The following is a 142,546-nucleotide window of genomic DNA, read 5'->3' on the forward strand; positions in this document are numbered from 1 at the left end:
GTTTATCTGAATATCGGCATTTTAACAACTTCAGAAGCTTTGTTGATGTGATGTGAAGCGAGGAAGTCGGTAATCGAATGTAGTAATATTGAGTAAAAGTCGAAGCCACCCACTTAAAAAGCTGTTTAATTTTTTAAGCATAAAATAGTCTAAGTGATGTCAAAGAGGCCTTTCCCCTTCAATGGGGAGTTTAAGATCTTCGCCTCACTGCATGCTAAAACACAAATGTTGACAACAATTTAGAATGTTTCCATCGATGTTGTCGATGGTATACAAAAAAAAACCGATTCAAATGATAACTATTGCTAACGCCATATACGTCCTGCGATATTAGAATCAATTCGTCAAAGGCTTCATTAGTCTGTTTGTAACATTTGTAGTGGTCTGTTGTTGTTGTTGACCTCCTACATATTTCATATTTAACTTGTGTGTTTTTAATAGTCAATTACCGCCATGAGTTGTCCCATGCGAAATTCCGATTTGTGAGCATAACTCAATTTGTTTTTTTTTGCTTTTCTTTTATTAATTGACCGTTCTTGATATGCCAATTCTGACTTTTACTTTCTTTCCCTTGAAGTTCGGCAAAAAGTGGTAGCGATGCCAATCGTAATGGAATGTTATACGGCGAATACTTAGTTCTGGATAAATTGTTAAGCGCACAACGGATGCTGTCGACGGAACACGATAGACCTGTCCATGATGAGCATCTGTTCATCATCACACATCAAGGTGAATTCTTTTCCCGGAAAATTATCGCTTTTAAATGGTTTGTGAAGGCTTGACGAAAAATCATAAATTTTTTTTGGAAAAAAATTCAGGTTTGGGTTTCATTTTCTTTGTCCGTTATCTTGAATGCGGTTGCTATGCAGTCTTGCTGCAATACGATAAAGAAGCACAAAGAAAATGTGGTTATGAAGATGAGAGGTGTATGGTGGATTTTGTTTTATTTTTTTTATTTTTGATACTTTTTTAAAAAGACGTAGAATGGGGTTTGAAGTGTTTTATGAGTTAACATTACAGTAGATTTTAGTCATTGAAGTGTTTTTATGGGAAGTTTCTTCGACTTTTCCAAAGGACTACCAAAATGTTTAATAAAATTAAAAGTAAAATCATCTGTGCATCGGAAGTGAAATTAATTTTCTAAATTCTAAAATAAATGATGGAATTTTGTCTTTTAATTACAAAAGCTCAGTGAAGACATTTGAGTAAAAATTTAAAAAAAAAAAAAAATTACAAAAAAAATTACAAAAAAAATTCATGTGAACATTTTTGGATCGAAACAAAGCCATGAAAACGCACCCAAAAAAAAAAATGAAATTTTGGATGTACATTAAAATCGCCCAATTCCTACGAGTAACCAGTAGAAAGTACGTTTTGAATGTACAATTTACGGATGAGTAAGCCATTGGTCTTACGTTTTGGTGGTTTTATCCGTACGTTGATGTACACTTTATTCGTACATTGCTGTACATTTAATCCGTACTTATTATGTGACAGTTCAACTGTCACAGTTGCAATTGTGATTTCTATATTTCAACCAATTTGACGTCATTCCGCCATTCAGATATCTTTTTTTCAATTATTTTCTTAGACAAAAAAAATTCGTTCGTTGAATTAAAAATTAAAAGAAAAGGTTTAAAAATAATCTGTAATCTGACGCGGGCTCGATTCGAAATTACGCCGGGGGTAGCCACACCAAAAATTCATAACTTTGATCTGATGAGGCGGATCAAGGTGATTGATAAATAAAAGGTTGCTCGTAAAATTTGCAGTTCAACTTACATTTTGATGCATCGTATATGAAACTAAAAAAGCACCACTGTGCCAATCAATTATTTACTTTACTTTTCAACCGTTAATTAGAAGCTTTCGACTAGCACTTCGATTCTCTCAATGACCTGTTAGCTCAGCGGGAAAGTCTTAGCCTAGAGTGCGAGAGATACCCGGTTCAAATCCATTGAAAACTTTATTTTTTATATTTTTTTAAAAAATTTTTTTTGCTTGTAATAATTTTTTAAAACTAAAAAACATATGATATGATACGAATCACTAATTAGCTTTGATCTATTTTAAAATAGACAAATAAACGTCAAAGTCTATATGACACTTACTGTACGTTTTAAATGTACGTACATGGTGTACGGATGAGTAAACCATTGGTCTTATCGCGTTTTTGGGTGATTAAAACGTAGAACTTTTTTTTTGGGTGCACCACTTGTAATTTGTCTATGAGCTCAGATCAACGTAAAATGCTTTTAACATTGAATTAATAGTCCAGCCTATTGTGTCAATCTGCTCGCTTTAAGTTTTTCGATTTTTTTCTTTATCTCATGTGATTGGCGGAGAAAAAATTTTGATAGCGGAAACAGGCCGAGGCTCTAACGTTAGATATCAAAAAAATGTGCCCTTAATTGACTGGGAACATCGATGACTGTTAAGACTCGAAAATGTCTCAAAATGTTCCGAACTAAAAAAAGCCCACTGTAACTGTATAACTTGGGATAACCAAAACTTCAAAAAAAACTGATATCCCACAAAAACATCGAAGGAGGAAAAGGTGACGCTAGTCTAGTAAAAATTAAACTTCTAAAACATTTGATATCAGTTTTGGTGACGCATTCTGCGCCTAAACGAAATCAATTTTAAACAAGAAAATGAGTCAACGAGAAGTTTAACGATGAGATTTTACAACGAAAATTTAACAAAAGAAAATCGCGTCACAGGTGACAGACTCTGAGGAAACCCCGAGGGGAAAACCACTATTTTGTGATTAACATGGTCAATCAGTTAATCTGTTAATCAGAAATCAGTTTGTGAATCCAAACGGTTAATCGGTGATTAACATTGATTAACCGCTATATTTCACGTTTATTTGTAGTTTTGCGACGATTCCCCCGGTCAAATGCTGGTAAATCACCAATTCATCATCATGTTAAGCATGTTAATCACATCAATAAAAAAGAGTGGTTTCCTCCTCAGGAAACCCCTCATACGACAATAATCATCTGCCACTTGTGACGCATTTTTTTTGTAAAATTTTCATTGTAAAATTTCATCGGAAAAATTCTCGTCGACACATTTTCTTGATTAAAAATGATTACGTTTTACTAGACTAGCGTCACCTTTTCCTCTTTTGAGGTTTTTGTGGGATTTTTTTTTATCCCGTGTTATGTACGCGAGATTACACATCATCAGGTGCACTGACAAAAAACAGTTGATAGGTAACTCTGTCTCCAGGCAACAATAACTGTCACAGCTGTAGCTCCCCATATTAAAAATAATTTAAAAAAGGTGTAGCAGATAAAATAGATTACCTGAAGACATAGTTACCTGCAACATGTAAGATTTCCAACCCTTTTGTAATCGTCAAATTTGTCAATATTTATCTATTTTTCAATGTCAAAATCATTTTTTTTTTACATTTTTTACTTTTTTTTTTAAATTTAGCTCGTTTGTATAAAGAGTCGAAAAAAAACGGTTATTTTGGCTCGTTTGTATGGAGAGTCGAAAGAACGGTCATTTTAGTTCGTTAGTATGAAGAATCGATAAAAACGGTCATTTTCGTTCGTTTTTATGAAGAATCGAAAAAAAACGGTCATTTTAGCTCGTTTGTATGAAGAGTCGATAAATACCGTTATTTTAGCTCGAGAAAAAACGGTATTTTAACACTTTCCATTGCAAAACAAGTCAATAAGCAGACCTAAATGCAAGGTAGCCAATTAATTAACGATTTGTGGCGTCGAGACCTTCACATACCCAAATTGCTAATATATCAAATTAATCCCATTCTTCCAACAGGCGCGGATCCACCTATGTGCGGTCGAGGCGGTCGCTGGGGTTCAGAAGAAGATTTTTACATAGAAAATTTTTTTTTAAACAAAATCCGCCTTGGTCAGAAACTGTTTCTCTTCTATCCGCCTGAGTCAGAGCAAAAGCTGGATCCGCCCCTGTCTTCCAATCCAATCAAGAGCATTAGCCCATAACAAAATGAATACAATTCAGTATACGATACTCCATTCTCGTCCAATTCATTTATATCCTTCACAACACAACACATTATATATACCCAACATGAAACATGAACATTGTCAACATTCACTGAAAACACACAAAATGTTTGATTTCTTCATCAATACCTAATACCTAACGCACGCAGTGCAAAAAAAATCCAATCCAAACTGTAACTAATGTCCAATATTTATTTTAGCTTATGAGTTATGGTTCAAACAGATTATTTACGAACTGGACTCAATACGGCAACTATTCGATAGTGAAATGATTGAGGAATCGAGGACACTGGACATTTTGAAGCGACTTAATCGGATTGTGTTGATTTTGAAGGTTTGTTCTTTTGATTGGTTATATCCGATTTGTTGAAAAAAAAAAGTTTTTCCGATTTTCTAAATTTACCTCAATGTTTTATCGTTTAACATAGAAGTGCAATGCGTTTTTGCTAAAAATAGATCCGTGTGGGACGGTGTGCTTATAGCTACTTTGTAATGTAATATTGTTGCGTGTGTTATGTGATATTATTGATTTAACCATTTGACGATTCATATGCACATACCAAGTCAGCTCGTTGTGTGGGTTTGTAACAGGAATTAACAGGGAATATTTTTGGGAAAACATTTTCCTGATTTTCTTCAGTTTTACCAGATTTTCTCTAATTTTGACGAAAAAAAACATTTGGGGAAAATATTAAAAAAAAAAATTGGAAAATGTTTCCCCAAAAATAGTCCCTGGCCATTAATGCGAATATTTGATTCATGGGTGGTGGGTATTTATCGCAACATTTCTGACATGACTAATTGGTAGCTTATGAATTGTAACACCCACCACCTCACTGACTGAGTTTTCATATATTTTCGCAAATTTTTCCAAAATTTAATTTTGTGAATTTTATGGAAAAAATGAGAAAAAAAAAGTTCAAATCTACTTACAGCTTTTGGTGGACCAAGTACCCATTTTAGAAACCATGACTCCGCTGGATTTCATGGACTTTCGAAATTATCTGTCAACAGCGTCCGGATTCCAAAGTCTCCAATTTCGGATGATAGAAAATAAGTTGGGCATCAAGCCGGAGCATCGCATAAAGTACAACAAAACAATGACCGAGACGGTGGGTGCGGATCCGAAAATATTAGAGCAGCTGGAAATTTCGTTAAAAGATCCTTCCCTATCCGATTTGGTTCAGAATTGGCTGGAACGAACACCGGGATTGGAAGCGGATGGCTTCAATTTTTGGGAAAAGTTTCGTAAAAGTGTTGAACAGGTGCTAGATGACCAGGAAACTGAAGCTAAGGTAAGGTGGATCAGGCAGTCGAAATATCTTTTTGGTGTCATGTGTGTGAATTCAGGAAGAACCAGACGAGGACTTTCGAAACTATCGGCTAATGGATATATTGAAGCGACGAGAGGTTTACCTATCGATTTTCGATCAAAATGTCCACGATGCGTTGGTGTCTCGCGGTGAACGTCGATTTACCTATAAAGCGCTACAAGGGGCAATTATGATAACATTGTACCGAGACGAGCCACGTTTTAGTCAGCCACATCAAATTCTTACTTTGCTGATGGACATCGACTCGTTCATCACCAAATGGAGATGTAAATTTTGAATGTCGAACCTCATTTTGAGTTGAGTAACTTTTCACACAATCGAATTCCCCAGACAATCACGTGATAATGGTTCAGAGAATGATCGGCTCTCAGCAACTTGGTACCGGTGGATCGTCAGGTTATCAATATCTAAAGTCAACGCTTAGGTAATCTGTTTGCACACTTACACGGTGGAAATGATATTTTTTGACAGAAATTTTATTGCCCGTTGTGTAGTGATCGCTACAAAGTCTTCTTGGACTTATTCAATTTGTCAACATTTTTGATACCGAGAGAAAGCATTCCACCTCTTACAAAGCATATGCAAAATAAGCTCAACATTGGTGATCAGAATTCTACCAATGGAAGTGCGTAATTGTCGTAAAATTCATATGAAGTACATTCGGCTTGAGAACTTAATTTTCCTTACACAGACTGTTTTGCTGGTAGAGTAAATTTATGCAACCAACTTGTTAAAAGTCGAAAAATAAAAGAAAATTTCTTCATTTTGTCTAATTTTTTTATGTTGATGAAGTGGCAGGAGTACGAGGAGGTGTGATAACGCACTCCACGAACAGGCGAAGGAACAGATTTTAATAACTATCATTTGGCTTCCTAGTTTGTGTGGAACGAATGTAGGGCAATATGAGCGAATGAGTGGAACGAACGAGCCCAAATTATGAACGAATGACGGGAAAATGTGGTCGAATGTAGAGGTGAGCGGGCTTCAACAGGTAAAAGAAGTAGTCCGATATTCTGTTCTTTTTCCTGCTTTTAGTGCAAGGAAAACTATCGAATCTGACTACAAATCATGCCCAACATTGAATCTGATGTAAGACCTCTACGGAGGTATATCTCTATAACTTCTTGTACGTATGTGTGTGTAGCGATATGTATAATCATAGCACTGAACCAAGCACTAGAACAGATTATTTTAACGGGAAATCGGTCACACTTCTCAAAAATAAAACTTTGACGCTGTATCATTATACCAACCTTACAAACTTAATTTATAAGTGAAATTTTGACAACTGCGTCGAGTGTGTGTTTTAGTGGGTTTTCGTTACCTTTGGTGTTTACCTACTTTACTCATGTCAATTCGATGTATGGCCTACGTCTCTCAAAAACGATTGCGTTAATTTAGCGTGACCTCGAATTCCTTTCCGAGCTTTAATTCGTAGACCAGCTAATCAAAGAAATGCAGAAATCATTTTATAATCAATAACAGCCGTTTCTTATTGCCAACGATGGCACGACAATGAATGAACGATGGCCAGTAGCTAGAGCTACTTTTATGTAGTCAAACGTACAGTAAAACCGAGGAAGTACAAGATTTGGTAGCAAATATATTACGGGATACTCAAAACAAAAGAAGTAACAAACATTAGGGGTGAACCGTAAAGTTCATAAGTTTTATATGACAATTTATTGAACATTTGACATTTCTCCCAAAAATTTAAAGGCAAAAGTGTATGATATCGCCATACTTACGAACTTTACGAACCATAATGGTTTACCCCTATTGAATCTTTATGAAACCAACTTCTTTGAGTAATAAAGTCACTTTATTGCATAAACACCATACTTACATGTACACGTTCTTCTACTTATCTACAACGTGACAATATGTCTCACCAGCATCGTGAGTTCCTCTTAATCTTAAGATTTACAACATGCGCATGTCGTTCCGCATGACGATTCACTGGAACCAACAACACAATTTTCGGGTGCTGCTGGAATAGCCAGACACGTCATTTGTCCAGGTTCGAGTTGATCCCTTTCGCAATTCCACGAGCAGCCATTCTCTCCAACTTTGCATGTTTCAGCTTTGGCTATACATTTAAACGATCAGTCAACAAAAATCTAATTTTCTTAAACAAGTCATAATGTGTATGATTTACAGCATGTGCAGGTCGTTCCGCATGACGATTCACTGGAACCAACAACACAATTTTCGGGTGTTGCTGGAATTGCAAGACATGTAATTTGTCCAGTTTCGAGTGGATCCTTTTCGCAATTCCACGAGCAGCCATTCTCTCCAACTTTGCATGTCTCATCAGCTTTGGCTACATTTCAAAGACGAATTGACTCACATTTTTACATAATTTTCAAACATTTTAATGACATTTACAGCATGTGCAGGTCGTTCCGCATGAGGTTTCACTGGAACCAATCTCGCAAGATTGTGGCGTTGCTGGTATTGCCATACACGACATTTGTCCAGGTGGCGGTGGTACTTTTTTGCAAGTCCATGAGCAACCATCAACGCCAACGTCACATGTTTCAGCTTGTGCTGTGGCTATACTTTTCAAATCTATTAGAAGGAGTTTGTTACAAAATTTATTGCCAGGAGCTCACCACAAAATGAAACAAGAATCAGTAGTATGAGGTTATAGATTATCATTATTTCCGGCACAACTTGTACGAAGTTAAGCAAGCAATTGACAGAATATCGAATGATGCCCCTTTTTTAATAACAGAAACGTTGATTCGTGACATACGAAAAATTTCCATCGAATAATTTCCATCATCATTACAACAATAAATAAATAACAATTCGAGTACACCAGACTCAAAGTTTAAATTTCCATGATGACAATAACAATTCTAGAACAGGTCCAAAGTTTATGTAAACTGTTTTTTTTGTGCGAGAAAGTAAACAAAAAAAATATTTGCATTTGAGTTTTCCATTTTAATGTCGTGATCCGTCAGTATACTCAACTGATAGTGGTGTATTGTTGAGGAACATTATTTTTCGTAATTTTTTTGATACGTAATGCAGCAACATGAGGTAGCTACGTATGCTATACGTAATTATATTACTCCTGATCCGACACGCTACGACACGCTATAAGAAAGTCAAGGTTGCCCATAAATCTGTCTGCAATCTGGTAGATTTCGATTGAATGGAAATTACTCTGGAATTTGTATTGAACATGCTCGCATGTTAGTAAGCGGACGTGACGCAGGTCCTCTATTACAGAGAATGTAGGAACCGAGCAACACATTTACAGGGCATCGGTGAATTTGACACGCGGTGCAAAAAGAACTCACTCTTGAACTACGTAAGATATTTGCAACCATCTGAGTTCAACGAGCTTTTACACTTCTAAATCAGTTAAGATTTGGCCGAGATATCAGGCTCTCACGTTAATAGGAAGTCGTGACGCACTTCCTTACTACAAAAAAAAAATCTTTTATGCAATTCAGTAGGCGAATTCGATACTTACACAGCCTGTGTGCAGTGTCATATGAACCAGTTTTATTTCATCCAAAAATCAGTGCGAAAAAAAATTGTGCCACCGAGAATTGAAATACGACCCTTTTCAGCGCTCATTTTAGTGTTGTAAAGTTAGTTATTTCAGCACCCGTTTGATGTGATATTACAACACTCAAAGTAGTGTTGATATGGATTTTGTATGAGTTGTTACAGCTTTCGTTTGAGAAAATGCGAAGCAATGTGATCGATCAAATTTGAAGAGTGATTGTTTACAATGAAAATTATGATTTTTTGTGCTCTTGTCTATTTCAATTCTCGGTTGGCACAAAGCATGATGTGTTACACGTATTGTAATGAGATTTTTTCAGCACACGACCCAAGTTTTCCTTACGAGCGGAGCGAGAAAAAATCAACATTACAATACTTGTAACACAACATACTATTATCGCACGCTAAATGAGTGCGAAAAAAATTTATCGCAACCAAAATACATCGACACGATCATAATCATATATTCATCAAATGTAAATAATAACAACTGTTATGAATACTGTTAGAACATCTGTTTTTGCAACAGTTGTAACAAGTTTTTCAGTAGATGTCAATTTCAGTTTCAGTTTTTTTTTTAGTGAAAATTTTGTTTTTGTGGTTTGTTTTGTAGTCTTGGGGAATAGATCATTGTCAATGTCGTTTGAGATGACAAATGAGCTGTCATTTTCACAAAGCTAACCACAATGTCACAAAAATTTATATGGAGCTGTCATTGTTTGAGGTTAGCTTTGTGAAATTGACAACCCATTTGACACTACTTTGAGAGAAGAAACCGTTGCTTGCCACTGATCTATTCGCTCACTGAATTGCATAAAACGTTGTATGAAACACGAATCGTATGCTGGTAGTTTATCGCACACGTTGTCTTGTCAACCTCAGCTTCGCCTCGGGTTGACAATCGACATCTAGTGCGATAAAATACCTTCATACGATTCTTGTTTCATAAATAACCATTATGGACTTTACAACTCTCAGAAGTATGTGTATGTGTTGTGCGTGACGCAAGTCCTTATGTCTTACAAAATATCTCATCAAATAAACTTTGGACACAAAAATTACATCACAAGTGGTAGGGTGAGCGTACCAATCCTCGGACAAGAATGAGTCCTCGGACACCTATTGTTCTCTCATTCATAAAAAAAGTTTATGAATGAAAGAACAATAGGTGTCCGAGGACGCATTCTTGTCCGAGGATTGGTACGTTCACCCTAATTGTTGAGGAAACTTCACTATTCTTCTTCAAAGTGTTGAAAAAAAAGTTTGTGAAAATTTTCTTTGATATATTTTGTAAGTGAAATGAAGACATAAGGACTTGCGTCACCTTTACTCTTACAGTATTATTTTGAACTGATTGCATATAATACAAGTTATTTTAATAAAACTTGATTGTTAACTCTAAATAGCCTCAACACAACGTACACACACACTCCTTGGGAACTTTAGACTCGTACAGTCCGATATTTACCGATGTTTACTGAGCAAAACTTACATTATTTACATAACCAAAGATCAAAAATTATTATAAATTTAAAATTCGAGTTTTAGAGTGAATTTTGTTGATCCGAGGCTAGCCGAGGTCAATAAATATATATGAAACCTCCACTTTTCATTTTTAATTTATTTTACATGTCAATGCTGTCAAAAGTTCATGAAATTTCATTTTCTTCCTTCTTCGTCCTCTTTTTTTGTAGTCTGCAGTTTGTTTATTACAATGATTTCTATCTTTCGAAGACTATGCTTGCTTGTTCGTGATCTTTGTAACACGCCTAACCTTTGGTGCAGACTGATTTCGTTGGAACTATTTAAAGTTAATGATTCTATTCGACTTTCTTTTGACAAACCGTCCCGGGTCAAAAAGTTTGCAAGAGATCTCCGAGCAAATTTAGTGTTCTCCCTTCCAAATTGGCATAAAACTTCTATTCTCGCTAAATACAAAATGTTCTACTAGAATTGCCAGGCTGCTACGCAAGATTACTGACCCATGCTAGATATTAATAGAAATGTTTCCGAAATAATTTTTAACGAGATCTTACGGGTCACCATAGCCAATTGTTTTTTTTCTTCATTTTTGTTATTTACGTTTATTGTATGCACAGACTTCTCTTGGAATTCATTGGATGCTGTGTAAAAACATCAGTTTGCAAGTGCGTTTATTATTCAACTATCTTTTGAAGTGTGCAGTCGATTCATTAGTCTAGTTTTACGCATATGTACACTCTTACTCTGTGAATTTGTTGGATTGTTTGGGTTCATTAACTGATAAACATTCAGCATTATACTCATCATACCCTGCATTGATACAGTCTCTGAGATATTGAAGTCGTTTTACATTGAGTAAATAATCCAGTGGATCCAGTTTGTGTTAATTCAATCAGATTGTTAAAAGTAAACACAGATAAATCGCTTCAACTATGACTTATTCTGTGCAATCAGTTGCCAATGGAACAAATTTTGAATTTCCCTTCCATCATCAGTTCAAATACATTTTGAACAAGATACCGAACCATCCGTTGCAACACGATGTTCAATCAAAGTTCAACAGTATTACAATGCCACGGGCATACGAGCAATACATGGAACGGATATGGAACTGTGACGTTTATGAAGACGATACATGGGTGATTACATATCCCAAATGTGGTACGACGTGGACGCAGGAAGCCGTTTGGCAAATATGTAACGATGTTGATCTCGACGACAAAGGGAAAACATCAATTCGGCAGAGATTTCCATTTATTGAGTAATGTTACGGATTTGCAAGCCTATCTTAGAGGAGAGACTTGTCTCCACACAAATTCCTTTTATTGAAATCCCTAAGTTTGTCAAAGTCAATATTCCTTTAAAATAGGCTGATCTAATGACCCAACTCTTTTAATCGATTTCGAATTACAGAATCCAGGCAGTGACTGCTTTTGCCGATAGAGAAAATCCATTCGATTTCATTAATGAACTTCAGCGTCCTCGATTTATCAAATCCCATTTGCCCATTTGCTTCCTACCCAAACAACTGTGGCAGGTAAAACCGAAAATTGTCTACGTTGCCAGGGAACCCAAAGATGCGGCAATTTCCTTTTATCATCACTACTACAACATGTACAAGTATTGTGGTACCAAGAACGAGTTCCTCGATTCGTTCTTACACGGAATCGGTAAATATTGTGACGCAAAAATCGATTAAAATAAATTCCAAACTAAGCTGTATCTCCATCAGTCGAACATGGATGTTATTGGGATCACGTTGAGCAATTTCACTTGCTACGACCGCACTACCCTAACCTACTGTTCATCACATTCGAGAACATGAAACACAATCTGGAGCATACACTGAACGAATTGTGCAACTTCTTGGACAAGACACTTACCGCGGAGCAATTACAACGGCTTGCAAATCATCTCCAATTCGACAATATGAAAAAGAATCCGGCAGTCAATCCACCGTATATAGAGGAAGCTGCACAGAAGAATCGACCAGGTAGTGGCTTCGCTTTCGTGAGACGAGGAATTACAGGCTCGTACAAAGATGAAATGACACCCGAATATGTTAGAAAATTTAATGAAATGACGAAGAAGCGTTTTGAGACGCTGGGGCTTTACCAAAGTGATTAGTATGCAGGTACTGAATACCAGGGACTGTGGTAAAATTTAGGAATTTTTTTTTTTTTTTTTCAAAAATGTCGATCGATCTTTTGTCTTCAACAAGGAACAAGTCTTCAGTGTTGCATAAGTTTTACTTTTAATATCAAGAATCTATACGTATCGCTCAGCATTGTTGGCGAAAAATAAAGACATGACTGTCTGTAAGAGTTTTGTTCTTTATAATTTTAAATTTTGTAGTTTGGTTTAGTAGGCGGGGCACCAAGCGATGGAAAGTTAAAGGGTCTTTGTGTGAATTCCGTTTTTAAAAAAACCTTAAAACGTGAAGGTGACACAGGTCCTTGTGCCTTAACTTACAAAATTACTGATACTGCTGAAAGTGACGCATTCCTTGTCTGAACTCATAACTCACAAATAGCAGAAGATTCGGTTTCCCTTTTACAATTTTCTTATAGTTGGTGAATATTTTCCTCAACTCTTTCTTTGTTATTGAGTTATTTTGCAAGTAAAGGCACAAGGACTTGCGTCACTCATAGGCTAATTCCAGGGTTAGTTGCGTTACAAATTTCGTCATTTCTGAGGCATAAAGTGAGTTGTGTTGGGTTTGTTTTACAGTAACAAATGAATCTATGAATTTTCTAATACTCAGGAGACCCACTGCTTTCATACCAACAAGAATTGGAATTTTCACCCTGCGAAGTTTGACTTGTGTGGAAGCTAGGTCAAGACGAGCAGTTTAAGCCCAATATGAGGTTGGTAGCCCAAAATTTGTGGGAGATATGTCTATAAAAGTGATATTTTTCGGGGGTTAATAGCCAGAAATATATTTTTTCCAAATTGGTGGTCGTTAAACCACAGAAAATGTTGCTTTGGCTTAAAACCGTTTCAAACAAGGCATCAGAACAGTCGGAGCGTTTGCTGCGACTTAGCCCCGTACAACCCGTAATCCTATTTCGTCCGCAACCATTACACGTCCGTAGCCCTAATAAGCCCGGAACCCTAATACGTCTACAACCCTCTAATGCGTCTGTTACCAAAATGCAAGTCAAGTTAGGCATTGTCAAATTTACTGAAACTGTTCATTTTTAAAATTGCGCATAGCGCAATTACGAAAGCCCGTACGAAGTACCTTTCAAATAAAACCAACAATTTACGACATTATTTTAGAAACCCAAAATTTTTTGCCAACTTTCCGTTGGGTATTCAATTACCTCTCAAATGAAACAAAAACTAGCAAAATCGGTTGAGATTTACTCGATTTATGTGAAAAAGGACTTAGGGCCTTAGTGCAAGGGCCCAAATTTGAAACTTTTTTTGCCATCATACTATTCGGCACTCAATTATCTCTCAAATGAAACAAAAACTAGCAAAATCGGATGAGATTTACTCGATTTATGTGCAAAAAACACTTAGGGCCGAGTAGCGGCCTTAGTTTAAGGGCCCAAATTTGAAACTTTTTTCGCCATCATTCTATTCGGCATTCAATTATCTCTCAAATGAAACAAAAACTAGCAAAATCGGATGAGATTTACTCGATTTTTGTGCAAAAAACACTTAGGGCCGAGTAGCGGCCTTAGTCCAAGGGCCCTAATTTGAAACTTTTTTCGTCACGTTCTTTTCGGTATTCAATTACCTTCCATAAAAAACTAAAACTAGCAAAATCGGATGAGATTTACTCGATTTTTGCAAAAAACACTTAGGGCTGAGTAATGACCTTTGAGCCCTCCCAACAAGCCCACGTTGCATCTTACCCAAAAACAATGTTCAGCAACTTTGTTCTACTCGTCAATACCTTTCATTTGATATATCACAAGCAGCTATTGCGTGCGTATTTCGGTAGATATCGTCGAAAGACTGAAAAACACCTATAGGGCCCTAGCTTTGGAGGGGCCGACCCTACCATGCCCATTTTCGAACTTGACCTTACTTTTGTCGATACCAATCGGGGAAAAAAAGAATTTTGAAAAAAGGTTGTGATTTACTCAAGCTAGAGGGGTCACGGACGGACGGACGGAAATGCTTTGCCCTTACTGTCTGCTTCCAATTCGACGTGTTACAAACGGCATATTAATCTTATAAGCCCCCAGTACTTCGTACGGGGCTAAAAATGGTTACAAAATTGTTCGAGATGACCTCGACGAGTTAAAATTCGAAGCTGACACTTATCACCACTGGGAAGCTGGTTTCACCTACTCCACTCACCCAAAGTTATCGAGCCAAAGTTATTTTCTCGTGAAGTCATATGCTGTAGCTTTCGAAAGACACCGATCTTCAGAATGAACCAAAAATCTTCTAAAAATTTAATTTCGTGTCATTTGGTGCAATTGAATTGTGGAATTATAGCGTTCGGATCTACAGGGAAACAAGTTTACAGAAATCATTTGAGATTCAGTGAGAATATCTCGGAATGTCGAATACAAACAAACACTTTTTGGTTATATCTCCCCGAGTCGTTATGCCAATGACATCATATTGGTGTCGAACTACGCGTCTTGTCAATAGATTTCAGCAAAAAAAAGGTTAGTGAAATCGGTTCAGGTTTCGTGAAATAAACTAGAATTTTCAAAAGTTTGCTAAAAAAAGGATTTTCGGCCACCGACCTAATATGGGGCTTAAACGACGCGTCTGGTCAACAGCTTTCAAGGAAAAGTTTACCAAAATCGGTTTTCATTTGGTGAAATAATTTCGAAAAGTCTCAAATTAGCTGGTTTTATAAGGTTTTATTTTACATTTTCTAAATTTTTACTAAAGAATGTCGAAATTTTGACTTTAGCTGGCTGTGGCTACGTGGTCAGGTTGTCGAGGAAAGCCATTTTAACACGAATTAGCTTAGAATTAATCCCTCTATCCGTTGCGACAACAATCTGTATTCAGATTGACTCGTCGGTCCCGCACGGCCATGAGTGCCGGTTCTCCGAAACGGCTGGATGGATCCGCGAACTGCATGTGGTTCCTTATTGTACTCGAGTCCCTCAATAAAAACATGAAGAAAAATCAGAGGTGGTATCGCGACTCTATTTAACTTTTGTTTAACTCCACCGTGATCCGCCTTGGATTCGGATCAACAATCTTCACACGAAAACTAGAATTTTCCACTTTTTATCCCTTGTGATGTAGATAACTTTTGAGTGTTTTAGAGACCTCAGAACAAACTTTTGCTTTAGGGCCAGGTTAAGGCGATTTACATGGCAACGCAAACATTTAGCCATGCATAACGCCTGAACCTGGTCTAAATGGAATAACGTACTGATTCGTAATGACTGAAAAAGATGTAAATAAGTTTTCTTAATTTGTCCAAGAGAAACCAGCAGCACTCCATGAACTTTAAGATTCTGTTGAACCAAGCACAAAACAGAGTCCCGGTCCAGTCACTCAAACTTTTCCAAGAACAATGTATACATCCATCGGTTCAATTGAACTTTTTATGCTTCTTTTTATAGTCTTAGCAGGCTCCAGTAAACTTCATCTTATACAACCACATAGGCTTGCTTCAGTCACCGAAGTGTAGTATATAAAAAAATGAATGAGTAAAATTGTCAACAAAAAGGACTATTCAGCGAATCGAGTAAATAAGTTTTTTTTTTGGGAAAAGTTGGGGAATTTCGGTAAATGTTGAGAATGCGCTCTCAGAAATCATTGATAGCAAAGTGTTACACCAGCACTACGGTACACCTTTTCACTAAAAGATATGTTGCCCAGATACGATGGCCATTCAATGAGCAACGTTACACATACCGAAACATTTTCCACATAGACATTGTGGCACTCATCTAAGAAATTGTTTCATTCATAAAATTGTCTAAAATTCCACTATGACCGAACGTCTCTCCCACACATCCGTTCCAGTTCTCTCATCAATGACCGCATTCCGTATAACATCCAATAAAGACAATTGTTGGTGTTTTCTCATTGTTCTGTTCTAACCCGAATCGTGAGTGTATAACAACACTCTTATCAGAAATGTAATATTTTAGCCAAAACACGCAGGTCTCCACGTGTTGTATGCCTCGGCGAAAAGATTTTATTTTATCAACAAAAATCAGCTGAACATATCAATGGGAAAACAGCACACTGGATATGACACCATCATCGCAGATATTGATTTTATTCGGAAACCTGCGTGTAGATCTCTCGTTCGGTACTTCATCCACCATCAGTAATTTTCACAGCGCTGTATGTCGGTGTTAAGAGATTTTCACAGCCTTTTCAGGCAGAATTTTGTTGAACGAGACGAACAAATTGATGAAAATTTTCAATCGAAGTGATGTTATAGGTTCATAGAGCAGATGTGTCTCATGAAATGTAACGAAAATGTGAAAATGTCGCCGTGAGAAAGAGAAATATGGATTGCGATGATGGTGGTTGGACTACATAGATTTTACCATAATTTTTTCTCGTGCTTCTAAAGTGAAAATTGTGAAGAAAAACGATTGAAAATCTTTGATTTTACAGACAGAATAGCTCAGCTGCTCGGCGTAGCTGAGCTAGAAAAGCGATGACCGCTGTGGGAAACATTTTTTAGCTGTTACGTAACGAAATTGTAACTGCTGTAGGAACAATATCTTATTTTACGAAGTGAAAAACAAACTCAAAATTTTTCCAAAGAGAGACAACAATTCTTCTATCCAGTCATTAATGACCGGATCCTTTAGAGTCCAGCTCATCAATATGGGCACACGAGCTGCGGCCTGTAAGTATTGTTTGATTGCTTGATTAAAATTGATGAGGTGGCATCATGTGGGAGAATTTAAGGTTGTAAATCATTTGCTATCGACAGCAACGACAAAAACGCTGATCGTATTTGAATACGGTTTTATATAGTAGAATGTATGATAGTATAATGAAGTAAAAGATTTCCTGGAAATTAGTTGAAAATACTTCAATCAAATGAAGTACAAGATTCGATGATTATACGAATGCAACAGTACAGCTTGAATGGTCAGCCAAATTTACCGGAAAAATGTTTTTTTCACAACGGAGGCGAGAAAATAGTAACGTTCTCCCCTCCGCTGAAACTTTGGAAGCCTTTGTTGTGAAAAACGTTCATTTTCTCTGGTGACCCGTGCCCACTACACTTTCGAAATGGTATTTCTAACTTTTTATCTAGCTGAGGAGAGTTCTCCGCTTCGCTGATGACATTGTGCCGATAGCAGCGAATCTAGGTCAGGCTCAGCTTATGCTACAACAGTTAAGTGAAGAGGCAAGCAAAGTTGGCCTCAAGATGAACTTATCGAAAACAAAAGTCATGACCAACATCGGGGACGATAGAGAAATCAAAATTGGTGACACTGTCATTGAACGAGTCGACAGCTATGTATATCTAGGACATAAACTGAAGTTAGGTCTGGACAACCAAACTGCAGAAATAAGACGTAGGATTGGTCTTGCATGGGCAGCGTTCGGAAAACGTTCGGACTAATTTTCAAAAGCAAAATGAACAATAGTCTGAAACGCAAAGTTTTCGACACTTGTGTCCTTCCAGTGCTCATCTATGGAGCGGAAACGCTAACTTTAACGAAAGCATCCGAAGATAAATTGAGAGTGACACAAAGAGCCATGGAACGGAGTATGCTTGGAATAACACTCAGAGACAGGGTCGTTGATGTCATGGAAAGAATAGCATCTCTGAAATGGAGCTGGGCGGGACATATTGCAAGAAGGACAGACGAACGTTGGACCAAAAAGATCATGAACTGGCGACCATATAAAAGACGAGCTATAGGTAGACCACCAGAGAGATGGACAAACGGAATTAAGAATATTGCAGGTACAAACTGGCAGCAAATGGCAATGGATCGTACGAAATGGAAAGAAGTTGGAGAGGCCTACATCCAGCAGTGGATAGAAACAGGCTGAAAAAGAAGAGGAGAGTTATGGACTAACTGTCACAAAAAATAATTTTTTTTTCGATTCATGCATACCCTCCTCAACTATTCTATGGCGTCTATTTAGCATAACAATACGGAAGCTTGACAGGTTTATCTTCAGAAATTTGTACATTTAAAAGAGAATTTGAGATATCAACTGTATATGAACACAAACCATCTTGTGGCAGTCATTCGGCTATTGATCTATTCATTCCATTAAGATTGGAGAATAATAGATTATGTTGGATGCGGCCAAAGTAATTCTTTACAAGATGTAACAATTTTGTGATCAAAGCCAACTCACGAGTGAGTTTTTGAGCAACTTGTTTTGGTAACTGATTTGACAAGTGTAGAGTCTGTACATCCGCATTAAAGTCAAGGTACACAACTTGCCTAAAAACGGTGTTTCGAAATTGTTTTCGCATTAATGAATTACGCATAGTAACATACAATGTATTCTGGTTTAGTGCTTGCCTCAAGCAAAAGTTGATTATCACAAAAGAATTCACGTAAAATGAACCGATGGTATTTTCGACGTAATGGATCATTTTCACAGGGGGTAAACTGCCATGAAATGGTCAACTTTCGCATGGGGTTGGCAATAAAATTATTTTACTTGAAGGCTTGAAGGAAAGTTAGCTTAATTTCAAAAGATTTAGAGTAAAATACCTTGGCAATGGGAAAAATTATGAAAATGACTTCTTGTGTATCTACCGACTTCATAGAAGAAGTGGCACGGAACTGTTCATCTATCTTTGAAAGTTCCATAGAGTTACTGGGAATTGTAGGAATCGAAGAACTTAACTCGCAATCAATCTCCCTTTAAAAAGTTTTGTGCAGAGCAGACTTTGAGTGCTTCTAGTAGTAAATTTATGACGGAATAAGGGAGGGACTAATCGATTTTTTGTCAAATACCAGTAGAAATAAGAAACTCGTACATCGGCCATTTCCAAAATATTGCCAAATTGAACAGATTTTACAAACCGAAAATCTATGAAAGTATTCGGCGACAACACTAAATTTTTATTTCTATTTGTCTCCAGTTCAGGCCAAGCTTCGCTGTCTCCATGACTATCACCTACGCCTTCTGCACAACATTGTTCCGCCTCCTTCTGGCATTGATATTGCAAATACTATCAAATACTTTTCACAGACCTTCTTAAGTAAGTCACTACGATTGCTTGACTGTTCAACACAATGTGACCGAAAAAAATAAATTGTAAAATACCATTTCAGCTGTCCTTAAAGACGTACCAATATCGCCACATCAAATGATCAAAGATCCAGCACAAGACCACTTACGCATGTCTGCCTATCCAAATTTGGAATATGGAAATTTGTACAATGCAATAGCGATGCTGTTGGATGTTGCCCATAATATACAATTTGGACTAAACGGTTGATAATTTCTGAAATTTTTATTTAAAAACATTTTTTTTTACTCTCACTTCTTCCGCAGCTTTTGGAAAAGCTGTCCTTCAGGTAACGAAGTGAAATTATTTAAGTAACAATCGAGAATAGAATTTATGAATCAACACCAGGAACTATTTTTGGGGAAACATTTTCCCAAATTTTCCTAATTTTTCTTACATTTTCTCCAATTTTCCGACATTTTCCTAAATTTTTCCAAAAATATTTTTTAGGAAAATAAAGAAAATGTTTACAAGAAAATGGGGAAAAAAGTCTCTGATTAGCACTAAAGGTGAAATCCTTCCCAAAAGACAATCTTTTTTGCAAAGGGCGAGGCGAAGCTACAAGATTTTCTTTAATCACATTTCTCACCTCTTACAGTGTCTAGCTACATCTTTACCATTCTTGGACAAAGACCTTATCGATAATATACCGTACTTAACCGCTTCATGTATATGTGTGCTTCCACCTGCCCTGCATCAAGACGTTATCAATACACTATGCTACTATATTCTCCCATTCACGATCACCCGACAGAGTATATTTGAAGACCAGGAATGCCATTCATGCCAATCTGTGTCATCGGTCATTATGCTTGTGTTTCAGTACTCGAACAATCCAGGTAACAGAATCACGGTCTCCAAAAGTTTTCGGATTCCCCCCAATTAACTTTCGATTTACAGCGCATCACTGTCAGCTCCTGGAATGTCTGATGACATTCAAGCAGAATGTAGTTAAAGATCTGTTGTGTGTAATTGCGTATGGAACGGCTATCTCCCGTTCTTCGGCTGCTAAACTATTGTTCTACTATTGGCCAGCGTTCAATGCAAACTTATTTGATCGGAAGGGACTTCTATCGAAACTAACCAGTAAATATTCCCAGAAGGACACCCATGGATGGTCACTCTAACTGCCAAACATTTTATTGCAGACGATATGATACCATTCATATGCCAGCGAGACAATTGTCCAAACGCTGGTAATTCTGAGGCAGCCAAAGTCTGTTACGATCACAACGTCAGCATTACATATGCAACAGATTGCCCACCGCCATTGTATTTGTGCATTGAATGTGCAAATGAAATCCATCGAGAAAATCCGAATCAGACGTTCGGTGACCTTTTACACCCGATGGCTCAAGTATCGATGGTGTGCGAAAATAAAGTAAGTTCGGACTGCAATTTGGTCGCCCCTTCTTCCAACCTTTCAACATTATCTTTTTAAGAATTGTCGATCAACTGAGAAGTCTGCCATTTCGATATGCTTCTCGCCGGAATGTGCTAGCTATAACGGCAACCATCCTATAAGATATTGTGCGCAATGCCATGGCAATCGGCACAATAGTCGTCGTGGAGGTGATCATATTGTACATCGAAGCTTACCGCCTACATGGCAAATGGATGCAGAAATGCAAACGTATATGGTCGAGGCAGTGATTAGGTGATGAAACGTTACATGAACTGAAGCTTCAGCCACTGAAGGCTTATGGTTCGATTTTTGATTTCAGTCTACTTCGGGAAGCTAAACCACTCAGCTTTGAACCAGGTCGAGATTCATCGGAAGCTCGTTCGTATCCATACAACATGCCGCAGGATAATATCTCGTTGGAGGAACGACAACAATTGGGCCGTTATGGCATCTGGTTATTGGTCGGTCGATGCACCCCAACACCAGACACTCCAGTTGAGATACTAAGTCGTCTGCTGTCGATGCTTTTCCATTGGTTTCATGTAACTGCCTATTCGAACGACGTACAAATCGAGAGTACCGTTGAAAAACTGAAATTGGAACACGTTTGCGGCTGGCTGAAAGAAATCTGCCAAAGTCACTACAAGGAGTTCATTTCCTGCCTTCTGCCCCATCCACCCGAATATGCTCGCGTTGGTGGACATTGGGATACGCTAGCATCAAAGACGTGTCATTTGAAAGAGGGATTGCAACGGCTCATTTGCCTCGTTCCGTACGAAGTGATCATAACGTCCGAGATCTGGTAAGTTTTCGTTTAATGTTTGGGACTCATTCAAATTGATTTCTTCTTGGCAGGGATATTGTCATGCCCCATTGGATGGAGGCAATTACGAACGATGTTCCCGAAAAAGAACTGGGAGAGTTGAAAGTCGTGCTGAGCAAAATTCTGGACGCAGACTGTAATCCACTGGGTTTCGATGCTAAAACGTTGTACAACTTTGTGACGATAAGATTCGAAAAAACAACAGCAAAAGTGCAACAACAAGCATTGCATTGGTTGCAGATACTGAGCAAACTGGAGATACTAATACCGTTATCGCAACTGTTTGCCATGTTCGGCGACGGTGTAAGAATCATGAAACAGCACGAAATGAACAAAGAGAAAGACGAAAGAGATTGCAAGCCTGGAAAGGATAAGGATGCTCAACCTCAACCGCCCCGCCGGAGTTCTATCTGTAATTACTGTTACCCTGTGTTTGTCCATCGGTTTTTCTTTATGTGACCTTTACAGCTCCGGTTGTGGAAGACGATTCGGGAAACACATCAGCCATGTCTGACGATGAGGCTCCAACATCTCGCCATACCGAATTTTCTACCGATGCCGAACATAATCTCACATGTTGCATTCTGATGCTAGACATTCTGTTGAAACAACTAGAACTTCAGGATATCGAGCAACACATGGGCATCAACACAAATGTATGCGAGAATGTGTGTCGTCTCTTAAAATGTATGGTAACTGCAGCCAGAGTCGGACTGGGCAGTCATGTCTGTGCACTGAAGGTAGTTGAATTCAGACAAAAAAAAATCTTTTGAAGAGCTAAAAGGCCCCCTTTTGTTGAGAGGTATCTGAATGCGCTTACTGTGAAGCTTCAATCATGTGGCATCAATTGTCAACGAAACTAGTCCAGTACATGGCACCAGAAAATCCTGTTCGTCCACCGGATGTAATGTGGTCAAAAAAACTTTTTTTTCTCGAGATTAAAGCCACTGTTCTCTTGCAGCCTCCCATCGAAGAAGTGTTTGATGACGAGAAACCAGTCCGAAAGAGTCCACCCGAATCGGATAAATCAAAGGATCGAGACTGTTCGCTTTCAATGGCTCCACTTCCGATTCCACTCGGACCATTAGGATTTGGCGGTAAGTTTCCACTGTTTGTTTCACATCATTAATTGATGTTTTTATGAAGAGAAATCATCAAAATCCTAAAGATCCCAATCATATTAAACCAATTTGACTTCATAATCAATTAAGTGAGAAATAGAGATGTGCGGGCCGACCTATTTTCAAAACCCGACCCAGCCCGGCCCAGACTAATTTTTGATGCCCGAGCCCGGCCCGACCCGAGAATTTTGTAGTAAGGCCCGGCCCGGCCCGACTCGGCCCGTATTTTTTTTTACTGAGCGAAAAAACCTAAAATTGGCGCGCAAGTGGAAATCGTTCTGTTACCTATCGTTATAATAATGTAGTCTCACAAATCTGTCGAACGCTTGAAAGTAAGCTTACGCTCGGACTGTATTGCAATTTTTCTTTAAATTTTTATTGAAGTTTTCACATTTTTTTAAAAGACGAACAAAGTCGGGCCAGCCCGAATCTTTGTTTTCGAAACCCGAGCCCGCCCGAACCCGACTAATTTTCGAAACCCAGACCCAAGCCCGGTCGGGCCGGGCTGGGCCGGGTCGGGTAGGTGAATTTCGGGCGGCCCGCACATCTCTAGTGAGAAATATAAAAAAAAATCGTTAAAACAAAACCAATTTATCTATTCAATTCCCCCCGTTTACGTTACAATTTTTAATCCAAAAAAGACATATGGAGAATGCCATCTATTCTAGATGATCCCGGCAAAATAATTATTATGGCAGGTGAATTTTGCAATGCATTTGAAAAACCTACAAAATATTCTTAAGTTTTGGATTGCGTAGAGTTGATAGATTTTCAGTTTGAAATGAATCGCTTGATTTTTACTGCTTGAAACACTCAAAACGAACATTACAAATCAAACACACGCCAAATTACACAAGACACTGGTTTTAGCAAACTTAGCTATAAATCGCGATGTCGCGCGAGATTTTGGTCAGTCGAACTGACTCGGTTGTTGGTAGAAAAAGAAAATGATTTTTTATCTCATTAATGTTGGTCTAACATAATTGTAGATTACATTGGATGCTGCGCAAGTAATTCATTTCTCTTGTTGAAGCGTTGTGTTGCTGAGGGTTATTCGTGCCAATAGTAATTCAATACATTAGGCAACAGTCTTGTGATAAAAGCAAACTTACTGACAAGTGTGCTGTTTGGGCATCAAGCCTCGGCAACTGTGTTTTCGACAAGTGTACAGTGAACTTGCGAGTATCACAAAGTTGTTTTCGAATTAATAAATTACACATTGCCGCATCCAATGTATTCGGGTTTATTACCTGTCCAATGCAAAAGTTGATTATCACACAAAAATTCACGTAAAATTATCCGAAAATATTCTTCGAGTAATGGCACATTTTCGCAGGGGGCAAACTGCCATGTAACGGTCAACTTTCGCAACTATCGCAGGCATGGGCGATAATGATAATGATTATCGATAATCGATAATTATCGACTTTTTTTTATCGAAAATTATCAAAAAAAATCGATAATCGATAATTATCGATATTTTGATAATTATGAAGATATCGATAATTCGATATATCGATATTTCGGTCTGAAAATCCGATATTTATCGATATATTCTGATATATCGGTATATTATCATGAATTTTCAGATAAATATCAAAATATCGATATTTTGATAATTATCGAATTTCGATATTTTGATAATTATCGATAACGATACGATTAATCGATTATCGATAATTTCTTTCGATTGATATTATCGATAATTTTGAACGTCTCCCATCCCTACGCAAGAGCCAGGCAATAAAATAACGTTTGCAATTGTTTGGAACTTAATAGTGAGGGATTCTTTTGAAAAAGAGAATCTTGAAATCGGACGCATTTTTCATTGGATTTATTTTATATATTTGCCCAATAAGGTATTCAACACCAGAAGCCAAAGCCACTTTCAAAAAAATTCTACGAAGTTGTGTGACGAGTGTGAGATGATCAAAAACCGAAAACATGAGATTTTCCTACAAACATTTCTCCAGTTACACGAGCCGTACAGGGTCGTGTGGGGTGTCATTAGAAAGGTAATTGCATGTACTTTCGGGGAAAATAGGGTCTTTTTGGGTTTAACATTCATCCACACTGAGATGACCAAAAAACCAAAAAAAAGACTGAAAAGAAGTAGAGCTTATGGAAGTTTGCATCGAAGACCCTGTACGGCTTGTGTAACTGGAGAAATTTCTGTGAGAAAAGTCCATGTTTTCAGTTTTCGATCACCTCCCACCAGCCACACAAGCTTTTTGAAAGTGGTTTTAGGTTCTAGGGACCAATACCAATCTAGGCACATATAAAACAGTGGAATGGAAAATTGCGTCCGATTTCAAGATTCTGTTTTTCAAAAGAATCCCTCAGTTTGTCTTGTAAGATTGCAGCCCTTGCCATCGGCTCGTCCTACAAGTCTGTCTGTCAAACGTATACGACTCATTTCACAATCCTAACCCTTGTCAACAAGTCATAACAAAAATAGGAAAAAATAGAAATATAAAACTACAACGACTGTCCTTGAGTTGGATTATTTAAAGAGTTGGTTGGCCTTATCAGGGTAAAACTTTCATTTCTACACAAACGATTCATTCCGAGGGGTAACTCACTTCTAGATTAAATGGATTAAATGGATTAAATGGTATTAAATGGATTAAATGGATTAAATGGATTAAATGGATTAAATGGATTTAATGGATTTAATGGATTAAATGGAATAAAAATTGGATTAAATGGATTAAATAGGAAATAAGTTCATTTTACCAAATACTGTAAAAGTCTTAAAAATTGTTGATTTTGATCGAACCACGTACTACAACTCATACTACAATGTTAAAAAGCGAAAAAATCCACTTTTAGGAGTTTTTGGTGTAAAGTGGATTAAATGGATTAAATGGATTAAATAAATTTAATACCATTTTTCAAAAAAAAAAATTTCCTATACCTCACGAGTACTTAAACGAGCTGGGGATCGTGCAAATCTATTTTTCGCAATTACTTTACAAATTTTTCAGGTCGGTAACCTAATTATTTCGGTAAAACTAAAAAAAATTTTTTGGATTAAATGGATTAAATGGATTAAATGGATTTAATGGATTAAATGGATTAAATGGAAGTGCGTCACCCCTCGATTCATTCATATCTTAGCGAGTGACGCACTATTTCATTCCATTGGTCACCAACAGTAAATATAGCACCAACGCATTTCAAATCTGCAAGAAAATCTGTAAACATTTATCATACAAAATAGTACTCTATTTGACAGCTGTCACTCGAAGCACTTTTGCTTGAAGTGCGTTGATAGCATGTGTCCCAGTACTTGCTCGCGTAGTTTCCCTTTCGTATATTAGCTACTAAGATACATTTGCTTCCATAAAAAGCACTTGTTGAATGCGTTCTATTAACCTCTCACGGACGGCTATAATCTCCTGTTATCGAATGTTTAAACCAAGGAAAACCAATGAAATGAAAGATTTTATTTTCATCTGTCAAAGATAGTCAGATCAAATTAAGTAGTAGATTCGATTCGATAACTGTACCAATGATATGCTTACCGTCTGTGAAACGGTTAATGCATGTAGCAACTACGAGTAGCTATAGTAGAAAATTGTTATAATTCCCAACTAATCCACACAATACACAAACACAAAATTTTTAATTTTTTTAGGTAGTTTGTAGTAATACGCTTTACCGACTAGAAAAATGCCTTTTATCACACTCGGAATTACAACATGCAAATTTCAGTCGAGCTGTCAAACTTTGCCGCTCTAGTGTGATAAAGTGCATATAATGTACAATACATGGGCTACGATTTGACATCTCGTAACACTGCGACTAAAAGTATCCCAAGGCAATTCCTTGAATACTTTTACACCGATGGATGCGAAACATATTAAATTGTAGTCCTTGGTGCTGTCACATACTAATTACGATTCAGTAATTCAATAATGTGCATATCCTGCACTTGTTACAATTATTTTTTTAACCTCACCAAAATAGGCTTGTTTTTGCATTATTTGAGCAAAAAAAACGAAATTATTTTTTGTTTGACAACATGGCGGTTGCATTTGGAATGATATCATACACTGAAACGAAATCCTTTTACAATTAAGCATTTGAAATTAAAATCCGAAATAAATCTTCTTATAAAAAGTTACATGCACAGTGTTCTCGAAGCCATCAAGCTGGGTCGTGACAAGAAAATTCGTTCGTTTTTGTATAGATGGGGTTCTACCAAAACACCTAGCATAGCAGCAGAATATTTGTTATGTCAGTGAGAGTAATAGTTTATGACAGTATACCATGTAGATGTTCATCTTTACTTTACACTGTTTCAAGGTCATGCCATTAGTGTAAATATTACTCTATTTGACATAAGATACATTCTACTGCTATGCTAGGTGCTTTGGCTTTCTATCCGTTAAATTTCAAGTAATCTAAGCATAAACAGATGCATTAGTACCAACCTTCTGCCATTTGTACATTCAATGTTTTTTGAGTACTTCGTGTACTTCATTAGATGCTCGCTTAATTGCGTTGCGCAATTCTATTACTTAGTCAATTAAAAAAACTGACGATCGGCTCGATGACACAGTGCATTGCTATAAACAAAATGCATTATTTGTTCCTCACAATATCTTATTTTCTAGGACCAGTGCCAGTTGCCGTTCCGCAGCCTGATCCACATTCAGTTAGTGGCGTTCTGGTGCACATGCCGCACGTTTGCTCTGTATGTATAACTTGCTTAAAAAAACCGAAAATATGTGTATAACGAAAGCGATCAATGCTAACAATTCAATAAATTTTCATTTTAACTGCCCGCCCTGAGAAACAACCGAAATATTAAAATTACGAGCACATTACTATGTTTAAAATGAATTTCTTCTTGTGAAAGTACTATCGTTGAAAGATTAACAATTCGGTTAGATTACAATCCACTCCACACACAATTTCTACTAAATGTACAAAATAAACAAAACTCGCAATTCGATCAATTTTACGGAGAGTTTTTTGACATAAAAATGAAACGCGACGTTTCGTTTGACATTTGTTGATCCGAGGCGAAGCCGAAGTTTTTTTATCCCGAATTATGTACGCAAGTTTAGACATGAACTAAAAAATACTTTACAGCTCCTGGAGTTCAAAAAACCATTACGCTTGTGCTATAGTACATTACGTTTGAATGAGCAGTGTACGTATACTAGCGTTTGCGCGAGTATTAGTACGAGTCGATTATATGCTTCCTTATACCATTAAGGTAGGCAAACGTTAGAGCTCCAGCTATATAATTTTTCTTACAAATTCTTTACACACCAATACACACACACTCCGTATGAGATAAATGGAGTTTTGACAGTCAGATATATTAGTAAGGCATTAGTCGGGTCCCTTGTGTCATTCCGACCGCTTTAAGTTTTTCGAGCTATTCAGTTATCATAACGTGATTGGGAATGAAAACTTTTGGAACAAATTTTATTTTTCAAAAATCGACTGTTCAGTACATTTCTGGCCAACGGAACCATTTTTTCTGACACAAGGGCCTGGACTATATCTGGTATGACTTCGTCTTCTGGTATGCGATACTTTATCGATCTTTGTTGTGAAAGTTGTGAAAAGTGTTGTATATAAAACTGGGAGACAAAAGCGGAAAGTTACCATTTTTTTGGATAATTTGTGGCACTCGCTGCGCCTGTGATACTTTTCGCTTTCGTCTCTTCTTATACAAATAACGTTTCATGTAATGGAGGAGACGACCCTTAATTGCACACAGCATAGATAGACATGGAAATCAAACTGAGTCTAATGCATACATTTATTTGTCTTGCACACAAGTTCAATCCGTTACACAAATGTACAAGAAAAGCTGATTTCCTTCGTATTGTCGTAGAGATTATAATTGATTTCTGAGTGGTTTACAGCCGCTAGGACCGGATTTGATCTTGATATTATGTGCTTTTTGTGATCTATATTTTAAATTTGATTTTGAGTTTTTATTTATTTTCTTTATTCAAAATTTTAGATATCCGAGCGCCGTGAAACCGACATAGCTCGATTTATTCATGCCACTGACGAGGTATTTTTGTCTATGGGGAATAACAAAAAAAAAATTAAATGTTGTAAAGCTGTTCTTGTTTGTTTATTCTGTTCCATTTCAAATTTAGTTTGAAAAAAATATTTTTTGTTTTTGTTTTTTGATTAAATTTCCTTTCTTTGAACCATCCGAGAAAGATGTAAATAATTTTTTTGTGATTCATTTTGTGTTAAATTAGAAACATTGACCAAACAGACCATTCACTTTGGTTAATGTGATCATTTAAATACTTAAACCAAAAAAAAACTTAGTTGTGTTCTGATCGAAAAGAAGTCAACGCGACACACGCAACAAGAATGTTTTGAAATGTTAGCGCTATTTCTTATGATTAACTTTTAAAATTTTAATTTGCCGTTTTTTTTCTCTCCTTATTTTATCGATGTTTTACCTCATTTTGTAATAAAATTTCGTCACTCCGTCTTTCTCTTAGTGCGTGCTTCGACAACATCTAATCTCTGCTTAACCTATCAAACTGTGACTCTTAACTAAACACCTTAACTCCATTATATGTATGTGTCATAGCAATTAGATGGATACATTTTAAAGTACATTTAAGGAACGACTGAAAAGGAAATTCCGCAGAAATTGTACCTGATATGACCAGACTTACCTAATTAAGTTCGTGGAATTTCTATAGTTCAACAAAATAACAAATTTCTTGACTAATTACTGTCAGTTCCTCGCCAATTGTAAACTACAGTGAACGTCAGTGAAATTTAGACATGAATTTGCTTCAGTTGTTTTTTAGCTACCCAACGTATACCGACCAATGTAACGTATATGAGTGAACACTTACACGCATGCGCGTAGTACTGATAACACCGTAAGCGAATGTTGTTTGTATGGACAAGCTGAAAAACGACTGACGTTCCCTATATATATTTGGGCACCTATTTCCATCAAAGGTAGAGCCAATTTTCGTGAATTGATTGAAAAATCTCGAAATTCATGAAAATTTCTTAAATTAAAATTTTTGAAAATTTTCCAGAATTTCAAGAGATTTTCCTCGAAGTTCTAGAAAAAAAATCCTGAAAATGGGCCTTTTGTAGTGATTTCCAACTTCAAAGACAGAAGGGTTTATGTCTCTCACCACACAGGCTATTGAGGGATACATTCATAGCACCATCTAGCAGTGACAAAAAATCAAAATATTGAAATGAAGTCTTAGGATAATTGAAGTTGCATTTTTTGAATTAAAACAACACTCACACCACACCAACACGATTGCCCTACATCAAACCCTTACACATTTTTTTTCTATTTATCAATTCACAACAAAACAAAACAAAACAATAAGTCAAGTGGTAGAACAAGGATAAGACCAAGGTAAATATAGTAAGGAGGTAATGCCACATATAACCGAATTAGATGTGCGGGGCACGAAAGTTCGATACAAACGCCATCTCATCCCTTCGTTGAAAGCAAAAAATGGAATAGAAAGTCGGGCCATCTGTTGTGAGATAGCGAAAATATTTTTGTGACATACAAGTAAATCGTAGCCAACCATTTTAAAAAAAGATGTCATTGGCATCGAACTTATGTGCCAGGCCGCGCGTCTGAATGGCATTACCTCCTCACTATATTTACCTTGGATAAGACTATACACAGACTAGACAGCTCAATGACGTTATGGTTAAGCCGTGTTAATCCAAAATAAAGTTTCGCTTTTGTGGCTATTCTTTTGAAGAGTTTCCACACGCTGAGCTTCCTCTGTTTACCACTGAAATCGTAAATCTATTTAATGAAAACCAAAAGAAGCTCAAAGCTTTCGAAAGCTCTTCAAAGCACTCATAAAATGTGATACGTCATTTTGGCCTAATATCGCGTGTTGCACGTATTGAACTGCCGTTGCGAGAGTTCAAAATGGCTGAGGTCAAGTTAAGTTCCCTGTAGGGCTTTCTCACGGCTTACCGTCAAAAGCATTATTGGGGAGAACCGATAATGGAGTTCTACTGGTTGAGCTTCTAGTAAATCGTAGATGGCACTAAGTTTGTTGCTCCAAACCCTTCGTTTCTTCGTTTTTTTACACAAGGCGATAATATACTTTCCTATCGTATAATTTATCCTTATTGTGACCATTTGGGTGGTGTGTCATTCTAACTGGTGCAGCAGTAACCATACCTCCCGATCATACTCGCATGAATATTTCACGTTTCTATTTTGACGAAAATTGCAAGAAGTATCTGCGAGGTCACTTTTATGAGTATTTCGAACTTTTTGTACTGTTTTTGTTGTGTCCATCTGTACTCTCTTTTTTCATGTTTCCAGTGATGTTGCAAGGCAAAAATCTATTCCTTTCTGAATCTGAAATTCTGTTGAGTGTAACTATTCTTACCTATTACGTCTAGAACCGTCTCATCGATATATTGTTAGTGAAATTGTATTACGTTTCGTTGTGTTTGTTTTTGAAAAGCTTGTTTTTTAGTTCGTTGTATTAATTTGCAAATCATAAATCAATTCCTGCAGCTCCACCTATGGTTTCAGTTAACGAAACTAATCGGAAACCACTTTTGGTTCCCGTTCCACACATAAAAACCCTCCTACTCGATTAGTGTTCTGAATCTTCGTTCAATATGACTGTAAATTCGCTTCCCTTCTGTAATATCCGAATCATTCTCGCAGATAATGACGGCTACTGTGGAAACCGTTTCTGAACAACTGGATCTGGCTGCGATAATGCCGTCCGAGAAAGTTGTCAGTGCAATAGCTCGATCGATCACACTATCTGATGCGGACGTTGGTAAATTCTTTTCAGTCAAAAGTTCCATTCCAACCGAAATTGATCAAAATATTCTGACACACAGCTACCGCAACTGCACAAGTGTCCAAACCATCGCTGGTAATTGGCCCAGATGTTCATAAAATAAATGAGTCCGTCGAAGACCTTTCCGACGAATTGGAAGACGGCGAAGACTTTTGGCATACATCCGTCGGAAAGTTTAAATTCACGTTAGACACACTGCCTCAGCCATTGCAATACATTCATAAATTGTTGTCGGAATTGCCAACGATAGAAAAGCCGGACATTCTCTACTATATGCTTCAATGTCTAAATATACTCGCGTTGCATGGAGATGCACTGGCCAAGGCAGCTCGTGAACAGCGCGGATTTTTCATTTGGTGTCAGGAAAATTTGCTGATTAAAAAGTAGAATTTTGATCGACATTCTCATTCAATTTTACGAGCTCACTAACTCCTTTCGGTCACACAGTTTATGGGATCTGTGCAATGCTGAATACTCTCACATTGCTGAGGCTTGTGTTCCATTACTACTGCACTGTATCACCCTGCCACTTGGCTCGGACGTATTCTGGCGAATTGTTCAAGAATCATTTCATGATGCTGATTGGCGCATACGGTTTACCGCTGTTGAACGGGTAACAGTGATCACAAGGTCTGTTAATCAGTTGACTGCTTTCGAATCGGTACACTAACACTTGATTGATCAACAGATTTATGGACTCAACGCCTCTCCGAACAGAAGTGGGTCTACAAACAGCTCTGGCAACTGCATTTTGTCATTTAATCGCCAGTATGGACGATGTAAATGTCCATGTTGCTCAGAGGGCTACACTTTATCTTGGCACGGTTCATGACAAGGCTATAACGTCGCTACTGTTTTGCCTAGAATCACAGTTCGATCTGTTCATTGTTGACCGGCCAGTGGTGTTACAGTCGTTATATCAACTGCACAATTCGTTGTCCGATCGACGAGTTCTCGGATGGGACTTCTTCTTGAACCGGTTCGATACGCTGTTTGTTGAGGCTCAAATTAATTTGGAAAAAAGCGGTGACATCTCTTACCCCAGAGACCTTCGCAATTCGGAAAATGGAAGCGAAATTCTGTCTAATAAAATCAGTAAAGCACGCGAGGCTCTCAGTCAATCGGATACGACGTGTAGTATGGCAAAAACATTGAGTGCTTCGTTCGGACCGAAATGGCCATACAAGAGAACGATGTCAGCACCAGCTAACATTATACCCAGACAGGATTCAAAGCTGGGTAAGTTAATGCAAATGAATGAAAGCGTGGACGACCTAATTGCCTAATTTTTGCCTTCAAACAGAAAAGGAAAAAGTGTACAGTCGCCAAATATCCGCCCCAATACTCAAGAGAAAGAGTTCGCGTTTCGGATTGGGTCAGTTTCTATCTTCCGGCACTAATAATTCATCACATGTAGCTACATCTCAGTCACTCCATTCCCATCACCATCAACATTTACAGATAAATTGCGCCCCCCAAACACATCATACGGTGCACCTAAATCCGACATCTTCGTCGGCAGGCACAACGCCAACCACACCGAATCTCATTACTGCACAACAGTTTCAGCAGCAACAGAATCTGGGCTTTAATGGCATTAATTTGGGGGCGCCAGGTAGGTGGTCACCGTTGCATGACAATCTCTTTTTTTGGTCGTATACGAAAAGAAAAAAAAAACATTTTCAGGAAGCTTTTCTAATGTGGAATTGTGTGAACTGGAACTTCAAACTTGTCGTCTCTTTTCCTTTGTCGTCCTTTTTCATGTTTTCATTTTTCAATTGTCGTACTTTGCGTTTGTTTGGCTGTTTCGACCCTCAATACTGTGAAAGTCACTTAACTATCCGCGCGTGTACTTGACGTTCTAGGTAGTCTACCTCTATGGTTCTATCTCGGAAACACTCGTCCGAAGTTTGAACTTTTATTTATTTTGTTAACTACAACTGGTGGTGTCACATATGCCATCTCGTCGCTTTTGCTAACAGAAATTTGTTCCGATGATTTTACTGACTATGTCGACAGTCTATCCTCATCCAATTACTTTTCTTTTGAGTATACTTTCTACATACTACTGCGTATGCACCTCCTAACCTATTACTTCAGTCATCCGGTATGTTGTACCTATTAACTGTAGCGCTTAGCTTTTCTTAGTCAAAATTATTCTTCAGAAGTAGCACGCTTTTAGTTTACATCACATGCACCTTTATTGCACGTTATCGCTTTATCCTTTTACGAACGGCTGTCATCTGTTATAAACATCGACCTCAACAATATTCCATGGGATCTCTCTTGCTATAGGGATCTTCCATAGAAAATTTATGTTAAAGCTGATGAAGTAGTAGATTTAGCATCAATTTGGTAGAGCGAAAGAGGTAAAAGACTCAGTACTTACACTGGTGACACACTTGCCGTCTGTGAAAGGATACAATTTTTCATCGTCGGCTCGATAACCCATTCACAGAACATAAAACTCATTTCCCAATCCACACAGATGGTCAGATGCAATCGTTCGGTGGCGATGAAACAAACTTAGCGGCCTGTTTGCATCGCATCATTGATTTGGAGGAGGCGGACAAGGAAACCATTCATTTGCTTATTTTTCTGTTGATGCAATTTCTATCGCGAGCGGATCAGGCATTCCCATCGGAAGAGAAACCAATGGCCAAAATGCAGTCGATTGTGCTGAAACATTTGTATTTGTTGCTCGGATATAGTCAAATTGAGAAGTCATTTCACGTTACGCCGAGTCGAATGAGGTGGGGTCTATCGTTGAACTGGTTACAGTGGAAGCTATAGTTACCAATGGACGTAACTTTCACTTGCAGATCATCGGCTGTCTTTAACGTCTTCATGGCCAATTTACCGCAGGTTTTGGATCAAAATCACCTCATGGGTTGGTGTCTACTGAATACATCATTTCAAGTGTTGCTGTACGCTCCCAATCCGAATTCAATGAATTCGAATGCTCCGGAAAATTTACAGAACATTGCAACGCATAACTACACCTACTCACTGTGGTACCTCGAGGCACATGTACGCAGAAACTGGTTAATGTCAGTGCTGGTTATCTTGTACAAGGTATAAAACAGATGATAGTTACTTCGAATGCTTAATAGGTTTAACTCTCGTTCATTCGATCTAGTACCAATATGGTCAGCCACCGTACAGTGGAAACATTGCAAACTTGATTCGAATCATTTTGAATTCGTTGGAGGCTCATTTCCATCAGTGTAAGCGCATTCCAGCAACAATTGTCATGGATTTCCTGCCACCGAACAAGAGTCGCGGTAATTGCAACAATTTTTCTGTTCCCGAATTTGAAGTTCTCAATGCCACCCAATACCAAACAGAAGTCAGTCAACCGTCACTTGGAGCCGATCAGGACGATCGATACGATCTCAGCAGTCCACCGGCAAGTCCGCTGTTTGCCGAAGGAACCAGTCAGGGTTCACACGGTGCGGCAGCTAAGGGCAAACAGACGAGCTTCAGCCAAAAGTTTCGAAAGTATCACGATTCCAGTTTAGATGCCGATGACACTGAATCGGAACTGGTTGCCATTCCGGAAAGCGATCAATCGGACAGTACATTGCATGGTGGCAGTGCACCGGTAGTAGACGAATCGATCAATTTATTTCGGATTTGGGAGTTGAAAATTCTTTTGTTTCGCAGGGTTCGTTCGATGATCCACTTCATTTCGAGGAAATCGTGACTCCGCTTCGGTCCGAAATATTCAAAGGGAAGAATGCTCAGATAACCACTTCCAATCTGGCTCAGTTGGCAATGTCTACACTTGGAGTTACCGAACGAATCGAAGATGTAAATCATAAGTGCCTCAGTCGACTAATACGTTCCTACATCCCAACCTCTTTTCCAGAAACACGAATCAAAGAAAATCAAGAAAATTACATCCACAGACAAGTCCAACAATCAAACCAATACAACTGTGACCACAACAACGACTATTGAATCCAGCAGCAAAATCAGTGTCACCCACAGTAAATGCAGTGTTCAAGAAGGAGTTCGTATGATGGTCACACCGTCAATGTTTGGAACACCAGCTGCAGCACTGAATGAAAAGGTGATTGTGAATCCACCGCCAACCGTCCACAAATCCGTAGTGGTGAGCCAGACCGATTCAACGTCGAAAATGTTTGCCAGCATTGCGAACAGTCAACTAAAGACTGTGGGTGCCGTTGCCATTGTTGGTAATCCTCCATCACAAGCTAAAGCAGAAGAAATTGTTGTCACATCCAAGCCACCACTAGCTACCAGATCGAATGGCACCAACTGGATCGAACCACGAACTCAGTCGCCAACGTCACGTCAATTGGGCCGTCAGAAAAGAATCCCAGATACTAACACAGCACCAACATCCCAAGCGGGAACTCCATCTCCATCTATCGATGATATGAAGTCATTCAGTCGATCTCATTCGCGTCGGAACGCGAAGTCCTTCGACAAATCTGATTGTCTGTCGCCCGAATCTCCAATGTCGAAAATGAATATTTTGCCCAATCCACAGGACACTCCCGACAGTATGATGTCGCCGAAGAGGTAACCGTTTTGCGTTCAGAAAATTATGAATTGCAATGTGAATCCATGATTCCTCTAGCATCTCACAACTTGAAATCCCCACCCAAGAACGTCTGTTGCCTATAGGTCAACTCGGTAAGGACGGCATGGAGTCTCTGGTCGATAAGGTGCGAGAAGCTCTTTCAATTACCGACATCGGTCACATGAAACGCGATCGTAACAACGACAAGAGCGGGGTAAGTTTGCTGCAATCACACTCTCGAAATCTTAAATTGAATTCAATTCCGAAACATGTTTCCGTCAGGTAAGTGGCATACAAAAAGATGGTTGTTCCTCGCAGCACAGTCGCGCCACATCACCCAGACGTCTCATCAAACAAGTCGCACTCGAATCACCACCGACAAATGCATCCGATGAATACTCTTCGTCGCATCAACATCAACACACTACGACGTTAAAAACCGTTTCCCACGAAATCAAGTCCGACAAGTGTAATGCCAAAGAGGAATCGTATTTGACGCAGCGTCAACGTCTACGAAAAACCGGACCATTTGCTGTTGACTCCCAGCAAATACCCGATGAACGAATCAAATATGCGGGGTCATGGCCTCCGCAAGACGCATATTTGAAAGACGACACCGAAAATCAGGACGATGATGGTGGTGGAGGAGGAAACGAACAGTACCCGTCGGATCAGAAACAGGTTCGTATTCGAATTTAGTGGATGAAATGCCATCCGTTCTACGACTGACGTTCTGTACGAATTGCCAGAGTTCGAATCGTGTTGGTGATGACTGTGTCTGCCACCGATGTTCAGAGTGCGGAGTCTTGTTGGAGGAATATAGTGACGAAGAAATTGGTATCATGGTTATAGCATTGGGAACGTTCATACATCGGGAAGCAGCAATAGCCGCACCGTTTTTACCAGAAATTTTGTCGACGGTCACAAAGTCAGTTACATTCTCCGGGAGACCTCAGCGATCTCTTCTAAATTAATTGATCATCCACAGATACGCCATGCGTTCAACATTCCCCTGGCAGCAATACAATTCCACAAGTTATTTACCTGGAGGATCTCAATCTGTGGCTCATCAGTTCATCCGATGCGTTCTGCATCAATTGGCTCCGAATGGAATATTCGTTCAAATGTTTTTGACGCAGGCTGCTGGTATGTTCCCTTATCTTTATGCCCAATCCAGTTGCTGTACTTAGCTGTTGCACTTCCAGAAACGACACGTCGCAAATATTTCAAAAGCATATCGAAAGCGTTGATCGATTTCCAAGAGCTCAATCCAACGAGTCCTGTGCATATGCTGGTGGAAAATCTGAATTCGAAGAAGACACTTCCGTTGGACACACTTCCGACATGGCTGCGAAACTTGGGAGAATACTTGCAATGCGTACCGGTAGATGCTGGTGCTGGTACTGGTGTTGGTAGCTGGCCGCCAGTCGTGCAAGGGATCGAAACTCTGTTCCGTCGAATTATTTTGAGTCTTCAGACGTTAGACGAACCGACGTACTTGTTGGATATAATGGTGTGTTTGCTGAAGATTCCGAGCGTTTCAAAGGTAAAATTTTCTTCAAATGAAAAATTCAGTCGAAATGATGGGACATTTTCGCGTTCTCACATTCAGGGTGTATTGGAACCATTTTCCAAGATTTTGAGCCATTGCCTACAGAATTCGATCGTGAAGCACAAAGTGCTGAATGATTTGTGCTCGCTTAGTGCTAAAGCATTTTCGAAGGTACGTTCGTCAGTTTGATAAATTCGATTTCGCCGCAATTTAACCGGTCGAATTGATTTAGGAACGCGACAAAAATCAACTTACTCGTCAAACCGTTTTCGAGCTGGTTCAAGCATTGAAATTCAAAACCAACATTCCGGACGTGAATCTACTGCTACTGGTCGGATTCATACTACAAGACGCTGGCGGTGTGCTTCCTCCGGGTATTATCGACGGATTGGAGACACTGCCAGTATACACGACAAATGCAGCCGACTGTACGCGCCAGTATCTCAACGATATCGTGGACTTTTTGGCCGATTTTCACACTCTGTCGAAAATCAAAAATTTCAAAAATGGTTCCGTTGTGACCGGTCTAAGCGAAGACACTCTGGGCGGCATTCTGAAAGGTGCAATTGCACAATTTTTGGCATTGGAAATGTCCCGTGGAAATTCCAGGGACAACAAGGCCGTCTCAAGATATCTTCCGTGGTTGTACAACGTCCCATCATCGTTGCAACAGGGACCCAAAGAAATCACCGAATGTTTGTCGCATGTTCGCTTGTTATCGTGGCTGTTAATCGGGGCACTAACACATACCGCTCTGATGACACATAAAGGTGGATTGATTGGTCAACATGGTGCGGCGGTTCACTATCATCTTCAACATCCAGGTCACACAATTGCTCAGCCAATTCCACAAGAAGCGAGTTGTCACATCGCTGATCACATTCAGGTGCGTTGGTCTTATCAGTATAAGCAAATGTGAGTCTTTGTTTATTCCTTTGCTTCCTGACGTCGTCTAGACAATTTTTGCCGGATTCTCAGAGCAGTCGAAAACCTCGGTCATCCACATGTCAACACTGTTCCATGCATTTACATTGTGCCAATTGTGGACAGTCTACCTGGAACAATTATCTTGCATCTCTCCACCCACGTCCGAGGCGCACAATGTGACCATGACGATTCTATTTGAATTTTGGGGCAAGGTCACTCCCTCCATATTGCAAATTGTGTCAACGTCGAAAATTGTACGGTTCAATTGATCGAATCGACGAAAATGTTTGACCGAAAAATGTGTCTCCTTTCGCAGGTCTCTGAAATGGTGAATCTTCATTTTCTCAGCCTATTAGAGGGTCTAAAGGAAACCGGTTCAACAATACTGGCCAAGCTACTTCCGCTGTGGAGTCCAGTGCTGTCGTCACAGACCCAATTGTCGGTAACACTGCATGTTAGGCTACAAGGCTGTCGGGATTTTGCACCGTCCATTGACAATCAGGAAGTGCATGCATCTGAAGTGTTGCTGAAATGGCTGCAACGGTTGCAATTCAAAATGGGACAAATTGAACTGCAGTCATCGACAGCCACACAGTTCTATTCGATTTAAGGATTTGTTGTCGTGTTAGGGAATTTATGACGACGGTTGCTGATGGGTAAGTTTGAAAAAGCTGCAGTGCTTTCTTCTCACCTTTTCTGAGCTTTAAGCTTCAGTCGGATTTCAAAGATTACGTGAAGTTCACGAAAGCTCTTCAAAGCTGTCAAGGAATTACTGTTGTTGGTTTGGCCTGACATGGGAGCTTAGCAGGATGTCTAGCTGTTCTATTTATTGATATGTAGAAGCCATTAATGTTTTAGTGTGTCAGAGAATATTGATAGAATGAATTTATTAAAAAGATGTTACTCGTACTCTGAAGTCATTTTTACAAACGAAAGAGAAGGCAGATTAGACATTCATATATATACGAAACTTCCACTCAACTGTGGTGCTTGTCGTTCGTCTACATCCAAGAAAATATTTTTTTTTTAAATCGCTTTAAGCTCAAACTCACTCGAAGCTTGTAAATTGTCGGCTGCCTGCGATGGAGCTAAAATGCTTCTTATGTCACGGATTGTAGCATAAACTGGCTCATCCATTGGAAACATCGAAGCTGGACGCGCTGGTAGTGGAGGAGCAGTATCGTAATTGCCATTTATGAAGTACTGCACGGTTGTGTTGGTTGTCCGTCTGGTCATCAGGGACAATCTGCTTCGGCTAAACATTTTTTTTGGGGGTATTTTCAATAGAATTGGAAGAAAAGACATTCAGACTACTACCTCATGCTACTGCACCGAGACGATTGATAGCATCCTACGAACGGCTTTTGTTTCTTCATCGTCCACATTTTGTAGGTCAGTCCGCCAATCGCCGAACCAAGCATGATGCTGACAGAACCAACGACAAATGTGACCCCTATGAAACGGCTTTTCACACTATAGTAAATCCACGGCTCCGACGTTCCACTTCTTTTGACAAAAGATTTACAATCTAACGGTGAAGTCGTCACTTTCGTGTGATCCATCAGGCAGATGGTGTAAGCTGAATTCGAGTCTAAATTGTCAATGTGAAATGTCGCATCCGAACCGATTCGACAGTTCGTTTTTGCAGTAAGATTGGTCATGGGATCGTCCATGGAAAACCAAATCAAAATTGAATTTTCCGGTAAGTTATCAACTCGTACCATGACATCATTGTCGACTGTTTGAGATATTTGCATTGTATGTGTGGGAGGATCGATGAAAAGGGTGTCAGATCTATCGGGTAACTGGCATTGACGTGGTGGCGATGAAGTTGGAGGTGAAGGATTCGTCGTTGTAGGTATAACACAACTTTCATCGTCGAACTTGGTTGTGATTATTTCGTAGTAGTCATTATTTCCCGGCATGTGACATTCCGGCTGATCAAACAAATTGGAATGTTCGATCAGAGACATTTTGAATGGCATCAGAGCACAGTTGCAGAGAAGCCGGTTTCCTTTTAAATAAATTTGAGTTTTGTTTCCGATTAGAATATTGCTGAAAAGTCCGGCCGATATCGTCGTTAGGCGATTATCTTGTAGTTTTAACACTTCTAGAGTATTCAACGAATCGAACGATCCTACTGCAATTGATTCGATTTCACAATTGGATAGATCTAACGTTTTCACATTCGTCAGTCCGACGAATGAGCCTCGAGTGATCGATGTTCTCAAATTGTATTTGAATTTAACCGTTTCCAATTTGGGCAATGCTCTCGCACCGGTGAAACCATCGATCGATATTTCCGTATTGGGAATTAACGAATCTGCCCGTTCAATCGAAAACTCTTTTAACGTACCATTCAATACATCCAGAACGCCGGTTTCAATATGTCCTAGCTGTCTCCCGTCAATGTTTAGCACCTCTAAATTGTCCAATCCATTAAATGTTCCTACTTTGATTGGTTCACACATAGCATTGCCGATCACCAACTTTTTCATAAACTTTAACTGATCCCTATTAAACGCATCGGCTTCGATCGTTTCCGACTTATCGATCATGTAATTCAGTTTGATCGTCAGTGACTTCACCTTTGCGTCTGCTGTAAAAAAATCTGCTGTCAAAGTATCGGCCGGATACTTAATGTTTTCCAGTTTCAAATCGATACCATCCTCATGACACGCAACACGCTTTATATAACAAGAAGATTTTCCTATTGAGAAATGTTTAAGAGTAAAAAAAAAAAGTTTCTACGATTCACCTCCGGCTCCGATTCCCATATTTTATTCAATTCAGTCATAATTTTAGCAATACTTTTAAGGCTCAACGGCCAAAAATTGTTCTTTGAGTTGCATTTTAGTGAGCAATCGTCGACGGATTTACTTTCCCAACTACAATTCGACTGAATTAGAGAAACTTCAATCGATAGCAAAATAACAATTTGAACGAAACATTTCCGACGATTCCACATGATCAATGATGAATGATCTAGCGTTGACTGGTTAAACAGGAATGAGACTTATTTTTTGTTTTCCACACAACATTTTGTCCAATTAATGTTACCGCCCGCAATTGGTTTGAGTATAGAGGGTAAATTTTCTCGTTTATTACGTGCAATGCATCCATAAACGTTTAATTAGCCGATATAATTGATTCATATTGTGTGCGGTTCAAAAAAGAGACCGCGAGTTATATGTTTTCGATAAGAAATCAGAATATCAGAATATTCAATCGTCGTTCGCCGTTCAATTATCTACACTAAGAATATAATCAGTAGATCAGTAATTGAATGTGAAAACGACCTCGAAGGATTTTCCTTTTCACAAAATAAAAATTGTGATTTCCCCTTTCACAAATTGCATGCTGTGATGCAGACACACATAGCATTGGAACGACCTCATACGATTTTCCCTTTTACAAATTGTGACGCTGACAGCATTTAACCGAACTCTCAGAATTTCGCATTTTACAAATTGTATGCTTTAGCACAGACTCAGACAGCATTCGAACGACCTAGTAGGACTGACTCTTTTACAAATTGTAACACAAACTGAAATTGATCGACCTCTCGGGATTTTCACTTTTAAGCATAGACTCAGACAGAATTGGAACTACCTCGATTTTTCCTTTTACAAGTTGTGACGCAGACAGCATTGGAACGACCTCATGCGAGTTTACCTTTTCCAAGTTGTTTTCCCTTTACAAAGTGAAATGATGAAACTTTTTCGTCACTACGAAGAATTTGCCCTTTCGAGGACGTCGATTTTCTTTTACCGGCATGACCATAAAGATCTCTTTGTGAGAATATCAATTGTCTTCTTCTGAAGTCTTCTGCCATGAGTACATTGAAGGCTGTGAGGGATTCTTTTGAATTTCGACTGACCGAAATCGGCGCTATTTTTTCCGGGGCTTTTTTATATATGCCAAGTTAGGCCTTGGTCCCTAGGCCCCAAAACCAGTCTCAGATAATTTTGATCTTCCATACCTGGCTGTTGGTCAATGGTGCTAAGTCGAAAAATGGGGTTTCGTAGTCCGGATTTCATTTACCTAAGGGGACAAGGACACGGTCGTGTATGGGTTAACTTCAAAAAATTTGGTGATAAACGGCCGAAAATATGACATCCGGAAAATTTCTCAAATACGACGGAATCCGGGTGAACTTTGACGAGGGCTGGGACATCACTAATGCAATTATTTGGTTAAATTACAACTTATTATGAATGTGGAGGACCTCAGTTTAACAGCGATACCAATATGCAGTCGTTTAGCACGTGACTACTTAACAGACAAAAACCTGTGTGTTCCCAAAGCTAAACGACTACATATTGGTATCGCTGTAAAACTGACATTCATAATAAGTTATAATTTAACCAAATAATTGCATTAGTGATGTCCCAGCCCTCGTCAAACTTCACCCGGATTCTGTCGTATTTGAGAAATTTTCCGGATGTCATATTTTCGGCCGTTTATCACCAAATTTTTTGAAGTCAATATTTGCCCCGGGAGTACTTCATCTCAGCTTTCCAACGAACCCATACACGACCGTGTCCTTGTCCCCTTAGGTAAATGAAATCCGGACTACGAAACCCCATTTTTCGACTTAGCACCATTGACCAACAGCCAGGTATGGAAGATCAAAATTATCTGAGACTGGTTTTGGGGCCTAGGGTCCAAGGCCTAACTAGGCATATATAAAAAAGTCCCGGAAAAAATAGCGCCGATTTCGGTCAGTCGAAATTCAAAATAATCCATCCCTCTGTAGCTTTAACACGGCATTACCACTACAACTCTTCGAGTAATCGAGCTATTAGATATTCACCAAAAAACTTGGTCCATGGGTCAGATCCCATGACTGATGAACTTATAAAAAGACGCTGAAAGTTTCTTTTATTTTAACTTCGAAACTTCATTCTCTAAATTAATGCCACAAAATGCATAAGCCTCGACACTATGCAATGATTTAAAGACGACTACAAAAAGAAACAATCGAAGGCATCGATTCCGAGATAATACCACAGGAAGTGGCCATCCAAAAATAATTGGCATTTTTAACTCTCTTGCAAAACGGAAAATTTATGCATAGTGCCTACTGATGACCCAAGAGTTGGGGCCTAGTTATATTCGTCTGTGGATAAAGTCTGGAAAAATTGATGTCCGCAATCGGAATATTGCATTCTTTGTCGATTGGAACAAAGTTTTTTGAAAATCGGTTCAGAACTATACCAATAGTTATCGACCATTAAACATTCAAGGAAAAACTCTTTCTGCAATAAACTCCTAAACATTGGATCAATTTTGTTCATCTGTGGAGCAATACAGGAAACAAAATTTTGAAAATCGGTGCTCCACTACCCTCGCTATCGTCCCTTCTAGAAAAGATTGTTTAGGAATAGCTCCGATATCATTAGTCCGATATTGCCCACCTACGAACTTGACCCCAAAAATGGTATTCCTCGTCGATTAAAACCGAATGTGTGAAAATCGTTCCAAATACTCAATCATTGATCGTGCCATCAAGCGTTACAGACGTAATTTCTGTTTTTTTGCTAACATTTCATACATTTCACATAAAACCGATCTTATAGTAACGAACGTAAGACCCCTGACTTAACAGTCAAGAGAATAATCAAAAATCGATCGAAATGAATGATGCGTCCGAATAACTGAGCCACACGATATAACATACTCAATAGTCGATTAACTGATTACCATGCGAATAGTCATTTATTGGTCCATTCATATCCGCGTAAGATTAGCATATCGGCTAAATCTAATGCGAGGGGGAAACTACGCGAGACAATCTTGTCCCACCTACTTCCATTGGCATACTATTTCCTTCTATTGATGACCAAACAACACCTGTCCCAGTATTTACTCGCGTACTTTCCCCCTTGACCTAATGTTGTTAACCTACTGATACGCATGTGTCCTAAAACCAACGACTGTTTCTTAAACCAGTTTCGTTTTAGTTAAATCAGTGTAGAAGTGTCGTCCGCCGCGTTCATTATATTGTCAGAAACGATTCATTCAAAGAGTAAGCAGACTGGTTTAGGCCTGAGTAAGAGAATCGTTGCGGCTGACATATCTGACAAATACCTGTCGGTTATTGACTCGGCGCTCGTTTCACTTATAGTGAGACACTTAACTTTTGTCAATTTGGATTTTTTTCTTCTTTTTATTGGAAACAGATGCTAGTCTCGTTAGTTAATCCAAACGTTGAGCTTCTACAATTTTAGTCGACATCCATTATGATCGGTCCACAAAGATTGTGTCTTATCATTATCATCGGTTCGTTACATCCATTGGGAAATGGAAAATTCTTTGCTGCAACTGAATTTTGGTTATTTCTTTCAAAGGTATTACAATGATAACGTCCGCATCCCCTTTCGGCATTGATCAACTTTTATATATGTTCTACGAAAGGTAAATTTCACCTAAAAATTAAATTTCAGGTGGACTGAGTGACGTTAAGGTCGATAAACTATTGACCGAGAAATTTAATTTTGATATTTAAATCAGTGAAATCTACTGAAATATTGAATGGAATTACTAACTGTTGTTGTTGTTGTGACCGATGAATCTTCTGTTGCTGGGGCGAGGTAGCGAAGCACTCTCAGCACTTCCCAGAACAAAATGTGAATATTTCTGTATGTTTCACTCATTCGGATTCAATGGTTTTTGCAGTGCAACAGACTATATCAAAATTAACTTCGACCAAACTGACAGAGTGATAAGCAATCCTAAGTATAATATGAGTGTTCCGAATGTGCTTTACGTTCCTGGTTATTTAGACTCACCATTTTCGGCGAAAACCCAGTCGGTAGTTGAGGCTTATTTTAAAACGGGCGGCGTTAATGTATTTGTCCTGGACTGGGCTGCGTTGGCTAGTGGCTCGTATCCCGCTGCTGTTGCTAATGCGTACGAGGTAAGCGTTTAACGGAATCTATTGTTGAAATTCTTGAAAATCCAGGAAAAAAAATTGGAAAAATCCTTTGCCGAAGAATGTTTTAAATGTTCGCCCCTCGTTACAGATATTGCCATCGATCATTAATCGAGAATAGTTATTTGCTTACCGAGGGAGGAAAATACGAAATTACAATAAGAGCGTGGTTTTAAGGCCAAGGCGGAACGAAGGTCGTGAATCGCTCGAGTTGAAATTTTCTATTTTTAGACCCGTACGAAGTACTGGGGTCTTATGCGTTTACGCATACGTCCGTAACACGTCGAATTGGACTCCCTGAGTAAGGGGAAACCTATTGTGGTTGTCTAGAGATGCCAAATCAGTGAAAAAAAAAGATGTCCGTCTGTCCGTCTGCACGATAACTTGAGTAAAACGCATCCGATTTTGAAAATTCTTTTTTTTCCCGTTTGGTAATGTCAAAAGACAGGCTAAGTTCGAAGATGAGTGATTTTGGATCGACCCCTCCCGAGCTGTGGCCCAATAAGTGCTTTACGGTTTTTCGAAGATATCTCCGGACATTCAAACGTTAAACTTGTAACTGATACGTCAAATAAAAGGTATTTACAATACCGATCGACAACAAAAAAGTTTATGGAAATCGGATGACCGACTCGTAAGTTAGACCCCTTGGTGTGGAACAGGCACAGGGCGGCAAGCAGTTTTTGCTTGTAGGTCGGCCAAATTTAAACATATTTCTTTCTTTTTAGCTTTATTAGATAGGTATTGACCGTACCAATCAGGGAAAAAAAAGTTTATGAAATTATGTTCTCCGGAGCGTGAGCTAGGTCTCTTGGAGTGAGCTCTTATCTGGCTACTCGTCCGTACAGTGAACGTGGAGTATTTTGTCAATATCTCGAGTAAATTTTGACCGAATTTCATGAATTTTTTTTTGTTTGAAAGGTATTAACGAATGTAAAGCGTCGGTACTATTTCCGGTCTCCTAAAAAATGGCTGCTGGCGGCCATATTGGATTTTAATAAAAGTGATATATCTTGGGAAAAATGGTACTTAGAGTGTTTCTGTTAACATGGAAATAATTTGTTATGTGTGTGGGGTTTCAGGGATTCCATATATGGATATCTGTATATACCTATATACAGCTATATTGAGCTATATACAGGCATATAGAGCTATATAATAGCATATATTCCACTGTGAAATGTTTATTTATAGTGAAATATAGTTAAATATAGCGGTATATAGCTGTTTAAATAGGAATTTATGAAAGTTGACTTCGTACGGGGCTGTCTATATTGCCTCCGGCAATTTATTTGTATATGATAACAAGGCAAAGAGTGGATAATGCAAGTGATTTTAAAGGGCGAATAGCTTTTCAGTAGAGAATGAAGTAAAAGAAATGAAGAGTTTCACAGTAAAGGCTTTTGATACGAATAGGTGTTTCGTACGGGTCGGCGTTAGCTATGTTTTTTTCTAGGGTTGAAGATACGATACAAAAAACAAGGATGACAGTTTGGGGGACAAAAAGTTATTTATCCCCTGTCAAAACAGGAGTGTAGAAAATGTACATTTTCTTCCCCGAACTGTCATCAGACAATGCTACAACAAAAATTCACGAGGGAAATCAAGTTTAATTGCACACTGAACTCAATTAAAAGATATAAAAACCGTGACGAACAATGAAACGATTTGTAATCTCATTCTTTCAGGCTGGAACAAAAGTGGGAAACACTTACTTGTACTTATTTTCACAAGGGGTTCCAGTTAGTACCATTATAGTCGTTGGTCATGGTCTTGGAGCTCATTTACTTGGCCAAGCCGGACGAACAGTAATCACCAATTCGAACGGAAAGTACCAAATACCCAGGTGATCAATGAGTTACACATACGACAGCAGACTTTCATCCAATACTCAACTTTTCTCTGACAATACTATACTAAAACAGAATAACAGGTTTGGATCCAGCTCGTGCTCTGTTCTATCCATATCCACTGGTACCTGGATTCCGACACATCAATCGGAATGACGCCACGTACGTTGACATAATTCACACAGATGGTGGAGAATATGGAACATCAAGATTGACCGGAACAGCAGACTTCTATGTGAACACAGGTAGAAGATTTCAGCCGGGATGTCCGTTCGGAGTATTTCTAATTGGAAGCGAGAATGGTAAATAATTTAAGGGAAAATCGATGTTTCGATGACGATATTAGACTAACCAAACCGGAGTGAATTTATCAGATATGTGCAGCCATCGGCGAGCTATCGACCTTTGGGCGGAAAGTGTATCGACACCGTCTTCAACATTTACTGCAACTATGTTCGGAAATCCTGCAGTGACCAGCCGAATGGGTGTATCTTCCCCGTCAACGTAAGTTTCATAATCTTCGTCCAGACGTTGTTAAAGTCAAAATGTTTTTTCGCCTTTTTCGCTCTGATGGATGTGTTCTGATTAATAGCACCATACCTGGGAAGTATACGCTACTAACCAATGCAGCAAGTCCCTACTCGAGAGGATAATGAAGAAAGAAACGGTACTCTGGAGACTAGAGAAAGAATAAACTATTTTTGTTTGTGATCAGTTTTTCTCTTTAAAAATCTTCCGAGACTGAAGACGTATAATCAGAAACCGAACGAAGAGTCAATTGGGCTAGACACACAATTTTTAAAAGTCAAACAGACTGTTCGAGATGAAACTAACGTAAAGTAAATTTTAAAAAGATCACCTCGGACCCCAAGTGTTAACGTTCAACAAATGGTAAGCATATGCAAGTTGTAACAGTGACAGCATTGGAACTACCTGATGTGCTTTACCTTTTACAAGTTGTAACAACATTGGGACATCGCACAGCACCCGCTTTTTCGATTTTATTGAAAATTGTTTTTTTGAGGAGATCAACTTCCACATGTTTTTGCATGGTGCTTTAATTCAACGCCTGGAGCCCTGGTTGCTTGCTGCATGGACTTGCACCACTGAATTTCTTTTAAATGAATTAGTTCTTTGCAATGTAAGTACAACAATGACTTTCGATTTTGCGGTAGTAGAGTAAGGCTAGCTTAAGTTAACAACTGAAGAGTGTAGCCTTAAAATGGCACTACTCTTCGAGTGTATCGAGTAAGTCACATACCGAAAAGCGTGTGAATAACTGAGAGCATGAGCCGCACGATATAACATACCACTCAATTATACATTATACCTGATTAGGTGCGAATAACCATTGGACCATGCAATCAGCATATCGGCTGAACCTAATGTGGTTGTTAACCTACTGATACGCATGTGTCCTAAAACCAACGACTGTTTCTTAAACCAGTTTCGTTTTAGTTAAATCAGTGTAGAGGTGTCGTCCGCCGCGTTCATTATATTGTCAGAAACGATTCATTCAAAGAGTAAGCAGACTGGTTTAGGCCTGAGTGAGAGAATCGTTGTGGCTGACATATCTGACAAATACCTGTCGGTTATTGACTCGGCGCTCGTTTCACCGATAGTGAGACACTTAACTTTTGTCAATTTTGATTTTTTTCTTCTTTTTATTGGAAACAGATGCTAGTCTCGTTAGTTAATCCAAACGTTGAGCTTCTACAATTTTAGTCGACATCCATTATGATCAATCCAAGAACATTTTGTCTTATCATTATCATCGGTTCGTTACGTACATTTGGCAAATGAAAAATTCTTTGCTGGAACTGAATTTTGGTTATTTCTTTCAAAGGTATTACAATGATAACGTCCGCATCCCCTTTCGGCATTGATCAACTTTTGTATGTGTTCTTCAAAAGGTAAAAAAAAATTCTGGAGGACTGAGTTACCTATTAATCTAAAAATTTAGTTTTGTTATTCAAATCAGTGAAACGTACTGAAATATTGAGTTGAAATTTCGAATGGAATCACTACTGTTGTGACCAACGGAAAAGTACTTCAAGCATGAGTGGTACTCGTAAATTGAGTACTGAAACTGGACAGTGTGTCATACAAATTTTAACACTGTAAAAAAATGTGGGAAAATTTTTCATACAAAATAGTACTCTATTTGGCAGCTATTAAGTCCGGCACTTTTGCACTGCGTTGGAGTCAGGTTGAATGTTGAAAATTTGTTGCAGTCTTGCATAAAAAAAGTCTAAAAAATCCGAATTTTCAATTATGCGACGAACGGTATCAACCCATAAAACGACAGCAAAACAATGAGGGATTCTTTTGAAAAACAGCCTACCGAAATCGGAAGCATTTTCCAGTGGACTTTTTTATATGTGTCTAGAAAGGACTTCGACCCTAGAACCCAAAACCACTTTCAAAAAAATTCTTCGAAGCTTTTGTGACTGGTGAAAGGTGATCTAAAACCGAAAACTTGCACATTTCTTACCAAAATTTCTCCGGATACACGAGCCGTACAGGGTCGTGTGGGGTGTCATTAGAAAGGTAATCACATGTACTATTGAGTCGAATAGAGACTTATTGGGTTTAAAATTCATCGACACTGAAATATGTGCAGTTGAAGTTTTCAACAGAAAACTTGCACTTTTCTTACCAATATTTCTCTAGTTACACGAGCCGTACATGGTGGTGTGGGGTATCATTTGAAAGGTAATTTTATGTGCTTTTGGGCCAAATAGGGTCTAATGGGGGTTTGAAAGCATCTTCGATTAAATATGAGAAGTTGAAATGTTTAAGTGCCCATATTTCATCGCATATGCATCCAAACCCCATAAGACCATATTTGGCCCGAAAGCACATAAAATTACCTTTCAAATGATGTCCCACACCACCATGTACGGCTCGTGTAACTAGAGAAATATTGGTAAGAAAAGTGCAAGTTTTCTGTTGAAAACTTCAACTGCACATATTTCAGTGTCGATGAATTTTAAACCCAATAAGTCTCTATTCGGCTCAATAGTACATGTGATTACCTTTCTAATGACACCCCACACGACCCTGTACGGCTCGTGTACCTGGAGAAATTTTGGTAAGAAAAGTGCAAATTTTCGGCTTTCGATCACCTTTCACCAGCCATAAAAGCTTCGAAGAATTTTTTTGAGAGTTAATTTGGCTTCTAGGGTCGAAGTCCTTTCTAGGTACCTATAAAAAGTTCCACTAGAAAACACGCCCGATTTCGGTAGGCTGTTTTTCAAAAGAATCCCTCATTTCATTTCAAAATTTGAATATTTCTGTTTCACTCATTCGGATTCAATGGTTTTTACAGTCCAACAGAATACATCAAAATTAACTTCGACCAAACTGAAATAGTGAGCATCGATCCGAAGTATAATGTGAGCCTTCCGAATGCGCTTTACGTCCCTGGTTATTTAGACTCACCATTTTCGGCGAAAAGCCAGTCAATAGTGGAGGCCTATTTTAAAATGGGCGGAGTTAATGTATTTGTCCTGGACTGGGCTGCGTTGGCAAGTGGCACGTATCCCGCTGCTGTTGCTAATGCGTTCGAGGTAAGCGTATTTTAAGGACAAATGTTCAGCCCAAGTATCTGCGCTATTTTCAGTATGAGGTGGTGGTTTCTAGAATTCGGCAATTTGCGACGTAACCAAGTTATTACGTTCATGAAATGTAAGAAAGAAACACAGCATACTATGGGTTCATTGGCCTCCCAAATCTTTCTAATGCTAATGCCTGTGCGCTGTTTGTCGCTTATTGTTTTCTTTAGGCTGGTACAAAATTGGGAAACAGTTACTTGTACTTATTTTCGCGAGGTATTCCAGTTAGCAGCATTTTACTCGTTGGTCATGGTCTTGGAGCTCATTTACTTGGCCAAGCAGGACGAACCGTAATCGCCAATTCGAAGGGAATATACAAACTACCTAGGTGATTACTTAGTTAAGCAAGAAATTTTACCCAATACTCAACCATGATGTCACAATGCCATATAACAGAATAGCAGGCTTGGATCCAGCTCGTGCACTGTTCTATCCATATCCATTAATCGCCAGTTTTCTCTTATCAATCGAAATGACGCAACTTACGTCGATATAATTCACACAGACGGTGGAGAATATGGAACATCAAGATTGACCGGAACAGCAGACTTCTATGTGAACACAGGTAGAAGATTTCAGCCGGGATGTCCGTTCGGAGTATTTCTAATTGGAAGCGAGAATGGTAAATAATTTAAGGGAAAATCGATGTTTCGATGACGATATTAGAATAACCAAACCGGAGTGAATTTATCAGATATGTGCAGCCATCGGCGAGCTATCGACCTTTGGGTGGAAAGTGTATCGACACCGTCTTCAACGTTTACTGCAACCATGTTCGGAAATCCGGCAGTGACCAGCCGAATGGGTATATCTTCCCCGTCAACGTAAGTTTCACGATCTTCGTCAAGACGTTGTCGAAGTCAAAATGTTGTTTTGCCTTTTTTACTCTAACGAATGTGTTCTGTTTAACAGCACCATACCTGGGAAATATACGGTTCTAACCAATGCAGCAAGTCCCTACTCGAGAGGATAATGAAGAAAGAAAAGGAACTCTGGAGACTAGAGAAAGAATAAATGATTTTGGTTTGTAAACAGTTTTCTCTTTAAAAAATCTCGCGAGACTGAAAAGCAGAAATTGCGAATCCCTGTTCTGGTTATAGTCTGGGCTCTTATGTTAAAAAAACATAGCTAACGCCGACCCGTACGAAACACCTATTCGTGTCAAAAGCCTTTAAAATCACTTACATTATCCACTCTTTGCCTTGTTATCATATACAAATAAATTGCCGGAGGCAATATAGACAGCCCCGTACGAAGTCAACTTTCATAAATTCCTATTTAAACAGCTATATACCGCTTTATTTACCTATATTTCACTATAAATAAACATTTCACAGAGGAATATATGCTATTATGCAGCTCTATATGCCTGTATATAGCTCAATATAGCTGTATATAGGTATATATAGATGTCCATATATGGAATCCCTGAAACCCCTCACACTTAACACATTATTTCCATGTTAACAGAAACTCTCTAAGCATCATTTTTCCCACTTTATATCACTTTTAATAAAATCCAATATGGCCGCCGGCAGCCATTTTGTTAGGAGACCGGAAATAGTACCGACGCTTTACATTCGTTAATACGTTTCAAACAAAAAAAAATTCATGAAATTCGGTCAAAATTTACTCGAGATATTGACAAAATACTCCACGTTCACTGTACGGCCGAGTAGCCAGATAAGAGCTCACTCCAAGAGACCTAGCTCACGCTCCGGAGAACATAATTTCATAAAAAAAAAATTCCCTGATTGGTACGGTCAATACCTATCTAATAAAGCTAAAACAGACGAAATATGTTCAAATGTGGCCGACCTACAAGCAAAAACTGCTTGCCGCCCTGTGCCTGGTCCACACCAAGGGGTCTAACTCACGAGTCGGTCATCCGATTTCCATTTTTTTTTGTCGATCGGTATTGTAAATACCTTTTATTTGACGTATCACTTACAAGTTTAACGCTTAAATGTCCGGAGATATCTTCGAAAAACCGTAAAGCACTTATTGGGCCACAGCTCGGGAGGGGTCGATCCAAAATCACTCATCTTCGAACTTAGCCTGTCTTTTGACATTACCAAACGGGAAAAAAAAGAATTTTCAAAATCGGATGCGTTTTACTCAAGTTATCGTGCAGACAGACAGACGGACAGACGGACATTTTTTTTCGCGGATTTGGCATCTCTAGACAACCACAATAGGTTTCCCCTTACTCAGGGAGTCCAATTCGACGTGTTACAAACGTATGCGTAAACCTATAAGACCCCAGTACTTCGTACGGGTCTAAAAACGGTTCGCACCCAAAAAATGTATGAAAAATTAATATTTTTGAAAAAGACATATGTTTTATAATTTTTCAAGCCCAGTCGAATGGTATAACTGAAAAACTCAGGAAACGCCTATCGCGCGTATTGACATAAGAACCCAGACTATTAATGTTAGACAATTGTTTGCAAATTTTACCATATTCAAATGACAATCTCTAGTAACGACAGAAACGTCAAACAGGGGGATCAAAATTCTGTAGAATTTTTATAGTCAAATGAAATCACACTTTGAGAAGGTCACCTTAGCACTTCAATAACTAACACCACAGCTCTGCTACAAACACTGCTATTGTAAAACACTCAAATTATGAAAATCGTGCACAGACAGTTGTTTTACCATCTGATCTATTACTTCATTTGACCTGAATATTAGCAAGAGATTTTTTTACTTACCTTGATTTGAGCCAATACTCTTTCTAGCAAATTCGGTCAAATTCACGCCTTATTTCTTTGTATTCTTCAAACCCTATTCTACATTTTGACTGACTACGCTGTAATTTACATGTAAATTCCAAAGGCTACAAACCGGACGACATGGCGATTCCAATACCCTCTCTAGCAACCAAACTAGGAAAATTAAGGAAGGTGGTAAGACTGTACAGTGTATTCTGTCATTGAAAATTTTACACTTTTAAAAATAAATTAAATGAAGTATGAGCAGCGATGTCATTTTTTGTGTTGAATATATTACGTCTACTCTTACCATTTCGGTGTTCGAAAATGAATAATTTGTGATTGTGACGTATTTTTTTGTGTGTTGCTCCGTTATTTTGGTGTTCAAAAATGAAATAAACTTTAAAATTTGTCTTTTTCGCGGGACGTCGATATTGCTTTAAAAAGCGAGGCACGGCACAACTCTATTACAAAGAAAGTCAGTGTCACATTTGTCAAAATAAGGTGGTATTTTGACTGCGTCAAAACGAAGTTTGGTTGCTAGATAGGGTATTGCAATTCTCATGAGAGGTGAGTTTGTTTATATGAAATCTCTATAAGATTACGATGTTGTGTGTAATTGATAGAATTTGAGGCAGACGGTAAGGGCAAAGTGTTTGCCTATGTTCATAGATGACGAATCCGCAATAAAAATGGTGTCTGTCTTTCCGTCACGCCGTACTCAAGATAATCGATTTAAAAAAAAATCCTCGAAAGGTAGTTGACATAGTGAGGCTAAGTTCGAAGATGGGCATATTCGGGTCGGCCCATCGTGAGTTAGGTCAGCCTTAGTGTTTTTGGGAGCAATAGACTTAAGTAGAACGACAGACGCAGTAGGGTCACGTTCGCAAAAAATATACGGTTTCGTACGGAACTCAGAGTCGCAGCAAACGGTCCGACTGTTCTGTTGACTCGTTCGGAAACTTTTGATTGGTGAGACTCACATGCGCATCATTGATGGTTTGAATTCGTTGCTTCAATTGACTGATTTATTAGCTCGACTATGTCAGGTTGCTGGAGATTTTTAAATCTTCCAATCTTTTGTCCCAACAAATAAAAATAAAATTGAAAAGAATGGTTTGTGGATCGGCATACAAATGTTTTCATTTCATCAAAGAATTCAGTCGACGAAAATATAACAATTCTCCTCATTCAATCTTTATTAGGTTTATGAACGCCTTGTATAGTCGTTCTATGCAACACACGCAATCCAACTCGATCTCTAGAGTATTGAGTTTCAGGAACCGCCTCATGACCAACAGCCAAATTATCGGAAATAATAAACTCACCGGGTTGCCACTACCGGAAAAAGTTTATTTCATGAAATGAACAATGGGTTTTGAGTCAGTGGACAGTAGACACTCACCTCATGCCTGTAGATAAGCTTCTGATTTCTCACAGTTATTTCGTCGTGAATTTCTCGAAGAATCTGTTCACTTTCTTCGATGCTCAACAATTTTTCTTTCGATCCTCCATAGTTCGAGATAAAACGTTCGGTCATACCCAGATGAAGGCACATTACCTAGAATGAAGAACGAATTACATTTTGAAGAATGAAAAAGAAAATTGAATGGTTTCGTACCAGCTTCTTCGTCAATGGATGTTTATAAATCAACGGATGTATGGGCCCCGATCGGCGATCGCTCATCATCCATAATTGGTTCCATTTGGCAAATGTTTCCGTTTTCAAATTTTCGATGAACTCTGTCAATGGGAGAAATTGTGTAGCTCCGTCCGATGGGACTGACACCATGTGATACAAGGAATAGCCGAACGGTGCAGGTTGAAACGAACCATCGATATGCCATCCGGTTCTACCAACACCTAACACGAAAAGATACGCGTGTGCATGGGCGATTACATGAATTTAGTGAATCTGAAATCTGGCCGCTGCAGTGCCGGACTGGCCCTATGGGCGTTCGGGCGATTCCCGAAGGGCCTTTTGATTTTTGCATGGATAAATGACGACGAAGGGCTTTTTGAGGAGTTTCTCCATACAACGCCCGAAGGGCTTTTTTGAGCCAGTCCGGCACTGGGCCGTTGGAAATTAAAAATTTTGATAAGCATCCTACCGCGGCATCCTTCAGTCGCATCATTTGAAACTCTAAAAACGTCTGGATGGGGTGATTTCTCGTGTTTGTAAAATGTTGATTCCAAGTCTCCAAACCATCTACTGATTTCCACATGTCTGGCACCGTCGATGATACCTTGGCCCGTAAACAACAATATTCTGTGGGAAGTAACGTCTTTTCTTATTTGTTCGATCACTGAAAACAGCAAAAAATGCAATTGAACAAAATGAGCGTAATGACGAGTTCAACATGATGTTCTTTGTTAGTATTCAAAAACGTAATACCTTCAGGTCTGTTCTCAGTTTGTAAATTGATACCGACGACCTCACAGCCAATTTGCCTGGGTATGAGCTCATAGAGCTTTGACATGGTTCGAAAGGTAACTTTCCTTGCGGAGCGGACTATCAACTTTCGAAGAAATCTAAATGTGATGATTCACCGTGGATGAATGCAATAATTCGAAAGATCATTTTACCTGATTTTTGCATCTAATGTAACTGCCAGAGGATTTCACTAAAGTAAACAAAATTTTCTGCAAACACAACATGAAATGATTCAAAAACTAATTTATTGTGACATCAGGTGTCAGTCGCGCGGTAAATATAAAAAAAGAAGAAGAACTTGACATTGTCAGCCCAACACAATTTCCTAATAAACGAATTGTAAGCCCAAAAACAGCTTGTAGTCCAGGTACTTATGTAATTCCGTGCGCCTTAAGTTCTTTAAAGTTTTTCTTTGTTCCATGTTGTTTGCCACAAAAAGTTGTGGAACAAATTTTTTTCCCGGAAAATGGAAAATCGTTTTTCCGGCCGGAAAAGTCATTCGTATGAAAACCTTCACAGTCAAATATCTCCGAAAATAAAATATTTTTTTGAAAAATGTCTTCTGTTCTGATTAGTATGGCTCATTTGATGGAAGAATATTTTTTTTAGAGTAGTCGGAATGGAGTCGGTATTAGGGTTCTCCCAAAAAGTGTCCTGGAAAATTCATCAACTTTGAAGCCATTATTCCTGACCATTTACATTTTTTTCTTCATAAAAGTTGTGTCATTCGAAAGCTACATTCAATTATTTCTCATTTCAGCCGGTTGGCCATGATCCATGTTCAGGAGCCTGAGATAGGAGGAAGATGGCGGAATGTAACAGTCTCACGTTTTGTTCGTGCTAAAATTTTATTCGATTTTGACCGCTTTTTGATCGTTTTTAATGTCTTTTCTATTTGAACTTATTGAAGAAGGTGTTTTCAACGAAATATTATCGCTAAAGTGTTCGAAAGTGTTGATTCGGCGTTGTAAATGATCGAGAAATAAGCTTCAATGGACCAGTAAAATATTGCCTGTATGTGTATGAGTAACAACAGCTGCTATTGTCATTGCCATTTATCAACAGGCAGAACGTGTTCTATTTGATATTATTTACACATTGCCAAGAGATCGAGAAAATGAACAATTGTACGGTGTGTGATGATAATTTCCGAAACGACAATCCGAATAAGGTCATTTGTGATGGAAATTGTCGTCAATCGTTTCATGCCGAATGTGTCAACTTCAGTAAGAACGCGCTTTTGTGCTATAGAGAAATGCCAAATTTCCAATGGTTCTGTGATGGCTGCATCATGCAAACACGCTCGTCCAACGTTTCAAATCGCCCGTTCAATAAAGTCAATTCGACCGTGATTATTCCAACCTCATCGCCATCCTACGTCCGACGACCGTTCATTGCTTCCAAACGTAAACAAAGTCGAAATCCGTTTCCGAATGCAATATCTAAAATCAGTTCCACGTCTCGAAGTTCTGTGCTGTTGGTCTGCAAATCTCCAATCGTAAACGGCGTCAATGATAACGTCAATGTTTCGAGAAGTCCTCCATCGAAGAATGAAATACCGCTCACGACCGAATCAATCAACTCTCATGCTGAAAATGGACCACACTCATTCACCACGACTGAAATCAGTCAAGACGGTGTCGCTAAGCACAAGCCGAAAAATAACTCTGCAGATTTTAAAGAAATGACAGAAACGTCGTCGGACCTGAATTCAACGTCAATGGCCGAGAATGGATCCGCTAACGTCAAAAATTCGCCAATTAAACCGTCGAGCAGTTCAAGCGTTCACTCGCAAACGATTACATCGCCGTTCAAGACCCGGAAGGATGCTTATGTATCCAAATTTGATCCGTCAGTCACCGAAGAAGATGTAGTCGATTATCTACTGGAGAAGAACGTAATATCGTCGCCTAAGGATGTTTCGTGCAAGATGCTTGTTTCACCTAATGGATCGCTGACATTTCTTAGTTTCGTATCGTTTAGAATGACAGTCAGCTCAGAGGTGTTTGAAAAACTTATCAGTGATGAATTGTGGCCAGACGGAGTCGCCGCTAGAGAATTTGTGAAGCGCTAAAGGATTTTTCATGTTTTTTAGGTTTTCGTCGAGTAGGAAACCGTTCGTAAATTTGCTTTAATTGAATTTCATTGTTGAAGCTGATTGTACCTGATTGATGTTGTAAATGGAACTTTATTCAGCCAGTATTGGCGGTGTTATCAAATCAAATTCAAATTGAAAATGGCCGGAAAAGCCATTCGTAAGAAAACCTTCACAGTCGAATATCTCCGAAAATAAAATATTTTTTTGAAAAATGTCTTCTGTGCTGATTAGTACCAATATTTGATGGAAGAATATTTTTTTTAGAGTAGTCGGAATGGAATCGGTATTAGGGTTCTCCCAAAAAGTGTCCTGGAAAATTCATCAACTTTGAAGCCATTATTCCTGACCATTTACATTTTTTTCTTCATAAAAGTTGTGTCATTCGAAAGCTACATTCAATTATTTCTCATTTCAGCCGGTCGGCCATGATCCATGTTCAAGAGCCTGAGGTATGGTCTGGGAAAGTCATGTATGTCCCTTTAAGGATTTTTTAAGTTTTTCCTAGATCAATAAACCATACGTGGCAATAATTTAGGATACTAATTCCAGTGTTTCTGGCACATACATTTCGTCATTACTTCCCCTCTCCATGATTTCGGTTCAAGTATTATGGAAAGTTCCATATTTGGGATGTTGTTGATAATTTTAACTATAAAAAGTTTAATTTACTTTTATGAAAGCATTTTCGTGTGACATATCTATTTTATAACTGTTTTCGTGACTGTGTATGGAGTTGACCATCCAAAATAATGTCGAATCTTAACGTTTCTAGCACTTCTTTGTTCTAGACACTAGACATTTCATTGAGTCTTGGCAATTTTTTCGGCTAACATTTGGGCTGTTAACAATTTTGAAGTCACCAGAAGTAAGTTCTATGTAAGACATGTAAGATATTTGCCTCGTATCTCCTGGACAATACCTATCCAATGAGTCTACACACATGTGTGTCCATAGCCCGTAGCGGCAGCAATCCTCGGACAAAAAACAAAATTTTTCGACTTTAGGTGGAAGTTCACCAGCCAATAAAAGAATATTAAAATTAAACGACTGCGGCTTTCGACTATTTGGGCCAAGTGCTATCTAGGCATGTAAAGAAAGAGTCGCTAAAACACAACTCCGACGGAGCCTGGTCCACTTTCAAAAAAATCCCTCTACACTATTCAAATGGCAATCTCTAGTTGCGACAGAAAAGTCAAACAGGAGGCTCTATAGAATTTCTAAAAAGCCAAAGGAGATCACACTTTGAGAAGATCGCTTTAACCACAGCACTGCTAGCAGAGCTGTGCTTTAACACTTTTTATCTCCTGCAAGCTGATATTTCATACATTACGCGTTTCTGCATATAAACACAAACACATACATAACCACAGCCTATACGATTGGATAATTCACACATAACCCACCTAGGGTAAATTTACTTTCCATCTACATATTTGAAAAAAAAAAAAATTGCCGAACGGCGGAAGCGAACACGGGACCAACAGCATATCAACCAAACATGCTGACCACTACGCCAACAAATCACATAACGCGATGCAATTGGTGTCGGTAGTGGTTCGTTAGTCACTTCTACATCGATCAAATAATCAGAGTAACTAGTCGGAATGATGTGATTTGAACGAAATGTTGAGGTGGAAAGTATATGTGTGTGAGTAAGTAAATAAAGGATTCTCTGTATGATGTTTTTTTTTGTTGTGAATGCGTTTTAAAACAACATGCTTAATTAATTAATTTTAAATCCAAATTTTTGTGGTTATTTCGCTAATGTATGAAATATCAGCTTCTCGAATCACTTCTTATGTACAATTGTATATACACTCGCTGGCGCTCGTTATATACAATTGTACATACGAAGTTATTCTCGAAATATACACCAAGGTAGAAAATGTACTATTACACACTGTAAGCATATGCATATCATAATTGCTTTACTATCGGATCTATTACTTCAATTGATCTAAATATTTTGAAAAGATTAATTAAAAATCTTTTACTTCATTTGTTTTGAACATGATTTTTTGGTATATAAGACTGCATTAGTTAGAGGTTGTCGTTTATAGCTGAAGTCGTTATCGATAGCAGATGAGTTCATATTAACTTGAGAGATCATCCAATCGTTTTTCCAATGTTGTCGATAACATATGAGATGAGATGAGATAAATTAAATGCTCTGCACATATCACAGAGAGTTGATGGATACAAAATTAATTTTTTCTCTTCCACACAACGACGTGAGTGTGTGTTCTCTCTCCCGACCTGTCACTGAATGTTGTTACATAAGAACATAATTTTTCAAACAATTCCACTAACATTGTACGGTCCGGACTGTATCATTCATATACGTGCAGTGTGTGTGTCGTGTGCTTGAATTCAATTTTTATTGCGTGAAATTACTTTTTAATGTTTTGCATTGATCATCCGACCCACTAACCGAATAACAATTCCATTGACATAAGCACAAGTAACACCGTCAACCGTTCGCCGTTGTGAGAAGAAGGTAAAATTTTCCGCAAACAATAAAAATTGCGTGAGTGAGTAACTGGGCATTGTGTAACGACTTACACTGAGAAAAGGATTTTTGGCCAACAGATCGTGCTCGATCATCTGTGCTAAACATAAACAACCGAAAAGTTGTCAAAAAGTCATTCTATTTCGGTCGAGATTTTTGTTTCGAGTGTGTCTCCCCACCGCTTGATTCTCATTCACTCATTGGACCACTTAATTTTGATTGAAGAAAATCGATAGAACGTTGTTGTTGTCTGACATAGAGTGTGTGTTTGCCAGTGGAAAAATCCATTCACCGTTTGCGTTTGCGAATAAAATTTGTTTTCATTTTTCACGTCAACAGAATCCGCTGTGTACCGAATAAATTGCAAAAAAAATTCCCTGGCAGTCGTTAGCAGTGCAGTACACACACAATGTTTCTTGCAAGTCGATACGCTTTATCACCCGCTACTAGTCTTCTCCGGTAAGTGATTTGTCTTTTGCATAATTTGGTGAGTGTTGTATGCGAGTGAATGTACAGTAAGTTGCTGCGTCGGTTTTGTCTAGTTCGTGGTTTCGCTAATTGTTGTGTCCGAAGTGTCGATGGTCTATTTCGGTAGACAATAACAAGTTTCTTCAATTTGGTAAGTACAAGCAGTTGATGTGGTGGTAGTGGTGCTGTGCATGCATATACACAGCAGAATACAAAACGTTTCGGTCGGCCGTTTCACATACAAAATAGAAATTGACTCGACTCGTGAACAGGCAATTAATACCGCATGAACCAATACGACTGCATCAGTTCAGTGTACGCAGTTCAACAAATTTGATACACAAACTTGAGACACTAAATTATTTGAAGGTCGTCGCACGGACCGGTAATTACGCTGTTAAAACTTGTGAATGACAAATCTCGTTCTGTCAGGGACTGATTGATTGTACATTCTCTCCGTCCTAGTCCAACTGGATTCCATTGAGACGAACTCATTTTTCTTTTGCTTTTAGGGCCGCTGAACGATCAATTAGTACTGTGGTGCCGGATCTAAATCTGCCCGATTTAACGTTAGTCAACGAACCAGTCCTCGGCTATGCAAAAGGTTCGAAAGAACGAGCTGAACTCGAGGCTGCACTAAAGAAAACGGCCGACAAATGCGAAGACATTCCGATTGTCATTGGTGACGAGGAGATTCGCACCAACGATGTCAGGTGTCAGGTGATGCCACACGATCATGCCAAAAATGTGGCCGCATTTTACTACGCCGACAAGAAACTGATCCAGAAAGCCATCAATACGGCCGTGGACGCCCAAAAGAAATGGGATCGCACAACGCTGGAGGAACGGTTGCGCATCTGGAATCGAGCTGCAGATTTGATGGCCGGTCAGTATCGACAGACATTGAATGCGGCCACCATGTTGGGCCAATCAAAGACTGTGATACAGGCGGAAATTGACTCGGCTGCCGAGCTGATCGATTTTATTCGAATGAACGCGTACTACCTGAAGGAGAATGCCAAGTACAAGCCGATTAGCGAACAGATCAAGGTGACCAAGAATTCGATGCGATACCGTGGCATTGATGGATTCATTGCCGCAGTCAGTCCATTCAATTTTACCGCAATCGGTGGCAATTTGGCCTACACTCCGGCACTGATGGTAAGTCCTTTGAGAGTGTCCCATTTCTGAGTTTCACAAAATTTTGATTTCTGCTCGGTGTAGGGCAACGCCGTTTTGTGGAAACCTTCCGACACAGCAATGCTTTCCAATTGGATCATTTTCAAGGTGATGAGAGAGGCTGGTGTTCCGCCAGGTGTTGTCAATTTCGTTCCTGCTGACGGTCCCGTATTCGGTGACACAATTGTGCAGGTAGAAAATTGGTCTGTTCGTGCACGAACGTTCCGAACTAACAATTTTTCGTTCCTTTAGTCGCCCCATTTGGCAGGCATCAACTTCACCGGCTCTGTTCCGTAAGTAAATTTTGGGCGAATGTCGGTTGTTGTCCTGTAGTCTAACGAGACTTTCTGTTTTGAACGCAGAACTTTCAATCGACTGTGGCGTCAGGTTGGCGAGAACATCTCGTCGTACAAAAACTTCCCTCGACTCATCGGCGAATGCGGTGGCAAGAACTATCACTTTGTGCATCCATCGGCCGATGTACAGAGCGTTGCAACCGGAACAATCCGAGCAGCATTCGAATTTTGCGGTCAAAAGTGTTCCGCTTGTTCGCGAGCCTACATTCCCGAATCTATGTGGCCGAAATTGAAGCCCGAACTGTTGCGTCTACGTGACTCGCTGAAAATTGGCGACGTAACCGACTTCTCGACATTCACATCGGCCGTCATCGACGACAAGGCATTCAAACGCATCAAATCGTACATCGACCATGCCAAGAGCTCGAAATCTCTGGAAATTATCGGAGGCGGAAAATGCGACGACAGCAAGGGATATTTCATTGAGCCGACCATTGTGTTGACCACCGATCCGACCGACAAAATTATGACCGAAGAGATATTCGGTCCCGTATTGGCTGTGTATGTGTACAAGGATGCCGATGTGAAGAAAACCATGGAATTGGTCGGAAGCAGCACGGCATTTGCACTGACCGGAGCTGTGTTCGCACAGGATCAGTGAGTTTGATTCAGATATATTTCGCATGGCGGAACCAATGCTCACATTTGACCTCCTTACAGAAAGTTCCTCGAGTATGCGCTGGAGGAATTCCGAATGACTGCCGGCAATTTCTACGTGAATGACAAGTCGACTGGTTCGGTGGTGGGACAACAACCATTTGGCGGCGGTCGTATGTCTGGTACGTTTATTTACTGAGTAAAACGTTCATCGAGCGAATTCATAAAATGGAATTCGATTTCGCAGGTACAAACGACAAGGCTGGCGGACCACACTACTGTTTGCGATGGTCGTCTCCGCAGTCCATTAAGGAGACGTTCGTGCCCTTACGTGATGTTGCTTACCCATATATGGGTAACTAAGGACGAGTCGACGAAAGACAATTCTTTTTCCTTTCTGTGCTGCTGAGCCAATGCAATTGGCTAGCAAATGGCAATTCATCCGTTGCTTTTACGTTGTATCGATAGACATTAATTTTAACTGCTTATGTGAGCACAGCTGCACAGGTTGCAAGTATTTTTTTTTGTTGTTGTTGTAATTCAGGTAATTTTAAGAATTTTTATTTTCTCTGATGTCGTTTGCTGTGTCGGGAGTATATTCTACGGCGGCGAACGATTTCTCCACTCAGTTTTACTGTTAGCATCGTTCGACGAGCGAGACATCCGAATCTCATGTTCTATGAACAAATTACAAAGAAATTGCTCGACGACGAATAGAATCTCATGATAACCTGCCAACCTATCTACCTAACCTACCTATACTTAATCACTTAGAGAGCCAATTATGGCATTTTATGTTAGCCAACGGATCCATCCAAGAACGGAAAGTATTTCCCCTTTTGATTTTAGTTTTACTTTTGAAATTTGTTCCTTTTTGCGCGGTTTGATTGAAAATCAACTGCACCGACAGAGACGGGTCGTAAGATTTTTATTTTTTTTTTTAGTTTTTATTCTTTGTTGTTTATGCATTTAAAGCGAAAAATTTTATTATTTTGATGGAAGTGAAGTGGAAGTAGCAACACCGCGCGACGTTAATTTTATATTTTAAGGAAGTGAATCTCACTTATATGTAATGAGACAGCGGGTCTCAAGGATGAAATATCAATTGATGAAACAAATATATCTCTGACGTTGAAGACAAAAGACAAGACAATATTTATGTGAACCAGACGAGAGTCGATGATCTAACCGAAATGGAAATTTGAAACCATTTTCATGTCATCCTAAATAAACTTAAACTTAAACAATAAAACAAAACAAAAAACGGTGTGTTGACGGACATTAAATAATGTTGTTGTTGCTGTTGTTGAAAATTTTCTCAGTGTTTTTACTCATAAACTATAGTAAGGAAAACAAAACTTACAAAAATAAGCAAAACCAATAAAATATTTTTCATTTGTTCGTTTCATTGTAGACAATAAGTTTCTTTTGTTTTTAAAATTAAGAAAAGAAACGAAATAAATTAGGCAGAAGAGAAAAAAAAGCAAGAAAAACCAATTGCCTTTTCCTATTTTGGTTATACCCAGCACTTCCATCACTCGAAAGAAATCTTGTACTGCACTAGAGGTCGTTTATCAACCTAAGGCCAGGGTCGAACGAAAGGAATTGTTGGACGCCAAAAATGAAAACGAGGAATTGAACGCCGCTGTGGCAGATTAAGGATTTTAGCGCAAATTTAAGAGATGATGATATTTTCGACCGAAAAAATGATATTTTCGAACGTTGGTTGGGAAAACCTCCTAAAATCTCTTAGCATTATAATCCAACTAAACGTCTTTTTCGCAGATCTAGATGGTTTGCCTCTCTATTTTTCCCAATTCATCCTTCACCAATGACTTCTGTCGACATACCTTCGGCATAATCTTGCAGGTACAGAGTTGTCATACTTTATAGTTACTGAATTGAATTTGATAAAAGCATTTACGATCGAAAACCAACGCACTTTCGGTGTGTTTGGGACTAAGCCTGCCTTGCCCGTTTCACTTCTATATACTCATTAAAGAGTATAACCTAAAGTTAATCATAGTTTGCCGATCCATGAAGCAATCGTCTTCTTCTCGTTTTTTCTACCTCTTAACACATTCATTCCTGAACCCAATACCACATCTGTATATAGAAATACAGTTAAAACAATGCTCTGATCTGATACATCTCGCAACGAGAATGGACTTTTTTACCTGTCGTCTTAAGAAAGAAAGTAAGAAAAGAAATTTCGTCGATTGATCCACCGTTAACTCAGAGTCTCAGCGTCAGTCTTTCACCATATTCAAGACATCAACCGAGCTAAACAGAACAATAAAAACCACGGCAGAAGGGCCATGGCGCAAGAGCGAATTAAACAAAAACAAAAAGTCGTCCGAGTCTCGTTTATCCCTAGAGTACCTAGAGACACCGTTTCGTTCCGTTAAATTCAATAACTTCGGAGTTCATCTTTACAATTCCCGTGAAATGTAAGTAAAGTGAAGACAAACACATTGGGGAACTCATGACGACAATGTGTGTTAGTTTTTCAATTTATATGCGTTCTACGGTAAGGTGGAAAACTGTCAGTCAAAGTAAAACGCACGACTAGAAAAACACAAAGTCAGTAAACTTAACCAATCGTTTGCGAACCATTACTCAACAAAATACTATAAAATATGATAAAGCATAAGGATCTGACCTTGACCATACATCCTCTCGTTCATACATCATCCGGTACCTAATTCACTTCATATCACTTTCACCTCAACTCTCACAACAAGAACACAAAAGCATTCACACTAAAACAAAAGAAAAAGAAACAATGACACTAGCAGCACAATTAAACAAAAGGTCACTAAATCGCGAACAAACAAAAGTTCACTAAATCGCGAAGATTCAAACACTCCCAGTGCGGAATTTTCGTCAGAGGCGCCGACTTTAAATTCGTTCATGGGGGGCTCATGGGGGGCAAAGAGCACAAAATGATAAAAAATGGTTGAAAACCCTAGGAATTTAAAGAATTTTTGCATTGTCATGGGGGGCAATCGCCCCCCTCGCCCCCTATACTCGGCGCCACTGATTTTCGTAATCATGTTTGTTTTCTTTGTAAGTATCGTGCAGACTGGAGAGCCGCCCAAAACGACCCGCCGCCGCCGCCAGAGGTTTAGGTCGGCTAACTCGGCGGCTGGTGTATATTTTATCCATAAAAGACAAAAAGATGACACAAACCAACAAAATTAAATTCATTTTTTGGGACAATACAGTCACTTGAGAATGTACCCGTACTTTTAATGTCCCTTGCGATGCCTATCTTTTAGATATTTTCGTTTGATTTTCGTTATTTTTTTATTTTTTCTTCAAAACGACATTCAAAGAAAAATTGAGAAATTTAAGAAATTCGTAAAAATTGCGAAAATTCGATTCGTAGAAGATGTGAAACTTCATGAAAAGCGCAAAAATTCGTTAAAAGCGCGAAAACTTGTGAACAGAGCGAAGATTCGTGAAAAGGATGAAAATTCGTAAAAAAAATCGCAAAAATCGTGAAAATTACAAAAATTTGTCATCAAGCCGCCGCCAGCCGACCTTTTGGTCGGCGGCTAGGCCGAGTCGCCGCCTGAACTTTTTTAACGGCTAAGCCGTACCTATTCGCCGCCGCCACCTCTTTTTTGGACGGCTAGACGCCGCCGGCGTTTATTTTTCGGCTCTCCACTCTGGTATCGTGACCTAAATGGTAAAGTCTGAAAATTTATCGTGTATTACCCATCTTTCACGTGGAATAGGGTATGTGGTGATGCCCATCCTTCAATTAGAACAAAGCGTGTAGCAGTGTTACCCATGACGTTTGGGATTACTGAAAAATTAACCTAAAATTGTAACGTAAAAAAAGCCTCTGAATTTGTTTCAGTTTCAACGCTAACGCACGGTTAGCACCGAAGCTGACTTTGACATCACTCAAACTGAACCGATTAGTAGGGCTCACTAGCTGCATTTTGGTGCATTTTGGTGGTATTAAAGCATGAATTTTTTACCATTGATAAATATACATTTGGGAAATCAAAAACGATTAGGAGACTTTGAAAAAGTGACATCTAGCGCCATCTACATCCGGTTGAAGTTTTCGATGCAGAGGTAACTTTGATGAATTTCTGTGTAGCGGGAATCGAAGCTACGCAGGTGATATTGGTCTCAAACGAAAGCTGAGGGTTCAAAGCTTTTTTTAGTGCAAAAAAATTTCACGAATTTTCCGATTTTCCCGCAGTTTTTCCGAATTTTCTTAAAAATGATATTTTAAAACTGAGGTGAAAGTTAAGTAATTTTTAAAATTGATTCAAAAAAGTTTTTTTTTCTTCGCTATTATCGTTGCACATTCAGTTTCCAAACTTTTAACGATGAAAAAGTTTTTGGATGTTCCGCAGCAGTGGTAAATAGTTTCAGTTTTCATCGAAAATTTGAACCCTTTTGCATGGCGAATTTTTTTCTGCGATTTTTTTTTTCGTAAATTTAATGAGACTAGTACTGGGACTGCTAGGCATGATCTAAAAACAAAATAAAACCAGTTTTTAGATTTTTTAAAAAGTATTAAGTTTCCGAAATCTGCTGAAATCTGTAAATTTTCCTCCTTCGGCGAACTTTGACAGACTCTAAAAAATCCATAAACGCCGCAAGCAGCACAAAAATACTTTAAACGCTTAGCTTGGACCCTCAGCTTTCAAACGATACCAAACACTTCACAACCGGATCAAAGGATGTATGACCTGTGATGTGAGATATGTAGTTGGACCCAATTCCATGCAAATTTCGAAATATATGAGAGGTAAGTGGAAAAGCCGCAAAAATCATTTTTAAAGGGATATTGATTAGAAAACGGAAGTTGTCAAAAGCTGACACCCAAAATAATTAAAATCGTTTCCGTTTTCCCATATATTTCGAAATTTGCTTGAAATCGCGTCCAACCACATATCTCACATCGCAGGTCATACATCCTTCGATCCGGTTGTGAAGTGTTTGGTATCGTTTGAAAGCTGAGGGTCCCAGTTAAGCGTTTAAAGTATTTTTGTGCTGTTTGAAACGTTTATGGATTTTTTAGGGTCTGTCAAAGTTCGCCGAAGGAGGAAAATTTACAGATTTTAGCAGATTTCGGAAACTTAATATTTTTTTAAAAATCTAAAAACTGGTTTTATTTTGTTTTTAGATCATGCCTAGCAGTCCCAGTACTAGTCTCATTAAATTTACGAAAAAAAAATTCGCAGAAAAAAATTCGCCATGCAAAAGGGTTCAAATTTTCGATGAAAACTGAAACTAGTTACCACTGTTGCGGAACATCCAAAAACTTTTTCATCGTTAAAAGTTTGGAAACTGAATGTGCAACGATAATAGCGAAGAAAAAAAAATCTTTTTTGAATCAATTTTAAAAATTACTTAACTTTCACCTCAGTTTTAAAATATCATTTTTAAGAAAATTCGGAAAAACTGCGGGAAAATCGGAAAATTCGTGAAATTGAAAAAAAAATTGTTCGTTGAAGCTTCAAAGTGAGGTTGTGTTGCCTTCTCTGTGGATGACGATTGACATTTTGAACAGCGTTGGAAGAAACCTATTGAACACAAACGAACAGTAGATTGTTGGTTCTTTTTTGGAACCTTTTAGTTCGCCAATTGTTAGGGCAATTCACGCCGTATGCTGCTGGGTAATTAATTAATTTGGATTCGGAAACAATTTTTTGATAAAATGAAACTCACTCACAACTGTGCTTTTTAGCAACACGCTTCGGTAACTGCTTCGACTCAAAGCCTTTGAGACATATCTAGCTTTCGGCTCATATATACAAAATGCAAACTCCGCACTTGTCGAAGTGAATATTGCTGGGCAACAATATTGTAGAGCATTATCTAAACATACGATGAAGAAACACCTAAATAAACATTAAAACGAATCGTTTTTGTTTTAGATTTTTACAACTTTCATTTTATTAAAAATGTAATTATTTATTGTTTAACGATTAAAACAAAGTCAAATTAATTTGTTTCAATTGAATTGCAACACACTCCTCTCCGTTCTTCATTAATTTAATCAATTGCGGTCAATTTTTGTGTTTCCTTGTTTGTGTTTCGAAAGAGTTGTTGTCACATTCAAATTCTGGTTTTCCATTTTCCATTCTTTCTAAACTAAATTTATCATCTAAAACGAATTGAAATTAGATTTTTCTTCAATTTTCATTTGTTTTTCAAAAATTTATTCCCTTTGATGACTATCTACACTAATGGTTAAATATTGAATTCAAGAAATTAAATGCCGCCAATTTTTCACCCAATTTCATTTTTCCAAATTTTAATTTTTTTCTTTTCTCTTCTCGGTTGATATTTTCTCTTTCTCTCATTAATTACTCACAAAATTGATGATCCTATATTTTAGGTACTGATTTGCTTTAATACAAAAATGACTTAGTTTAACAGGAATGCTTTCCGTTTCTCCTCTCTTTTTACTGTTTTTTATTTTTAATAAAGTGCCAACCATTCGTGGGTGTTTCTAAGCCACTTCATTAAACATTTTTTTTTTTCAATTTTAAATTAGGTATAGCTCACTTCGCGGAACTGTCAACTTCTAAGACACTTGGGAACTCGTTCAGGAACTAAAAATTCGTTACCCAAAGTGAAGATTTTGACATATTTTAGAAAGAATATTATGAAAGAAGTGTCAAAATCCTCACCAGTGAAACTTAACGAAGAGTTTCTGAACGAGCTCTGGGGCACGTACAGCTATTGTTTTTCGTTAGGTGAGAACTGTCACAGTTCACTATCCATCTCTATCAATGTCTGCAATATGGCTGGCCTTGTTAAAACTGTAAAAAATTAACTAGGGAATGTTAGAGTCCCTCTAGTAATGCCCGGTGAAGTTCACTGTGAAAATTTTGACAGGTCTACCCATATTAGTTCGTTCATGAACTAAAAATTCGTTACCCAAAGTGAAGATTTTGACATATTTTAGATGAAAGAAGTGTCAAAATCCTCACCAGTGAAACTTAACGAAGAGTTTCTGAACGAGCTCTTATATGGGTAGACTTGTCAAAATACACTGGTTAAACTTAACGAAGAATTACTGTACGAGCTCTTAGCGAATAATAGATCATCTTCAAGGCTGTTTGAAATGCCATCCACGTTTAAAGAATCTCATACAAATAAATGAATGAACGAAACATTTGACGAAACTTAAGTGATGTTATGTCTAAAAGTTCCGTATCTTGAAGATGATCTGCTGCTGTACGTGCACTTGGTTCTTTAACAAGAAAATAAAACTTGACGAAAATTTTGTGCTTTTTCGTTAAGTTGGATTTTTCTTTTAAACATACCAAGTGTCACAGAACGAGAGAGTTCCGCGAAGTGACCTATAGGATCCTAATCAGTTCACAAGTTTTTATTAATTTTATTAAATTTTATCTACAAATTTTGAAGGACTTTCCTTTTGTTTCGGTTTTTTTTCTGTTGTTGCAATCAACTGTCAAAATTAACTTTGTTCGCAACGAATTTTTATAAATAATTTCATTCTTTTACTTCTCGTTTATTTTGCCTAAGATTACAATTTCTCAGAATTTACTCTTTCTTCTTCTTCATCCTCTTTGTTTTTCATTTTTTTTTAAGTTAAATCTTTTCACAGGTCTGCAATTTGTTCTTTTAAATTTAAATTTTCTTTTTTTTACAGTTTATATACTTGGAAGGATTTTCATATTTTTTTGAAATTTTTTATTTAAATAATTCTGAGAAGACAATGGACGACAATGATATGAATTGCCAGAGCCAACGCACTTCAAGCATGAGTGAACAGAACATAGTGGTCAGCTGCAGAAATTACTCTATTTTACATGAAAATGTTTAAGGTTTACGTCCAGTTTCAGTACTCTATTTAAAGTACCACTCGTGCTCGAAGTGCGTTGCCATAGCGGATTTCTGTGTAGGACAGGTCGAACGGATGAATCAATTGTCGATTTTATAGTGGTCGCTTGGAACTAATGCCTTCCTTTCATTCTTGTAATTCAGTAGGGTCAGTGTACCAGTCTCCGGCCTATTGTTAATTCATTGATAATTTTGATAGTTTGATGAGAATCTGTTACACAGATAGGTAACATGAAAGGTGAACAGAGCTTTTCGGTGATACCATTGCTGTGGTAATGTACTGAATGTACTGTCTTTCTATAATGAAAAGTTGGTTTGTCTCTCAGCCGAGACGAAAAGTGCTAGAGACTGTGAAAACTGGGCACATTGAGGAAAAGTTAGGACGACAGAGAGATGCTAAGATAACGGCTGGGACGTCGAAACGGCGTCCCAGCCGTCATATTAGCATCTCTCTGTAGGACGAACGTGCGACATTTTTTTCACTTTCATGCGTTATTTGACGCGTGCAATTTCTTTGCTTGTTTACGTCGTGGATGCATTCTTTAAACGGAGAATTATCTGACGCGTGACAATATTTTTGAGGCGCGAAACTATTTAAATATTTTGTCATTAAAGTAATCCGGAGTGGGCTACTCCACTGGTGAACGGTGAATAAATGCCAAGGAACGGTCCTACTCCGAAAAAGACGTGAAGACTTTTATGGACCCTAGTTTTTTAAGGCTCGGAACGGGTCGGGTTCGGTCAGACCGGAACCCGAACTTGATTTAACCCGAACCTGAAAAATTATTTCGGGTTCAACCCGAACTTGACCCGAACTTGAATTTTCGATTTCGGGTTTAACCCGAAGCTGACCTGAACCCGAAATTGTTCAACCCGAATTTGACCTGAACCTGAATTTTCAATTTCGAGTTCGACCCGAACCTGAACTGAACCCGAAATTGTAAATTTAATCAGGTCGGGTTCGGGTAACCCGAAATTTTTGACTTTTTTTAGTGTAATAAACGCTCAAAATTTCGGGCTACCCGAACCCGACCTGATTAAATTTACAATTTCGGGTTCAGTTCAGGTTCGGGTCGAACTCGAAATTGAAAATTCAGGTTCAGGTAAAATTCGGGTTGAACAATTTCGGGTTCAGGTCAGGTTCGGGTTAAACCCGAAATCGAAAATTCATGTTCGAGTCAAGTTCGGGTTGAACCCGAAATAATTTTTCAGGTTCGGGTCATGAATCCGGTTCAGGTCAACCTGAACTAAAACAGGTCAACCCGAACCCGTTCCGAGCCTTATTTATATCGACGGAACGACGTCTCAAGAACATCTTTTTGATTAATTGCATGACATGTTCCACGATGTTCCACCAAAGAAAAGGGCATTTTCTGTTCAGATATTAAATATTGGCTCGTTGAAATGTTGCCTCGCTTAAAATTTAACTAAGACAAAAGTCCGAGGACTTCACAACGGTCATACGAATCAGGTCAGACTTTTCATTTAAAAAAAAATTATTCCGTTGCTGACGTTAAACCTTTAAGTCAAGAGGTACCAACTGTTATACCAATCATTCACAAAAATCACAAACATTTGATCGACCGATTGTACACACAATTTCCACGAAAACGCCATACGGCAGACAACATTGTCGTACACTGCTTCGCACAAAACTAAGCCAAAAAGAAAAATTGTTTTTTTTTTGTCATTCGGCTATTATAACAGTTACATGCAACTGATTTTGAGATCAATAAATAAAACATTGAAATGTGACCACCAAACGGTCCACCGGTCCCACATTCAATTGCTAAATATTTCCGCCGCCATTGTAAAATTGAAAATTGTGAAAATTGACCGGCGTCTTGGGACTCGAGCACATGTACAGGAAATCGTCACTTTGTAATTGAGTTTGCGTTAAATTTGGTTCACTGGCACTACGATGGATTTTCGGCAACGTGCGGAGCATATTCTCCAGCATATTCAATATCAATCGGAACAGTGGCCGTTCATCCCGATTGAATTTGATGCAATCTTCGGCCAATCGTTTCAGTGCTTGCGGACAATCCGATCGCACCTTCGATATGTCGGGCCGAAGAAGTCCACGGCCGACCATGAACAGAATTTGATCCTTGTTGTTGATGTGATTGTAGGGCAGTTGTTCGCTGAGCAATTCGTACATGACGATACCGAATGCGTACACGTCCGATTGGAATGAGTACGGATTTTGCTCTTCCATTCGAATCACTTCGGGTGCCATCCACAGTATACTACCGGTCGGTTGATTCGCTGCCTTCTCGCCCGACCACCTTGCCTTCGCAGTGGCCAGACCGAAGTCGCCAATCTTTACAGTTAAATCCTGCAACGAATTGAAGGAAAAATTTAATTTTCCGACTAATCGACATGCACTGCACTCACCTCGTGTAGAAAAATATTATTTGTCTTCAAGTCTCGATGGATGATATTTTTTGCATGCAAATAGTCCATTCCCTGAGCCACCTGTCTGCCAATGTCGATCAGCGTGTTCAATTTGAATTTCGTTTCGTTCACATGGATATGCTTGTACAGACTGCTGCCCTCGCACCATTGAGTCACAATAGCCAGCGACGGTTTGCTCACACAGCCCATGAACAGCAGAATGTTACAGTGACGCGTCTTCTTCAGCATGGCAACTTCATTTTTGAATGCTTGCAATTGGGCGGGATTCGGCGTTTTAACGTTTAACGTTTTGACGGCCACGGGACCGTGCCAAAGTGCTTTGTACACCGTACCAAAGGAACCAGCACCGATTCGGGGACCGATTAAAATTTCGTCAGCTAATATTATCTGCAAGGAGAACGAGAGACGTTGAAGCTCTGTCATTTCATACACATTGCACAGCACCAATTCTTACCCAATTCTCTTCCGTTGACTTTTGATCTCTAGGCGAGAGCAGATTCTTATTACTTTCATCAGCCGATTTGGCTCTTGGTCGCTTCGTGTGTCTAGTCAATGTATTTGTTGGTGATGCCTGTGTTGACTGCGAATGTTCCGCAGATGATTGAACCTGTAAAATAATCAACGGTTCAATGATGGAATTTACAGCAAACGTGTCCGGCTGACGTACCAGTGCACCTTTCGGTATCCCAAGTCTTTGATCTCCGATTGGTTTGACATTATTTATATTCACGTTCGGCGCTGAATTCGACCGATCGTGCGGGTTTAGTGATCTCGGATGTCTGCAAAATCCCAATTTTTTTTTGAATAAATTCTTTGGTTGGAGGACAATCGTCCAGTCTGCACTTACCGTGGATAACCGTAACCACTGCCAGGATTCAATATACCAGCCGAACTCTCCGGATTGTGAGCCAACAACTGTTGGTAGTACCTATCCATGTTGATTTGATGGCACAGCGGCGGAACTTTATCGCCACACCGTTGATGAAACCGAAAATTGCACTGGTTGCAGTACAAACCAGTGAACAGTAATCGACGACAGCATTCACAAAACGCCAACGAAAAAAAGGTTTTCCTAATGAACTGGAATGGAAGCGTTCCGTTTTAGTTCAACCAATCCGCTGTAACTATTGATGCAATGACCGTCGCTTACCTGATGTGAAATGTGTGTCATGATCCGAACTTTTTCCAGAACTTTAACGTAAACTTCTTCCGCCTGTATCAAGCTGATGTCCGTGTCCCAGGCAATGGGAACGTCATTGCCGAACACAGTCACCTCGCACATGTCGCAAGTTAGATTCCGTCGCTTTAATGCTTTCTGTAAAGCATCGCGTAAACGGAGTCCGGGTATGACCTGAACCGATGTGCGCTGTTGATATGGTAGATGAGCGCGAAGGAATATTTTCGGTTGTCGTGTTAACGTTCCATAGTTGCTGCCAGTCTGGAATTATTCAAATGGCAGAAGGTTCGTTAGTAACGAATCACGACTCTGGCACTGAGAAATGATAGCTTCCTAGACGAGTCAATGCTCGAATTCGACTAAAGCTGGCGTTGTTGAAAAGGCGTTGTTTTCATGGGAAATAAATATTTGAAAGGAAGAAATTGACTCAACCTTCACAAACATACTGAACATCACTTGTACCGTCTACATTTTAAAACTGAAAAAATCTGCTTCGACTGGTGTCAAGGTGAAGAGGATAATTAGTTGAAAAGTAAATGCACTGGCTAAGGAAGAACGTGGTGCCCTTACTTATTCAATTTTTTGTCTTGGTAGAGATATAGAGACTGCTTCGGTTGGACCCATGTTACAATAACAGCGGTTTCCGCAGAGGGCGAACGAATACTAAAAGCCAGACGTAACTCATTCACCTTGATAAAAAATCCATCTTAGAAAAACACATAATTTATTACTTAAGTCATAGGATCCAAGTGCAACACCAGTATTTGGTAGTGCCGGAAGGCAAGGTAAGTACTTTATAAGTTACACATATTCGTGTCATTTAGACCTCTCTCCCGCCTAGAATTGAAATCATTTTTCGCAATACAGTTAAAAGTGTTCCCACAATTAGAGGCAGAAATGGTGCTGGTGAACATGAAATTTGAAATGAAAAATTGGCGCACAGGTGCGAATCCAACCCACAATCTTCAACCTATTTAAAAACTTTGTTGTGCTCCACCACAGGGCACAGATAACCATATGACTGGGAAATTCAGCATAGCGACAAGAAGGATTCATTTAGCGAGTGTGAGTTTAAGTCCATTGTTTTGAATTCCCACAGGTCAAAAAGAGAAGACTTCCAGTGATTTCCTGAACATTTTCTGTGATTTTAGGAGGATTTTTTCCCTTTTTCCTGGATTTTCAAGCTTTTCCTTCGATTTTTCGGATTTTCTCTTAAAGTCTCGAGGATTGTCTTGGATTTCCAAGGGTTTAATGATGAAAGGATTTTCTAGTTTTCAAAAATGTTCAAAGGATTTCTTTCTGTTGCCAGAGAATTTTCTAGTTTATCTAGACTCTCGGGTCAAAACAGCAAAGAAAGACAGTAAAATATCGCCCAAAACCACTTACAGTGGAGGTGTGACGCAAGTCCTGTTATCCACTTACAAAAGAACTGATATCGGTGTAGGTGACGCTTACAGATTCGACACGCAAAAAGGTATACGTCGCGTCACAAATGGCAGCTGATGAGGAAAGTACGCGAAAGGCTTATCAACAAAAATCTTACCAGAAAAATTTTAGGAAGAAAATTATAATAAAAAAGTTTGCGTCACAAGGGGCAGATGTTGAGGAAGAAAAATTTTTAAAATTGTGAAATACATTCCTTTAAAAAATGGAATTCAAACGGAAGAAAGCCGAATCATCTGCCCCTTGTGACGCAATATTTTTTATTATAATTTTCTTCCTAAAATTTTTCTGGTAAGATTTTTGTTGATAAGCCTTTCGCGTACTTTCCTCATCAGCTGCCATTTGTGACGCGACGTATACCTTTTTGCGTGTCGAATCTGTAAGCGTCACCTACACCGATATCAGTTCTTTTGTAAGTGGATAACAGGACTTGCGTCACACCTCCACTGTAAGTGGTTTTGGGCGATATCAGCTCTTTTGTAAGTTGTGATTTTTTATAATTTGGTCGCAGATAATAGACAATCAGTGCAGTTTGAACGAAAATATTCTTCTTACAAAACTGTATAACTTTCTCTTTGATCTGAATCTTCCAGCTTTCATTTGACGAAAATCGAAAATTTGACGAAAATAAAAAAATTGACGAAATTCGAAAAATTTGACGGAATTTGAAAATTTGACGAAAATCAAAACTTTGATAAAAATCGAAAATTTGACTAAAATCGAAAAATTGACGCGCTTAAAACGCTCATAGCTACCAAATAAGGGACTTTTTAGTGAAACCATGAAACACGTATCGACTAGAATCTAAAACTCTATAACTTTGTCTTTTACACGAGGTTTCCATCTGCCGTATTTTCCGAGTTATGGCTGACATAGCTCGCACTTAAAACGCTCATAGCTCCCAAATAGACGACTTTTTAGGAAAACCATGAAACACGTGTCGAATAAAATCTGAAACTCTATAAATTTGGCTTTTAAACGAACTTTCTATCTGCCATATTTTCCGAGTTATGGGTCATATAGCTCAATGGCTCAAAACGCTCATAGCTCCGAAATTATAAGCTTTTAAGAAAATTCCTTCAAATTAGTTTCTTAGAATTACGTCATTGACATACCCTGAAAATTTCAGCCAAATTCACCGGTAAATTAAAAAGTTTCGCCGTAACAGAGTGACAAAGTAACAAAGGTTGGTAAAATTCATCAATTTCAAAATGTATGACAATGAATTTCTTCATACAAATTTCTGCAAGTTTCCAAGTTTTGAAATTTAATATCTCGGCCAAATTTTAACCTTATGAGGCGTGTGATAGCTCGTTGAACTCGTATGGACGCCCAGATTACGAATAAAATACTTTGGGGGTAGTAGGAGCAAAGGGGAAAAAGTCAAAAAGTTCGTGTATATATGTTCCTCAGTCCTGCGGAAAATTTTTTTTGTCAAATTTTTCAGTGTGAACGGACTTGCGTCACGGCCCTTCACTAACGTAGGGCCATGATCAGCATTGCTTATTCGTCATAGAGCAAAAGCCCACATACCTATCAGTAGCCCGTAAGGAAAACATTTGTTCCAAGGCTTTCATTGTCTACTAGACAATGACTAGCGCTAGAAACGAGTATTGCTCTATAGTGTAAATTTCAGCCGTCACACATCACAGAAAAAATGTTTTTAAAATGAAGGTATTGCAACCACTGCAGTGCCGCATTTAGCATATTCAGCGCCCTTGAACATGCAACTCTCTAAGCGGCCATATATCTCTACCGGCATAATTTTGGCTAGTTTTGTTATGGTAAAAATAGTCTTTTATCATATTCGAGTGTCTCATTTTTCCAGAGCCCTGGACCATGGTCCAATTAGTCTCTATGAAGATCCGGCACTGATTGCAGACAAATGCAGTTTAAAACAAATTTTCATTGACAGATCTGACCTTCGTGAATACTGGCCATAATTTGCCACTAATCTAGATTCTTTACGATATACGACAGCCGAAATATATACTGGGGCAACCCTCGCTAAATCAGTGTCGCACGATAACAAAAATCGTAGAACAAATGCTCTTCGTATCTGGTAATGCAACACTTTAACATAGATTTGACGCAGTGACGTTATGATGCACTGATATGCATGTGGGCTCTCGGTCTATCATATTTAGTATGCAAAAAGAAACTTGGGATTACGTGGGCCGTGAGAGAAAATTATGAATAAATTGACATTGACATCTTGTTGACCCACAATGATGTGTACAAAACCAGACACATCACAGTGTCAAACATAACGCTCTCTAAAACTACGACTAAGAAATTGCCAAACAGATCTGTGGTGTCTTTCAAAATATGTGTTCGAGTTCGGTGACATGCATGACCGTATTGAAAATTAAAATATTTTTTTTTTCCAAACTAAGGTCACCGCCACAAACCAATGACCATGGACAAGAAAATAAAATCATCTCAAGTTTGCATCACTGGATGCAAACGGAGATGGAGTAGCATAATAACGAAGAAATAGACAAAAATGTTGCTGTCTATTTCGCTAAAATGACCGAAATTTGCGTTAAAATGATATTTGGACAAGACCGACCAATTTTCTTCGTTTGGTCGTTTCGAGAGAAAATGATATTTTGTATTCAAGGATCGACACATTCACTGCGCCGCAGATATTAATTTTGTTGATATGTCAAATTGCTTATAAAATTTTTTGACATACCGAAGAAAACCTTGAATTGTGGAAAAAATCAATTTTCACATATTTTCCAACCAGAACTCAATTTTTGCTCTCTCACTGTGCTGTCAATGTGAGGGTTGGTTGACGAAAAAAAAAAATTGTTGATTCACCGATCCCGATATTTTTCACTGCATTTCAATGTCATTTAGGCTCACACAGTCGTCCACTCACACAGAACAGGGAACACAAATTCCGACAAAAAAAATAATCAATTTTACCTCTTCTTGATATTCCGTGTGATCAGGTGGTTCAATTTCATTTTGTTGCAATCGTTCCATCAGTTCATGCTCCTTAATTTCTAATTCATGTAATTTGGATGTCAATTCCTGATACTCATTGATATACATTGACGGTGGATTTTGTAAATTCGCGAACTTTTCGTTTAAAGCATCAATATTTTCACGGCACAGACACATCACTGATTGTATATTTTTCAATTCGTCGTGCATATTCTCGTCGATGTCGCCGTGATCCGTCGACGATGTCGATGATTTATCCGTATACATAAAGGATAATGTTGGTATTCGATTGTTGCCATTGATTTTGGTTTGATTGGTGGAATTCGTTTTTTCAAGAACTTCCATTGCACACTGGAGAGTGTGTGGCTCGTGTGATTACTACAGCAGAGAAAAAAAAACCACTAGACTTTTATGATTCGCTTTTTTGCCGTTTCTTTTCAAAGACTTAACCTTGGCGTCCATATGCACTATGGTTGGAAAATCTAAGAAACCAGCTGGTGTGAAATTGGCGGAATAATTGAGCTCATTTTGAAATTGGATAAATTATGAAGAAGTTAGCCTGAAGATATTTTGACCGTAACTGAAGTCAAAAACACTCAAAAGAGTAAAAGTGACGCAAGTCCCTGTGCATACTTCCAAAACAACTGATATCGCTGGATGTGACGCATTCTGCGCTTGTACGCAAAAACTGTAACAGGAAAAATTTGACCAAAGAAATTCTAGAAACAAAATTTTACCAAAAAAATTTTGCGTCACAAAGTGGCAGATGATTCGGACGTATTAGGACGTATTCTTGTCTAATTTAAAAAATTTCCTAAAAGTACTTTCCTCAACATCTGCCACTTGCGACGCAAATTTTTTTTGGTAAAATTTTGTTTCTAGAATTTCTTTGGTCAAATTTTTCCTGTTACAGTTTTTGCGTACAAGCGCAGAATGCATCACATCCAGCGATATCAGTTGTTTTGGAAGTATGCACAGGGACTTGCGTCACTTTTACTCTTTTGAGTGTTTTTGACTGATATCAGTTCTTTTGGAAGAATTAGTAGATTGAAAAATTTGAAAAATTTAAAAAATTTGAATAATTTAAAAAATTTGAAAAATTTGAAAAATTTAAAAAATTTAAAAAATTTTGAAACATTTTTAAAAATTTGAAAATTTTTGAAAAAATTTGGAAAAATTTGAAAATTTGAAAAATTTTAAAAATTTAAAAAATTTAAAAATTACTAAATTTAGGGAAAAAATTGAGGCGAGCAGAGCTCATTAAAAGCGAACAAATTTGTTCTACCATAACCATCCACACACACACACTTAAAGGTGTTCTTATATGGGGCTTATATGGGAACTTCGAGGAGCTCTAGCTCCGAAACGAGGCCGGTTCCCCCGGACGGACGGACGGACTAACAAAGTAACGTAGGATTTTTTCATTTCGTTTAAAGTTCTAAAATTGACCAAAATGTATGGAAATGGGGCTTCTTGGAAGATTTTTTGCGTGGCCAAATTTTAAGCTGCAAGAACGTGTGATAGCTCGTTGAACTCGTACGGACGCCTAGTTTTTTTTAATGGTAGTTTGGAGTCATTTGTATTTGAATTGTAGAACTTCAATATTTGCTGTATATATGGTTCTGCAGTCTACGACAAAAAAATTTTTTTGAAATTTTTTCTAGTAATAGGACTTGCGTCACGGGCGCTATGCTAACGCGCGCCCATGATATTAGACAACCCCTCACTAACGTTCTGTATCAGTAAGTGAATCGTTCACAGGCTATACGAATACAACGAAATATGTTATCTATATATTGCTTTGCGAATACCTTTAAAGATAATAAGACTTGCAAGCAAAACAATTTTTATTTCATATCACTAATAAATAACAGGTGTCAATCAGGCTGTAATTCTCTCGAGTTGGAATTTCCTATTTCTTCCCGAGGTGAACACTTGTCATTTGTTTACCAAGAAGGGAAGAAAATAGAAAATTCCAACAAGAGCGAAAACTGAATTTTTCATTCATGCAGCGAGAATAGCGTTAATTCTCCCCTCAAATGCAGTGAGTAGATGCAGTTTTGTTGACAGTTCAGGTGAGATTTTTTTTTTATTTCCTCACTTTTGTTAGTCCTATCGGATGAAGAAGAGTTTTGCATGTTTTTGTTTTCTCTAGGATCGAAACTGGATTATTACACACCTTGGTAAAACAAGAAAATTGGTGTTTCAAATACTTTACATAATTAGTTTTCGTGTGTTTATTGACCTCGGCTTCGCCTCGGAACAACAAAATTCACACGAAAACTCTACTTTTCAATTTTGTGTCCCTTGTTATGTACTACTATTTTACATAACTGGCAATAAAAAGATGAAAAGTCCAGTTTTCGTGTGAATTTTGTTGATTGGAAGCGTAGCCGAAGTGTACAAACACACGAAAACAAGACTTTTCATTTTTATCCAGAGTAATGTAATGAATTTTACATGCTGAGTGCGTCGAAAGAAGTGCTTTAAACATGAAAAGTACGATTTTCGATGCATGTAGCATGTAAAATCCAGTTTCATTTTGGCCAGTCGGAAATTTATAATCCGAGCCAAGGGTTATAATACCACGTGCCAAAATAACAATTTGGAAGCAGGTACATACTACCACCACAAAAAGACATTTTCCAAATAAAAATTGTTCGGTTCATGCATATCTCTCCTGATTGTATCTAATGAACACATCTATAGGAGGTTGAAATACACACATGAAGCATAGAAGAAAGAACGTACACATCATGTGTTGTACCAACGGTTCAAAATTGGATTTCAATGAAAAATGTCTGCAGTAGCTCAATTGGTTAGAGCATCAGCCCGGCAAGTTGAAGGTTGTGAAGGTCGCACATCAAAAATTTTTATGTCAAATCCAATTCGATTCTAATATTTCAAAAATGTCTAAAAATTATGTAAAATATGTGGTCGTAACATGAAATACGACATGTTTACTGGTATGTGTTTGTCCTCTTATTGGCCAGGTCACCTTGTTCGCCTTGTTCACTTTTTAAGTCTTTAAGTGAAGTGTCCTAAAAGGTTAATAGCTAAAATACTGAACACCATGGGTCCATTCAGCAAGGGTTTTTCCGTGTGTTTGATAAACTAAATGTTTATACAAATGTATGCTTCGTCTCAACATGACAAATCCTTAGACTAAGGAGTAAGGAGTGCAGGCTTCTAACACCCGCTTTAGATTCCGTCCATACTCAAAAGACAAAGGGGGTTTGAAAATCGTTCTTTTCTGATACAACATGTAGTAAGTGAGATTAAGAGTGCCGAAGGTCCGAGTATGTTTAGAATACAACGAAATAAGGTGTGAATTTGACACAGAGAGCTAAGAGATCGTTTGCTAGAGAGAGTATTGCTTCATCTATTACCTCATTTTCAAGAGATGCTTCAAATCTTTTACTTCAATGGTTTGAACATGCTCGTAAGAAGTTTTGAAGGAGAAATCTGAACAAAGGACTGAATGGGAAGTGTCAGACATTTATGCTGAAGAATTTTGACACTTAGACGTTTGCACTTGAGGAAACTTCTTCTTAGTTGGCGGACATTAGTAATTGTAAGACGAAATGTACTAGTAGCGTTCAAAAATCTACAGCTATCCTGTAGCAAGGTATATAAACACTGAACGTAGAGACTGTCATGACGGGGAAGAATCGTTAAGTGGAAATTGTGTTTAAACAAAGAACTTGCGGGAGCTGTCAAACGTCTCTTTCATTTGACACTTCCCTCGAACAAAACAAGATTTCACCGTCCAGTTTAGCGCAATTAGGTTTATTCAATCGTATGTAAAAACGAATTGTGACAGACCGAAAACAACCGACCGTTATCCACAGAAGCAAACATAACCGCAACTTAAACAAATTTGTTAGTTAAAACTTCAAAGTGAGGTTGAGTTGACATTTTGAACGGCCTTGGAAGAAACATACACCCAAAGTATATAAACACTGAAGGTAATGCAAATCCACAGTTACACACGGATCCAAACTTTCAGGTGAATTTTAGCTCCGTCATGTTGTACACGTATTGAATTAGTTTGCGTCAAGTTGCATCTAGTGGTGAATTTGGAACGATTTAGCGACGTTATGTTGCACACATATAAAATTCGTTTGCGTCAAGTTGTATTTAGTGGTGAATTGGAAGGATTTAGGGCCGTCATGTTGCACAAGTCTAAGTTAGACAACATACGAAAATGAATTCACCTGAAAGTTTGGATCCGTAATTTCCCTGATCCGCTGAGGGTCTGCATTACCTTCAGTGTTTATATACTTTGCATACACCGAGGTAAATACGAATTTAGTTTCGTTATGTTGCACACACATTGAATGCGTTTGCGTCAAGTTACAGTTAGTGGTGAGGTGAATTCGATTCGAACTTAGCAGATGCAACAACATTAACAAGAAATATATCGACGGCAACATTACAAAAATGAATTCACCTGTAAGTAGAGATCCGTAATTTCTCCGCTAGGGGTCTGCATAACCTTCAGTTTTTATGTAAGTATTTTCCTTCTCAGCCCTGAATAGAAAACGTACGCGACACCACTGGCAAATTGATGCATACGCATGACATTCAGTGTTACCGTGTTGTATGTGTACATCGGCGTATACTCTGCCAGACGGTAACCCTTGGCATTTCTGAACAGCCATTTTTGTTTTCGGATTTTCGTGAAATGGTTAAAGTTATTTGCGAAAATTAACACAAAATTAACAGGGAAACGACCAATAAAACTCATTTTTTTACGTTACACTAAGAACATTTCTACATTTTGTACAACATGGATCACGGTAGTCACGAAGGTAAATGCCACGGCACACGTATAGCATCACAAAGAGATATACTTTCACTTCGGTGGTGGTTGATGGTTGATTGTTGATGGAAAATTTCTGAACTTTGAGCATCATTTCATTCCGAAAAATAATCGAAAAAAATTTTCCATCGAAATTTCCGCAGAATATTCTCAGCCCCGGAAAACTGGCAAACAACACAACGTTTTACCACTGTGGGGCAATGAGGCAACGATGAATTTAAATCCATTAATTCTGGCGAATATTCAGTCGTCCAGCTACTTCAAAGTGTCACTGTTCAAACTCAAAACGTATCACGAAGTGGTGGACGAAATCTACTATCAAGTAAAGCATTTGGAGCCGTGGGAGCGAGGTTCACGAAAGACTGCAGGTCAAACTGGCATGTGTGGCGGGGTAGGTAATGTGTAAATTTAATTTTACATTTGGCTGGAGTGCGTGCGGTGAAATTGTTGCTAAATGTTCGTTCTTTGCGTGTAGGTTAGAGGAGTCGGTGCTGGTGGCATAGTGAGTACGGCATATTGTTTACTCTACAAATTGTACACACTACGTCTGACTAGGAAACAGGTTAATGGCCTGCTTACACATACAGATTCGCCTTACATCCGTTCATTAGGTAAACGTTTTGCCACTACTGTCTGTGTGATGTTCATTGATCGTTAATTTGTCGCTTCTTTGGACAGGTTTTATGTACTTGCGGTACACTCAACCGCCAGGTGATTTGTACGACTGGTACGAGGATTACCTACAAGACGAAGAAGAGGTGGACGCAAAGGCCGGCGGTGGACAAACCATGACAATCGGACAAATGATCCACCAATGGCTGGTCAAACTGGATTGGTTTTCGACGCTATTTCCACGGATACCGGTGCCGATACAGAAACAGATCGAAAAGCGTCTCGATGAATATTCGCGCAAGAACAATGTGAATCTACAGGCTCGATATATGAATGTGGAACGTGAAACTGGCGGTGGTGGTGGTGGTGCTGGTGGTAGCAGTGGCAACATGGGAAAACGTGACGGACGCGAGCAATTCGATCGAAGTCGTGTCGCACCGAATCGTAATGAATACAGAGACGATCGTCGATTCCGATCACGGTCAAAGGAGCGGACGACTGGTGATAGTCGTGATCGACGTGGCGAAGGGCATCGGGATCATCGCAATGATTATCACAGAAATCGGGACAGAAGCCGGGAACGAGGCGGCCGAGACAAAGACTATTATCGAGATGGTGAGGGTGGCAGTGATCAGTACAGTAGTTCGAGTCGACATCGAGACCGGGATCGTGATCGGGATAGAAAGTATCGGTAGAATAATTGTGTGTGTGTGTATGTGTGTGTGTGGACCAAAGACTTGGGATAGACAAAACGTTTAAATTATCGAGAAGAGTACCATCCATCCATTTTCAACCCCGTCTCTCGTCACATCAATTTTTCATTTAAAGTTCAGAGCGGAAATTTCCGGTTTCTGTTATTAAATAAGACAACGCGCGTGATAATCGTACATTGCTTTTTGTATCATCAAGAGGGTCAATGTACGCCACATTCATCCGTTTCATACCTCAACCACCACCAATTTCTATTATATATCGAACAGTTATACGAATTTGTAAAGATTTTATTGACAATTTATTTCTCCTATCAAAATGTTGTTCCCGTTCCAATGCCTCCGGGCGCCGGAATACGCGGAATAACGGATTTTACCAGAGTTGTTTGTTGTTTATTCACTCAGGAATTTGTAAATAGAGAAATCTCGTTCTTTGTTCAATTAAGAGACCGTTTCTTTACCTGACTTGCAATCAATCAATTATTTTTTTTAGTCTTCATTTACACGTGTGCATGGGACTTTTAGCCATAAGCTGATTCGATTATCAAAAAAAAAATATTTTTTTAAAATTGTATTTTGAACCACCGTCATTCGTGGACGTGTATCAGTAACACGCTTTCAGCTATTGTCTTTCTAAGGCATACAGAACTAATGTTAAGTTTTCACTTAAAATCTTCTCAAATTTATGTTTGAACAGAGAGCCTTTTTTATGGAAATAAAGAATTACGAAGTGATTTATCAACTGGAGATATGTGTTTTTTGCGTTTTTTTTTAAATTTGAAATTAGGTCAAATGGAAAGCCCAGATCGGACATCCTGCAAGAGTCATATCGCGAAATCTTCGAACAATCGGCTAGCCATGCCATTCGGATTGTTGAAAAGTATGGTGCCCATCAAATCCTTGTTTCTTTACGACTTCAACGAGGTACATCTAGCCTGTCGTGGAATTGTCGTTTTCGTGTTAGAGCTGTTTGAAAAATCGGTGGTTTTCGGTTGGAAATTTTTTCACCCTGATTATCTCGGGTAATAAGAGGTCGACTTCGTTCAAATTTTAAGGGATTGTAGTGCTAGACTAGGCCGATCACACAAGACATCAAATACGTCGAACCGTTGGCTGTACTGGCTTCAGTGACTGTATTGACAAAAATGTTTCTCTGACCAGTGACCCCTGCGCGCATCAGCGAACCTGACGGTTGAGGGTTCTATTGGAAGGCAAAGACTCCCTACTTTCTAAAAGTATAAAAACTTGTGTTGGAGGGACTATTGGCTGTAAGAGATAGGGCAATTTCAAAAATTTCACTCCAAAGAAATTTCGACCGGTTTGTCGACCACTTTCATTTTTTTACCTTAAATTTAATTTATAGAGTTTCTTGGTATCTCAGCTTTCCAATGAGGATTTTTCCGACTTTACTACTTACAAGAAATGCGATTTTGGTTTGCTTTTCTGAAGCAGCCGAGTTTTTGGTTGGTTGGATGCGTGTGATAAATGCTCCTCAGACCTTGAGCTACATTTAGCACTACAATCCTCTAAAATTTGAGCGAAGTCGACCCCTTATTACCCAAGATAATCAAGGTGAAAAAATCTCCACCTGAAACCCACCGATATTTCCAACAGCTCTAGCACGAAAACGACAATTCCGCGAGAGGCGAGATGTACCTCGTTGAACTCTTAATGAAGCAAGGATTCGATGGGTGCCATACTCTTCAAAAATCCATATATGTTGAATTTATCCTCCATACAAATTGTTATAAGAATTCGCGAAAAAAATAAGAAAAAAATTCTATGCATCCGTACAAGTTCAAAGAGCTTTCGCTCGTCAAAATCGGTGATTATTATTGGCCGAGATAAAAATCTTTCAATCTAAAAGAGACTAAACTTTAGCCTCCCTGCTTTACATTCGAAAGAAGATAATAAACTTCATCCAATGCTTGGATTGCTGGCAATGCACCAAGCACAGAAGCTGAATTTCCACGTTCAATGTCTATAGATAGTCTCTGCCGAAGGAAAAGCGTAGCTCTCTTTTCGTTTGTGAAAATCGAAATTGTCTTGCTCAAATCGAAAATAATTTGCTTTGCATGAGGACCACAGGGACCTAACGTTTCAAAACCTAAAGGAACAAAGAAATATTGGCCCACTAAAGAATTATGTAGTTCGATCTTCATATCCTCTGTAATTTTTGCCACCCAACCAACGTGTCTTAAACTGTTCCTCAAATAAGGTTTTGCAAGTGTGTCTCTGCACGTTGCGTCCCATAGCTAACTTTTTTTCCAGCAGACCATGGTATATAGGTGAGTCTATCAGCGTGTTTACCATCTTTACGAACAACTCTAGGTGGTTCTAAAATCGCTGGAATTCCTGCGGAAACTACACCTCTTCTAATTGTTTCGTTCAAAGAATGATGCTTTTATACAGCTCAAACCATGAATGACATAAGAATCAACGTCTTTGCCGCAAATGCATTTATGTGGTTGACTAATCTTTGCTCCGATTCGTAGAGCCGAAGTTCTTAAGGTGTCGTTATCGAGGAATAAACCAAGAGATGTTGAAGGTAAAGCGCTCAACCATAGCCCAGAATCAAATCATGAAACTCGTCAAGTGCCATATCGGTGGAATTAGTTCATTAGAAAATTTGCTTCTAACCGTTGTGGTTCAAATAAGCAAGCAATCGACGTTGAGAACAAAATGTATTTTTATATATGAGAATGGTAAGCACATTGAATTTTCAAGCCATCGTCCATTGCTTTAATATCCGAGAGTGATTGTGTCCATTCCGATGCTGCGATAGTTTTTGTTTGATTTTATTGGAGATGTATAAGACTGTTGGAATACAGATCAAATAACTTTTTTGTTTTCGGAGCACAATTCATCCTGGTTCTTGACATTTCTACGCGACCATGTAGCTAAGTAGTTGATCGAACCAAGTCTGATTGCGTAAACGATTGAATGAACAAGTTTAAGCCGAGCCAATTCAATATCATGAGTTGTTGGCGCACTTTACGTCTAAGTCAATGCAACTGATTGTTCTTGCCCGCCTCTTTAACTAAACATATTTCTTTATATCCGTCATTTGACTGCCAGAGTCTGGATACAGAAAAGAGAATGCGAAGAGATTTGCGGTGATACGCTGATCGACAAATTCCATGAAGAAAGTGAAGTGTTCTGAAGAGTGAAACTGATTGATGTGTCTGTTTAAGTTAGAGATATGATAGTAGGCCTACAGCACATCACATTAACTTGAAACACTGATAATAATTACATGATCCTCACAATTTTTCTGCTAAATTTCAATCATCTCTCTGATGAACATCAGCATATCCTCACGCTTTCCTTGCATAACAAAACTGGTTAGCTTTGGAATGCTTTTTTCTCGTCGGTGGTCAGATGATATATTCCGCTTCTACAACAAAAAATCCAGTAGCTAAATCTGTTGAGGGCCCTTCGTTCCGATATCTTGAAGGATCTTCGAAATCTCAGAATGCTTTTGTTAAATCAAAACAAAATCGAAACTCTACCGTCAGATATATTTCGCAACAACAAAATACTGAAAGATTTTTTCCTCGAATACAGTTAGCTGAAAGAGCTGCCTTCCGGTGTTTTTCAAAATCACTGGAAAATCTCGAAATTCTTCACTTAGATGCAAATCAAATCGAGACTCTACCAGGCTTACGACAGGTCAGGTCAGGTTGACCTGATAAGGAAATCGACGTTGACCTGACCTGACCTGATATTTTCAGGTCATGACCTGAAATGACCCGATACGACCTGACGACCTGAAATTGAATTTTGAAAGTACTTGAAGTCGAGTTGCTGTACATATTTTTGAATGTAATATATCTCTGGAAGAGCCCAGAAATTTATTTTGATGCAATTTTTTGTGAAATTAGTCTATTTTGCTTAGGTTTTAAATTATTTTTGTTGACTGTGGGTCGTGAATCATTGCTAATACCTCGTGTAAGATTATTTAAATATTCTTTATTAAAAGCGAAAAAAAGGCTGCAAAGTGCATTCAGTAAAAAAACGATCTTTTCAACAAACAAATATTTACAATAAATAAAAATCATCAATTCTATTACGTCCCAAGGTCCCTAAAATGCAACTAGAATTTCTTCGTTGAATCGCAATGGAAACCTTCTGTAGCAGGTAGTCCATAGAGCGCGGTTCCCCAGAAGCCTTTTGCATTAATGATCCCAATTTCTTTATAAATGTCTTTGTCTCAGGACCCATGCTACCTAGGGATTCAAAAGCAATAGGTGTGAATAAATAATTATCTTTTAAACAAATGTAATGATTGTGCTTAGATCTTTCGGCATTATCAGCAGTCGAACCAGCTTTTTTGGATGACTGATTAACATAAGAAGAGGCTAGGGTATCTCTAATGGTTACATCCCACAAAATAGGTCTACCGTGACTCCATGGAACATAGAGTCATACCATCCGGTCTTTTCCCGTCATCTCTAGAAATTCCCGGAGGCTGTACTAAATTCGGAAACCCTGCAGAAGAAAATGCATGAGAAAAGATTTTGTTAACTTCATCATGTCCAGGAATCCATCCTCCGCTTTTATTGCAAGATAAACCATGTAAGCCATCCTTCTTAACGTTTTTACCACAAAGACATTTATGTTCTTCGCATAATTGACAACCTAGTCGAAGAGCAACAGCAATTCGTGCAGAATTGTTATCTAATAATAAGCCTAACTGACTCGATGGAACTACTTATAGCCACTTTGAAGATTCTTTAGTAGATGACGCAAGCAGTCGAGCACGAGCAGTTGGCTCACTAGAATCAAACATTTCTGAAAATTTACTTTTGATCCTCGGTAGGTCCCAATTCGTTTGCACTTTCTTGTGGGCATCATTATCTGGAATAAAATCTTGAGGAATATCCTCCATCAAACGTAAAATGTCGTCATTCGTAAATTAAATTTTTTGTCTGACAGATCGGATGACGAATATACAGAAGACTAATATGCTGGCAATGCCAAATCCTCTACTTTCCTAATACCCATACCTCCAAAGGATAAAGGCAGCGAAGCCTGATCCCACGAAAACCCATCCACCTTCGCATTAGTAATAACTTCGAGTGTAGAACGGAAGATCTCGTCTACAGCTTTCAGTTTATCTAACAATAAGAAAGATCTACATGAGCGCAAGAGATAATTAAACCTACAGCTAATCAAGGACTTCCTAAAAATACACAAAGCAGGATGAATATACATCAACCTCAAACGATCGCACATCAAACTAATTGACTCAATCTTAGACGAAAACATCATCTCTAAACCTGATTCGAAAATTGGTGAGCCTAAAATTTCAAGTGAAGACTCATCAACTTTCTTAATCCCTGGCAACAACGCTGAAATGTCAGCGTACATACGAGCCTCATCCTCAGCAGAAGCGTTAACAAAAAACACCTCACACTTGTTCGCATTCAAAGGCAAACCCGAGATGTAAGATCATAAGAACGTGTAGGAAGTGTTTTTAACAAAGGATTTTGCAAAAGTGAGATTTTAATTGTTAGCTAAGATGAGTTAGAATCGGGTTGGCTCATTGGGAACGTACTGGCCTTCCACCAAGAAAACCCAGGATCCTGCTGAGAGAAAGTAACGTTCCCAAGTTTCTTCATAATTGAGTAGTTAGTGTTTACTGTCAACATATGCAAATCAACAGAGGCATATTAATGTATAGTCGAGTTTCGACACCGTGTTTGTTATCAGCCTAGTATTTTAGCCCTTGAGAAAATGATTTTGAACACTCACGTAACGTAAATTTGAGAGTGGTCTAACGAGTGAATATTTTTTTAAATCGAAAAAAAAAATGATTTCTTATCATTAAACATTCATCAAAGATTTTTAAGATTTTCATTTTCATACCGAAACGATTTCAGGTCATCAGGTCAACCTGAAAATTATCAGGTTTGGTTATCAGGTCATTTCAGGTTGTCAGGTCAGTTTTGACCTGACCTGAAATTGACCTGACCTGAAATTTTTAGGTTGACCTGACCCGATAACACAAAAATGCACACACACTCTGTATGAGATAGACTGTCTATAGCCTTGCAAAATACATGTTCTCCGAACTGATGAAGTAACAGATTTTGTATCGAAATGTCGAGAAAAATATTTTGATCAAAAGCACAGACGAAAAATTCGGCTTTGCAATGCAAAAGACTTTTTTAAATATCGATGCACCCGATGTGTCCGGTTTAACGAACTGATTTGATTCTGATAACAAGAGTAGGTAGAGAAGGTGCGGACGCTGAAACGTTATCGGTTATTAATTTTCAAGAAAATTGAAGCCACCAAACAAAAGTTTTCATGTACTACAATGAGTCCGCAGTCCACAACGTGATAGGAGTGCCCTGAGTGCTCACTTACCGAACGTCCGATCGTCACAATATGATTTCCAATTTTATGAATTTTTTGCCTTCTTCTCCGTCAGTTTTCGTGGAATTTATTAGCAGAAGGAAGTATAGATCGTCAGTCTTTGACATCGTGTCCGTTAATTTTTTAAATCAAACAACGATCGCAGTAGAGCTTAACTTTTGATTATTTCATTATTCCAATAGGACTATGACAATGTTACCGTCAGTGCAACAACACCGAACGGCTGAAATTCCAATAAAATGTTCGTTCACTCCTTCTCCTGGCATGCATAGTGCACGATTTTACCGTTCGAATAGCGCACGAACGCACTCTGATTCGTGAATTTTTTCTTACAAACGGGACACACGGTAAATTCGGTGATTAAAACACTTTTCGATTCGTAATGCATTCGCTGTTCCTGCGTATGTAAATTCTCAGCATACAGCAGTCCTTTGAGCACTTGATTTTTACGCTTCCGTTCCAGTTGATGGTTCAGCGCTAGTTCCAAGAATGTGCGAAGATACAAAACGGGAATGGTGTCGGGGAGGATCTGTAAGTATGGACATGTGTTTAGTGATGGTCCGACTGAGGATAATAAATGAATACTGTTCGTTCGGTCACCGACGATATTTACCTGCAATACTGCGTGCGGATTAAATTTGGTTGCATGCTCCTTCAGCAGCTCAAGCACAGAATCCACATTCGGTTGCAAGCACCGCGGATGCAAAGCAACACCAGTGTACGGTGGGACTGTCGGTGGAACGAGTAACGTTCGGATCAATGTCACGTAAATGTTAACATTTTGCTGATCCTTGCGGTAAATCTGTTCACAGTACGCCGCAGCCTTGTCCACATCGCCGAGTATTTGAATGTAAATGGCCAGCACTTTTTCGTGTTTCCCCAATTTGCCCAGTATGATGGCACGTTCTTCGAATAGATCGTCGGTGGGGAAATAGTTCAGAACGTAGTCGGGCGAATATTGTGACGACACTTTGAGGAATTCGATCAGCTTGGACTTTGTGTCTTCTAAAATGATCTGCTTGCGTCTGTGGAACAACACGAGAAAGGGAATTGTTATAGTTTCCTAGACAAAAACCCAAAAGTGTTCTCTTACTTATCCCCTCCGGATGGACTGCTCAACGAACCCTGTTTCATGTTCTTGATCTGGTCGTAATATTGTTTAATCAAAATGTTGTGGAAAATCGGCTTACTCTCCTCCCACGTATGAATTATGTGCTCCAAATACGGTATGACCAGTGCTTGGTGATTCTTCAGCAAATAATCCAACACTTCGGCTCTCGGCAAGTCTTCCACTTCCTGCAGATCTTCGGTGAAAATCTTCAGTCCATCTTCGGGCGATTTTTCTAGCACCCAACCAGCAAACTCGAATATCAATTGTTTGTGCTCGGTGCCGAGATGTTGAAGATACTGAATGGTACGATCGTGTCCGGACAAAGACGACGTGGGATCGTTGGCCTGTGCTTGAAGCAGTTGCAACGCTTTCTTATGATTGCCTTTCGTCTGGTACAGAATGATCAATTCGCCGTACTTTTGGTACTGGCGCAACGTTTTCTCCGATTCCTCGAAATGGCAACAGTTCAGTCGAAGCAACGGAGCGACGAACGAATCATTTGTCTGCAAATAGCATTTCAACAGAGTGGTGTCAACGATCGACCACAATGGCGTCAGATTCTTGCCGAACGATTTCGATTCGCTGGTTCCGTGCAATTCCTTTTTCAAATTTTGCCTCACATCAACCAAATATTCGATCAGCGCCAGCAGACCACGCTCCAAATCACGATCTTCCAATTTCGGTAGATTCGTGGCGAATGGATTCGGTGTCGGATTCGGTGCAGATGTTGTGCCGTATTGTTTCGATGTGTCTTGGGGTAAGAGGTCCGGGAACAATCGGATGACATCACACGGGTCGGTTTGGAGTTTCGTGAATTCTTTCATGGAATCTTCGAACAATTTGTTCGCAAACAAGTCGAAGGCGTACAGGGTCTGTATCTCGTGAATTTTCCCTTGTTTGTCGTCCTGGTTTTCATCGGAAATGTTCTGCAACAAATGGAAAATCATCAAAATTACTGTCGTCCCGGCAACTGGACTGAGTGTTCCCACTGCCACTACTTACAGTAAGTTGTAGTGCCAGCTGGAACTTCTTTTGTTGCAACAGAGTACTTGTCTGTTTGGATATATCGACCATTTGAATGCACCACAGCTGAGTGACCGAGGCAGCGAACAGTAGACCCTTTTTCGCTCTGATCAACAGACGAGCCTTACTGAGATCCGGCAGGGTTTGAATGAAAGTTTCTTTGTTCGATCCAGACTGATCTAATATTCGAACTTCCACGACATTATTGACCAGTGCAACGGCATACGGATTGTCCCACACTGTTGAGTCATTGGAAGAATGGTTTATAGGTCGCGTGGTTCTGATTTTTACGAAATGTACCCACCTAACACCTGTAGTGGGTGAGTCCATTCCAATGCCTTGAACTTCAGAGACTCGGTGTTTGTCGGGAAACTAGCTAAGGAAGTTGACGGCTCCTGCAGCGATTTGCTCTTCGGATCCACAGCGAAAAGGTATTCGTCCTTTGCCACCGCAAAACATCCGTCGATCAGTGCTATGCATGGATCGATGGTGCGAGACGAACTGGTCGGAAATAAATCCAATTTCTGTGGAGTTTCGCCGGACATCTAGAATCATCAACATCATCAATTAATCGAACATCCATGGATGGTGTCACCTTCTCTCACTTACATCGTACATCACGTACTCGGTCTTATACCCCACACAGATCATATTTTCGGCCCATGTTAGCGCTCTAGGAGCATCCGACAGATCCAAATCTTTTCTCAACTCCAGCAGCTCATCGTGCTTCCAATACCAAAACTGAAGTTTCCTTTTGATCGCTACACACATTCGCAACACGACTGCAGTTTCACCGGTTAACGATTTGGAGCGCTTCACATCCAACGCAAATATCGATGCGCCTCTCGTTCGGATGGCAGAGTGAACCAATGGGAAATTGTGACGGCTTATGTCGTTCACACTGATGACATTGTCCGACAGGCTGAACAGCAAGTTATATTCCGGAATTACCTCGACCTGCAGAATCGGTTTCTTGCTGAAATTCTTGTCGAATTGTAGCAGAGTCAATTCCATTCGGTTATCGGATGTATTGATGTCGACTGTGTACATGAGCAAATGACCCTGTCGAGTGCCGAGTATGACATTCTTATCTGTTTTTGAGTCATAGAGATGATGAGACATTGAGGGAACGCATTCAAATGGTAGATTTGCTGGAGCTTACCAAAACTCGTCATGCACTCAATGTGCACGGAAATGTTTGCCGGTGGATAAACCACATATGCCTCATGCATTGTGACTGGTTGTGTTGGTCTATCCGAATTTAATTTAGACAATCACTAGCCCTAGTCACTATTTATCACAAAACAAAAACAAATTTTTGGTATCATCTGACAGCAGTGACAGATTCAGTTGATGTTAAATGTGTCAACCCCGTTAGAGAAATGATAATAGATGGAGTGCGGGTATTTCGAGCAAATATTCGAAAAAATATAAGATTTGAAGAAGCGTTGGCACTGGAGAGACGGCATGGTGACGCTTCCATTTTAATCATGTATTTTTTACCATCAGCGCCACAATCTATTCGAATAAATCGCTATGGAAAAATCGACTTGAAGCCTAGCAATGGTAACACAAAAGTAGAGGTGGATGTAGTATTACGCTCAAGGTGTCTGAAAAACCTAAGAGCAATTGGTTCATATCTTAAGCGAATAGTACCGTAGCACTTTCTAGCATTAACATAAAAATTTCGTATGGCAAATAGAGAACTGGACATGTTCAAGTTGTTGTTTCTTCGTCTCTTACTTCCTACAAAACATGTTACTAACAACTATAAACTATTATCGATAACTACTTCTTCTGACTATGACTTTATAGCAAAAATAGCAGTTCCCTAGCACCGAAACAACGAGAAAAAAAATTATGTCAAATTGAGTACTGACGCCACACCACAAAAGATATTCTTTCACGAATCGTTCATACAAAAAACATACTCGACATAATTTTTCTGTTCTGTCGGTGCTGCTATGGCAAAAAACATTTTTAAAAAATGAAGTAAAAGATTTGAAATCTCTTGACAACATTTAGATCAAATGACGTAGCAGATACGATAGTAAACTGCTGATATGTTCGCTGTCAGTAAAAGATTCATTCATAAAAAACTGGAAGACAACTGCAAATTCACCTAGACTTATCTACACTTCTATTTCAATATTTTCATTTATTACTCGATAACAGAAAACGGGCACTATGGAGTAGGGATGGGAGACGTTCAAAATTATCGATAATCGATTGATCATATCGTTATCGATAATTTAATAATTATCGATAATTATCAAAATATCGAAATTCGATAATTATCAAAATATCGATATGTTGATATTTATCTGAAAATTCATGATAATAAACCGATATATCGGAATATATCGATCAATATCGGATTTTCGGACCGAAATAACGATATATCGAACTATCGATATCTAGATAATTATCAAAATATCAATAATTATCGATTATCGATAATCGATAATCAATATCGCCCATGCCTACTATGGAGATATATGTCACGTGTCAGGATTTACTTCCGGAACGCTCTTGACTGTAGACTTTAAAGGAGCGACTATTGTTAGGGAAACACGGTCTTCTTGTAGTTTTCTTGTAGTTTCCAACATTGCAATGAAGAGCTCTTCATACAAACGAGCTAAAATAACCGTTTTTTTTCGATTCTATAGAAACGAGCTAAAATAACCGTTTTTTTCGAATCTTCAAACAAACGACTCGTTTGAAACGAGCTAAAATAATCGTTTTTCTCTGTTCTTTATACGAACGAGCTAAAATAACCGTTTTTTTCGACACTTCATACGAACGAGCTTAAATACGTAATGCGAGCAGCGTAATATTTCTCTTAAGTAACAGTTAACAGTATTTTACATGCTACTTGCGTCGAAGGCCGTACTTTTCCTGTTTCAAGCACTTCTTTCGAAGTCCTAAGCATGTAAAATCCATTACAAAACTCGCGTTAAAAATGAAAAGTCTCGTTTTCGTGTGTGAGCAATGAAGCTACCCATATACTTTTAGAAATATGGAATATCCTTGCTTACTGTCGCGTAAGGCTTGATATGCAGGGTTTTTGTACTGTCACAGCACTGCTACTAGCAAGAACATAGAAAATATTCGGAGGCTGACGAAATCACAGAAGGCACTGCGTTTCTGTTATAGAGATAGATTACTTGTTTTCGTTGTATGAGTTAAAACAATCAATACATACAATCCTAAGCGGTAGCTCGTATCACTAAAGCCACAAAATTTCACACTTGTCAATTCAGGGTTCATGCTAGTAGCAGTGCTGTGCTGTACTGTTTAAAAGTCAAAGAACAAAAGAAAAAAAATTCAACTGTCACATTTAAATTGCTATGTGCTACCGATCAACGAGAAGTAACAGGTTGAGAGATAGCTTGAGAGAAATTTTAATGCAATGCGGTTCCATAAAATGATAGCTAAAATTGGTAACAAAATATGGCTTCTCTCATCAAAACAAAATGGTGGTCGTCCATCAATTAGCTATGACACATGGTATTCAAAGCTTGAGATTAGATGGCAGTGACCGTCATTTCAGTTAAAATTCACTAGCCCCAGTCCAAGATTGTTCATATAGAACTTACAACTTTCGGTTCATTACCCATATCAACATATCAAGTAGAATGACTTGACAGACGATTGGCACGAAATACCCAAATGTTGATGCTTCAATAATATGTTCAAGAACACAACTGTTCTGGTTGAGTTCATACTGAGCGTCATTCAATGACAAAATTAATTCCATTAGAGGGATTCTTTTGAAAAACAGCCTACCCAAATCGGACGCATTTTCCAGTGGACTTTTTTATGTGTGCCTAGAAAGGTATTCGACCCTAGAAGCCAAAACCACTTTCAAAAAAATTCTTCGAAGTTTGTGTGGCTGGTGAAAGGTGATCAAAAACCGAAAACTTGCACTTTTCTTACAAAAATTTCTCCAGTTACACGAGCCGTACAGGGTCGTGTGGGGTGCCATTAGAAAGGTAATCACACGTACTATTGAGCCAAATAGGGACTTATTGTGTTTAAAATTCATCGACACTGAAATATGTGCAGTTAAAGTTTTCAACCGAAGACTTACACTGTTCTTACTGAAATTTCTCGAGGTACACAAAACGTACATGGTCGTGTAGGGTGTCATTTGACGGGTAATTTAATGTGCTTTTGGACTTTTGGTGAAAAGTGAACCAGCCACACAAACTTCGAAGAATTTTTTTGAAAGTGGTTTTGGCTTCTAGGGTCGAGTACCTTTCAAGGCACACCTAAAAAAGTCCACTGGAAAATGCGTCCGATTTCGGTAGGCCGTTTTTCAAAAGAATCCCTCTTAATGTTTCTCTCAAGCTATGTTTCCCTGTTACTTCTCATTGATCGATAAGTCTAGTAAAACCCAATTTCTACATTTGAATTGTTCACGACCGAGAAAACATCGAGATTACATTAGGTTCTCCCACCCGTAATTGAGTTACAAACAATTTATTTTTTATTTTTTATCGATGGAGAACCTAATTATAAGACACTTTGTCTCGTATCATATGCCAAAAAAAGTTAAAACTTTTTTTTATAAATCATTTTGAAAGTCACTAAAAACACGAAAATTCGAATAGAAATGTATAGTATGTCATCAAAAATTTTTGTATTTCGATTCGAATTTTCGTGTTTTCAGTGACTTTCAAAATGATTTATAAAAAAAAGTTTTAACTTTTTTTGGCATATGATAAGAGACAAAGTGTCTTATAATTAGGTTCTCCAACGATAAAAAATAAAAAAAAGTGTTTGTAACTCAATTGTTAAGTATAGTTTCCACTAAAAAAGAGCACTCCGTTTAGCCTCCGTCTACATGACAGTTGTAAAATAGAACAAACGAACTGTCACGTAAACGGAGTAAAAAATTGAAATAAATTCAATTTCCACTCCGTTTGCGTGACAGTTCTTTTGTTCTATTTTACAACTGTCATGTAGACGGAGGCTAAACGGAGTGCTCTTTTTTAGTGGAAACTATACTTTATATTCACAGTATATTCACAGTGACAGATCACTAAGTGATCATCACTTAACTTAACCGTCTGCCAAACGCTTAGAGAAAATAAATGGAAATGGATACTGATCACTTCTTCGACGTATACTCATCTATAAAAACAGCAGAACAAATATAAAAATGGTTCCCGTTTCGTGCGTTAATAATGGTAAAAAAGTAAATTTCTTTTGGTAGATATGAATATACACAATTTACAATTTAATTGTGTTATCAATGTCTAAATATCAGAGACACAAATATGAGTACATATGAAATAAAAATTCAAAGCTCCCTGTCGGCCATATAATAAATAAATGAATGACTGGCTCCACGGATAACAATTTTTTTTTTATTTCAATTGCTTATCATTTTCATAGCGTGTAAATAAATGTGTACGTACATATAAATATTGTCGATACAATCAGCACAGGTATAACAGGCAATTTTTCTAGTCGATTTATCAATCGATATACACCTTGGCTCATGAGCGAGATATATGTGAACGATTCGTGTTATATATATTGTTGTATCAGTGGATTGATTAAATGAAAGAGTAGTTATGTACGGACATATATAGAAGAGATATACCGAGAAATATGTCCATGATAACAGTAATAATGCTGTTGTTCAATTAAGGTGCATTGAGTTTACATGAATGTTTTTATGTGTTTTACAAATCAGAGAGAAGACAACCACTATGGACTTTCTAAGGCTGAGTCTTTTATTCAGAAAAATTTGATTGAGAGGCCTTGTACAAGATACACAAATCGATTTTGTTTTGAGTACTTTCGAGGGAATGTGCAGAGATAAAATGACGAATTGAACACTTCGGATGATACCAGAACACCAAACAAGATAGAGATGTTTAACGTATTTATTCGATCTAAAAATGAATTGAAACTTGATTTAATATTCAACAATGGAGCATATTTTGCTGGTTGTTAACCTTTTAGAAAGGGCAACCTTTTAGCAATATGAACATCGAATCTGCTACTTCTTTTGTTTAAAGTTTAGCCTAGTAATGCCAAAGGTTTTACTTCGTTTGTCTATACCATTCACTTTACTACTAACACCGCATTGATTGAAGCCAGTCGCTTAATTTTGTCATAATTGCTGTCGCTGACAAATAACATCATTCCTGAAAGGTTAGGATCTCTATGTCAGCAAAACATTGAATAGAATGACAAATCTTCATTGTTAGACCTCCAAGTAAAAGATCTACATCTACAACCAAAGCGATTAAATTCTTGTTTTACAAGACTTTATAAAACTGAATGCCTTTCGGTCCTTTCTTGTTCATTGTAAAGGATTTTTATTTATTTTTACTACTTCGTGTTCAAATGTTACCATTTTGAAACATTAGCACTATAAGATGATGTGATGATGTGAGGAACGTCCTAAGACTAACTATACTCAGCCGTGTACAAAAATGTGGTCCCAAAATGTCTATGTCACCAAAATGATAAATGTTTAAACAAATGAAGTAGAAGATTATTGTCAAACACTAGGCAAACTATACTTTAAGATTGGTGGTATTAGTGTGTAGTGAGCAATAGTTGAACATACTTACGACCATACTTACGGAGGTAATGCCAGGTAATACCATATAGCCATATATAATAGGGGTGTGCGATGGTTCGGGGATCAGGATGGAAGGGGTCCACAAAAAATTCTTACCATCCCTAGATGTCAAAAAGTGATTTTAAAATTTTTTAAAAATTCATTAACAACTTGCGCAAATTCACTGAAGCTGAATTTGCGACTACTGGTAAAATCTCATATTTCGACCTCTACCAACAATATGCTGCGAGATATTTTTTGCCCTAATTAGTGTTTTTCTACTAATTAGAGTCCAATAAAACAGAAAATGTTTAAATTGGAAACATTTGGCCGAAGCATTATGTTTGGTGTGTCGTCAAAGTTCGACAACTATGAAAAATTGAGTAAATTTTAAACTTGAAAATTCTATAATCGACATAGAAAATTATTCGATTATTGCTCAAATGGGCTTAAATTGTTGGGAATGTTGCCGGCTATCCAAAAAAGAAGAGTTTTTGAAAATCGTCTGTGAATGTGTGTGGTGTGACTGTTTGTTTTGCCCAAAATTGAGGCAAAATTCCTCAACGGAAAAAATCGTTTTTTTTGAAAACGTTTAAAAAATCACGGATTTTAATTTTTTCGACTCTAAAGTGCCCACAAACTTTAAATTAAATTATTTTAGGCAAAAACAATGCTTTTCACACGTCGCTTTCTATGTCGATTATAGAATTTTCAAGTTTAAAATTTACTCAATTTTTCATAGTTGCCGAACTTTGACGACACACCAAACATAATGCTTCGGCCAAATGTTTCCAATTTAAACATTTTCTGTTTTATTGGACTCTAATTAGTAGAAAAACACTAATTAGGGCAGAAAATATCTCGCAGCATATTTAGTGCACCTGCTTAGGCTGAAAAAAGGGCTTAATCGTGCATCTTAGAAAATCGTCATAACGATGCTTGTAGGTTGTTCCGTATCGATTCCTGATTTTAAATTGATGTGGGGCCAAGGCGGCAGCTCAATGGTTCTCTGGTGAGCGGCCGTTATGTCCCTTTTTTCTATGATTTTTCATTCGTAAGCGAGAAGAGATATCAATCCACTTCCAAAGGACAAGTTATAGAGAAAAGTCTAAAAAAATTTTTGGTGAAATTTATTTTTTGACATTTGAATCCAAAATGGCGGAAAAACTTGGTCAAAGTCGAAAAATATTTTCTTCTCAAAGGAAAATCTCTGAAACCGATAGAAAGACTGTAAATTCGCAAACAGTTTTCTTCGAAAGGTTTATAGAGAATTTAAAGAGCTATGTTTTCGTTTTTTATTTATTGAAATCGGGCAGCTCGTTCCGGAGATATGTCCGTAACAGTGAAGTCACCACATATTCTTCGTGTAAAAATACATCGAAATTATTATTTTTTTCGTTAGAGTAAATAATCATACGTATTTCCATGACAATCGACCTAAAGTTGTATTTTCTGTAAATTTTAGTAACTCAAGGTGTAGCCGAGTTTCATATTTTCACGGAATCATGTTCTAGAATTTAAGGATTTGGAAGGATCTCTATTTTTTTTTTGGATTCTCTTCAGTATTCATTGAACTATTGAGGTGGTAGTGGGTCAGTTCCAAAAATTATGTCACTGCACATGCACAATATGTTCCCAGCTCTAGAACGTAAGTATTAAGAAGGATGTCTGAAGTTTTATTGGGCTCACTTCTGGACTTTTGGGATTGTTGAGGTTATATTATGTTAGTTCCTAAAATTCCAACACCTTACATGGTATACCATGCTATCAGTTCTAGAATTTGAGTAATTTGAAGGATTTGTCAAGTTTTTCTGGGTTTCCTTCTGATCTTCTGTTGTTAATGAGATGGTAGTATTTTGGTTCTCAAAATTCCTCCATCCAACATGATCTACCATCTTCCCAGTTCTAGAACTTTGAGGTTTCTTAGGATATCGTTTGAACTTACGGGATTGTTAAGATGACTTTAAATAATCCTGAATATCCAGATGATAATGGTTAAATTTGAGGATCTGACCAGTTCTATAATCCAAAAAGTCCACAATTCAGAGATTTTCCTTTGACCGACTTTGACCAATTGTTTCCGCCATTTTGCATTCAAATGTCAAAAAATAAATTTCATCAAATTTTTTTTTTTGACTTTTCTCTATAACTTATCCTTTGGGAGTGGATTGATATCTCTTCTCGCTTACGAATAAAAAATCATAGAAAAAAAGGGACATAACGCTCACCAGAGAACCATTGAGCTGCCGTTTTGGCCCCACATCAATTTAGAATCAGGAATCGATACGGAACAACCTACAATCATCGTTATAACGATTTTCTAAGTTGCATGATTTTTGGCCTAAGCTGGTCCACTAATTGTTGGTAGAGGTCGAAATATGAGATTTTACCAGTAGTCGCAAATTCAGCTTCAGTGAATGAATTTTTAAAAATTTTTAAAATCACTTTTTGACATCTAGGGATGGTAAGAATTTTTTGTGGACCCCTTCCATCCTGATCCCCGAACCATCGCACACCCCTATTATATAACCGAATCAGATGTGCAGTGGCACGAAAGTAAACGCCATCTCTCTTTTTTTAAATAACAAAATTGCTTAGATACCTGGGCCATCTGTTTTGTGATAGGCACAACATTTTTGTGAAACACAAGTAAATCATAGTACAATCGCTAAACCGAACTGGTGTGCATACGTTATTTTGCACCAGCTGGTCACATACAATTCCAAATGGGACCAGCTGGTGCAAAATAACGTATGCACACCAGTTCGGTTTAGCGATTGTATTTTAAAAAAAGGTGTCATTAGCATTGAACTATTGTGCTAGGCCGCGAGTCTGAATGGCATCACCTCCGCCTATATATTTAGCGTCCTTATGACGAAATTTAAATATGCTGGAGAATAGTGTCATCTGTTGAACGTGAAAATAGCGAATAAACAGAGGCACCAGAACACATTTGAAATAAGGGACCAATTCGATGAAGTACTGCGAAGCCCACAATAAGAGGATTTTTGACCGTTAAAAAATTTATTCTCGTGTCTGTTTGTAGTGCGTTGAAATCAAAATGGCAAATAACGCCAATTTTCCCACATTTACTCAAATTTTTCGAAAAAAATTGCCTTGACTGAGACTGAAAGTCAAAGGTCTAGCGCCAGAAAGATTAGGGGGAAATATTGGAAAACTGTGAAAATTTTGGAAAGCGAAAAATTTGCGAAAATGATTTCTTTGAAATAGTGCCTGGTCGAAAGTTGTTGGGTAAATATGTGGATCAAGATGTGGATTCAAAAATACTTTCTGCAAAGATAGAAGATATGAAATCGAGTATCAGTTCTTTGCCACTGTTCTTCACATTTATCGTATTCGTAGTATAAGTTTGGATCCTTGAATTCAAATTCATTTCTTTTCTACACTTCAGAAAACTCAACCCTTCAGAAACGTATGGTCATCTTTGTTATCGACAGCGACAACACAATGTGCACAATAGTGGATGTAGTCTTATATATACCAAAATCTGTACTAAAACTAATGAAGTAAAAGATTTTGTTTCAGGAACTGTACATGCAAAAGACATAATAGATTTACTGATTATGACGTGTGATGGGCTTTCCGTTTATAAAAGGCTAATTTCTTCCCAGTATACTTCGCATAAATTTTATTTTAGTCATCGTCTTAGTTGACCGATTAGGAAAGATTTTTTTTTGTTTTTGTTCTGACGCATTACCGACTTGTTTTTCGTACAACTGATAATAGTTTGCAACGAATAGAGCAAACAATAGATCGGACAATGGATTGGTAAATGGAGGTTTTTTTTTAAATTCCTTTTTGTTCTCGTTTTGTGAAATTCGAAGTGAAATTCATTTTATCGAAGCGATTTTGTCACCTCTTTCTTCATTATCACGATATGGTGGTGGGACTGAGAACAATACACCAATTTATTGATATTACAGAGAATCGAATTGATGGAAACGAAATTTCCTTTCTTTCGGGTAAATATGAATTGAACTGGCACCACAATCATTTCGTCGATTTATTGTTTGAACGAATCAGATTGATGTTAGCGTCAAAATGAATGGAAAAAAAATTTCTATTCGGAATGTGAACTACGAACAAATTCATATTCGATTTACCTGTACCGCATGTTCTTCTTGTTCAAACAATACCTACAATCGATAGGGCGAATTTTTATACAAATTTATCTCTCCGTTGTGTATTTGCCTGATACCTGATAAATATGATAACAAATAAAACAACTTACGCGAGCAGCACACAAAACCTCTGTGTGTGATATGCATTTTTTTATATAGGAAAAATATCAATATAATAACATCCATTATCAGAAGGCAATAATATATCGGAAAGCCAATCGATACCAATAAATTTACAGTATTGGATCAGTGCTCAGATACTGATTAGTTTTGGGGCTTTAAACGAAACGATTAATTGAGAGTGCTGTGTGTCGTGTGCTGGGTTGTTGAAACGAATCATTAAGAGGTTCTTGTTGTTTCTTTTTTTTTTATTATCCGTGCGTTTTGTACTGTTTGTGTGGAAGAGCAATGTGAACGAAAAATTATAACTCGAAAAAATCAAGTGGATTTTGAAGATTTACAAGGCATCAAACTTCAAATTACAAGTGCTGTAGTATATTTAATGTGTGTCTAATTATCAAATAATTGGTTTTTTTTTCTGTGTGTTTTTTTTTAACACTCTTAGCTTTCGAAATTGGTTTTTGTACCGTTGGTCGATCACTCCAATTTTAGTGGTTTAACAATTTTCGGATTTTTTTTTATTTATTTTTTTGAGTGACTCGTTGAAGTACATTGAACACACAATTATATTGAATAATGACACATCCAAGTAGCACTCATGGGTATGAATTTTATGATGATAGCTGGCAACTTATTCCACCATATTATGGAGCTACTGATTATGAGTGAGTACTCAAACTAATTGGCATATCGATGTAATATTAGTGGCTTAAATATCAATTGGATTTTAAAAAAGATTGATGAATATGGAGTGAGTGAGTGGTGATCATCCGAAAATAATTGAACAACTACTACTTCAAACTCGAATTCAATTAGAAAAAAGTAAAACGTTTTATCGATTGACTTTTAATTTCGATTCAATTTATAGTGGACAATTAACTCTATTGGTTAGAGCATCAACCAGGTTTTAAACTTTTTATTACTAAGACAAATTCTTAGATTTGACGTGACTTTAATTGACCGTGAAAATTGATTCCATTTATGCTTACTGCTACGCGAATTTCTCATATTTTAATCAAACGATTTATGACCTTCGGTATAAGACTGGATACCCTTGACAAACAGCAATCAGGTGGTATTCATAAAGTATGTTCTGCGCTTCACTCTGTTCCAGGGCCTACGTTTTGGAAACTAATTTCTTGAATTTCTTGAAATTTCTCGAATTTTCTCGAATTTCTTAAAATTTCTCGAATTCGAGAAATTCAAGAAACTTCAAGAAACTCGAGAAATTGGTTTCTTGAAATTTCTTGAATTTCTCGAAGTTTCTTGAATTTCTCAAAGTTTCTTGAATTTCTCGATTTTCTCTAAAAGTTTCTAAAAAGTAGGCCCTGCTGTTCTCTGCTGTTTGATACTGATTCTTTTACGTCGCTAGTTTAAACGTACATTTTGGTTTATAAGACAGCACTAGCCAGAGTTCATTACTTCTTTTTGGTCGTTTTTGTCGATAACAAATGAATATCTTAATCCGAAAGGAGACGTGTGAAAATAGCGAGTTATAACAAAATTGAAATATCTTTGATTTAGCTTCATTCCCTCTCGTCGGACCAGGTTTTTTCGTCTGTTGCATAAAAAACATCGTCAGTTTTGTCGTAACGAAGTTAAATCAATGAAATTTCATTTTTCTTATAATTCGCTAATTATCGTCGACTCTAGTTCATACATTTTGTGTCAGACTTGACTGGATTGGCTCAGAGACGATTGGAACTTATATCGAATGGCGCTATTACAATTGAAAAGTCTTCGTTTCATTCTTAGTGAACTGTATTCCGTTTTTTATATATTTCCATTGTCTCAGTTGTATGATAAGGAAAGAGTGAAAATTGTGATCAAAACTATATAAGGAAAACCACAGATCATTGCAGTCTATGAACAAAATCTATGAAGTCAAACTAAATTAATCGCAAAAATTGTAAGAAAATAGTGAGCCTAAATGAATTTCGCTACTTTATCCTGTATATCTGAAGCTCTTCTGATCATACAATAGTGTCTGCAGAATCGTTCAGCAGGTGTACATATACTAAAGAATTAGAAAAACATTTTTGTCTCATCAGTCTCAGAACAATGTTACAGTACTATGTTACAGTAGAAGAAATCAGATTTTTTTTAATAGTTCCCTTGACTGAAAGTCAGGGTCTTATGAAAGAAAATACCCTTAAATGTCCGTAACGCTAAGTTCACTTTGATATTTTGACAATGTTCTACATTGGCAAAAAACGTTAAATACAGAAAACGTCCGTACACTTGTGGACTCGATAACTCGAGTAATTCTTTACCGATTTGCAAAATTTTGGTTTTAATCGAAGGAGAATGAAAATCATGAGGTTAAGTTCGTAGATGGGCAATATTGGGGTAATGAGATGGGAGTAATTCTCAAGAGAATTTTATTCCTTGTTACCGCGATAACTTCCCTAATTCTTATCAGATTTTCAAATTTTGTGTGTTATTCGACGAAGATTGAAATTCTTGAGGTTAAGTTTGCAGATGGATAATGTTAGAACAACGAGATGGGAGAAACTCTACACAGACGCTTTTCCTTGTGGACTCGATAGCTCGAGTAATTCTTTACCGATTTTCAAAATTTTGGTTTTAATCGACGGAGAATGAAAATCATGAGGTTAAGTTCGTAGATGGGCAATATTGGAGTAATGAGATGGGAGTAATCCTCAAGAGATTTTTTTACTTGTTACCGCGATAACTTCCATAATTCTTATCCGATTTTCAAAGATTTTGTCTTAATCGACGAAGATTGAAACTCTTGAGGCTGAGTTTGCAGATGGATAATGTTCGAACAACGAGATGGGAGAAATTCTACACAGACGCTTTCTCTTGTTACCGCGCGATAACTTGAGTAATTGTTACCCGATTTTCAAATTTTTTGTTTTAATTGACAGAGAATGATATTGGAGTAGTGAGTTTGGAGTAATTGTAAATATAACTCGTTATACCACGACATTTTTGCAACGGATTTCCAGAAAAATTTCTTATTTGACGAGTTGCGAAATTCTGGATTTCTGGTCTAACAATTAAGAAGTACTTCCCAAAAGAGTTTTTGCTTGCTTGCTTGAGAAACTGATAGCTCTAGTAATTCTCAGAGGCTTCAAAAATCAATTTCGACCAGTAGCGTAATTCATGTGGTTAAACTCGAACATTGGAATTTAATCGGACTAGTAATCTGGGATATACGACAATTTTTGCGTGAAATCCGTATTCTAAAAAAGAATTTTTTTCGTTCCTAAAATGTTTGAACGAGTGTGAACTTTGCACGAGTTTTATTTTTTCAAGAGGTAGGCAAGAAATACGCCACCTTTTCAGCGCTTTTAGTAGACTATATAGGAGACTCATATTAGGAGTAAAACGTACGTCGCTAGACCTTCCACTCTTTGCGCTTTTTAGGAGACAATATTCAATCGTTGTAAATATTGTTTGTTTGTATTCTTCTCAGTGTATGTATAACATACTCAAAAATGCCTCTCCTGATCACATCGTGTTATAATTTCCTATTTTCCATAATGATGAATATTTGAACGAGTGTGAACTTTGCGACCAGAGCGAAGCGAGGGCCGTAATTCACACGAGTTTAATTTATTCAAGAGGAAGGCAAAAAATATGCCATTTTAAAAGAGTTTTTAAGTACTCATACTTACATACATCTTACATACTTCGCTCGCTGAACCTTCGATTCACGCAGCTCTTAAGAAAATTAAATAAATTTTGAGTTTTCTAAACACCCAGTGAAAATAAAAGAGATACTCAATTAATGATGTAGCAAAGAGACTAAGAGACCATTCTTGTTTCGCTTTTTCATCTGACTATAATTTTGTGTTTTTCAAAACAACAGCTTTTTTAAAAATGGTAAGACAACTGAGACTGGAATTATTGAAAGTATTGATAGTCAGTCAAGGGAAATGACCCACCCAAGTGGTGGGGCCTAGTGTGAAGGAACACCTGATTTGCCCAGATAGCTACAAAACAGGAACAATAAGTATTTTCCACGAAATAAGTATCTGTTTACTAAGAGGAGAAAACAGATCTAGTGACAAAATCAATTTCGAAACTTGTTGCATAATAATTTTATGTCACCGAATTGTAATAGACATGTTCTCAACTCAGTGACGAAACAAGAAAATTTCGTGGGCTATTTTTTGAGAAAATTATTGTCAGAGATAAATCAAATGAATTTTCAGCCACACGATGTGTATTTGTGTATGTTGACAGGAGAGCTTTGTTCTGCATTTCGAAAGTTCACTTGGATGTCTTTCTTATATCAATATCAAATCTAGTGACAAAAAAGGCCATTTCGTAACTTTTTGCATAAATAACTATTATAACTCGGTGAGATACACACTCAATAAAGCCGATGCAAGTTTTACGTTTCTACACTGATTTGAGAAAATATGCATTTACTGTTCCAATGCAGCAAGCTTTTCACCACCATAATGATCGAGTCAAGTCTATTACGTATTTTCTTCTAGGTTCTTTCAACAGGTCGCCAAAAATAATCTTTTACTTCATTAGTTCGTCGCTGTCAATAACAGATGACATAGACGTAAGAGGTAAAAAGTTCATTATTGTGATTGATTCTTCATTGACTACTAATATCTGATTGAAATATTCCCTTGTAGAAACAATTAACATTCTTCTCGTCGCATTTTTTAATTTGAACGAAAGAACAGGCTTAAACTCCATTTGATTTTCCATCAATAAAATGTTCTATTGTTACAAAGAGAAGCTCATGTCTCATCTAATCAAAAAACATAAAAAAACGTTTAGAAAAATGTGTTAAAAAGTTGTTGGTTTTTAGAAACTATTTCTATTTGTTTGTTCAATGATATTAACACAGAAAACGTATGTACCATGATCAGAGAGAATATTTATATTAAAAAAAAAAAACATTTAACGAAAATCTATATGTCCGCCTTAAATCCATCAAAAAAGCATTCTTGAAATTCAATTTTTTTTATTCTTTTCTTTCACTTTATACGTACACACAACACATTAGACTCGTATTATGATTTAGATATTTTCGTTCGGATTCTTTTTTATTATTTATTAAATTGGTGCGACAATCGCAAATATTTTGGTATTTCTTTAATTTTGTTGAAGATTAGTATAATTGGTTATTTGTGCTCGGTGCATTGTGTACGGTTCAAAAGTTTATACACAATTTTTTTCTTTCGTTTTTCTCTCCTTCAAAGAATGATCTGAAATGTTATTGGTGAAGGAATTGAAGGTATAAAGCGGAAATTGCTGGATTAATTTCAATTCAAATTTTTTTTTATACGAAAACATTTCGTTAGTCCAAGAAAGAAAGCAATTCTGCAGGTATATTTCGTTGACACCTATACGCTCTTCTACTGGTCGAGGACCATCAGAGTTGTTTACACTTCTCATCTCATGTCCGAACACTTAAAAGGATTGCAAAATATTTTTTAATTTCCTCAAATAACAAATGACCGGAAAGTAACGGTCAATGATGTGTCGGGCAATGATTAGAAATTTAAATTGCGGCGGTAGAAGTGAAAGAGGTAGGAACAGATTACAATTTTTTTTGCAAATGTTTACTTTTGTATTTTACGAATTATATTTTTGAGATGTTTTAAGTGTCAGCTCATGTGCATACATATATCGCTCTTGTCGTCTTTTTAGCTCTGAAGAATGATTAGTTTGCAAGTTAATAGTTAGAAAATCAGGAGGATGTTTTGAAAGGTATTTCATTGAGTGAATTACACCGACCTTCATTGGTTTTCTTACTGAGAATTAAGATTCATGAAAATTCTTCGAAATAGAGAATATCAGAGACTTCACATACTACACACAGTCGCATAAGAAATAGATTTCAGAACAAATTGCTTCTTTGTATCGATATTCTTAACGATTTGTTCAACAAAATCTAGGTTCTCAAATATTAAAAATTCCAATGTCAAAATCATTTTTCTTAACGATGCAACTAGCTTTGCTATAATTTTTCTTAGTTCGACAGTAGTGTGCAATCATATGACTCCAAAGCAGATCGAACCATTTCTCTAAATCTATTGAATTTTCCTAAAATTGAACAGATCTAAGTTTAAAGAATCTTCTGCAAAATGGTGTCATACAGATATAACTCTCAGCGATTACAATGCAGTCGATTCTATTTATACTACTCATTCTAAATCCAAGTAAGGTTCCATCAGGGACTATTCTTCGGGAAAACGTTCCTCAATTTTTTTAAACCAATTTTTCCGACATTTTCCTTGAAAATATAATTTTTAAATTTGAGAAAATTTTGAAAATGTTGGAAGAAACTCGGTAGAATTGGAAAAATGTTCTCCCAAAAATAGTCACTGGATTAAAATCGTAAAGCATGTCATAACTCTCGCGGTGTCACTGAAGCCCATTCCAGCTTCATGGGTTGACTCTCATATAAGGAATGTAATTGAATTAGATAGAATAGGATTGACGGTACGGGAGGGCTCAGTGGCGGCGTACTATTCCTCCGACAAAATGATCTGGGTTCGATTCACATGGAATTTTTCTAACGATTATATCGCATTAGTAACCAAGACTGTATACTTTGGGGAGGTCACGCAGACCGCCATTTTATTAGATACGCGGAAACACACCTTTTCCATACAAACAAATTCACCAAAATTGAATTTGTATGGCGTGGTGAATTTTTTGTATGAAACGTGGTGTGTAACCCGCGTATCTGCATCTGCGTGACCTCCCCAAAGTATACAGCCTTGTTAGTAACGTCCTAAAGTTCAACCTAGCTTCAAAAGCCTACATTTAGGCGAGATATCAATGAAACACCTGACTTTTCTAAGGCTCAGGGAAAATTTGCATACTTCGAGGCGTGGCAGGTTTGGAAGTTACGTGGTCTAGACTGACAAAATTTGTTGAATTTTTGCTCATTAAAATTGCATAGTTCTATGTTTTAAGAATCTCATCAAATTCCCAGAAATTTATAGAAATATGATCTGACTTTTACCAAATAGTGTCGTATACAGTGTCGATTCTATTCATACTACTCATTCTATATCCAATTTTTTACCAATTTTTTCTAAATTTTCCCGTTTTCTTTAAAAATTTTCCGGAAATTAAGGGAAACTACTGGAAGAAATTCGGTAAAATTTGAAAAATGCTTTCCTAAAAATAGTCCCTGGGTTACACTAATAAGGTATGACAAATTATCAATTTTTCAGACATCATTCCCTACGTTATCACAGGACCTCATTCCAGCCCGATACGTTGAATCTTATAAGGAATGTAATAGAATTGGATAGAATAGATTAGACATCGCAAATGGCACAGGAAGTTACAATTCTACTTACTCATTTCCCTTTTTTTTGTTTATAGAAAAAATTGAGAGAGACTGTGTGTCAAGAGTTATACTATCCATCAACTAATATTCTTGAAGTCTCTATCTGAGCTAACAAAGTTCCACTTTTACGAACTCCTTCCTACAAAAATCAAAGTCCTAATTTGCCAAGTTTACCAATCTATGACTGGTGTGACCATTTATCCTAATGCATCCGCAATTTATACTTTTAATTTGTTGTCATTCTCCTGTACAAATACCATTCCATTGTTGACAAAACAAAATTATTATTTTTTTCCTGCCACTTCCAACAGCAAAAAAGACACCACGTTCTGCTGTATGCAACACAATAATAGCTATGTGGCAAAAACGTTTATTTGGTGGGAGGCATAAAACTTTCGACAATAAACACATCCAGTCAATCTTAGCATCCTAATCCTGTTTGTATGCACATTGCATGTAGAAAGGAGATTATAGCTTTGTTATGATTTATCAAAACCACCCTCGTTTGAAGGCATTTATGTTCGGCAAAATAAACAATTTTGTACGTTCGGTTATTGGCGAATATAATGCGATGCTCTCGCTCTGGTGTGTGTTTTTATTTCCAAATGCGAAAAAGCAGCAGAAAAAAAAATTTGTATTCGAAACGAAAAGTAGCACAATTCGATTATCGGAGGTGTTTAATGGTGGGAAAATGACAATAAAAAATTGAAAAGAAACTTTAGAATGGGTAAATCCTTGTAGGTAATTTGGTGTGTTGTGTATGGGATTGGGATGTATATATGTGAAATTGGCGAAGAGAGTTAATCCACTTTTTTTAGGAACTAAAATTTTCTTTTTCTGTAGACTTAGAGCGTAAATATGCAGACATAAGAAAGCAATTACTTAATTTAATTTGTTTATGTCCGGTCAGAGCATTTGAATACCACAGTCACATTGAATTGTGATTCTTCATTTTCCTCTTCTTTTCTATTCCGGTGCGCACACGAAGATGTTTAACGTTAACCTAAAGAATTACCTGCTTCTGGATTTAAGCTCTGACCAAATTTCTCACTTTAATATTTTAGCATAAACATCATAAAGATCATAATATCACTTTGAGGTTTAAAAGGGTTAAACCGATATTGTTGATTGTAGGTCCACATTACACACAGAGACAGAGCGTAGTGTGAAAATCTGTATCGGCGTTTATTGTTGGTAAAAAGACAACAAAAAGCAACAGAAAATTTAATTTGTTGTGCTTCCGGGCCGACAAACCACACATCTTAATGATTAAGACACGTCTCAATGGGATATTGGCTCGCATAAATTACTTGCGAAAGCCCCGATAAATTGGTGGCCTGGTGGAAATGTAAGTTTCAATGCGTATTTTGAAGGAACTGAGTCTTCACTATATGATTTTGTAACTTCGATAGATAATTCGATTCCCTTTCGAGATTTCTCTGACATTGTGGGCGTATCGGCACTCGAAATTCTTAACGTTATGCTAAAGAGCAACTGACCATTACTGGTAAATTTTAAGTGTTAATGATGGAATGAAGTTTGTTGGTAGACATGAAATTTGAAATATTGAAGTAATTGACGTACAGGTGGGAACCCAACCCACAACCTTGTGAAAAAGCTTCAATTACGATTCATCTGTTATCGCTAACGACGACAATGACAAACGACAAACTATGACAAATGGAGCTCTTATGTAGCAACTTGCATGTTTAAACAAATGAAGTAAAAGATTTCGAATCAATGTCCCGAGTCTCGACACTTCCTAGAACCTAGATCAAAAGAAGTAATAGACCCAATAACCTTATTATTTACCCACGGTGGGGCTGAACGAACTTTAAATAAGCATGTCGACTTCCATCTCGGTTCTTTTCATAGCTGAGTTAGGGGAGGCGTGTACTATCCAACGGCACATGTTGCAGGCGCAACCGCTGAGCCGTTTCTGAGAACTAGGAATATCGTCGCCTGGCTCCGCGGAAGTTGCTGGACCAGTGTTTGAAACTGGAATCGGTAGAGGGACAAATTCTAAGAACAACCATGTAAAAATTATTGCTCTCGGTCATTTGGTCGCAGAGCAATAAAAGGTGAAAGTCGAAAATTCCACCTCTTCAAGGGGTGATGCCGAGTCGACGAAGTTCTCGATCCAGCACTTTAATAGCGTTTCTGGACAAGGTTAATGTGCTCTTTCGAATAACAATCAAAAAAATTGAAAGTGGTCTCTTTTGGTACATTTTCAGAAAAGTCACTTTTTTGCTACCCTCGGTGAACTTTGGCTACTCCTATACCTTGCCGGTTGGAATATTACAACACATTATACCTTGTTAAAGTTAGCCTGAAGTCTAAGCTTTCCAATGATACCAAATATGCCATAAATGATTATCAGCAAGAACTATTTATGATAAAGATTTTATTGTTATTCGAAAGAGCACGTTAACCTTGTCTAGAAACGCTATTAAAGTGCTGGATCGAGAACTTCGTCGACTCGGCATCACCCCTTGAAGAGGTGGAATTTTCGACTTTCACCTTCTATTGCTCTGCGACCATGTGACCGATAGCAATAATTTTTACATTGGTTGTTCTTAGAATTTGTCCCCCTACCGATTCCAGTTTCAAACACTGGTCCAGCAACTTCCGCGGAGCATGGCGACGATATTCCTAGTTCTCAGAAACGGCTCAGCGGTTGCGCCTGCAACATGTGCCGTTGGATAGTACACGCCTCCCCTAACTCAGCTATGAAAAGAACCGAGATGGAAGTCGACATGTTTATTTAAAGTTCGTTCAGCCCCACCGTGTACCGTCAGCAGCATCTAGTCTATTAGAAACGACTAGTCATTCAGATGACAACGACGATAATGATAAACAATACGTTCCGGTTAAGATTGTCTTATATAGCGAGATGTATGATAAAAATGATGAAGCAACGCACTGCTCCTAGCATGAACATAAGAAATATTTGGAGGCTGATGAAGTCACAGTAGGCACTGCGTTTCTTTCGTGAAGATAGGTGACTTGTTTTAGTTGTGTGAGTTCAAACACACAATACAATCAATCTTAAGCGGTAGCTCTCATCACAAAAGCCTCCAAATTCGACGTTTGTCAAAGTAGTGTTCATGCTAGGAGCAGTGCGTTGGATGAAGCGATAGGTCTTGTACCCACCAATTTTGTTGAGATATTCTTGCCGTTTCCAGGAGGCTTACAACATCACTGTAAGCTTTGTCGCGAGTCGAACATACGTTAGATAAGCTGTTTGTTATCTCAATTGTTTTAACTGCATACCTAAACCGTCCTGTTAGTAAACAACCAGACGCAATGCAATGCAACGAAACGTAAACAATTCCATTTAATAACCTCTTACCCATAAATTTCCACCGAGAGCCACTTAACTCTTGGTATCAGTCAGTACCAATTTCGTGCCAACTAATTGTCCATTAAAAAGAATTCAACGAGCCCCCAATTTAGTAATTAGTTTTCCGATTCTCGTTTTTTCCCTTTTCAAGGGGTGACGTGCTCATCGCCATTATGATGAGAACCTGGCCAAATGCTTGAAATATGAAAATATGAAAAAAAAAATCATTCGAAAAAACTATAATCATAATCGTAACCTCGCACATATTTGTATAGTGAACATTCAACATTAACCTACCTAACAAACTTGAGTATTGTACCTAAAAAAAAACGCGTTTCCAAGATAGCTCGTTGGCATATTTTTTGTTGTTTTCATATTTTTTTCTAGTCTTCAAATCTATTTCTGTTTCAGATATCAGTTAAAAATGTAGCTGTCATGATTTTCGGTTCGTTTTATTTGATGGGTTGCATCACCCAGGAAAACTAATTCTTTTTTAAAATTTTGCATTTCTCATGTGAGCACTAAAAATGGATTGCTCTGAGCCAAGGGTTTCGGAAGCATTGGAAAATTTTTCTTGCAATTGAGAAATGTAGACTTTTTGGAAGGAAAATTCCAAGGAAAATTATTTTTTTTGTTATTTTACGATTCGGTGTTCTGGTGTTGCATTCCATCAGCGTCGAAATGGGATACTTTTCAACACTAGTGCTAAAATAAAATTCATTTTGACACAAGTGCTAGAATAATGATTAGGATAAAGTGGGTGAGATACATGGTCTCAGTACCTTGACCTCTAATGGGCCTATTGTGTAATATGTTTCGGATGGACCGTAGATATCCCGAATTGAATAGTTCCAGAATTTCTTACGATTCTTTATGAACCCTGGACATCTACACATTTTTTGCAAATAGGCTCTGAAGCCCAACCAATTCAGGCTGTAATTTAGCGAGCCACGTACGGATGACACTAAGTACCTTAATGTCGTTCCTGTTAAGACATAAAATATTTGGAGAACTTCGGTCAGATAGAAATTGTATTCTCTGCCTGCATAGGTGGGCAGATGTTACCACTTTCGTTGTTAAAAACCAAAACTTAATTTTCAATTTGGCTTGAAGGAGTAGAATATTGATATTGGGTTTGGTGATTCAGTGCCCAATTAGATGCCCTTTTCTTATGCTAGAATAAGATGCAGGCGATCCCTTCTTTTCTTATTCAATCGTAGCTTCACATCGTATCTGTCATATATAGTGGCAGCAACAGCACATTCCATTACTTGTGAGGAAAATATCTGTTCGGCAAAATTCAGACTTCCCGTCCAAATTGAATGATTTCGTAGTAATTTATCCTGTTTACTCAGCTGAAGGCAGCGTAATTTACTTGAATCTCAGTACAGAGGTCAGGGAAATTTAGACATGAGTTTGCTTCAGCTATTTTTCAGCTGTTCCTCTCATCCAAACAAAAGTGCTTAGCTTGATTATATTGGTAACATAGTTACATGAAAGCGGGTGGTAGTGGTAAAACCATATATAAAGACGTATAAACCGTTTTGTCTGTATGAGTGGACCAGGTGAAAAGCAGCTGAGGTAAATTATTTAAAATCTACTTCGCCGTTTCCGATGGCGAACCAACCAGTAAAATTCTCATTCTAAATCATTACGGGTATTCGGGTAGTCGACAAGGATAACAGACAAACACGAAATAGTTTCAAATAAATTGCTGCATTTTTCAATGTGGATGAAGTTTACCATAAAGAGCTCAATGTGTACGAACGTAATTTTATTAAAATGCAATTTTCTGCCGGAACGAAAAAACAAACAAATTCCCTGACAAAAGAAAAACGTTCGAATTCAGCAAAATATTAAAGTGGATAAACGAAACGAAAATCCATAAATAATTAGACTTCCTTCTTATGAAAATGCGCTACTCATAATTCAGCAGTTATGTTTTTCAATAATTCATTTTTATTTGCATGCAAGGAATGCCAAAAAATCCGAATGCTAAATTATACTTACAATATCGGTTGTCTTGTATGGAACGTCTGCTATATTTTCTTATTCCGAATGATGCATGTTCGTGAACTGTAGTGAATGGTTTACTTGAAGCACCTACTGTAGGATATTATTTTCGTTACGATATAAGCATTCGTTGTAAATGGTTTATTTCCCAGTTAGTTTGCATGCATGTAAGCTGATAGGACTAGCTATTTCACCGAAATACATTGGAGGAATATCGTAGTATTGTAGGGCCTATTTCATGGAATAGATTCCGGATAAAATAAAAGAAAAAATCTTAAAATTCCCTAAATTTTCCGAAAATTCCTGAATTCTGCTTTCTATTAAATACCATCGATTCATCTAAAAAACATTTTCATGTGTCGGGGCCGAAAATGAGGGAGTTTCGAGATTTTTCTCGGGTTTTCGACCCCTTACATGAAAATTTTTTTGAGTATCTGTTTTGGACGTTTGATTTTAGGCACTTTCGCATGTAGCCCTCACTTCGTTCGGGCTACAACTCGCGAAATTGCCTAAAATCAAACGTCCAAAACAGATACACAAATAACTAAAAAAACCAACTAAGAAGGACATAAAAGCAACGAAGGCTCTTTCACCTATTGTTAATTTTCAGAAACTGATAAAACGTGCGGAAAAATGAGTGAATTTTCGGGAATTTATTTCCTCTAAAATAGACCCTGCCCGTAAGTATTTTGAGTCTTCGGAAACGGAATTTTTGCCAAGGATAATAGAATCTGAGACTTTTCAAAAAGAAAAGAAAGCAATTTTCCAACGGAAAATTTGTGATATTAGGCTCTTAGTGCCAGGACCTATATTTTTGACAAATTGAATTTCGAATTGTTCCTAAAGGTTGCTCAAATTTGCATAATCTTGCCAAAAATTGCTGCAGCTACAGCACTGCTCCTAGCATGAATACTGAATTCACAAGTGTCAAATTTGCAGGCTGTAGTGATAAGAGCTATCGCTTAGGATTGTTTCAATTGTATGTTTTAACTCATACAAGGAAAACAATACGAGGAAAATTATGACAGACATTGACGATGACAGACACTGTCATTGAACGAGTCTACCTCTATGGTCGACAGTTATGTGTACCTACATCACAAATGGAAGTTGGGTCTAAACAACCAAACTGCAGAAATAAAACGTAGAATTGGTCTTGCATGGACACTGTCCACCATTGGACAGCGTTCGGAAAACTCAGGCTAATTTTCAAAAACAATATGAACAATGTTCTGAAACGTTAATTGTTCGATACGTGTGTCCTTCCTGCGCTCACATATGGAGCGGAAACGTTAACGTTAACAAAGCTTCCCAAAATAAACTATGAGTGGCACAAAGAGCCATGGAACGGAGTATGCTTGAAATTACGCTCAGAGATAGAAAGGATTCGACGACAAACAAAAGTCGTTGATGTCATGGAAAGAATTTTGTGTTGTTTTTCTTGGTTTGAATCGGCACTAATTATTGCCGATTCAAACCAAGAAAAACAACACAAAATTTCGTAAACGGCAAAGAGTACAAGACCTAGAGGTAGACCACCAGAGAGATGGAATAATGGTATAAAGAGAATTGCAGGACAAATTGCATCAAACTATCGAAGATAAATTTCTCCGTTTAGTACTGACGCAATTGGTCTCTTCTATTTGAAAATATTTTTCTCGTTCATTTCCGAAAATCCAATCAAAATGAACACCATCTGACGGCTGCTACTTTTGCCCTAAATAAATAGCAAACACGAACATTAAATGACCCGACCGAAATCACCATAGAGATAAACTTGACTGTTCGCCTCCTGCTGGCGATACTCTTTTATTCTTAAATTCTAATTCAACAATGCCAAATCTTGTAGTTAATCATGATTTACATTCATCGCTGTCTTCGTTCAAAGATCCTCTTCTTTACAAAAGCATAAAAATGACGCCGGTCTTTCAATGATATACGCAATTCAAAAGCCTTGTGCGAACAAATCGTCGAATGTGTTTCATCCGCATATAAAACGGAAACGGAATTATAGTGAAAACATCATAATGTCAATGGATCCCTTTTATTTACTGGCATTATTTTTCACAATTTTTCTAAATGGCCGTAGCCGTTGAACATAAAAGTTTTATATAAAAGCGGCACATTCGAATATCCTCAAAAATCGATTAATCAATTTTCTACTTTCGAACATAATGGTGAAGTCTCTCATTGTACATAAAAAGATCGGAAATGTTTGGGTCGTTTTTTTTTTGTGTGATCGAATGTATAAAAAGTCAATCGCAGAGATTTCATATAATGGGTCTGATATGGCATGAAAGCATGTAAATTGTACAATCTATAAAACTTATATGCAATATCGATACAAATATCGATGTTCAAAGATACAACCAGCACTGGAATGCATAAAAGAAGAGATACTATTCAAGGAGATTTTTTGAATGCATGTTTGTAAAACGTGTACGTGCTTGCAAGGACTTTTGTGAAATTTTAGTGTGAAAATATCTTTTTTTCGCTATTGTATTGATGGTCCCAATGGTAGACATCACCTGATGTTTGTACTTTTTATAAAAAAGAAATTTTCCGTCTAAATTGTCGATTTCAGGATTTTTTTTTAGATAGTGACTCATCTAATAGTAAATTACCTATACGTTACCTACGTCATCCTTCCCACCAAAAAATTGATTTCGAATAATTAATTCCGAATAATCATCTAATCTCGTCGACACGAGTCCGATCTTTTCAAATTAAAAATTTTAATTTTAAACCAATTTCAAATACTTACATCGGACCGAGCCACCAAGTCTGCGACGACTTGTTTGGTTATGCATTCCACTGCAGAACAACCCAGACACTCTGTCTCACACAACTTCTCTATATACACAGACCGATTCGTCAATCCTCAAAAGTGTGAAAGGTCTTGGTATGTTAACGCATTGTTCAATTGAACCGGATATGCGATACACAACTAATGTACAAACTCTACCTTTCAGAGCGCTCATTTACGATTTGAAATGCTGCCGTAACAATGAACAAAATATTATCCGTTTTTAACACCCTTAGAAATTGTGCGTTACATACCACGGTAATGGAAGGTATTTATGAACGGAACATAACATGCAACGCACCCGAAAATCTATGTAAATCGTAATATATACTCGAGAGAAAAAAAAACAAATTCTTTAAATGGTTTTTCAACACTATCACTGAATGTTTTTGGTGATGCTAGACACTCTGGCGTTGTTATTTTGTTTATGCAGTTGTAAAAAGGGTGCGTTCAGAACGTCAATAAATAGACATCATTAGAACTTGTACAAATTGTATTGTATAGCTCAACAGAACTGCTGTTCTTGTAAAAACAGTAAACGTATCACGATGAAATGATTAAATCTTTTACTACTTCCGTTTAAAGTGGCGTCTAACATTTAATTCAAAATCTATTACTTCATTTGTTTTAACATGAATTTGGCTGCATATAAAAGAAGTTTTCCCAGACCTTGTCTCTTGGTTTTTGGTCAGCGTTATCAATAACAGATGAACTGTAGTTTTGGTTTCCTGATTTCGTATCAGTCTACTCAGATCTGAGTTCAGTTTTTTTTTTACCAACAGAAGACACAAACCAGTGTCTTTATGAATATTGGACGTTTTCTCAAATGTTCAAAGGAGCACTGGTGTGCGTTTTCAGTTTGTTAAAAACTAGCATAGTGGTCGCTTTACCACAAGACCAGCATGAATATGCATATTGGGTAAAGACAACACACACCGTCAACGGGCTTTTTGTCCTACTGACTGAATCACATTATACTAACGAACAATGATTGTGACACAAAGAAACCTTATCGGTACTAAATCGAAGACTCAACCTAATATCCGATTCAATCAGATGCCATTATTGTGGACAACAACATGATGAAATGAATTATTTGAGTTTCAAACCCACAACTGGCAATTCAATAATTCATTGTGAAGTCTCAACTTACACACTGCGCTGTTGAGTTGTTGTAAAGATGTGTTTTGAAAAAAAAAATCATTTCGCTTATGATTCGCTAGATATGCACATGGAAAAAGGTATGACAACCTTACCAGATTTGTGGTCTCCGTAGGTTGAAAAATTTTAAAAAACTCTCAGAACCAGAACGACACAGTGACATTTTTAAATTGTTTAGATTCTCTTTTCCTATAAATCTCATAATTTGGGAAGTGGATAGTGTATATGGCTGTATTTCAATGTAGAAATCGTTATGAATGTCTGTAAATGATTGGTAGTGTGTTTGTGGACATGTAATTTGAAATGAAAAATTGGTGCCAGGACGGGAGACGAACCCGCAATCTTCACCTTTCCGGGGCGATGCTCTTACCACTTGAGCTACCCGGCACACTTTTCATTTCAATCTTTGTAGTTTCATTTTGTCAATGCAATGTTGATATGTTGCTATGTTGTTAGTGTGTACGAATTGATTGTATTAGTGTAATGTTAATGTGATGTTAATTGAAGATCCGGTTGATTGAAGATCCTGTGTAGTTCAAACGTTGCGTCCTTATCCAGGACGTTTGGGTATACCTAAATTGTGATGCGTTAGCACCTTTCGTCGATATGGCGACGAAACCGTGACAAATCTCATAATTTGGGAAGTGGATAGTGTATATGGCTGTATTTCAATGTAGAAATCGTTATGAATGTCTGTAAATGATTGGTAGTGTGTTTGTGGACATGTAATTTGAAATGAAAAATTGGTGCCAGGACGGGAGACGAACCCGCAATCTTCACCTTTCCGGGGCGATGCTCTTACCACTTGAGCTACCCGGCACACTTTTCATTTCAATCTTTGTAGTTTCATTTTGTCAATGCAATGTTGATATGTTGCTATGTTGTTAGTATGTACGAATTGATTGTATTAGTGTAATGTTAATGTGATGTTAATTGAAGATCCGGTTGATTGAAGATCCTGTGTAGTTCAAACGTTGCGTCCTTATCCAGGACGTTTGGGTATACCTAAATTGTGATGCGTTAGCACCTTTCGTCGATATGGCGACGAAACCGTGACAAATCTCATAATTTGGGAAGTGGATAGTGTATATGGCTGTATTTCAATGTAGAAATCGTTATGAATGTCTGTAAATGATTGGTAGTGTGTTTGTGGACATGTAATTTGAAATGAAAAATTGGTGCCAGGACGGGAGACGAACCCGCAATCTTCACCTTTCCGGGGCGATGCTCTTACCACTTGAGCTACCCGGCACACTTTTCATTTCAATCTTTGTAGTTTCATTTTGTCAATGCAATGTTGATATGTTGCTATGTTGTTAGTGTGTACGAATTGATTGTATTAGTGTAATGTTAATGTGATGTTAATTGAAGATCCGGTTGATTGAAGATCCTGTGTAGTTCAAACGTTGCGTCCTTATCCAGGACGTTTGGGTATACCTAAATTGTGATGCGTTAGCACCTTTCGTCGATATGGCGACGAAACCGTGACAAATCTCATAATTTGGGAAGTGGATAGTGTATATGGCTGTATTTCAATGTAGAAATCGTTATGAATGTCTGTAAATGATTGGTAGTGTGTTTGTGGACATGTAATTTGAAATGAAAAATTGGTGCCAGGACGGGAGACGAACCCGCAATCTTCACCTTTCCGGGGCGATGCTCTTACCACTTGAGCTACCCGGCACACTTTTCATTTCAATCTTTGTAGTTTCATTTTGTCAATGCAATGTTGATATGTTGCTATGTTGTTAGTGTGTACGAATTGATTGTATTAGTGTAATGTTAATGTGATGTTAATTGAAGATCCGGTTGATTGAAGATCCTGTGTAGTTCAAACGTTGCGTCCTTATCCAGGACGTTTGGGTATACCTAAATTGTGATGCGTTAGCACCTTTCGTCGATATGGCGACGAAACCGTGACAAATCTCATAATTTGGGAAGTGGATAGTGTATATGGCTGTATTTCAATGTAGAAATCGTTATGAATGTCTGTAAATGATTGGTAGTGTGTTTGTGGACATGTAATTTGAAATGAAAAATTCGTACACACTAACAACATAGCAACATATCAACATTGCATTGACAAAATGAAACTACAAAGATTGAAATGAAAAGTGTGCCGGGTAGCTCAAGTGGTAAGAGCATCGCCCCGGAAAGGTGAAGATTGCGGGTTCGTCTCCCGTCCTGGCACCAATTTTTCATTTCAAATTACATGTCCACAAACACACTACCAATCATTTACAGACATTCATAACGATTTCTACATTGAAATACAGCCATATACACTATCCACTTCCCAAATTATGAGATTTGTCACGGTTTCGTCGCCATATCGACGAAAGGTGCTAACGCATCACAATTTAGGTATACCCAAACGTCCTGGATAAGGACGCAACGTTTGAACTACACAGGATCTTCAATCAACCGGATCTTCAATTAACATCACATTAACATTACACTAATACAATCAATTCGTACACACTAACAACATAGCAACATATCAACATTGCATTGACAAAATGAAACTACAAAGATTGAAATGAAAAGTGTGCCGGGTAGCTCAAGTGGTAAGAGCATCGCCCCGGAAAGGTGAAGATTGCGGGTTCGTCTCCCGTCCTGGCACCAATTTTTCATTTCAAATTACATGTCCACAAACACACTACCAATCATTTACAGACATTCATAACGATTTCTACATTGAAATACAGCCATATACACTATCCACTTCCCAAATTATGAGATTTGTCACGGTTTCGTCGCCATATCGACGAAAGGTGCTAACGCATCACAATTTAGGTATACCCAAACGTCCTGGATAAGGACGCAACGTTTGAACTACACAGGATCTTCAATCAACCGGATCTTCAATTAACATCACATTAACATTACACTAATACAATCAATTCGTACACACTAACAACATAGCAACATATCAACATTGCATTGACAAAATGAAACTACAAAGATTGAAATGAAAAGTGTGCCGGGTAGCTCAAGTGGTAAGAGCATCGCCCCGGAAAGGTGAAGATTGCGGGTTCGTCTCCCGTCCTGGCACCAATTTTTCATTTCAAATTACATGTCCACAAACACACTACCAATCATTTACAGACATTCATAACGATTTCTACATTGAAATACAGCCATATACACTATCCACTTCCCAAATTATGAAATTGGTGCCGGGTAGCTCAAGTGGTAAGAGCATCGCCCCGGAAAGGTGAAGATTGCGGGTTCGTCTCCCGTCCTGGCACCAATTTTTCATTTCAAATTACATGTCCACAAACACACTACCAATCATTTACAGACATTCATAACGATTTCTACATTGAAATACAGCCATATACACTATCCACTTCCCAAATTATGAGATTTGTCACGGTTTCGTCGCCATATCGACGAAAGGTGCTAACGCATCACAATTTAGGTATACCCAAACGTCCTGGATAAGGACGCAACGTTTGAACTACACAGGATCTTCAATCAACCGGATCTTCAATTAACATCACATTAACATTACACTAATACAATCAATTCGTACACACTAACAACATAGCAACATATCAACATTGCATTGACAAAATGAAACTACAAAGATTGAAATGAAAAGTGTGCCGGGTAGCTCAAGTGGTAAGAGCATCGCCCCGGAAAGGTGAAGATTGCGGGTTCGTCTCCCGTCCTGGCACCAATTTTTCATTTCAAATTACATGTCCACAAACACACTACCAATCATTTACAGACATTCATAACGATTTCTACATTGAAATACAGCCATATACACTATCCACTTCCCAAATTATGAGATTTGTCACGGTTTCGTCGCCATATCGACGAAAGGTGCTAACGCATCACAATTTAGGTATACCCAAACGTCCTGGATAAGGACGCAACGTTTGAACTACACAGGATCTTCAATCAACCGGATCTTCAATTAACATCACATTAACATTACACTAATACAATCAATTCGTACACACTAACAACATAGCAACATATCAACATTGCATTGACAAAATGAAACTACAAAGATTGAAATGAAAAGTGTGCCGGGTAGCTCAAGTGGTAAGAGCATCGCCCCGGAAAGGTGAAGATTGCGGGTTCGTCTCCCGTCCTGGCACCAATTTTTCATTTCAAATTACATGTCCACAAACACACTACCAATCATTTACAGACATTCATAACGATTTCTACATTGAAATACAGCCATATACACTATCCACTTCCCAAATTATGAGATAATACAATCAATTCGTACACACTAACAACATAGCAACATATCAACATTGCATTGACAAAATGAAACTACAAAGATTGAAATGAAAAGTGTGCCGGGTAGCTCAAGTGGTAAGAGCATCGCCCCGGAAAGGTGAAGATTGCGGGTTCGTCTCCCGTCCTGGCACCAATTTTTCATTTCAAATTACATGTCCACAAACACACTACCAATCATTTACAGACATTCATAACGATTTCTACATTGAAATACAGCCATATACACTATCCACTTCCCAAATTATGAAATAAGAATCTGACGTGATCAATTTAAGGCTTAAGGTCAGATTAAAATGAATCTGTTCTCGACTCATCCTTTTTTTTAGCTCAAATGTTTATGTAAGCCTCATCCTAACAAGCGTTGACCTCGAAGTATTTTAGATTCAGGTGGGACAGAGAAGTCTCTGTGAAAGGCCCTTTGAAGCCTGCTGGTATACCTGTCGTACCAGCTTGCATCCCTTGCATCTTTGCTGCATCTTTGAGGCATCTTGCCCATGATGCTGCATCTTTACTTTAAAAACAAGTCTGAGGCTTGCCTCAATCGAGTTGTAGGAATTCACGCCGTAAGTGCGGTCCAAATTCAAAATGGAAAGTGCAGAGGTCTTTCTAACGTACCGTCATTTTCATACAATGAAGCGTTGAAATGTATTTTTCGGTTCACTTTTTCATCGAATCGTTCACTTAAAATTCAAATTTTAGGCACTTTTCCGGCGTGAATTTATGAACGGAACCCTCATTTATGTTATACCCGCAGCCTTTTACGTTCTATACCAATAAACAACATCCTTTTTCACACATAAAAACACTACAAATTTTTGTGCTTTTAACATAAAGAGATGAAGAAGAAAAAATTGTCAATAATTTTTGTGTTATATTTTGTTTGGGTTTGATTGTGTTCAGGTTCATTCATAGAAGAAGAAAAAAAAAAGTTACACAATGTCCATCCATACGGATCGGTAAAAGTTAAAGAATCATTTTTGTTTGTAGCACACAGAAACGGAACTACTTTTTGAAGATAAAATGGAAAAAAATCGAATTCGATAAAACGATGAATCATTCTCTCTCAAAAACGGATTCATTTAATTGTCCGGTTTTCGGTATATAAACGAAAACACGTTCATAGAAATCAAGGATAATAGTTGAAGGATGAACGGAACTAAAATTCTGAACAATGCAATCGAACAATGAACGACATTTTATTGGACAGAATTTTTCAGTTTTGTTGTTGAAATTGAATTAAATAATAAATTTATGTCGGTGGTTGTGTTTAATCAGCTTTAAACGATGGTTTTATGTTCAAGAATATTTTTATAGTTTCCTCGTGGCGTTGGTTCACGTCGTTTTATGTATTATGTGCACTTCTCCAATTTTTATGTCTAGCTAAAGATTTAGGTACACATGAAAATACCGAGGCATTGTGAAGAGGTGCCATATAAGTTTAAGGATCTGTAATGATATTCCGTAACACGTTCCGGTCTTATTATCATGGGACTATAGATCTATGTCAGCTGATCAAGCACTTAACACTTTTGAGTATCAGTAACTACTCCGAAAACTATTGGTGAATGCGGAACTTTGCAGAAACAGCTAATCATCTGTTATCAACAGTAGCGACAAAAACAAATGACAAGCTTTGGTTAATGTGGTCTAATGTATACAGTAATAAAGATTTAACAAATGAAGTAAAAGATTTTTCGGAAGATACTAGGCGATACTTTGAACATATGAAGACCCAGATTCTATTAAACTGATACAGCCTGGGACAGTCAAAAAAGTGCATTTTTATTCTATACGTGTTTCATCGATTTCAGTTGTTTTGCCATTGTAATTTGTATGTTAAAACAGCTGAAATCGATAAACACGAAAATCATAAAAATACACTTTTTTGACTGTCCTTGGCTGTATACGTAGACTGTTTATACGTTCTTCCTTTAAAGTGTGTAATTTTGCGAATTTCTAGTACTGGATTCTACACGTCTTTTACTGCATATGATTTGGCAACATGGTGTAGACAGCTGACGAATTACTGATAAATGCACAGTGAAATTTTCCATATTTAAATTCCAGCGACCTCTTTATGCATAAATTTCCGAGAGACATCGTGAATTTTTCCAAATATGTTCAGAGTTACGACTATCATCTCACGGTGGGGCTGAACGATCTTTAAATAAAAGTGTAAGGTAACATCCCGGGTTTTTTCATAAGTGAGAAGTGCTTAACAAGTAAACAAGTTTTAGCAAAATCCCCTGAGAACCAGCATCAGCGCCAGCCAGGGCTTGTGAAACACTGAGGACTTTAAGACTGACATTGGATTTTGTAGAGGGACAAATTCTAAGAGGTGTAAAACGTGTTGCTCTCGACATTTTCTTCATAAAGCAATTGCAGCTGAAAGTCAAAATTTCAGAATGTTGAAAGACTAATATCTCCCTGACGAAGTAACTGAGAAAGCCTCTAAATGGTAATCCCAGACTAGTTTTGAAAACCCTTTCGAACAGCAAAACAAATATTTTTGAAAGTTTCTACACCTTTCTGATAGGATTACTACATATCAATGTAATGCTCATGTGATAGCCTGGGGTCTTACCTTTACAACGATACCAAATATGCCATGAAGATGAACAAAAACGAATACTTTAATCAAAAAATGATCGAAAGATCTGAAAAAGACCTCAAATTGTAATATAATCTTGAAAATGATAATTTTATCTAGATAGCTCTAGATCTGCGAGCAGAACGACCTCGATACAAAACTCTTTCTTAATATTTCTTGTACAGGATCAAGCATGGCATATTTGATATCGTTGTAAAGCTGAGATCCCAAGCTATCACATTAGCAACACATTGATATGAAATAATCCTACCAGAAAGGTATAGACGCGGCCAAAGTTTGCTGAGGGTAACCTAAAAGTACAATTTCTGAAAATGTAACAGAGAACTTCGATTCAAAAATATTCGAAAACGGTTTGCAAAACTAGTCTGGCATTACCATTTAAAGACTTCCTCAGTTGCTTCGTAAGGGAGATATCAGTCTTTCAATATGGTGAAATTTTGACTTTCAGCTGCTGTTCCTCTATGAAGAAAATGTCGAGAGCAATAATTTTTACACTGTAAGTCTTAGAATTTGTCCTTCTATCAATTCCAATGTCAGTCTTAGGTCCTCAGTGTTTCACAAGCCCTGACTGGCGCTGATGCTGGTTCTCAGAAACAGCTCAGGGGATTTTGCTAAAACTTGTTTACTTGAATAGCACTTCCATCCACCAAATCACTTATGAAAAAACCCGGGATGTTAACTTACACTTTTATTTAAAGTTCGTTCAGCCCCACCGTGATCTGTTATCGATAACAACTTCAGGAATAAATGACAAGCCCGGACGAATGCGTAAAAAATTATGTTCAAAACAAATGAAGTAAAAGATTTTAAATCAATCTCTTAACTATACTTAGATCAAATGAAGTAATAGATCAGATGGTAAAACCGCCTAGGGCCTGTAACAGGTTAAATTTATCCATGATTTATCTCTAACTTTAAAGACACTCACGAAGAATTTTGAGACAGAAGTTTATCCGATTATAACATAACATATTATCAGTAATCGAGACGAGTATCTAGTCTGGTACTTTGATCGAAGTATTTTCAAAAGTTCACACAATAGTCTTTAAATCTACTTCGCCCTTTAATAAACGACGAGGATAGACCAGAGGTAACGTCTCATTTTAAATTTTGAATTTAGTCAAAGTCACAATAAGTGTTTCCACGATTCACGATTGACTTGAGAACTTTGAAACAAATAGAAAATGCAATTAAATCCTGAGCCAACTGCAAAGCAGATTTCCTTCCCAAAATCCCGTTTTCTAATTAAATCAACAACGACATTTTAACTGTGACATGATTGAGTTGAATATGCTAATCGAAACACTTAACTAACATTCACCGAAAGGAAAGACACGAAGCAGAAGCAAGAAAAAAATCGTTATTTACGTAATAATCCCTTTTGCCATTGTTGCAACTTGAACACCTTTTTTCTCATGTAGCGTACCTACCACACCACATTTTGTTTATAATACGAAATGAATGAATATTTTCATTAACTACAACGCAGCCATAAATCCCAGTTCCTAATCTCTTGACAAGCATATCAATGTACAAGGAGCAAGATAATAAGTATCCTTCTACCAAGCAAATATCAATAACAACCCCAAAATAAATTGCTCTCTAAGGCTCGATTCGATATGAACAGGGAAAAAAAATAACTTTGCACAATGAAACACTAACAGAGAAGAGGCACCGAACGAGAAAAAAACAGGCACACATCCAATTCGATTGTGTATATTGTAACATGAAAGAAAATGTTCTGTTCATCATCATAAAAGGATTTTGAAAGGGCGTGGCCAAACGGATAAAAATATGTTGAATGCCATCCCTCCCTCGTACACAAACACATACACACAGAGCGCCGTAACATCGGTATGATTGTGCAACATAAAATGATTTTGATTGGTCGATCGCTAAGGGTTGCAACTCTTGAAAACATAAGTATTTTCAACCACTTATCATTAGTGTTTGGCACTTTAGTCGACAGTCAAGAATTTACAATCCTCAGCATAACTGGTTGCTTTTGGAGAACTCTTCGTGTTTTCCTCTTTAATAGTTTTGAGTGGTCGGTGTTGTTCAGTAGATGCATTTAAACGGTTCTTAGAAGAAGTGCTTTTTTTTGTTGTGCTTGATATGATTGGCAATGTAATCATGAGGACAGTTCTACAGTGATTTGGTTCGACACGGTCAATTCGAAATGGAAATTTTTGTTTGAAAAGATTTTGTGCGATTTTTATCCAGTTTTTTTTTCGATCGCTGAAACATTGCCTTGAACATTTTTTTCGACAATTCACCGGTAAATAAAACCAAAGTAATCGTGGCTGACATAAAAAAGCGACGGTGCACACCGTCACCATCACCGAAACGTGTAACACCTCCACAAATCGGAAATATAATGGCACCATCTGGACCATTTTTAACGTGGTCGCCAATACTGTTGCCGCCGTGGGGCTTGTATCCGGGACTTTATCCGGCTGCACTGCGATCAGCATTACCAGGGTCAGTTTATTTATGATTAAATGTTTTCAAGTTTTTGTGAACAAGGACAGTAAATGTGTTCAGTGAATCTATTACTTCGTTTGTTGAATGCATCGATTAGTGTCGGTTTGAACATACATTTTCCTATATGATAGAAACGTAGCTACAGTTCATCGGTCTTTGTGCATTTAATTGTCTAAAACAGTCGTTTATAAAAGGTCGCTTAACGATATCCTTAATTTATGAAACTTTTCTTGTTAGCTAATTCCAAATCATATTTTTGTCGACTTAACTACTTTACGATGGTCGTAAAATTGCATACATTCCGAACCTTTCACTTCACATAGAAAACTGTACGTGCGGGCCCGGGCTAAATTTATTTTGGAAATATTACCGCTCAAGTTCTTTGTAGTGTGGGAACAGTACAGGAGCAGTATATGTTCGCAAGCAATGGGTCTGTGTAAACTTGGAATGTCTCGAAATTATAACTTTTAGTCGAATTCTCTTAACAAATTTTACAAACGAAGAATAGTCCGAGTCAGGACATCCGCCCAAAATTTTCACGAACTCAACTCTGACGTCTGTAAATTCAATGAAACTCAGCAAAATTCAAGAAAAAATTTTCAGAAAGTTTTAGAGAAGATTCAAAGTAGAAAGACAATTTGGTTGGGATAACGTTGTATAAGAGAGTTTTTTACCAGGTCTTGTACGTAGATAGCATGCCAAAGATCATTATTTTCCCCGAAAAAAATCTTTTGTTTCAATTAACTTTCTAAATTTTCTATTACACTAAATGAACCTGCATGTATTCTCTACTATCAACTGCTAATCAAACATCAATAAATTCCTCCGAAAAAAATCATTTTCTTTATCTAGTTCACGTTCTAAAGGATCTCTCCTCTTACCTGTAGTGGTTGCGGCACCTTTTGATTCATAAGTCAAACAACTGAACGTTGTTGAAACAATAAATTGCTGAAGTTCAAGTTCTATTCATTTTTCTACTAAAAGCAATTTTACGACAAGCACGAAGAGCGTAAAAACATGAAGTACCAGAAGATGTGTGTGCACATCTGGTGAATTTTAAATTCCTATCGGTATGTGTTTTAAATCTGTGCCATCACAATAGTTGTTCGCACTTCATAAAACACTTAAATTTAATGCCAAGCACTAAGGTCTCAGTCACGTTTTGCTTGGAACAATCCTAATAAAATGGAACTATATTGTAAAAATTTCATTCTTTTTGTTCATTCTTCGTTTCGAAAAACACTTGCCTCAGCACAAAATTTATTATGCTGGGGAAAGGTCCTGAATAAATTATCCTGCCTTCGAGATGAGAATGACTGAATGTGAATAACGAACACCTTGATGTTTCACATAAAATGCATACATTTTGTGTTATTTTTCGGTTAAAAAGTGCAACGAAAAAAACGAACAAAATTTTCGCTTGTGCTGAGATGGTGCAAGATTTCAAATGTTTTGAAAACTCAATATGCATAATCGGTTTAAACAGGGACATAATGCGTGAAAAGTAGATAAATGTGTTCGTTGACAATAACAAATATAAGTCTGTCTGCATATTGTTTGATGTTCAGGATGTTTGCGATGTGACTTAACAGTCGACGCGTTAAACATCTTGAAAGGATTTGATTTTTTGCATGGAAATCCAATCAATTTTTCGCACAATTCTTTGCTCCTTTCTTTTCCTATTTTGACTATCCTTCACAGTTGTACTATACTGTCGGATCTACTACTTCATTTGATCAACCTACTTTCAAGAGAGTAAATCCAAAATCTTTTACTTCATTTGTTTTGAACATGCGTCCTGTTATACAAAGAGCAGTGTACCAATAATTTTCAAAATTTTGTCGATTGTAGGTGTCAATTACGTAAATAAATCTCGAAAATTGTAATATTTTGACCTTTTTTCATTTCCAAAACGACACCCACAGAGAACTTTCACTCATTGTTTCCAGGTGTCAAACTCATACAAATCGTAAACCGTTTGGGACAACATGTTTTAGCTTATGGGAAATTCCGAGACTGGTCATTTTTCTGAGAAAAAAAATTATTCAAATTTTGTCGAAAGGTTTTCGTTGATTTAATATCCTTTGTTGGAGTTAAATTAATTTTATTGAGAGATAAAGTGATCAACGATAATTTTACCATCTCCACATTTGGTTTGCATTTATTCATTAACGGTCACTTGTAGATTAAGCGTTTACTAACTACCCCATGCGAAAGTTGACCATTATACATCAGTTTGTCCCCTGTGAAAATGATCCATTACATATGCACTATTTTCGTGTATTTTTTGAGCAACTAGCTTCGGGATCTGTTAGTTTCGACAAATGTAGTTGTATACCTCATCTAATGAATTAGTATTGGCACGAGTAACCCTCAGCAACACAACACTTTAACAATAAGTTACTTTTGTAGCATCCACTGTAAGCTGCTATTCTTAGTTATTTGATGTGATATGTACATAGTGACATAAGACTCCATTGAGTCCTGACATCCGAATGTTTATTACGTTTCCCAATCAGTTAAAAATTGGGCGAAACGTATATCTTAAAACTCGTCAGTTTATGTTACGTTGAAAATTCTACTACTGAAAAAAACTGTCTTCGCGGAACTGAAATTTTACTCTATGTTGATAATAAAGTAAAGAACAAGTTCCACACCAGTTCGAAGATCGATGTCACTTCACTTAATCTATCAACAAATTGAACAAATTTAAAATCTTGTACTTCATTTCTTGTAAGATCAATACAGATAACGTCTATCGGTAATTCTTGTTAATTCTCGATTGTAAATGTCATTTAGTCAGCTGGGCGAATTTCTATTGTTACTGTCGACAACAGATGACATAGTTCACTTGATCTTGATCTTAGCGTTAGTGTAACATTGAATAAGTACGTCTGTGCAGTTCGTTAAGCCCTCGACGAATTCAGTTCGCCCTTGGTGTTAATTAACAACGTTTTTCGCCGTTTTGAGGTCTAGAGAAAGCTCAGCACAAAAATAGAATCAAACTTCTAGGTTAAAATCGTAGTCGATGCAATTTCGGGTCTAATTTGAATCTATAACCGTTCGGACAAGCAACCAGGCTTGTTTCCTGAGGTCTGCAATTTTCAATATTTTACGTGTTTCCTTTCAGAATCTTTTGTGTCGTTGCATTTTCTTTGTAATCGCGGCAGAGTAAAACCAGGCTGGAGCCATTCATTTTTCGAATGTCAAATAAGGGACCTAGTGCACTGAATGAAAATGAGTTCAAAACACAGACATAAATTGAATTAAATGTTATTTCGCAAAAGTTAAGGCTACTCGATCATTCAGGTCCCTAGTCAAATCAAGTGCTCCTGCCTGGTATTACTCTGTCGTGTTTGTAGTTAATTAGACCGACAACCAACTCTTTTTCTTGAAAAATTTAACATTAAGAGTGATATCGCCAAATCTTCAGGTGATTTTTTTAACTTTGGAAACAAGCGGTCTCCGATTTTAATGAGTGATAGCTCGTTGGATTCGTCTTTCAATTCTAGGAAACACGTGTCTTTCACTTTTTCTCAAAAAATTGTTTTCTTTGAAAAGCGCTTAAAAGTGAAGACATGTCAGAGGGTACCGAAAACAGTTTTTCGGCAATAACTCAAGAAAAAATTATTTTAAATTGTTGTAATGTTGTACGATTGTCGGCCTTGAAAAGACCTACAGGTGGAGTATACGCACCGCTTGGTGCTAGTTGATCCACTAGAGTTATGACTAGAAATATAGTGAATGTTCGGAGAGTCCGCCTTTTCTGCAGCTTCGATGTACCACGGAGCTGAGTATGGGGTGTTGTAGCTGGCCTCACCCACTATCGTTGCACATATAAATGAATCCAGTACTTTTGAGCTGCAAGCCTACAGAAGTCTTGAAAAAAAAGTTGGTGCCAAAATGTAGATTCTTTTCCTTCTGTCTGAGGGCCCAACTGCCAGAACAGCGTCTGGAACGGTTGGTCATAACTCTAGTGGATCAACTAGCACCAAGCGGTGCGTATACTCTACCTGTAGGTCTTTTCAAGGCCGACAATCGTACAACATTACAACCATTTAAAATAATTTTTTCTTGAGTGATTGCCGAAAAACTGTTTTCGGTACCCTCTGGCATGTCTTCACTTTTGAGCGCTTTTCACAGAAAACAAATTTTTTTAAGAAAAAGTGAAAGATACTTGTTTCTTAGAATTGAAAGACGAATCCAACGAGCTATCACTCATTAAAATCGGAGACCGCTTGTTTCCCAATCACCTGAAGATTTGGCGATATCACTCTTAATATCGTACTCAAGGGGTATGAGTCTTTCACCAAAGAGACGATCGAGTGAAAAACGACTCCAATTTCAAATTGATTTTCAATCAAAACCCATTGAAATGAAGACATCATCCAAAAAATACAACGAAATGAATTGATACAGCAATCGTTACCACACGGACACATTCTAGCTCCATTTCAGCTTAAATCATGCGGAAATGAAATGTGAAAATTGGGTTTGGCAAATCGGATGTTCGAATCGGAAATACCCGTTGCGTGATTAGAGTTTGATTTTATCATAAGCACACACCGAACGAGCCGCACAAACACATACACTTAATTCTATTTTTCTAAAAAGGCATCAAGCCAACATAGCAGAATGAAAAAAGGAAGAAAGAATGAAATTGAACAGCACATTATATCCACCTAATGGTGTGCCTTTTCAAAGCGCATATTCACACTAAAATATTGCCCATACTTTGTATAGTGTTTTCAGGGATGTGCAGTATATTGTATAACCGAGTGTATATTTATTGAACGTGGGTGATTTACCATTAGTTAGAGAGCGAAATACCAAACAAGGGTTGATGCTTTCAACCAATTAGTGGTTTTGTTGTTTTATATACATTTAGAACATACGCTTGCCATTTAGTGAGTCAGCTTAATTGCGTGGGATAGCAAACTATAGTTTAAAATCCGTTGATTCACTTTCGAGATTTTTTTTTTATTATTTTTTGTTATAAAGCCATTGACCAGGGTTTCTAATAACTGAGAATGGCTGAAGTGATTCTCAACCTTTAAATACTTTTTATAGAAATTTAAAAAAATTGTCACATTTCATCACGCTGGTGGTGACAATAACCAGTAATCCATTCGGACAATAGTTGCCTTTTGTTCATCAAAATTTTTAATAGTTTAAGTTCACCGATCATGACATCGTATTTCAGTGGCTTTTCAATAATTTACATTTAAGCACCCAACTGTAGCCGTAACGATGTCACATTTGATACATAAATCCGGCGTTAAACTCGTCACAATAGGAGAATTCAATAGAACAAACATTAATTTCCATTTCAAATGTTAATCGGATAATATCACGATTTGGGGTTTGACACATTTTTGAGAAGGACAACTTAACAGACGGTCTACGGAAATTTATTCGGAATGACATTCCGAATCGGAAAGGAATTTCCATTATTGCAGAGACATTTGTTGAGCATATTATGGAGAAATGTCAATTTTGTTTTGATTATTTTATTACCTGCCCCATGCGAAAGTTGACCATTACCTAGCAGTTTGCCTCCTGCGAAAATGATCCATTACATGACGACGTAGAATATTTTCGTTTCATTTTACGTTAATTCTGGCTCCTTAGTAATAATCAACTTTCATATGGGGCTAGACGCTAGAGGACATTGGATGTTGGTACGTTATTCGTTAATTCGGAAACAATTTTGTGACACTCGCAACCTCACTAGTGTGTTTGTGAGCAATTTGCTTTGGTAACTGTTTTTTGACAAGTGTACGCCGTCACCTTCGGCTCGGATAAACAAAATCTACACTTGTCAAAAAATCAGTTACCCAACCTTGTTACTCAAAAAACACAGAAGACAGTTTGCTGTTATCTCAAAACTGTTACCTCATGTAATGAACTACTTTCGCAGCATCCAATGTGATTTACTATTCATTATGTATGGAAATGAGGTTTTTGGTAGTCGGGGGTGCTTAAACTCTGAAGTGAAGCAGAAAAGAAAAAATTAAAAAACTGAGAAAATTTAGAACGCCAAAACTGTTGATACAACAACAACATAAGCACAGTGTGTAAGTCGAGACTTTACATTAAATTATTGAATTTCACGTTTTTAGTTCAAAATTCAACTGCAACAACATTTATTTGAATCGGTTCATTTGATTGGAAATAGATCTCTTCCAAGTGCAGGTGCAAAGTGCAGTTTACTGTCAAACGTCATACACAGAGCCATAACGTCAACGCTTTTCCATACATTTTGTCAACGAAATTGTTTGGTTATGTTGTCTGTGGATGACGATTGACATTTCCATGTTGCACTTGGAAGAGACCTATAGACTGTTATGATCAGATTGAGACAACCGAAGACTAGTTATTCTAACTTGCCTTGGGGTACAGGTCAAAATATCTCATCATAACACTCTATTAGGATTTAGTACCGCTAACGTCTCTCTGTAAGTCCCGGTTTTAAATTTCATACAGTCAGCTGGGCGAAGGCCTGCGATGGAGTTGTGTTGTCTTTTCGAATTTTCTATTTAAAAGTGAAAAAAAAACAAATCCAACAGGATCCGCCGAACGGTAAATTTAATTTCGATTTTTCCATTTCAATTCCAGAATATTGGACAGTATGAAAATGCCCGGCCAGCGAAGCGGTTTCCACATATGTGATATATTGGATTTGAATAATTCGGATCCGAAAGTGGGCGATGTGCATCAGCCAACAACAAATAGTCAAACAACACAGAGCCCGGTGTCGGCCCATTTCAATCGACACGGACTCATTGGATCCGGATCATATCAATTACCGCCGAGTATAAATAGTGCAATGTTTTCGGATCCGGCAAGCCATTATCATACAATGTTTCCGGCTGCGGCAAAAGCGTGGTTCCAAGATAACGAAAATTACGGTTAGTGTCATTTAACACAGATTGTGTTGTTGATTTGTTTTATAATGTGGCATTTGATCGTATTCAAATTCTCTAAAAATGTATTTATTTGTCGGAACCTAGCATCGACAGTTGCTGTTCCCTATTTAGAAACGTCGAGTTTCATTTTTTCAGATCATCGGGGTTCTGTTTCTTTTTTCAAAATCTTTTACTTCATTTGTTTAGTCGTTCATTTTCGTCGTTGCTGTTGTCAACAGATGATTAGAAGGGATTCTTTTGAAAAACAGCCTACCGAAATCGGACGCATTTTCTATTGGAATTTTTTATATGTGCCTAGAAAGGACTTCGACCCTAGTGGCCAAAACCACTTTCAAAAAAATTCTTCGAAGTTTGTGTGGCTGGTCAAAGGTGAGCAAAAACCGAAAAATTGCAATTTTCTTACAAAAATTGCTCCAGTTACACGAGCCGTACAGGGTCGTGTGGGGTGTCATTAGAAAGGTAATCACATGTACTATTGAGCCGAATAGGGTCTTGTTGGGTTTAAAATTCATCCACACTGAAATATGTGCAGATAAAGTTTTTAACCGAAGACGTACACTGTTCTTACTGAAATTTCTCGAGGTACACAAAATGTACATGGTCGTGTGGGGTATCATTTGAAAGGTAATTTTATGATCTTTTGAGCCAAATAGAGTTTTATGTGGTTTGGATACATATGCGATGAAAAAGAAGTTGAAATGTTTAAGTGTCCATATTTCATTATAGATGCATCCAAACCACATTAGTCTCTATTTGGCTCAAAAGCACATAAAATTACCTTTCAAATGATACCCCACACGACCATGTACATTTTGTGTACCTCGAGAAATTTCAGTAAGAACAGTGTACGTCTTCGGTTAAAAACTTTATCTGCACATATTTCAGTGTGGATGAATTTTAAACCCAACAAGACCCTATTCGACTCAATAGTACATGTGATTACCTTTCTAATGACACCCCACACGACCCTGTACGGCTTGTGTAACTGGAGCAATTTTTGTAAGAAAATTGCAACTTTTCGGTTTTTGCTCACCTTTGACCAGCCACACAAACTTCGAAGAATTTTTTTGAAAGTGGTTTTGGCTTCTAGGGTCGAAGTCCTTTCTAGGCACATATAAAAAATTCCAATAGAAAATGCGTCCGATTTCGGTAGGCTGTTTTTCAAAAGAATCCCTCTAGCCATTTCTGAAGGGTCTGAACGATGACTGTCAGTTTAACTTGCTTACAATAGTCACAAACATTGCTAAAATCTCGAGTGGTTGTTTTCTTCAGTGAAATTAGCATCCCTCTTTTTATATGAACGTTTCAGCCGTCTATGGGCGAATTAGTAACTCCTAATGAAACTTCATGAGTTCAGACTATTCACCATTCACAACTTTTAATTCCATTGGACACAATGGAGCATCACTGGAAAAAACTCCTCCAACGACCAGATTAACCGGAAGGAAGCTCTTCAAGTTTCTCTTCCTTTTCTTCTAAAATTAATCTTTATAAATGAGATGGAATCTCGTTCATTACAATTTAAAAAAAAAAGTCTTTTTGGTGGTCCACACCCCATGGCTATAATGACAAAAAGTCATGCAGTCATAAATCAGTGTTTAAAGTACCTTATTATTCAACAGTCCAGCTTGTACTATACTTCCGGCCAGTATATATGATTAGGTAAATGCATTTAAAGGTACAAAATATCACTCGCTCTCGGCTCCTACAAACATAACGTGAATGCAAGTCAAACAACAATAGGAGTGGAAAAAATAATAATAATATTCTCATCCTCAAGACAACAATAGCCCTAAAAATAACCGTATAATAGATGTCCGATGTGTACCAAAATAAAAATGATTTTTCGTTTCGTTTTTGTGATATTTTTGAAAAATTACCCAAAGTATCAAAGATCAAAAAATTACATGTAAAATTGGTCGGTCTATTCACAACCAATAAATGAAATGATGTTCAATGGGACAAGAATGAAAAAAAAAAATCACGCCCGTGCTCCGCCCTTTTGTCCTACATGCACATCGGTTTTATTGTGATCATGTTTTGAATGCAACTCTCACACAATAAAACGATAAACAGAATAAAACTTAAATATACGACGAGCATGTATGTTCCATAAGGGAATCCCATCCTTTTATTCCCATTATGCCAGTATATTCAACGATATAACACATTTTCCTCTCATTTGGAAGAATTTTTTTTTTTTCGTTTTCAATTGAGCTCCAGTATGAATGAATAAAGCTGCTTAAATACATCTCGATTGATTGTATATCAATTTAGGGGTTGCATCATTCAAGTTAATGTCGGTTAGTATACATCGGTGGATTGATTGTTTGAATTGCATTGAGAGAGAGAGGCAAGCAAATTTGTTTCGATACATTGCTGAATTGAATGTAGGCACGACATACTTTTTGCGCTAAGATTTTTTTTTTCCGTGACACAATCCGTAACTGTTTTTTGTTCTCGTCATACCAGTTAAAAAAACGTATTTACAGTAGGTTCTGGTGTGGCATATAATGTATGGAAAGCAACCCTTAGATATATATAAAATGGATATATGTAGCGTGTACATGCCATCAGCAACAAATACAAAAACCATCGTATCATCGACCGAATATTATAGGGAAATTGTGAAATTATTACTGGAAGAAGTAAATACATTTTGGGCAGATGTGCGTGTAATATTGTTATTGTTTGGTTTATTACCTTTAAAACGATTCATTTAAAAATCATTTGCTTTTGTACTACTCACACAGTATGTGTGTGTATGGGGAAGACATCTGCCTGCGTGATCTATTCGAATCATTTGAATGCATTTTTCGCCTGGAGGTTTTGTTACTCACTTCGCGTGTTTTGGTCTATAAAATTTACGATTGTTAATTACTGCCGTGGATACTAAACCCTTGATGATGACCTAGTTGTTTTTCTTTTGACTCATCTGGTTAATTTTTTAACCCTTGGTGTCACTTTCCTCGTAAATTTGTGACTCAAGATCGCTTTCACTGCATTGAACATTAACAAGCGAGGTTCCGACGTTTATAACGATGACTATCATCTGTTATCGACAAACGAAACTTCATGAATAAGAAGCAAGCTCTAACTAATGCGATCTTGTACAGCAAAAATCATGTTCAAAACAATTGAAGTAAAAGATTTGAAATCAATCTCTACAAAATACTTCGGTCAAATGAAGTAGTAGAAATCTGTGATATAAGTTACACAGAATTCCTAAATAGTTCCCTGTCGCGTATCTGCCGAAGCAAGATCCAAAGGGATCGCTGTCGTATTTTGGTAATCAATTTTCAATTCAGTTGATATGACGTCATACTATGTCTAGTTTCTACTGTTTGACAACGTATGACGTCATTGATGAGTTCTTTTTAATTGATTTTTAAAATAACGATAGGGAAACTACCTAAGGAAAACGGCGGCCAGGACTTTGACTTTCCCTGATTTTCTCAGTTTTTTTTTGACTCCGGTAACTTTTTGAATAGATCCTAGATTTTCCGGATATTGCAGAATCTTTGTGGTTTCGTGATATTTTCTTGACTCTCCGTTACTTTTTGTGATTTTTTTGACTGTCTTTCTGTGTCTTTCTCTGGTACTTTCCTGGATTTTCCGTGACTTTTTAGGACGTTTTGTGACTTTTTAGGACGTTTTAGGACGAATTTTCTGAATTTCTGACAATTTTTTTTTTACTTTTTTCGGATCCACTTCCCGGAGCTGTTTCCCCATCGAAAAATGTCTCCATTGGAAAACAATCAAAATAAGTTCGATTCTTGTTGTTTAGAGGCAACAAACAATTGAAATAAGAAAGGTTCGTGCAATGTTGATCAGTTCATGCATTTTGAAGGAACGTGACATAACAAATGACATTGTACCTGATTCCTCTCCGTCTAATTCTTTACATTTCTTCTTATCATTCTTCTCAATTTTATTAAGTTCGAGCAATTATGGTTCTTTACTCTTTGCAAATTCAAAGTTCCAAGACCTTTTCTAACAATGTGAGAGCTTTCTGATGTAAATAATTTTCCGTTTCATATTTTTCTGATTCGAAACCATTTTTATTGGACATTGGGTATTCCCGATGATTGTCCATTATACAGCTGTACCTACAACACTAGGGCGTATCGAATTTTTAGAATTTTAAGGGCCGCGATAGCCTGTGTGCGGAAAACGTAGATCATTGAAAACTTAGTCCAGGCATATGGTTGATGGATCCGAAGGTGCCCGGGAAGAAGTCCCCCCGGACGACTTTAACTTTCAAATGGTCATAACTCGGAAAGTTGAGAGTATTTCTGAAAACAATGTTCTAGCAGGATGTAGAGCGTTAAAAACTCTACAAAACTGCCAAAGAAACCGATGGTCCAAAAGGTGTGTCTGTCGAGGTTTTCTAACATCGAAAGTTCGACATTTTCGTTTTTGTTAGAAAACCTCGACAGACACACCTTTTGGACCATCGGTTTCTTTGGCAGTTTTGTAGAGTTTTTAACGCTCTACATCCTGCTAGAACATTGTTTTCAAAAATACTCTTACTTTCCGAGTTATGACCATTTGAAAGTTAAAGTCGTCCGGTGGGACTTCTTCCCGGGCACCTTCGGATCCATCAACCATATGCCGGGACTTAGTTTTCAATGATCTACGTTTTCCGCACACAGGCTATCGCGACCCTTAAAATTCTCAAAATTCGATACGCCCTACTAAAACACAACTGTAAAAAAAGCTCCACATACGGTGTATGCAACTTAACAAATAAAATTATTGCTTTGCTAATAAATGATTCCCG

The 142,546-nt window shown here is 37.8% G+C and overlaps 12 protein-coding genes and 2 long non-coding RNA genes across 19 annotated transcripts in view; 7 read left to right on the forward strand and 7 right to left on the reverse strand.

The window, feature by feature from the left end:
* The first annotated feature begins 327 nt into the window (after positions 1–327).
* On the forward strand, positions 328–6,111 carry LOC119076093 (tryptophan 2,3-dioxygenase). Its single transcript, XM_037182748.1, has 7 exons — positions 328–482; positions 578–729; positions 4,208–4,341; positions 4,943–5,302; positions 5,358–5,607; positions 5,672–5,765; positions 5,836–6,111. Exons 1-7 carry the CDS (start codon positions 454–456, stop codon positions 5,972–5,974), a joined length of 1,158 nt encoding a protein of 385 aa, XP_037038643.1. The 5' UTR covers positions 328–453; the 3' UTR covers positions 5,975–6,111.
* Positions 6,112–7,144: 1,033 nt separating this feature from the next.
* Positions 7,145–8,102, reverse strand: LOC119076152 (keratin-associated protein 10-7-like). Its single transcript, XM_037182836.1, has 4 exons — positions 7,957–8,102; positions 7,730–7,897; positions 7,500–7,664; positions 7,145–7,430 (listed from the first exon to the last, which is right to left on the reverse strand). The coding sequence occupies exons 1-4, from the start codon at positions 8,000–8,002 to the stop codon at positions 7,258–7,260; spliced, it is 552 nt and encodes a 183-aa protein (XP_037038731.1). The 5' UTR covers positions 8,003–8,102; the 3' UTR covers positions 7,145–7,257.
* Positions 8,103–11,020: 2,918 nt separating this feature from the next.
* LOC119076114 (sulfotransferase family cytosolic 1B member 1-like) lies at positions 11,021–12,676 on the forward strand. The gene is made up of 3 exons (XM_037182776.1): positions 11,021–11,609; positions 11,762–12,018; positions 12,081–12,676. Exons 1-3 carry the CDS (start codon positions 11,281–11,283, stop codon positions 12,473–12,475), a joined length of 981 nt encoding a protein of 326 aa, XP_037038671.1. The 5' UTR covers positions 11,021–11,280; the 3' UTR covers positions 12,476–12,676.
* A 3,931-nt stretch (positions 12,677–16,607) lies between these two features.
* LOC119076172 (protein unc-79 homolog) lies at positions 16,608–39,640 on the forward strand. Its single transcript, XM_037182858.1, has 36 exons — positions 16,608–17,153; positions 19,374–19,493; positions 19,567–19,728; positions 19,790–19,812; positions 20,122–20,362; positions 20,424–20,609; positions 20,672–20,904; positions 20,966–21,180; positions 21,248–21,730; positions 21,784–22,163; positions 22,220–22,491; positions 22,554–22,655; positions 22,713–22,848; positions 23,514–23,570; positions 27,495–27,574; positions 28,865–28,918; positions 31,559–31,676; positions 31,741–32,083; positions 32,148–32,330; positions 32,389–32,939; positions 33,004–33,315; positions 34,189–34,453; positions 34,523–34,775; positions 34,840–34,984; positions 35,048–35,304; positions 35,367–35,513; positions 35,572–36,251; positions 36,310–36,466; positions 36,535–36,933; positions 37,002–37,180; positions 37,241–37,398; positions 37,458–37,798; positions 37,865–37,975; positions 38,037–38,690; positions 38,761–38,985; positions 39,048–39,640. The coding sequence occupies exons 1-36, from the start codon at positions 17,099–17,101 to the stop codon at positions 39,339–39,341; spliced, it is 8,571 nt and encodes a 2,856-aa protein (XP_037038753.1). The 5' UTR covers positions 16,608–17,098; the 3' UTR covers positions 39,342–39,640.
* LOC119076207 lies at positions 18,144–30,260 on the reverse strand. Its single transcript, XR_005087576.1, has 3 exons — positions 30,137–30,260; positions 27,974–27,975; positions 18,144–18,156 (listed from the first exon to the last, which is right to left on the reverse strand). It is a non-coding gene; the product is annotated as an uncharacterized LOC119076207 (long non-coding RNA).
* Positions 39,641–39,754: 114 nt separating the features above from the next.
* On the reverse strand, positions 39,755–41,409 carry LOC119076069. The gene is made up of 2 exons (XM_037182713.1): positions 40,049–41,409; positions 39,755–39,986 (listed from the first exon to the last, which is right to left on the reverse strand). Exons 1-2 carry the CDS (start codon positions 41,287–41,289, stop codon positions 39,758–39,760), a joined length of 1,470 nt encoding a protein of 489 aa, XP_037038608.1. The 5' UTR covers positions 41,290–41,409; the 3' UTR covers positions 39,755–39,757.
* A 3,735-nt stretch (positions 41,410–45,144) lies between these two features.
* LOC119076137 (phospholipase A1-like) lies at positions 45,145–52,151 on the forward strand. Its single transcript, XM_037182811.1, has 6 exons — positions 45,145–45,151; positions 45,413–45,653; positions 47,357–47,514; positions 47,594–47,820; positions 51,830–51,959; positions 52,048–52,151. The coding sequence occupies exons 2-6, from the start codon at positions 45,480–45,482 to the stop codon at positions 52,106–52,108; spliced, it is 750 nt and encodes a 249-aa protein (XP_037038706.1). The 5' UTR covers positions 45,145–45,151; positions 45,413–45,479; the 3' UTR covers positions 52,109–52,151.
* Positions 52,152–55,033: 2,882 nt separating this feature from the next.
* On the reverse strand, positions 55,034–56,569 carry LOC119076118 (alpha-ketoglutarate-dependent sulfonate dioxygenase-like). 3 transcript variants are annotated; one of them, XM_037182785.1, is made up of 6 exons: positions 56,449–56,569; positions 56,248–56,388; positions 55,964–56,158; positions 55,474–55,715; positions 55,258–55,413; positions 55,034–55,190 (listed from the first exon to the last, which is right to left on the reverse strand). In XM_037182785.1, exons 2-6 carry the CDS (start codon positions 56,330–56,332, stop codon positions 55,044–55,046), a joined length of 825 nt encoding a protein of 274 aa, XP_037038680.1. In that variant the 5' UTR covers positions 56,333–56,388; positions 56,449–56,569; the 3' UTR covers positions 55,034–55,043. The 3 variants fall into 3 exon arrangements, with proteins under 3 accessions (XP_037038680.1, XP_037038679.1, XP_037038681.1); XM_037182784.1 differs by having other exon boundaries at positions 56,248–56,371; positions 56,439–56,546; XM_037182786.1 differs by having other exon boundaries at positions 56,248–56,384; positions 56,439–56,533.
* A 4,029-nt stretch (positions 56,570–60,598) lies between these two features.
* LOC119076049 (delta-1-pyrroline-5-carboxylate dehydrogenase, mitochondrial-like) lies at positions 60,599–64,190 on the forward strand. Of its 3 annotated transcripts, none has more exons than XM_037182679.1 (8): positions 60,599–60,881; positions 61,233–61,352; positions 61,874–62,522; positions 62,586–62,732; positions 62,793–62,833; positions 62,903–63,493; positions 63,557–63,675; positions 63,741–64,190. In XM_037182679.1, exons 2-8 carry the CDS (start codon positions 61,303–61,305, stop codon positions 63,854–63,856), a joined length of 1,713 nt encoding a protein of 570 aa, XP_037038574.1. In that variant the 5' UTR covers positions 60,599–60,881; positions 61,233–61,302; the 3' UTR covers positions 63,857–64,190. The 3 variants fall into 3 exon arrangements, with proteins under 3 accessions (XP_037038574.1, XP_037038575.1, XP_037038576.1); XM_037182680.1 differs by having other exon boundaries at positions 60,658–60,877; XM_037182681.1 differs by lacking the exon at positions 60,599–60,881 and adding an exon at positions 60,982–61,153.
* Positions 64,191–69,882: 5,692 nt separating this feature from the next.
* LOC119076189 lies at positions 69,883–72,128 on the reverse strand. The gene is made up of 2 exons (XR_005087558.1): positions 71,814–72,128; positions 69,883–71,737 (listed from the first exon to the last, which is right to left on the reverse strand). It is a non-coding gene; the product is annotated as an uncharacterized LOC119076189 (long non-coding RNA).
* Positions 72,129–73,034: 906 nt separating this feature from the next.
* Positions 73,035–79,761, reverse strand: LOC119076032 (raf homolog serine/threonine-protein kinase Raf). 2 transcript variants are annotated; one of them, XM_037182650.1, is made up of 7 exons: positions 79,314–79,759; positions 74,910–75,197; positions 74,607–74,839; positions 74,427–74,538; positions 74,214–74,366; positions 73,739–74,146; positions 73,035–73,679 (listed from the first exon to the last, which is right to left on the reverse strand). In XM_037182650.1, the coding sequence occupies exons 1-7, from the start codon at positions 79,677–79,679 to the stop codon at positions 73,131–73,133; spliced, it is 2,109 nt and encodes a 702-aa protein (XP_037038545.1). In that variant the 5' UTR covers positions 79,680–79,759; the 3' UTR covers positions 73,035–73,130. The 2 variants fall into 2 exon arrangements, with proteins under 2 accessions (XP_037038545.1, XP_037038544.1); XM_037182649.1 differs by having other exon boundaries at positions 74,214–74,538; positions 79,314–79,761.
* A 4,210-nt stretch (positions 79,762–83,971) lies between these two features.
* On the forward strand, positions 83,972–86,228 carry LOC119076110 (pre-mRNA-splicing factor 38B). The gene is made up of 4 exons (XM_037182770.1): positions 83,972–84,148; positions 84,303–84,550; positions 84,635–84,770; positions 84,838–86,228. The coding sequence occupies exons 1-4, from the start codon at positions 84,127–84,129 to the stop codon at positions 85,464–85,466; spliced, it is 1,035 nt and encodes a 344-aa protein (XP_037038665.1). The 5' UTR covers positions 83,972–84,126; the 3' UTR covers positions 85,467–86,228.
* Positions 86,229–92,006: 5,778 nt separating this feature from the next.
* On the reverse strand, positions 92,007–95,339 carry LOC119076021 (vam6/Vps39-like protein). The gene is made up of 7 exons (XM_037182622.1): positions 95,162–95,339; positions 94,609–95,090; positions 94,304–94,544; positions 93,979–94,238; positions 92,959–93,902; positions 92,479–92,890; positions 92,007–92,394 (listed from the first exon to the last, which is right to left on the reverse strand). The coding sequence occupies exons 1-7, from the start codon at positions 95,229–95,231 to the stop codon at positions 92,113–92,115; spliced, it is 2,691 nt and encodes an 896-aa protein (XP_037038517.1). The 5' UTR covers positions 95,232–95,339; the 3' UTR covers positions 92,007–92,112.
* A 35,260-nt stretch (positions 95,340–130,599) lies between these two features.
* LOC119076099 (homeobox protein vnd) overlaps positions 130,600–142,546 on the forward strand; it is a 13,394-nt gene continuing 1,447 nt past the window's right edge. Inside the window, exons 1-2 of the mRNA XM_037182755.1 lie at positions 130,600–130,831; positions 137,453–137,745. Coding sequence (XP_037038650.1) covers positions 130,728–130,831; positions 137,453–137,745 — 397 coding nt within the window. The 5' untranslated portion in view covers positions 130,600–130,727. The remainder of the gene's footprint in view (positions 130,832–137,452; positions 137,746–142,546) is intronic.

This window comes from Bradysia coprophila, unplaced genomic scaffold (genome assembly GCF_014529535.1).
Source record: "Bradysia coprophila strain Holo2 unplaced genomic scaffold, BU_Bcop_v1 contig_232, whole genome shotgun sequence".
In the NCBI taxonomy this organism is placed as follows: Eukaryota; Metazoa; Arthropoda; class Insecta; order Diptera; family Sciaridae; genus Bradysia; species Bradysia coprophila.

Coding starts and splice junctions, on each gene's coding strand:
- LOC119076093 (XM_037182748.1), top strand. CDS start 454: ATGAGTTGTCCCATGCGAAATTCCGATTT. Junction 5,608..5,671: donor GTTCATCACCAAATGGAGAT/GTAAATTTTGAA, acceptor CGAATTCCCCAG/ACAATCACGTGATAATGGTT. Junction 5,766..5,835: donor TATCTAAAGTCAACGCTTAG/GTAATCTGTTTG, acceptor CCCGTTGTGTAG/TGATCGCTACAAAGTCTTCT.
- LOC119076152 (XM_037182836.1), bottom strand. CDS start 8,002: ATGATAATCTATAACCTCATACTACTGATTCTTGTTTCATTTTGTG. Junction 7,898..7,956: donor GATTCTTGTTTCATTTTGTG/GTGAGCTCCTGG, acceptor TGAAAAGTATAG/CCACAGCACAAGCTGAAACA. Junction 7,431..7,499: donor CGGAACGACCTGCACATGCT/GTAAATCATACA, acceptor TTAAATGTATAG/CCAAAGCTGAAACATGCAAA.
- LOC119076114 (XM_037182776.1), top strand. CDS start 11,281: ATGACTTATTCTGTGCAATCAGTTGCCAATGGAACAAATTTTGAATTT. Junction 11,610..11,761: donor CAGAGATTTCCATTTATTGA/GTAATGTTACGG, acceptor TTCGAATTACAG/AATCCAGGCAGTGACTGCTT. Junction 12,019..12,080: donor TTCGTTCTTACACGGAATCG/GTAAATATTGTG, acceptor TATCTCCATCAG/TCGAACATGGATGTTATTGG.
- LOC119076172 (XM_037182858.1), top strand. CDS start 17,099: ATGACCGGATCCTTTAGAGTCCAGCTCATCAATATGGGCACACGAGCT. Junction 20,610..20,671: donor ACTTCTATCGAAACTAACCA/GTAAATATTCCC, acceptor ATTTTATTGCAG/ACGATATGATACCATTCATA. Junction 38,691..38,760: donor ACATCGCTGATCACATTCAG/GTGCGTTGGTCT, acceptor GACGTCGTCTAG/ACAATTTTTGCCGGATTCTC.
- LOC119076069 (XM_037182713.1), bottom strand. CDS start 41,289: ATGATCGATAAGTCGGAAACGATCGAAGCCGATGCGTTTAATAGGGAT. Junction 39,987..40,048: donor TCTCGGTGCAGTAGCATGAG/GTAGTAGTCTGA, acceptor AAAAATGTTTAG/CCGAAGCAGATTGTCCCTGA.
- LOC119076137 (XM_037182811.1), top strand. CDS start 45,480: ATGAGTGTTCCGAATGTGCTTTACGTTCCTGGTTATTTAGACTCACCA. Junction 47,821..51,829: donor TCTAATTGGAAGCGAGAATG/GTAAATAATTTA, acceptor TGAATTTATCAG/ATATGTGCAGCCATCGGCGA. Junction 51,960..52,047: donor GGTATATCTTCCCCGTCAAC/GTAAGTTTCACG, acceptor TCTGTTTAACAG/CACCATACCTGGGAAATATA.
- LOC119076118 (XM_037182784.1), bottom strand. CDS start 56,510: ATGTTGTGTTTGCAGAAAATTTTGTTTACTTTAGTGAAATCCTCTGGC. Junction 56,372..56,438: donor ACATTAGATGCAAAAATCAG/GTAAAATGATCT, acceptor TTTCTTCGAAAG/TTGATAGTCCGCTCCGCAAG. Junction 55,191..55,257: donor AGCTTATCTACAGGCATGAG/GTGAGTGTCTAC, acceptor TTTTTCCGGTAG/TGGCAACCCGGTGAGTTTAT.
- LOC119076049 (XM_037182679.1), top strand. CDS start 61,303: ATGTTTCTTGCAAGTCGATACGCTTTATCACCCGCTACTAGTCTTCTC. Junction 61,353..61,873: donor CCCGCTACTAGTCTTCTCCG/GTAAGTGATTTG, acceptor TTTTGCTTTTAG/GGCCGCTGAACGATCAATTA. Junction 62,834..62,902: donor AACTTCACCGGCTCTGTTCC/GTAAGTAAATTT, acceptor TTTTGAACGCAG/AACTTTCAATCGACTGTGGC.
- LOC119076032 (XM_037182649.1), bottom strand. CDS start 79,679: ATGGAAGTTCTTGAAAAAACGAATTCCACCAATCAAACCAAAATCAAT. Junction 74,539..74,606: donor AGTGGTTACGGTTATCCACG/GTAAGTGCAGAC, acceptor GGGATTTTGCAG/ACATCCGAGATCACTAAACC. Junction 73,680..73,738: donor ATAATATTTTTCTACACGAG/GTGAGTGCAGTG, acceptor AATTCGTTGCAG/GATTTAACTGTAAAGATTGG.
- LOC119076110 (XM_037182770.1), top strand. CDS start 84,127: ATGGATCACGGTAGTCACGAAG. Junction 84,551..84,634: donor AAACTGGCATGTGTGGCGGG/GTAGGTAATGTG, acceptor CTTTGCGTGTAG/GTTAGAGGAGTCGGTGCTGG. Junction 84,771..84,837: donor GCCTTACATCCGTTCATTAG/GTAAACGTTTTG, acceptor TTCTTTGGACAG/GTTTTATGTACTTGCGGTAC.
- LOC119076021 (XM_037182622.1), bottom strand. CDS start 95,231: ATGCATGAGGCATATGTGGTTTATCCACCGGCAAACATTTCCGTGCAC. Junction 95,091..95,161: donor TGAGTGCATGACGAGTTTTG/GTAAGCTCCAGC, acceptor ACTCAAAAACAG/ATAAGAATGTCATACTCGGC. Junction 94,545..94,608: donor CCGAGTACGTGATGTACGAT/GTAAGTGAGAGA, acceptor TGATGATTCTAG/ATGTCCGGCGAAACTCCACA.